General features: G+C 48.2%; 2 protein-coding genes and 2 non-coding genes across 5 annotated transcripts; 1 reads left to right on the top strand and 3 right to left on the bottom strand.

Annotated features, from left to right (window-relative positions):
- Nucleotides 1–42,431: 42,431 nt before the first annotated feature.
- On the top strand, nt 42,432–42,503 carry Trnaa-ugc (transfer RNA alanine (anticodon UGC)). The gene has a single exon. It is a non-coding gene; the product is annotated as a tRNA-Ala (tRNA).
- Nucleotides 42,504–72,278: 29,775 nt separating this feature from the next.
- Nucleotides 72,279–93,696, bottom strand: LOC119445643 (somatomedin-B and thrombospondin type-1 domain-containing protein-like). The gene is made up of 4 exons (XM_037709917.2): nt 93,250–93,696; nt 78,443–78,637; nt 76,019–76,148; nt 72,279–75,211 (listed from the first exon to the last, which is right to left on the bottom strand). The coding sequence occupies exons 1-4, from the start codon at nt 93,557–93,559 to the stop codon at nt 74,938–74,940; spliced, it is 909 nt and encodes a 302-aa protein (XP_037565845.1). The 5' UTR covers nt 93,560–93,696; the 3' UTR covers nt 72,279–74,937.
- A 20,513-nt stretch (nt 93,697–114,209) lies between these two features.
- On the bottom strand, nt 114,210–114,281 carry Trnaa-cgc (transfer RNA alanine (anticodon CGC)). Its single transcript has one exon. It is a non-coding gene; the product is annotated as a tRNA-Ala (tRNA).
- Nucleotides 114,282–125,018: 10,737 nt separating this feature from the next.
- Nucleotides 125,019–132,475, bottom strand: LOC119445642 (3-alpha-hydroxysteroid sulfotransferase-like). 2 transcript variants are annotated; one of them, XM_037709916.2, is made up of 2 exons: nt 132,360–132,475; nt 125,019–126,317 (listed from the first exon to the last, which is right to left on the bottom strand). In XM_037709916.2, the coding sequence occupies exon 2, from the start codon at nt 126,259–126,261 to the stop codon at nt 125,311–125,313; it is 951 nt and encodes a 316-aa protein (XP_037565844.1). In that variant the 5' UTR covers nt 126,262–126,317; nt 132,360–132,475; the 3' UTR covers nt 125,019–125,310. The 2 variants fall into 2 exon arrangements, with proteins under 2 accessions (XP_037565844.1, XP_049520969.1); XM_049665012.1 differs by having other exon boundaries at nt 125,019–126,312.
- Between the last annotated feature and the right edge of the window lie 11,704 nt (nt 132,476–144,179).

The raw sequence follows: 144,179 nt of genomic DNA, 5'->3' as shown, positions 1-144,179 counted from the left end.
GGCTTCGGATCAGAACGTCACCAGCGCACCTGGCGCCACCAGCTGCAGTAGTTTGCTTGCCTCATCAGTTGACATTGCGCCGCCTTCCGCAGCAGTTCGTGTCGCCGCAGCGCTGTCACATTTTCCGCGATGGCGTCAAGACGATTGCAGCCGCTGAGCAGTGCTAGGGTTGCGAGCAGTGTTGAGTGTGGGCACTCAACACCACGTCGTTACTACGCAATGCTTACGCACCATTCAGATAACTCTCTGATGAGATTCTACGTAATTTTTTTTTCTCTTCCGTCGTGCGCACATTTTTTTACATATAAGAAAAACGCAGTGATAGTTAAAGACAGAAATTTGCTTGTGCGTTTAGCCGTGGAAGACAACACAGAGTAAATTAAACTGTTAGAGTACTCAAGAAAGAAATCAGACTTGCCCGCAAATATAATTCAGAAAAAAATGCCGGCAGATCCCTGGCCCTGTGGGAATCGATGTTATGCGATACAGTGTGCCTACCAAGTTAACGAAATGACCATGAGGGTACCAAGACGTAGGCGACTCTTTCATGATCTACATGACACTCATGTCATGAGTACTCAGGGGTCCCTTTAGCTACACCGAAGAGACCTTAAGGCGAAAGCCTTAGTCATGCTCACGACTATGACTTCGACCATCAACCTTTAGCCTTTTCTTCACTTAGTACAACATCCGAACCCATTACATTGGTTTTTGAGTGTCGTTTTTTTTTCGCTGAGTCATTGTCATTTTTGCTGATTCATCGTCATGACTATGACTTCTACCACAATCCTTTTGTGTTTCCTTCACTTAGTGCCCACGTCCGAACCCATTTCAGTAGTTTTTGAGTATTAATGCCTTTTCGCTGAGTCATGGTTATTTTTGCCTAGCCATGCCCATGATTATGGCTTCTACAATGATGGTTTAGTGCCTCCTTCACTTACTGCCCACGTCCGAACCCATTCCAGTGGTTTTTGAGTGTTAACTTTTTTTCGCTGAGTCGCTGTCATTTTTGCTGTCATGCTCATGACTGACTTCTACCAGGGGGGATATTCTGTAAGAGTCCACCTAGTGGACTGTCCCCTTCAGCTGTCACCATTGGCTGCCGCTTCAAGAGCGCGAAGGAGCCAGCCAGTCTCCTTCGCGCTCGTGAAGCGGCAGCCAATTGCGGCAGCCGAAGTGGACAGTCCACTGGGTGGACTCTTATAGAATATCCCCCCACCATTCTTTAGTGTTTCCTTCACTTAGTACCCAAGTCCGAACGCATTTCAGTGGTTTTTGAGTGTTAATCTTCTTTCGCTGCGTCATTATCATTTTAGGCGGTTGTTTCATGACCTACATGACACACGTGTCATTTATGTTCGTCATATACGCTTGTCGTATTTGCCAATTTTGGTACATACCAATTTAATGAAACGACCATGAGAGTACAGACGCAGGTGGCTAGATAGATAGATACTGTCAAAGTAGTAAATGTTCGCCAAGAAATCCTTGGCATTTAAAATGGTGTGTCAGCTTTGAAAATTCCGTGGGAAGCGCTGCTTATTCGAACAAAATTTAGGAACTCCTTACTGCGCTCTTTCGTTAATGTTTGCCCGTGACGAATTGCTTTTGGGGGGTGTGATGTTTAATTTATGTAGGACGTTCTTTATGTTTTGTTAAATAAAAAAATTTTAAATACATAAATAAGGACGTAATTAGGTAAGTTAATTAGGTAAGTAAAGAAGTAAATATTGTAGCACCTCAATGAAATCGTGCACAAACGCCGCCGAATGCTTCAAGGTTATAAGCCAAAGCACACAGTGATTGCCAACGTAATAAACCATTAATGTTTATTGTATGGCTCTAGGCAAAGCCATCATGCCCGCATGGCTGATGTGGCTTCAGTCACCGCTTCCGTTCGCCTTAAGGACGCGGCTGTATAACTGAGCACTTAACTTTGGCAATACTCAAAACAGATTCGTAGCTTCTCTTTCCGCTGAACGCTTTGGGGCAGCTGTGCTCTACCGCTACTTGCAACGATCCGCAAACTGCACTCAGCGAAAAGCCGTACAAAGAGACGCGAACGTGTGTGCGACGCTACCCCTGTCGTGACTCCAAAGCATACATTTCTTAATTTATAAACGTTATCACCCCGATCGCATTAACTCGTGGCGACGTCTACTACACTGCAGCTGACAAGGGGGCGCCACCATCGAGTGGCGAGACCACGCGAGGAGAAACGAGCGCGAAGCGGAGTAGGTTGGCGGAATTTGGCGCTGAGCCGTGCTCCCTCAAGGGCTGCAGAAGATAGCGTCAACCTTTCCCTTTCCCTCAAGAACCACTGATCATCAGATGGCGCTCCTTTTAATCATTGAGGGGTTTTAGCGACGATTCCCACGGGGAGACGCGTCGTGGTGATGTCCTCTCCCATGATGCAACACCTGGCGCGCTGTCACGCCGCAGGTGTGCACTTTCGCCCGCTCTGTTCTGTGGAGGCGCGATCGCGCCGTCGTGTCGCAGCCAATGGGAATTTAGTTGCCCTTTCGCTTCTACAAATGCCGGCTTTTTCGCTCATTGAATCATTTCATGCTTCCGAATCAATAAATGCACATTGGGAGCGGTGCGGCCCCGCAGTACACGCCAGCAGGCCCCTGTCCTGGCCTAAGGAGCCTACATGTAAGCACTGTTTTAGGGTGATGACAACCATTGTAAGGGTACTTGCCGCCGCCAGCTAAAGTGGCGGGTAATATTTTCCGCCAAATATAGCATGTGGGAATCAAAATGGCGAAAAGACCAGCCGACATACCACGTTAGCCGCACCCGTTGGTGCCGTGAAACTAATTCAATTTTTTAAAATAAACTTTGGCCTCAGCAGTCAGAGACCTATAGCGTGTCTCAGAGCAGTGCATGGCACGTCTACGTTTTAGTTAAACAGACTTGTAAGCACAGTTTTTATTACAGCACACTTCGAAAAACACCCTTTAAATACTGTGTACAAGTGGAAGGCAACGACAATGTTTAATGCAGTTCAGATTCTTGGCGTGAGAAAATACTACCACGAATACGCCACCGTTCCTTATAAATTGTTGCTTTGTATGTTATTGAAAAAAAAATTAAGTTCGATGTGTTAAAATAAAAGGAACAGGCAACTAGTATATTAAAGATATATGCAGGTTTCGTGTGCGCATTGTTGGAAAACTAAAGGGATGGATGGCAGAAATTTGTTAGATCGCGTGCCAAAATGGGTACATCAAAGCGTGACAAAAATAATGCAGGGATGCGCCGCGACTTTTCGGGAAATTGAGAATCAAAATGGCTACTCACCAAATTTGGCGGTAAAAAGCACTCAAAATTTTGGAGTTGTCACCACACTAAAACAGCGCTTCCATGTAGGCTCCCTATCCTGGCCAGCCACGCCCAAGAGCACCCAGCAGCGGCTCGGGCCACTGCTCGCGCGATGATCCTTTAAAAGGGCCCCTTGTCACAGATGATCCGGCGTCCAGCGCCGTTGTCGATATTGGCGTCCTATGAGCGTGAAGTATTGTTATATGCCAGTAAAATACTTCTACTACTAAAGCTGCTCACACTTTGTCTTACATTCTTTACAAAGTTATTCTTCGCAATTTGGAGAATGACAGCCAACAAACAAATACCATGAAACAAAACACCAACAGTGCATGCCTTTTATGTTAGATCTTCTCACACAGAAATATAAAAGGTTTGAAACAATAACAGAAGATCGGCCAACACAATAGGCCATGTTTATGCCAGAACTCGTCTTTGTGCATAGCGCTCGCCGCCAGCGTTTCCCGGTAAGCATTACGGTTACATAAGATGCAGTTGCCGGCACGTGTAGAAGCAGTCGGGGATCTTTGAATGTCCTTGCATTCCACTCTTGAAGGCGAAGCTTAAGCGCCGTAAGTGAGTGAGTGAGTGTCAACTTTATTATTTTAAACAGCTGAGCTGTTTCAGCTTTTCGTTTCCCCGCGTAGCGTTCGCAGAGTCGCCCAGCGAAGATTTCACTGCGCGTTGCCTAGCAACCACCTGCCACAGCTGCGCTTCGCTTCTAGCTCCGGCAACGCTGCTCCGCCGCCACAGCAATGATGACGTCACTGCGCGTTGCATAGAGCAGCTTGCAACACCGACTCCGCATTCCGATGCCGACACCGCGTTCTACTGCGTTGCAATGCCGACACCGCGTTCAAGCAGACCCGCTCCCTCAATGCGGTCGCCTACCAACCCATGTCATTGCTTCGAGCCACGATTCTTGCTTTGCCTAGTCATGACAACACTTCCTGAAGCTTGGCCATGACGTCATACTGGTTATAAAGATCATGTCGCCGTGACGGCAACACTGACTTCTCTTGTAGACTTCGCAGTGAGTAAATCTTACATGGGACGGCCGAATTAGTAGCAGACTCCCAAAAAAGAAGCCGCTGAGCTAGAAGCTCGTCGCGCCGCTAGCCGAGAATGCGGTGATTGCGTGCTTATCCGGAGTATCGCGCCGAAGCCACTGCTGCTAATGGTGCATCCAGACGGAGGACCAAATCCGGATTTGCAGGGCCGGACGGCGCGTCACGTGACCTCACATCAGCGATTTGCCTCGTCCGCGCCTCGTCCGGGAGACGCGCGGACGGATAACGCCAAGCCGTTTTTCACATCCGGATTCTGGCGGGGTAAAGCCGCAGCTTTAACTTATAAACACGCAGTGTCTGGCAACCAGCACACTTCTCTCCTGCTCGAGGACAGCCGCATTGCAGTCAGCAACAGTACTTTGTTTGCTGGCGCCTGGTTTCAGTGCTTCATAGCTCCTGGTTTCGTTCACTTCGATGAACAATTAGTTTGTGCGATGATGCCGCCTTTTATTTCAACCACATCGTGGAAGAGTTTCCCACTTTGTGGGACCTCAGCCGTGCAGTTTATGCGGACAGCGTCACAATCAGGAAATAGTGACTCTCCTGCAAAGAAAAAAAAAATCTCAGTCAACTGCTCGCTAGCAGACTACAAAAAAAGTAGGACGTGTACAAATACATCTGATATCTGGTTGTTTCAGAGCAGTAAATGAATAGAGTATCAGCGAAAACCAATCACACTGAGTGGTGCAGTTAAGTGTAAACATATCAATATTATCCCATGCATGTTTATGCAGAAAATCGGTGCCGACAGCACGGCCATACAAAACTTGTGCGCACTCGTGATACCCCTTCCACGTGAACCCTCTGGATCTGCATTGAATATTTCGGGCGCGATTGAGCTTATACACTACCACACGAACGCACTTAAAGACACTTGTGTAGCGGCCTTCGATCAGCACCAGGCTGAGTTTTCAACCGATATACATTTACCACGGCGATCTCAGTAATAACTTGTAAACGTGTGATACTTACCTGAAGCAAGGTACCGCAGTGTGACCTGCAGCACGGTGTAAGAGTATATTTCTTACACCGTGGTTTCCGCTGATATAGAACGGCGCGTAACGGTATCCTCCCTTCGTATGCGGGGCCCCACGCGCGACAGCAGTTGCAGAAATTGCTACCTGCTTACACGAAGCAGCCTCCGGTATTCGTCGAGGTCAGTCTTCAGGAGCTCTTCGTAGAGCAGGTTTTGGACCCCCAATTATTTCCTTAGTATCCAGTCTTTCCGCCAACAACGCCGTTTTCGTGGAAACAAATCAAAGTCCTCGTCAATCTCGAACAGAACAGCAGCCATCGCGGCCAAACGTCGCTTTTTGCTGGCCTCCATTTTGTAGGAAGAAACTCTCAAACCAGTCTCCTGCTAGCCAGCGCAGAGGCTGCGGTCGAGAGTAATCCGGCTCGGTGGCGCTGTCGTATGCTAGGGCTTCGTTCGCCGTGTGGATGCGCCTGCTGCCGGACGGTCCGTGGCATAGTCGTCCGCGTCCGCTAAAAATCCGGATTCGGTCCATCGTCTGGATGCACCATAAACAGCGACGAAGGGCCAAGGATCCTGAGTTCCGAGCCGGGGAAAGCGAAACTGGAAGAAGCTAGGTGACCACCAGTTCCGCTGTTTCTCCTGCCTTTGACAACTTAGTACAAGCTGCGCTATTTTTTTTTTTTTTTTTGCATTGCAGCTGCTAGGGGCTAGGTTCCGAGAGATCACGTTCGTAGACCGACCGGCGTATACCACAATAGACAGTTTTAGTTTAGCGTTAGCGTAATAGCGGGGTTACGGGAAATAGCGTTACCGTTCCGCAAACGAGCTTTGCAGAAAGAGAGTTTTAGTATAGCGTGATAGCGTAGTTTACGTGCGGGACGCTATTCCATTACGCTTTGAATTTCGCATACACAGGGCACCTAATTCTATGTGTGTGTGCGTCCGGAAAGTGCGATAGGCAGCGCAATGGGAGCCAGGAGCGCGTTGTATTTTTACTTCACATGTCCGTCGATCTGCAACGAAACAGACAAGCAGTACAAGCTGTCTACCATAGCCTCCGAAATCCTCCCATCTCAGAGGCCATATGCCGTCGTCGCGCCTATCTCCCGACTTTAGCGACAGATGGCACTCGCATCTCAGAAAAATTTCTCTCGTTAGGCTTAGGCGCGTTCGAAACGAGAAGCGATCTCGAAAATTCCTCAAGATTAGCCATAACACTCTCTCGGCGAAGCGGCATGAGACTAAGCAAAAGCCGTTTACGCAGTCATTTGCTACGAACGAAGTGAATTCTACAAAAACAACGCCAAATTCAGTTCGAAGCGGGCGACCGGGACCGCCGCCATGTTTTACGTACACTACGTACACCACGCTAACACGGTAACGTTAACTCTGAGAAATAGCGTGCGCACGGTAAACGGTATGGGTTGGCTAGCGTTCCGCGCATGCGCACTTCGATCCCGCTATTCCGGTACGCCCGCTATTCCGGTAACCACGCTAAACTAAAACTGTCTAATATCGGCTCCACGTGCGTGGGGGTTTCCCGTCCTGCAGTTGTGCCCTATAGCACAGGTGTCTAAACGAATGATGGGTGGCCTATTGTTATACCCTCGCCACCACCGATGCCTCTTTCATAAGTGTCGCGATACTCGGCGGTGGCACGTCCCACCAATCGTTGTGTCTCTTCGTCTCGTGACGTAGAGCAATAGGTGACCCATAAAACGAGCAATCGCAGAGAATTGTGGGGCGCACCATCTACTAGCAGCTTCCGGTTCGACGGACGACGTGGCAGCATCGGCGGCAACCCCGGCGCACGTGTTTTTCTACGCGGTTTCAACTGTCAGTCGTGCGAAGCTTGCCGTCCACTTTGTCGACCAGCACTGTCGTACCATTCATGCAGCTGATTTCTAGGTTCCAGCTCACTTTGGGCGCCACGATGACGAGCCAAGAAAGGCAAGGATACGCTTTTATTCATAAAGGAACTCTGGGTTTCGTTTCGGCGGCCTCTTAAATGCGAATGCATTTCTTAGTCGGGGCATGTCAGGCGTCTGTCGGTGTCCGCGCGCCGGCAGGTGTTATCTCTCCGCTCTCATTCCCTCTCCCATAGCAACAGCTGCGGGCGCGCGCGCTTATCCTCGCCCCTAGCAACCGGAGCAAGTGCTGCGGGCGGAGTAGCGGAGAGTGAGTGGAGAGGAGGAGCGCGCTCTGGCTTGTGAGGGCGCTCGCATCGCGGAGACTCGGCGGAGCTCCCGCGTGTGTGGAGAGAGTGTAGGAGAGGGTAGATGCAGTGCTTCGCCGCTCCTTCTCTCTCCTCCCTGCGCCCCACTCTCCCGTTCGCTCGCTTACACGTATATATATAAATGGAGTGAAGCGCGCGCCTCACTCTCGACCGTCCGCTGGCTGGGCGCCTCTCAAGGCGATGGCAGAAGTCGGTGAAGGCGAATGTCTGAAGGCAACGGTACCCCAAGAAGTGTAATACAATCCAACCCGAGCATTACACCTCTCGCTGGAGGAGTCCGACAAGTGTCCGACTACCATTCACGGAAGTTGCATTGATCTCGCCTTTACCCGAAACTGTGACGTGCGCATGCTTCTCAAAGACCCTTTGACTGTACACTTTAGCGACCACAAGGCTGTGATTATGGCCGTCAGGTACAATGACAACACAAACAGGGGCTGATGAATGTGTAAATAAATGGTTACGGTACAAATCCTCGTCTCGTCATTAATTTACGCCATTAAAATTACTACGCCGTGTACTCTCGGCGCAAGAAATGCATTCGCATTTCCTCACGATTCCCTTCGGGGAGGTGGGGGCAATTTTTTTTTTGTTTCTGCCAGGTTTAGCTCTACGACATTTGCCGTTGCTTGGACGCACAGTCACTGACTGCTCTGCCTGCAGGTCAGTCAGACAGGAGAAAAAGTTATCCGTTATCCGTTATCGTTATCGTTATCGTTATCCGTTATCCGTTATCGTTCCTGACGGGCCGGACGGCAACCATCGGAATAGGCCAGACTCGATCGGATACGATCGACGTGCCGAACAAAGGAACGCCGCAAGGAGCGATAGTCTCCCCAATTCTCTTCAACATCGCGATGCTAGCGCTGACCAAAGAGCTGCGGAAGATCCCGGACCTAGGTTACGCCCTATACGCAGATGACATCACGCTCTGGGCCACCAAGGGCTCCCTCGCGCAAAAGGAGGCGACCCTTCAGGAGGCCGCGACGGCCGTGGAGAGATTTGCGGCAGCGAGCGGGATGCGTTGTGCGCCCGAGAAGTCCGAGGTGATCCGGGTGCATGGAGGAGGAATCTACAAGTCACCCGGCCCTATCGAACTCTATCTCGAGGACCACAAGATCACCGAAAGCAAAAAGACTAGGATACTGGGTTTTTGGATCCAGAGCAACTTGAAAGCCACCCACACCATCCAAACCCTAAGGTCCACCACCAACCAGATCTCGCGGATTATCAAGCGAATAACAAGAAGCCGCAAGGGCATGCGAGAAGAGGACACGCTCCACCTCGTCCAGGCTCTGGTGATCAGCAGAGTAACGTTTAGCATGCCGTATCACTACGACTCGCTAAACAAACGCGACCAAGAACAAGTCGATGCCATCATCAGAGGCGCGTACAAAACGGCCCTGGGTCTCCCTGTTACCACCTCAAACGAGAAGTTAGCGGCTCTCGGGATCCACAACACCTTCGCTGAGCTGTCGGACGCGGTTATGGCTTCGCAAAAAGCCAGACTACAGAACACGGCGGCGGGCAGAGCCATCCTCCACCGGACCGGAACGGCAACGGAGCTTCGTGCCCTCGATGGGCAACGATCACTCCCGCCCGAGGTCAGAAGCAAGATCACGGCGAACCCCATACCAAAGCACATGAGTCATGAACTCCACGAAGGACGACGCAAGGCGCGGGTCAACAGACAGCGCCGACAATTCAAGGATGACCCGAACGTAACGTACGTGGACGTGGCGGCATACCCTGCAGGGGGCCTCTTCGCGGTAGCTGCCGTGAACGGGAGAGACAACTCCTTAACCCTCGCGGCCTCCGTCAGGGCAGAGACCCCAGCTGCGGCTGAGACCATAGCCGCGGCGCTAGTAATAAAGCAACATGACAGGGTGGGCAGGGAAGTTCATGTCGTTACCGACTCGCAACAGGCCTGCCGCAACTTTACCAACGGACGAACACCGGTGCTGGCGGCTAAGATTCTAGGCCCGAGGCTGCAAGAATTCCATCAAATCACGTGGACGCCGGGTCACGCGGGACTGGAGGGGAACGAAAGGGCGAACGCCTTAGCTCGAGCGCTAATTAACCGAGCGGGACAAAACGAATCGTCTGATCAATCCCCACCCTTTACCTTTGTGCCCCTGCCATCAAATTACTGCGACCGACTCGAGATCCAGTATCGTTATCCGATAATTATTCAAACGTATAGAAGCATTACTTAGAAAATCGGGTGCTGAGGCAATGGCTACAGCGGTGCATACTGTTCTGTGAGCATAGCTAGAAACATCGTAGCTAGTATATATAACGGCGCAGCTAGCGCTGAAAATGATAACTTTGCGCGCTGTCAACGGCATTATTTCTCGGTCGAAACTCTAGGTTCATTTGAAGTGGTACGTAGTTAGACGTTCTCGCTTTTGTTTTGTCAACAATGGCCGTATCGCCGTCATGTTACGGCTGCGCATTATCTGTGCTGAAGGAGCTAAGGAGGGCTAGTTGGTTCGGAGTATTATGTAAGTATCTCGCTGTGTCCCGCTTAAGTTTGCGCCGTAAAACCTCGTTTCATAATGCCTCTTTATGTACTGCATGCGAGTACTGACAAAGTTCTGGTTGCCTGAGTCAATGTTAGAGAAAGAAATATCTTGGGGAATCATTCCGTGTCGGCCCACAGCTAATCGCCACCTGATAAGTTGCACTGTACGTTCATTTTCTTCTTGTTCACAGATGATCTCTGCCTTGTTACAGTTTTGGAAGTGGCAGCCATTCCACTGATGCTTGTGCACAGCTGACTCAGCAAGGGTTGCTGCAAGTCAGTAGTTTCATGCGTTCACCATTAACACTTGAATTTGAGCAGCCAACGGCTGAACAGCCGACGATGGTTTTACTGGGCACCTGCAACCGGGTAATCTTCGAGTGGGACAAAGCCGAACTGCAAGCGCAAGTGGCTCAGTCAGCTAAGGCGTTCCGCCGCTGAGCACGAGCTCGCGGGGGCCGCATTTCGATGGAGGCGAAATGCGAAAACGCCCGTGTGCTTGCCTTGTAGTGCATGTTAAAGATCCCCAGGTGGTCAAAATTAATCCAGAGCCCTCCACTACGGCGTGCCTCATAATCAGAACCTGTTTTGGCCCATAAAACTCCAGAAAGAATAACGGACTGCAAGCGCATCAATGGAATTCAACGGCGAAACGGTAGCGGCGGCTGCGCTGACTCGAACCGGAAGCAGCTGGCAGACGGCGCATCCCACAATCCCTCGCTATTTTACGGGTCACCTATTACCCTTTGGACTCGCTATGGGATGGACACTATGAACGATGTGGCTCATTCACTATAATCAATGACGGCGGGGTGGACTTGGCGCAGCAAACTCACTACTTGGCATCGCGGCGGGCGAAACCAAGACGCCGCTGGTGGCCTTGCTCTTTCAAGAACATGCCCAAGACGCTCAATGTAGTCAATAATGATAATATATAAATTCACTATAGCAATATACGCTATAGCACACCCACCATAGTCGCAGCTTCGGTGGCTTCCATCTTGCTTGCTTGCTTGCCTCTAATCTCGCAGTAGTGGATGGGCTCTGAATTTTTCTCTTCCACCAAAGGCTCTGATGTCATCGGTATCGTTCCCATATAACCAACAAGGAAGCAAGCAAGCAGACAGACAGACAGACAGACAGACAGACAGACAGACATATATATATATATATATATATATATATATATATATATATATATATATATATATATATATTGTAGCGAAGGATACGAACGCCATAGTGGGTCATGCTCTCCAGCCCTTTCTAGTGGGTCGATCCCTCCTGCGCTCTACTCGAGAAACGCCGCTCGTGCTGAGATCTCGGTCTTCGAACTAACGGTCGGTCCAAAAGGCTGGTGCCTAATAAACGCCTTTACAATATATATATATATATATATATATATATATATATATATATATATATCAGTGAAGCAAAGGATCACGGGAGCTGGCACAGAAGTGCCAGCTCCCGAAGTTTTGTCATCTGTATTCGTATATTGAGAATATGCTTTTCGTTTTCTTTTAAGTTTCCGTTTTGCCTGAATGATTTTTCGGTTCATCTAAGGATTTGTCTTTAGGCATTTTTTATTCTTCTAGGTGTAAAGGGTTTATAAGAGATCGGAGCAGCGCAGCGTCGACAGTCAAACGAGACACAGCTTTCAAGCACGAGCGCCGTTGCGAGCAAAAGCGCTGGACCCACTAGCGTCTGGGCCCACTAGAGCCGGATCGGTCCCACTAGCGTCTCTCTTCGCTACAATTACCCCGGGGGTGATAAGGGAGCCGTCTGGCGACCTAAAACCTGGTCAGGATGACAGGATCGTAGTATGGCTTGAGACGGTCGACTTGGACAATGTCTCGTCCACGACGGCGCTGGTCCGAAGACGGTTCAACTGGTTCGATGACAAAATTCACGGGAGATGAGCGTTCGACGATGCGGTAAGGGCCTTCATACTTCGGGAGTAGTTTCTATGAGAGGTCAGGGGCGGTGAACGGGACAGAGAGCCACACAAGCGCGACAGGAAGCAAGGTGACCGCGGAAGTGGTGTCGCCGCGAGTGCTCTTCTGGCGCTCTTGGTCGTTGGAAGTAAACGCACGTGCGAGGTCACGGCATTCTTCAGCATGCCTTGCTGTGGCAGAAATAGGCGAGCCCTCGGATGCATCCGGCCGGTAAGGTAAAATTGTGTCGATGGTGTGCGACGGGTGCCGACCGTATATTAAGAAAAAATTGCCCCCACCTCCCCGAAGGGAATCGTGAGGAAATGCGAATGCATTTCTTGCGCCGAGAATACACGGCGTAGTAATTTTAATGGCGTAAATTAATGACGAGACGAGGATTTGTACCGTAACCATTTATTTACACATTCATCAGCACCTGTTTGTGTTGTCATTGTACCTGACGGCCATAATCACAACCTTGTGGTCGCTAAAGTGTACAGTCAAAGAGTCTTTGAGAAGCATGCGCACGTCACAGTTTCGGGTAAAGGCGAGATCAATGCCACTTCCGTGAATGGTAGTCTGACACTTGTCGGACTCGGCGGAGGCACACTGCATAGAGTACTTTCTCCGCATGTACTCCACCAACCACTCGCCGCTCTTCTTTCTCACGTCCACGTTAAAGCTTCCCGAGCACGGAGTTCAGTATCGGCAGCTGGCTTCGCTCGCTTGCGTTCGGCATCACGCGCTCTTCGCAGCCTTGTCTTCCGCTTCTTCTCCTCCGGTTGATGATGACGTTGAAGCTACTGCAGTGACGTCACCTCCAGCGAGAGGTGTAATGCTCGGGTTGGATTGTATTACACTCCTTGCTAGGGGTACCGTTGCCGTCAGACATTCGCCTTCACCGACTTCTGCCATCGCCTTGAGAGGCGCCCAGCCAGCGAATGGTCGAGAGTGAGGCGCGCGCCTCACTCCATTTATATATACGTGCGAGCAAGCGAACGGGAGAGTGGGGCGCAGGGAGGAGAGAGAGCGAACGGCGAGAGAAGGAGCGGCGAAGCACTGCACCTACCCTCTCCTACGCGCTCTCCACACACGCGGAAGCTCTGCCGAGTTCCCGCGATGCGAGCGCCCTCACACGCCAGAGCGCGCTCCTCCTCTTCACTCACTCTCCGCTACTCCGCCCCCACCACATGCTCCGGTTGCTAGGGGCGAGGATAAGCGCGCGCGCCCGCAGCTGTTGCTATGGGAGAGGGAGTGAGAGCGGAGAGATAACACCTGTCGGCGCGCGGACACCGACAGACAGCTGACATGCCCCGACTAAGAAATGCATTCGCATTTAAAAGGGCGAAAAGCCAATGGTGCTCTGAGTAGCGGTGTTGTACGCGTAGGTGACAAAGGGCAGAATGGCGTCCCAGTTCGTATGGTCGGAGGCGACGTACATGGAAAGCATGTCGCCGAGCGTGCGGTTGAAGCGTTCTGTGAGGCCATTGGTTTGGGGGTGGTACGCCGTAGTTGTGCGATGAATAACGTGGCACTCTTTCAGAATGGCTTCAACCACTTCCGACAGGAAGGCACGTCCGCAATCACTGAGCAATTCCTCGGGTGGACCATGCCGCAGGATGAATCGGCGAAGCAGGAATGAGGCAACATCGCGCGCTGTAGCTGCTGGGAGAGCGGCGGTTTCGGCGTATCGTGTGAGGTGATCTACTGCCACAATGGCCCAGCGGTTATCAGCTGACGTTAAGGGAAGTGGCCCATAGAAATCAATTCCAACGCGCCCGAACGGCCGGGTAGGGCTGGGTAGAGGCTGCAGACTAGCCGGCGAGAGCTCGGGTGAAGATTTCCGGCGCTGGCAGTCGGGGCAGGAGCGAACGAACTGTTGAACGTACTTGTACAGTCAACTACAAAAGTTTGCGGACCACGCGAGCGCGTGGCCAAGAGCCTCTTCGCGACACTTCCGCTACGTCACCAGCGATCGACAGCAGCGCTACGTTGAAGACGCATCCCTCCTTAAATCTATGGCCTGTCTATTTTCGCACTGTGCGCAAATATTTTCTACCTATCTCTTTCAACGTGACGCGGTCTTTGTTAGCCAGGGCTACTTGCTTATATTTTGAGAGCAGAATATCAGTACAAGTAATCAGACAGCGTATTCTTCGGCTGTTATCAGTTCTATTTTCGCGTAGCGACGCTGTTCGTTTTTTTTTTTTTTTTTCGTGAGTGCGTGAGTGAGCGGTGAGGCAGCCATGGGACACAGATGCTTAGTCAGTAGGCAGAATTTTTCCGTTCCTCCCCCATCGCTAAGTGACAGTAGCGGCCGGGATTTGATCGCCTGCGCCCAGGTTTTGCTGCGCAAAGCCCGAACCACCGCGCTGCTATAGTGGTTACATTTAGAAAAATAAGAAATAATCGGGTGCGATGACTCTTTTTATAACCCTTTGCGACACGGCGTCCTCGTTTGGGGACTCGAACTTCGGAGGCGCGTCCCACGCCACGTGTTTCTTCAAATGACCTAAAACTCAGTGTGCACATTCGTGTCCGCTTCCTGATGGGACAACTAGCGGTCAGTTAACTTCATTGTCCTGCGTATTGCTGCAGATGATCACTTTGCTGGAGACACTACCATGTTAGACAATCGTTCGACGTGCCGCGTTCCAAGACCAACGTCAAGAGTATTTTTTTTCTCCGGTCGACACGAATACAACCGAAAAAGCAAGTGTGCATGCGTTTCGGGCCTAATAGTTGATTCTTTTTATGCAAGCATTGAAGCTGACAGATTTCAGAATAATTAGATAATGAGTTATACGCTAATTAATTTTTTTACTGAAACTCGCACAAAACAGCACATTGCTTCGTCTTCTTTCTTGGAATGTAATAGTGAGCGTCTTGAAATGATGCCATGCGCATTTGACGCATTTGCAGACAGTGCATCATAATTCGTGTCTGAAGGGGATGAATTTATTCACAAGACATTTACAGAAGTGTCATGAAACATAGGTCTCTCAATGATCTAGTAGGAAGTGAAATGTCCGCCGTTTTCTAGCACCTTATTGATGCGTGTGGGCATCGACTCGTACAAAGATTCAGTAATCTCCGGTCGACCGCGCAGGCTTTCCCATTCTTGTGCGATCGCTTGCCACAGCGTAACGGCCGTGCGGCCGCGGTTGGCTCGTGTGGACAGCCGTTTCTTCAACATGCCCCAGACATTTTCTATGGGATTCAAGTCGGCGCCACATGGAGGCCACTCAAGCTGGCAAACAGCATGTTCTTCTAGCAATGACTGGACGATACGTGCTTTATGGATCGGGCTGCGGTCGTGTTGAAAAAAATAGCAGCCGTCGCTGAAGGGACCGTCCAGCGCATACGGAACGAGGTGTCTAGTGATGACGTCGCAGTACCGTGACGCAGTGAAGGGCCCTTCCAGACGCACAAGGGGACCAAGGCCATCTTTGCTGATTGCTCCCCACACGCTCACGGAACACCGTCCACTGGATAGAACACTCTGTGTGTAATTAGGCAGATATCTGCAAGAAATAGCATACAATTGGGTTCCAGCGACGCGTCTAAAAATGTTGTGATTCCTCTTGCGTATGAACTTTATAATGCTGTTATAGAGTTGCAATAGGAAACGTGCAAACATCATTAGATAGTACTGAAAGACCCACTGGCAGCTTTTAATTAGCTTCAGAGTAAGTAGTACTATGAAACAATCGTTAATGTTTTCAACATAATACCACTACAGAAAAATCTCGTAATGTCCAAAAGCTCATTTTACGTGAAACATGTTGTGATGCAGAATTAGCTTCGTGAATTAACTGCCAATACACTGTAAACACACCTGCAGTTTAGTGGACGCCAAACCCGCTTCCGTTGGTCCCAGCGCGTGGAAAAAGTTGACTCGTCGCTAAAGATGACATCGCCCCATTTCTCTGTTGTCCAATCTTTCATTGCTGTAGCGAACATGAGTCGTTCTTGTAGCTGGCTGTCTGAGAGGCAGGGCTTCTGTGCTGCTACGAAAGACTGCAGGCCAAGCTCACTCAGCCTTCTTCTTACAGTCTCAGACGATACCGTGAGCGAGAGCGCTTCTCGGATATCCTCTGCACTTTGAAAAGGATCAGCCACGATGGCGGCCGTAATCAGGCGGTCCTCTTCCTCAGTCGTGGCCCTTGGACGCCCACTGCGCTCAATATCTGTGAATCTGTCATCGTCGCGGAAAGCTTGAATAATCCTATTCACGGCAGTCCGGCTCCTGTTGGTTCGGCGGCAGATTTCGCGCTGAGGTATTCCCTCTATAAATAAACGCACAATGTGCCTTCTTTCGTCAAGTGGAACACGCAGCGGCATCTTTCCAAATAGGCAATCACCACGTGGCCTGAAGCAAGTCTACTACGTTTTCAGCGACTGATGCGAAGATTCGCCTATGTGTGAAAGAAAATTTTCTATGCATCCGCTTTTTCTTTATTTTTGATGACAGTGAAACACCTCCCTACCCTTTCTCTCAAGACGCAGAAGCAGCAACACTCATTGGACCAAGATGCTGCCAACCAAAGTGCGCCAGTAAACGTCGCGTAAAAAAATCGTCGCAGCGCTTCGTGAAACTTGTCTACCCACTGGCACACCAGTCGACAAAGGTTGCAGTGATTGCTCCGATACTGCTATCAAGCCAGATGTGTGGTGGTCTTATCGCAGACAGCGCTCTGCGTCAACACAACGAACTAACAATGCCATGCACGGGAATAAAGATTAACAGGCAGGCGCGTACCAAGAGGGCTCATATCCGGGAGAGCGCCCCTGTCGCCGCTAGGTGGCGTACCGCTAGGTGGCGCGGATAGGCAGTCTGGCACGCGCTCGCGTGGTCCGCAAACTTTTGGGGTTGACTGTACATTCCTCACCAGTAGTAGCGCTGTCGAAGGCGCTGGTAGGTTTTGAAAACTCCCGAGTGTGCGCACTGTGGATCGGCGTGAAAGGAGGCGCAGATTTCGGAGTGCAGACTGCGAGGAACTACTAACAACCACTGGCGGCCGTCTACGGTATAACTGCGTCGGTGAAGAAGGTTGTCGCGAACCACGAAATGACGAGCCTAACGACGCAGTGTACGAGTGGTTGACGGTGGTGGTGGGTCAGCAAGCAAGTCTATAATCGAAGCAATCCACGGGTCCTTGCGCTGCTCGGAAGCGATAGTCTCAAGGTTGATTGCAGAAACAGCGAGCTGTGATATTGAGCAGCAGGTATTGTCGTCAGGCAAGGGAGAGTGTGATAGGGCGTCGGCGTCAGAGTGTTGGCGTCCGTTGCGGTACAGCACGCGGATATCGTAGTCCAGTAGGCGAAGTGCCCAGCGGGCACGACGCCCTGAAGGATCCTTAAACGATGACCGCCAACATAGTGCGTGGTGGTCCGTGACGACATCAAATGGGCGGCCATACAAATAAGGACGGAACTTAGTAAGAGCCCAGATGATCGCCAGACATTCTTTTTCCGTGACCGTGTAATTGGTCTCGGCTTTCTTAAGGGCGCGACTGGCATAGGCCACGACATATTCAGGAAAGCCAGGTTTGCGCTGCGCAAAGACAGCGCCGAGGCCAACACCGCCGGCATCTGTGTGTACCTCTGTAGGGGCCGTCGGGTCGTAGTGTCGCAAAATTGGGGGAGTCGTCAGCAAACGACGGAGATTTGCGAACGCTTCCTTGCACTCTGACGACCACGAATGAAGGGGTCCGTTGCTTCCAAGGAGCTCCGTCAGAGGTGATATGATGGCGACGAAATTGCGAATGAAGCGTCGGAAGTAGAACACAAACCTACGAAACTTCGCAGTTCTTTGATGGACGTAGGTTTAGGGAATTCGGCAACGCACGAAGCTTGGCTGGATCGGGGAGAATTCCATCCTTGGAAACGACGTAACCCAGTATCGTCAGCTGCCGCGCTGCAAATCGGCACTTCTTTAAATTTAGTTGTAGGCCGGCGTTTCACAAACACGTCAAGACACGCCGAAGGCGTTGAAGGTGCGTGGAAAAGTCCGGAGCAAAAACAACGACGTCATCAAGGTAGCACAAGCATGTGTGCCATTTCAAGCCGCGCAGAACGGTATCCATCATGCGCTCAAAGGTTGCTGGCGCATTACAAAGTCCAAACGGCATGACGTTAAATTCGTATAAGCCGTCGGGCGTAACAAAGGCTGTGTTCGGTCGATCGTCATCTGCCATAGGTACTTGCCAATACCCTGAGTGCAGATCGAGAGATGAAAAAAAATTCTGCTCCTTGTAGGATGTCAATAGCGTCGTCGATTCGCGGAAGCGGGTAAACGTCCTTACGAGTGATGTTGTTGAGGCGCCGATAGTCCACAAAGAACCGTACAGAACCGTCTTTCTTCGTAACAAGGACGACGGGAGATGCCCATGGACTGTGGGAAGGTCGGATCACATCGTGGCGGAGCATATCGGCCACTTGTTCATTAATCGCACGACGTTCAGTAGCCGATACACAATATGGACCTTGCCGCAATGGCGATTGGGAGCCAGTATCGATGTGGTGCGTAATAGGTGACGTCCTGCCCAGGGAAGGTTGCCTGATGTAGAAAGAAGCACGAAATTCTTGTAAGATGCACAGTAGCTGTGATCGCTAGCCCGGTGCAAGGTCATCGGCAATAGAAGAATCGAACACATCAATAGGCAATGGGCCAGACGACGTAGAAATCAAGCCGAGCGTACTGTAACGGGCACAGTATGGGTCTTCGGGAACGTCCGTAATTTCTACGTCTGCGATAGCTTCGACACTGTCCAGACATTCTCCTTGGAGTAACAACACAGGGTACGGGAACGGGTTACAAATAAATATAACAGTAGAGCCCTGTCTGATGTTCACCGTCGCAAAAGGTAGCAGTAGACCTTTTCGAGTGAAAAAGTGGCCAGACGGAGGAAGTAGTGCGACGGCGTCGGAGAGGCTGCTGCAGTACATAAAGACAACCACTGACGAGTTGGGAGGAAGGGTGGTGTCGTGTCTGACAAGTAGTTTGTTCGGAAGTGAAGCATTGTCGGCGAGCGGCAAATCGGAGAGTGGCGACAGTTCTAGTTCGGCCCGTGCGCAATGAATGACGGCATTTTGGCGGGAGAGAAACTAGAGCCGGACCCACTAACGTCTCTCTTCGCTACATTGGGAACAAATTTATCCATGCAATGAGTTACTACATTGTAAAAGAAATTCCATAAATCATCAGTGCTCACGTCCGATTGATACAAGTAGATAAATTCACCAAAGGAGCTTTCGAGATAGTCTAAGATACTGACATCATCTGCGGATTGAAAATTCCAAACACTTTTCTTTGGGTTACCCAGTGAGGAGTTGAAGATACACTGAAAGTAGCTATTCGCATCTTATGGTCCGATATTCCGTCCTCTACATGGCAGTCCGTCAAAAGCCCTACCAACCCATGCGACACTAAAATAAGGTCCAAAATAGACGAAGTTGTATCACATAGCCTGCTTTGTTCTTCTACAATTTGTTCTAAATCATAAGAGAACGCCAAGTCCAAAAGCTGTTCACAACTAGCCACATCTACCTCCCCTGGTGAGTATGAGCTCCAATTAATTCCCGGCAAGTTAAAGTTGCCCAGGAGAATGATATTGTCTCCTTCTCGAAAAATTCTTTCCATAAATTCCCGTAGGCTGGTCATTCCATCAGGTGAAGTATTCGGGGCCCTATATACACCTCCAATGTAAACTGTTCGATCAGCAAGCTTAGTATTAATCCATACAGCTTCGATACTATTCGATTGTTGGAGGGTAGTACACAATATGCTCTGTTTAACCAATATGACAACTCCTCCACCCCTTCCTCCTCGATCGTTTCTAAATGCTTTGTAACCAATTGGCACAAATTCGGCGTCTCTGATACTGCTGTGTAACTATGTCTCCGTTATGAGAATAACGTCAGGTTCATGTTCCAATACCACAACTTCCAATGCATCGGCTTTGTTTATGATGCTCCACGCATTTATTTTTATTATCTTAAAACCATCCTGTTTATCTTGTTGGCCCCAGTTGCCAGCTTCAATTACCCTCGAAATTTGGTACCTCACCTCTTTGTCCTCATCCCATCCATACAATACATTATTATTCTCCGTTTATCAAAGACAAGTTTGGCCCTACAACCTTCATTTCTTTCCTCGGCACAGGACTCCCACAGTTTCTTCCTAACTTCCACTACACGTCTGGAGTAATCTTCACTAATGCTTATCTCTGTATCTTTAAGCTTGGTACAATTGCTCAAAATCTTTACTTTCTTCCTGAAGTCTGCTAGCCTAAAATGATCGGGCGATTTCTACCAGGTGTTTTCTTTCCGAGCCTGTGAATTCTTTCAATGGAGCATACTTGTACTTTCAGGATGTCTCTAAAAACTTCTTCAGTGACTTTCCTGACCAGTGCTACATCGTTCGCCTGCGCGCCTTCTTGCATGCCTCTAGTTATTATATTATTTCTTCTAGAACGATTGTCCCAATCATCAACCTGTCTAACAAGGCTCGTCGCACCTGCATTCCACCTGTCAACAATCGCTTCAGCGTTTGTAAGCCTGAGCTGAGTATCGTCAAAGCTTTGTAGCTTCTGTTCAATTGCGAGAAGTCGATTTTGCATTTCAAGCATTCTCGTTTATCAGCTAGCCTGATCTGCCTGAACCTCAGTGAGTTTCGACAGGATCTCTTTCTGGTTTTGGAGTACATTTGCAATCATCGCTTCCGTTACCGGTCCAGGATTTTCTTCTAGGTCGCCCGACAACTTAGCATCAAACTCGCTAATGATATAAATTTCGAAAAGCAGCATAACACAGTGTGTGGGCACGGCAATTGATAAGACATAGGTCGTCACTACGGAAACAGTATTTTGTATGACTAACCTGCACGAAGAGCGGTATGTTGGGTGACATAGTCCCGGCTGTGTGGCCATGCCCACTTTCGGCCGGGGTCCGGCCTTCATCACTCTGGTATGTTTTTCCTACATGTTTCCATGTTTTGAACTATATATATATATATATATATATATATATATATATATATATATATATATACGACGAATAAGTGCCGGTCAGTCAGGCGCATCACCAGCGCTTTTATGCACGGGGCTTGTCCTGACTGCTCTCAGGGTTGTCACTGCCGCACCCGAGTTCGACCTCTGAATCCTGCCAATAAACACCTTGACAATATATATATATATATATATATATATATATTGTCAAGGTCGTATTTCATACACCGGCATTGCACCTGGCTAACAGGCACTTCTTCTTCGTCACATTTGTCCCCCGGAGAAAAAGACGCCATCCTGGCGATCTAAGCATACGGTAACATAAAGGGATCGTAGAAGGGCTTGAGCCGATCTACGTGAACAGTTTCGCGACCGCGACGGCGCTGATCAGAAGACGGTGACACAGGCTCGACGACGTAATTCACGGGGGAAGTTTGTGCAATTACACGGTAAGGTCCATGATATCTTGGGAGCAGCTTAGAAGAAAGGCCGGGAGCTAAAGGTGGAACGCACAGCCAAACCAATGAATCGGAAGGGAAGCTTGGGGGGTCAGAGCCACCACGACGAAGCTTCTGTTGTGTCTGATCTGTGGTGGTAAGACAACGGGCGAGTTGTCTGCATTCTTCAGCATGCTGCGCAGCATGCTGCCCTACCAGCCAATGAATCAGGCTGGTAGGGCAGCATGGTATCGATGTTGCAGGAAGGTTCACGGCCGTACAGTAAGAAAAACGGAGAAAAACCAGTGGTAGCTTGAGTGGCAGTATTATAGGCGAACGTGACGAACGGAAGCAGAGCGTCCCAGTTGGAATGGTCGGACGCGACGTACATGGCGAGCATGTCGTCAAGAGTGCGGTTGAAACGCTCCGTCAGCCCGTTAGTCTGTAGATGGTATGCGCTAGTGGTCCTGTGGATGATGTGACACTCTTTCAGAAGCGACGTCACGACTTCAGATAGAAATGCGCGGCCTCGACCACTGAGAAGTTCCCGAGCGGCTCCGTGACGAAGAGCAAAATGCTGCAGTATGAAGGATGCAACATCTTGGGCAGTTGCAGATGGAAGTGCAGCGGTTTCTGCATAGCTTTTGAGGTGATCCACTGCAACGATAATCCAGCGGTTCCCAGTAGAAGGAAGCGGGCCGTAAAGGTCGATTCCGACCGGATCAAAAGGACGGGTTGGGCAAGGAAGCGGTTGCAAGGGTGCGGCAATGGAAGTAGGAACCGAATTTCGACGCCGGTAGTCGAGGCAGCAGCGGACGTACTTGCGAACGAACTTGTACATTCCAGGCCAGTAATACCGGAGCCTAAGGCGGGTGTAGGTCTTTAACATGCCACCATGTGCACATTGGGGATCAGTGTGAAACGATGCGCATAAATCAGCCCGAAGATGATGCGGTATTACTAGGAGCCATTGCCGACCCTCGGGGAGATAATTGCGACGGTAGAGGAGTTGGTCGCGAATAACAAAGTGATGCGCCTGCCGCCGTAGAGCCCTAGACGCCGTAACAGTACTAGGATCAGAGATAAACTCCAAAAGCGAAGAAATCCAGGGGTCTTTGCTCTGCTCAGAGCGCATGTCATCGATGGCAAGTGCTGAGAGGACAAAGTTGAGTGGGCAAAGACTGTCAGGATCAGGGTCAGGTGATATTGGCGAGTGGGAGAGAGCATCGGCATCGGTGTGCTTGCGCCCAGAGCGCTACACAACCCGGATGTCGTACTCTTGCAAACGGAATGCCCTGCGTGCGAGGCGGCCAGAGGGGTCTTTCAATGAGGAGAGCCAGCAGATCGCATGGTGGTCCGTTACGACATCAAATTGGCGGCCGTATAAATAAGGTAGAAATTTCCTAAGGGCCCAGAGTATGGTTAAACACTCCTTTTCTGTAACAGAGTAGTTTAGCTCCGACTTTGTCAGCGTGCGTCTAGCATAAGCAACGACCTATTCCTCGAGACCAATTTTGCGTTGGGCAAGAACCGCCCCAAGGCCGACTCCACTAGCATCTGTATGGACTTCAGTTGGGGCATCGGGGTCAAAATGCCACAGAATAAGAGGAGAGGTGAGCAGATGGCGAAGGGTCGTGAACGCGTCACCGCATGCTTTCGACCAGGCAGATAGGGCGTTGTCTCCAGCCAGCAGTTGAGTCAAAGGGGCGATTAACATGGCGAAGTTCTTCACAAAGCGGCGAAAATAGGAGCGACGAAACTGCGTAGTGTCTTCAGATTAGTGGGCTTGGGGAACTCGGCAACTGCACGGAGTTTTGCAGGATCCGGAAGCACGCCTTCTTTGGATACGACGTGGCCTAAGATGGTAAGCTTACAAGCAGCAAAGAAGCATTTTTTGATGCTAAGTTGCAGGGCAGCCTTAATCAGACAGCTTAATACCTCTCTTAGTCGTGGGAGGTGAGTCAAGAAATCAGGTGAGAAGACAACGACACCATCTAGGTAGCACAAACACGTGTGCCACTTGAGACCGCGCAAGATACTGTCCATCATACGCTCGAACGTAGCGGTCGCATTACATAGGCCGAATGACAAGACATTAAATTCGTATAATCGGTCCGGTGTAACGAAGGTGGTTTTGGAGCGGTCAGTCTCTGTCATGGGGACTTGCCAATTTCCAGACCGCAAGTCCAAAGAGGAAAAGAACTCGGCACCTTGCAAACAATCAAGAGCATCGTCTATGCGCGGTAGGGGATATACGTCTTTGCGCGTAATTTTGTTAAGACGTCTGTAATCAACGCAGAAGTGAATATAACCATCTTTCTTTTTTACGAGGACAATAGGCGATGCCCACGGGCTATGGGACGGCTGAATCACGCCACGCTGAAGCATATCGCTCACTTGTTCGTTGATGACGCGTCGTTCAGAAGCTGAGACACGGCAAGGACGCTGCCGGAGTGGTGCGTGCGAACCGGTGTCGATGCTGTGCGACACTGTGGTGGGTGCGGCCGAGAGAATGTTGATGGCAGTCGAAGGAGGCGGCAAATTTGCGTAGCAGGCTGACAAGTTGCGCGCGTTGTGTGGTTGTCAAATGACCGGAGATTGACGAATGGAAGCACTCCAACGGCGGTCGAGCCGCATTGTCGAGCGCGGCGAGGGATGTCGAATGTGCGGCGTCGGGAGCATCGAAGAGAATTGAACAATCCATAATTTGAGCGTAACCGAGGCACTCTCCGCGATGCAAAGTAACCGGCAGGAAAGACACATTGCACACACACACATCACACCACGGCCAGCACTGATGGCGATGACGGCAAAGGGCAACGGAAGGGAACGGCGACGGGCGAACAAGTCACATGGCGTGAATAAGACGGTTGCGTCACGTGCAGATACGCAAGATACAGAGACGACGGCGGCGGACTGGGGAGGGATATCGGTAACTTCGGCCACAAGCATTTTTGTAGGCGTCACAGGATCTTGGTCCATGGCTGCAGCGGAAGGAAAAGACAACTCCACCTCGGGGCGGGCGCAGTCAATGATGGTGTTGTTAGACGAAAGGAAATCCCAGCCTAGAATGACATCGTGGGAGCAGGACGGCAGGACAGCGAACTCAATGACGTGAAGAGATTCCGCGATTACAATACGTGCAGTGCAGGCTCCCAATGGTTCGACAGGCTGTGCACTCGCAGTACTCGAATACAGTCCGGAAAGCGACGTCGTTACTTTTCCTATCCGTCGGCAAAGTCCTGCGCGTAACACCGAGATTGCTGCGCCTGTATCGACGAATGCGAATTTTGGAATCCCTTAATTCGACGTATACCTCAATTACGTTGCAGGGGTGATTTCGAGGCCTTGGGTAAAGCGAAGGGGACGCAGTTCTCGCCTCGGGAACTGCGACACTTAGTTTCCCTGAGGCTTGGCCGGCGTCTCATCGGTGAGATGGAACGGTGGCGTGGGGATGGCGAACGATGAGTAGTGTAGGGAACAGGGGTTTCATCTGGCGGCACAGGGGATTGTAGCTGTCGAGGGGCGTAACTGTTCATGGGTCGGCGGTAATCATAAGTAGGCTGCATAAGGCGTCGACAAAAGCGGGCAACGTGTCCCGGAATACCACAATGGTAGCAAATCGGGCGGTTGTCGGCTGTGCGCCAAGGATTTGGCTGGCGTGGTAGCTGTGGTGCACGCGGCGAGAAGGTAATCGGGGGCGGTCGCGCAACAGCTTGGAGAGGTGGACGTGGAGCGAAGGGCGGCCTTGCAGCGACGTCAGCGTATGTCAAGGGCGCCGCGACTGGAGGCGGTTGAGTAGCAGCTGGCAGGCACTCAGAGACTTGCTCCTTGATGACGGTCTGTAACCCCTGTGTCAGTGGGGAGTATGGTTGTGCGTTCGTAAAGGGCACCAGGAAAGCTGCCGAGCAACTTCTTCTCGCACGAACTCCTTTATCTGGTGCATTAGAGGCGACTCTTCAACACCTAGCGTCAGACCTGAGACAGGGGCGAATTCTGAAGGCGGATGTCGTGTGACAACTCGCTGCCTTCGAAGTTCGTCGTAACTTTGACACAGCGCAATGACGACAGACACTGTGGTCGGGTTCCGGGCGACCAACATCTGGAAGGCGTCGTCCTCAATTCCTTTGAGGATATGCCGGATCTTATCGGCGTCTAGCATCGTTGCGTCGACTCTGTTGCACAGATTAACGACGTCTTCGATATAGCTGGTGAAATAGCTATATCTATAGCTGGCCAGGACAGATGACAGTTGGTGCCGTGACTGCAGCTTGTTGGGCTGGATAGTCAGGCATGGTTCGAGAAGGCTGGGCTGGATCGTCCGGCATGGGCCGAGATGATTGAAGGTTTCGGCTTCGAAGTTCCAGCGTTGATGGAGTCGTAGCCAGCACTGTCCACCAAATGTCAAGGTGTTTATTGACAGGATTGAGAGGTCGAACTCGGTGCGGCAGTGAGAACCCTGCGAGCTGTCAGGACAAGCCCCGTTCGTAAAAGCGCTGGTGATGCGCCTGACTGAACGGCACTTCGTCGTATTTCATACACCGGAGATGCACCTGGCTAACCGGCACTTCTTCTCCATTACAATATACATATATATACATAAATCCGGCATTACCCATTTACTTCTGGTTCTCGACGTGAATCCGATTTGCATTAAAGCAGTCTAACGAAAAAAAAATGTGGTTGATCCCTCTTATATAGGAATCGGTATAGAACACGAAAGTGAAACGTGTCTTCACAGAAGTAGTGTAATGTTTATTGCACATTGATATATAATGTCTATTGGTGTTTTGTGGCTAAAGCGCCCTTAGGCGTTGATGCACCCACGCTGACGCCTGGTGGCACGTCTCCTCCATCACGACTACCAACGTCGATGACCATGAGCAACCGTCGTGCATATGGAAGCTGCACTACGCTGCACACGCTAGCACAACGCGAAAGACGAAGCACGTAACTGACACACTAATACAACGCGCAAGACAAAGCACGTAACTGAATCGTCACCGAGTCAAATCAGCGCGTACAGGGCGTCGTAATTGCAGCCTCCGCGATCAACTTCAGAAACATTTTCAGAGCTAATTGCGGAGGCCGCGCTCCGCTGTGCTGAGTACGGTGAACGCCACCTAGGTGGCGTTGGTAGTGCTTCTTGATGCCAGCGTCCCTTCGAATGCTGGCATCGAGGCGTCGTAGTGCTGAGACCACCGAAGCGTTCACTGTCGGTGCGCGTTAGTGTCATAATGCAGTACTTCTCTTTTCTGCTCGTAGGCGGCGGCACCGCCCCGAGCAAGAGCGCGGGTACACGGAGGAGTGTTAGATATATAAGGCGCGTCTGTGTAGCTCTCTGCAAATGCGTTTGTGGCGCAATGGGTTAAACGCTCGGCGATCTATCGTCGTGGACCGAGAGGTCGTGGGTTCGATTTCCAAATTTTGCATGTTTGTGGAACTTTTTCTTCTGGTTTCTTTCTTTGTATTATGTTCTATGACGTATTTCCGTGACGGAAATACGTCAGTGAAGTCTTGGTGGACCCCGGCATAAAACACTTTCGTGTTAAAAAGCAATAATCAACTGTAGGACACGTCACATATGAGGCATGTATGCAGCTGGGCTCACCTCTTGGGCTTCCCACTGGACATGCTGAACCGTATGATGACGGCGCTGCGAAGTCCGCGTGGCGTGTGCGGCACAGGCCATCCTTTCTAATGAATCTTTGAATAATCAAGCCGTAAAATCGGAATATATATTCACAGAAGATTGCCTGATTATACATGACGCGGCTTGGAATCCTTCCTGCACAGGTGAAATTAAAATTGCCATAGATTGGTTCGAAACGGGTTCCCTCAGCGCAGCAGCTGATTAGATCATGGATTACACATTAGATGATGGACTACCCAGTGACCAAAGTTGGCGGGTGAACGGCTAGAGATGCAAAGACCCAGACACCTGTTAGTGCGGGAAGTGTCCTAAAAATGCTATCCGCATTAATAAATTAAAAAGTATTGCCGGCTTTCAACATGTCTAAGGGTACTTTTTTCTTGAATTAGTGCTGTGTGGCCCCAATAAAAAATTCCGGCAGGACATATCTTACGATTAATGTTGACGGGAATGTCATTAGCATTGCAGCCATGTAATGACACATCGCTTGCATGCAGCCGCCTTCCTCTCTCGCTCTTCCTTTTTTAACACGCTGCGCCATCAAGCGGTGCCGCCACGAAATCTGCGAATGGCGCCTCTGCGATATACAGGCTTGTATCCGATGCGGATACGGTCAGCCAGCGAATTTAAATAATGATGAAAGAATTTGCTGAGGTTTAACTCTCGTAAACCTAGTTACCACGAGCGAAAGGTCTGTTTGGCTTCTATTTGCAAAGACTATGAACGCAGTGCTTTATTATTGCACGATTCCGCGCTTGGTAAGCTTCTCTATAACGTGCTAATCTGGCCTCCCTTTGCTCCGGTGTTTCCGCAGACAACTTTGTCTTTGCTTGGGATTTCGCAGCCTGCCGTCTAGCTGTATCTACGGGATAATTGTATTCAGCCTGTCGCTTGTGCTGAAGCGCACGCACAGACGGCCCAGCCGACGCGCCATCCATGGCGAGACTGAGCGACCTAGCACCGGCGAAGCAGCCATTAAACCCTCGCCTAGTCACGTGGTACCGCAGCGGTGAAGCTTCGAGCCAGTGCAGCTGCGACGCCTCTCCGCAGCTGATCACGTGGCGTGATGTCACACCTGCCACAGTTGCGGCTCGCGCTCCGGCAATTCAAGATCATTGCGATGCGATGAATGGCCTTGCGAGACATGGTGTAGTAGAGCTGTCGCTCTAAAAAAATATCAATATTTTTGCTCGAGTCAAGCACGCTCAGAAACATCCTAGATTATCGATAATGTGCGAAATATATCGCTTAGCGACTGTTCATGCTATGCATAAAAATATATCAATTCTTGCTTATTTGAGTCCTTGCCGCTGCTTCTTAGGAATGGCTTTCCTATAGAAAAACACGAACTAAAATACAATCCTGTTTCTTTCTGAAAAAAATAAACAAAAAATAGGTTAGTGAGTGCACTGTCAATTCAGATTCTTGAAATGCTGGAGCATCAACAGTGGTTCCAATCATAGAGCGGTGCAAAAAAGTTTCGTTTCGATTAGCAATATGTTCTTTTTTGGATTATACTATACAGAATTAATCAGCTTAAAGGTTGTTGTGTTTAAGTTGCACTTCCGTTTAAGCGACTTTCTTTCATTGACTTCCCACAGCATTTTCTACCCTTCCCGTGGATGAGCGCCGCTTCCTGGCATAGTAAGTTTCTCATACGTTATCTCTACACATCCACCTCAACTCACATGCAAACTCATGCCCACTCTATCGAAAACGTATCAATAATAAGCTAACGATCGCTCACTTGAATCAATGTGCGGAAGTATATCTGACGGCGACCACACAGACAGCACACGAATGTTCAAATCTGAACATTTCGGAACGGTCCACAGAGTAAGCGAATCACTAGCGATAATACGTCTTTGCTACAAGCTATTACAAGGAACAGAACATATACGTTACAAGCCTTTTGTGCAAGAAGGAAAAAAAATCTTTCGCAGCTGAGGGCACCCGATAGCGACCAGGGAGAAAATAAACTATAAAATATTGTCACGCGCTAAGGCAAGCGCAAGCAACAGTACCAGCAGCCAGACACGAAGAATGCCAGACACGAAGGGGACGGTGATGATGATGATGATGATCCTTCACCATGGCTCGCACCCACTGAGGGGGATAGGCCAAGAATCGGGCGGCAGTAGGTAGCTAAAAAAAAATTCTTTTCTCCAGCTGGCGCGGGATCTTCGACTTCGTTGTCTTCTCCGTTCTTGCTGGGCACCCAATGATGATTGTTGGCTGGCTCAAAACAGCAGGTGGCATTATTCCCCCTCCCAATGAAGCATCGCCTCGACGCTCAAACAGAAGACGTCCATGGAAAGTACACAAATTAGGTAAGAAGCATAAAAAATGTAAACGTGCTAGCCCAGTACGGACATGCACACTAGGCAAAAAGTGCGTTCTGTGGTCGGGAAAAAAATCGCTTCGGAGTTCTTCGGAGGACGACGCGACTACAGCAAAACGTTTGTTCAACAGTACACTATGTGAACATCACCGTGTAAAATACGGCTTGAGGCGGACGACATGTACAACCTCTGCACGGGGTAATCGGCGCTTGGACGATGGCAGGTCTCCGTCAGGAATTACTTCATAGTTCACGTCGCTGACACGCCTTAGTACTGTGTATGGTCCGAAGTACTTGCTCAGGAGTTTCTCGCTGAGGCCTCGCCGTCTAATGGGGGTCCAAACCCAAACTTGGTCGCCGGGCTCATAGGTAACTTGTCGATGGTGAAGGTTGTACCTTATTGCATCTGTAGACTGCTGCTGTCTTATGTGCACACGGGCCAGTTGACGTGCTTCCTCGGCGCGCTGAATGTACTCCTCGACGTCAGGAGCGAACTGGTCGAGCTCATCGATGTCGTCATACGGAATCATGGCGTCGAGCACAGTTTGGACATCTCGACCATAAACGAGACGAAACGGCGTGAATCGTGTAGTTTTCTGCGTGGCTGTGTTGTACGGAAACGTTACGTACGGGAGGATTTCGTCCCACGTTTTGTGTTGCACATCCACGTACATAGATATCATGTCTGCCAGTGTTTTGTTTAGTCTTTCTGTCAAGCCGTTAGTCTGAGGGTGGTATGCAGTGGCCTTTCGATGACTCGTGTAACTCAAGTCGTCCAGGAGCTTCGCCGTAAATGCGGTCCCTCGGTCAGTGATGATGAATGACGGTGCGCCATGCCGAAGCACATTGTGATGCATAAAAAACTGGGCAACCTCAGATGCTGTCCCGCGTGGTAGTGCCTTCGTCTCAGCGTAACGCGTCAAGTAATCGGTTGCGACAATGATCCACTTATTGCCGGAGGAAGACAAGGGAAATGGGCCAAGAAGGTCCATTCCAACTTGATCAAACGGCGTACGCGGAGGGTCGATGGTTAGTAAAGGCCTGCAGGCTTGAAGGGGGGTGACTTGCGGCGCTGGCATTCGCGACATCCTTTCACGTAGCGTTGACACAAGCAGTCAGTCTAGGCGAGTAGTACAGTTTTCGTACCCTGTCCAGAGTCCTTGAGTAGCCCAAGTAACCAGATGTCGGCTCGTCGTGGCAGGCTAATAGAATGTCGTCGCGAAGGGCTTGAGGCACTACTAGAAGATGTGGTTTGTCGCCGGCACCTGTGTTTCTTTTGTATAAGATGCCCTCTCGTAGGCAAAACGACGACAACCGTCGCGAAATCCAGCGAGGAATGGACGCGATGCCGCCTTCTAAGTGATCGATGATGGGCCTTAACTCAGTGTCCGATCGCTGTTTAGCGAGCAGATCCGGCCCGCTGAGGGCTCCCAGGAAGGCGCTGTCATCTTCCTCGTCAGGATTCTCAGATTCAACAGGTGCTCGTGATAGCGTGTCAGCATCTTCATGTTTTCTGCCTGACTTGTATACGATGGTGATGTTAAATTCCTGGAGTCGTAGACTCCAACGTGCTAATCGTCCAGAAGGTTCTCGAAGGTTGGCCAACCAGCATAAAGCGTGATGATCGGTCACAACTTTAAATGGCCGCCCGTAGAGATACGGCCTAAACTTTGTAGTAGCCCAAATGACCGCGAGGCACTCCTTCTCTGTGGTGGAATAATTGGACTCGGCGCGTGACAGAGTGCGGCTCGCGTAGGCTATAACTCGTTCAGTCCCGTCTTGCCTTTGCACCAGGATAGCTCCGAGACCGATATTGCTGGCGTCAGTGCGCACTTCTGTGTCGGCGTCCTCCTCTAAATGACCAAGCACGGGAGGAGAAGACAATCGACGTTGTAGCCCGGCAAAGGTGGTCTGTTGTTCATCAGTCCAGAGGAATGGCACGTCGTCACGCGTAAGGCGAAATAGCGGCTCTGCAATCTTCGTAAAATTTTCAATGAAGCGTCGATAATATGCGCACAAGCCCAAAAATCGTCTGACACTTTTCTTGTCTGTTGGAACTGGAAAAGCAGCTACGGCAGTAGTCTTCTCGGGATCGGGCCGAACACCTGCCGCGCTCACGACGTGTCCGAGAAACTTCAGTTCCTCGTAACCAAAATGGCATTTCTCTGGCTTGAGGGTCAGCTCAGCCGATCGAATGGCTTCGAGTACATTCCGAAGGCGTCGAAGGTGCTCGTCAAAAGATTCCGAAAAGACAACGACATCATCGAGATAGACGAGGCAGATTTTCCATTTGAGGTCAGAGAGAACGGTATCCATCATTCGTTGGAATGTGGCTGGAGCGGAACAGAGGCCGAAAGGGAGTACTCGAAATTCGTAAAGGCCGTCCGGAGTAACAAAGGCGGTTTTCTCGCCGTCCCGCTCATCTACTTCAATTTGCCAGTAGCCACTTTTCAGATCGATAGAGGAGAAATACTTCGCGCGCCTCAGCCTGTCCAGAGAATCGTTGACACGAGGCAACGGGTACACGTCTTTCTTTGTGACGTTGTTTAGCTTCCGGCAGTCAACACAAAACCGAAGCGTGCCATCTTTCTTTTTAACAAGCACGACTGGCGATGACCAGGGGCTGCATGAAGGCTGTATGACGCCGTATTGAAGCATTTCCTTCACCTGCGTTTGAATGGCATGTCGTTCGGTTGGGGAAACACGATAAGGCTGTTGCCGTATGGGGTGCGCGTCGTCATAGGTGATGATACGGTGTTTCGTAATCGCCGTTTGACGTATCTTCGACGACCGTGCAAAGCAAGAGTGAAACTCGAGTAACAGCTCGCGCAAGGGTTGTTTGTTGTCTTCAGGAAGCGTTGGACTAATGTCGACGTTGCGTAAAGGTGCTTCAGCAGTGCCAATTGCCTCGGAAACAAAACATTCAGTGACATCGGCGATTGGGTCGGCGTAGGCGATGACAGTACCAGGGAAAATTTGGCGGTGTTCGTAGCTGAAGCTCGTGACAAGAACGTCAGAGTGGCCATCATGAAGATCAATAAGGCTTCTTGCTACGCAAACACCTTGAGAAAGCAGCAGCGAGTGATTGCTTTCTGCGACCGCTTCACCGGGTAAGAGCCTGTCACATGCCACTTGAACCACGACACTTGCACGCGGTGGTAACGTGACAGCGTCGTCGGTAACACGAAGAGGTGCTCGAGGGTGGATGGTGTTGGTCGTCGCTGCGGCGCTCTTTGTCGAGAAAGTGACGACGCGTTGGCGAATGTCGATGATAGCTCCGTGCTCCCTGAGAAAGTCCATGCCGATGATTAGGTCTCGAGAACACTGAGGGAGAATGCTCAAGCTGGCAACAAATGTAGAGCCGCGAATCTCTATTCGTGCCGTGCACATGCCGAGTGGTGCGACAATGTGCCCCCCAGCTGTACGAACTGGCGTTCGATTCCAAGGCGTCGTCACTTTCTTTAGAAGGGTGGCCAGTTTTTCGCTGATTATTGAATAATCCGCCCCAGTGTCCACTAAAGCAGTCAATTCACGACCGTCGAGCAATACAGGAATGTCCAAGGAAATTTTTCTTCCGTAATCAGCAGGTACTGTCGTCGTCGATGTATCGTCGATCCACGTACGCGTCAGCAGGGGTCCTTGAGCACGTCCAGACTAAGCGGCCTCGCCCCCGAAGGCCACTGTGGTTAGTTTTCCCGGCGCGGGCTGGGCGACCGACCCTGCACCATGCTCGAATATGTACGGCGAGTCGGAGAAAACCGCCGCGGCGAAGGGGAGCGTGACTGGTGTCGAGCTGATGAGGATCCGCGCTACTGGGCAACGTATTCTTCATTTGCAGGAGGACGCTGGCTGAACCTAGGTCGCGGCGAGTTTGCTGGGAATCCGCGTAGTCCGAGCTCTGGATATGAGCACTGTCGGTAGACATGCCCAGCTTCGCCACAGTGAAAGCAAAGGGGACGGCGATCAGGTGGCCGCCACACGTCTGATTTTCTTGGATTTTCTTGGATTTCTTGATTTTCTTGTCGTGGTAATACGAGGCCGCTTGGTCGGGCTATAGTATGGCCGGGGACGCGGTGCGAAATGGGGAGGAAGGTGGTGCAGGTTGTCGCAAAGCTTGCGAATATGACATACGGGGGCTGTTAGTTCTTACCGGTTGAGCTTCCGTGTTGAAGGGTGGTTCTCTTAGCGCATGCTGGACTTCGTCACGGACAACGCTGGACAAAGAGCTGAGCGTCGGCTGTGAAGGTACCGACAGTTTCTGGAGTTCTTCGCGGATTACGGAACGGATGAGGTCTCGGAAGAAATCGACGTGGCCCCCGAGAGCTCCGAAGAAGTCCGTAGGTGAGGCAGCGTTCACTTTGCGTTCGTATGATGGTGCCCGCTGCCGAAGAGTCTGTTGCATGGTGACGGCCTCGGAAAGAAATTCTAACACAGTCTTGGGAGCTGCTCTTTCACTCCACGCATCAGGTACCGCACCTTCTTTTCTTCTGACATGCTGGGGTCGGCTCGTCGAAAGAGACGCGTCATGTCCTCGACATACATTGCGACACCTTCGTTCGGCATTTGAATACGGGACTGGAGATCACGCTCAGCTCGTTCTCGGCGATCAGGGCTCGCATACGTCTCAAAAAGACGGCGTTTGACTTCTTCCCATGAAGTTAGGGTATCTGCACGGTTCTCATACCAAACACGTGCGCCATCGTTAAGGCTGAAATATCCGTTTTTCAGTTTGTCTGCATCATCCCACTTGTTGAACGCGGCAACACGTTCATAGTGCACCAGCCAATCTTCAACATCCTCATGCATGGCACCGTGGAAGGGATTCGGTGTTCGCGGATTGAGTAGCGTACAATGAATCGGCGTAGTGCCTTCCATACCGGTTGGGGTGGTCGGAGCTGCCATTGTCTCTGGGAGGAGTCCAAACTCAGGGGCTTGTCCACGGATCCTTCTGCTGGCGCGGTGTACAGGCGTAACCACCGGTACGGGACTGGAGCTCCTGCTGCTCGGAGGGGTTTGGTGCATAGATTAGATTACCCAGCACCTCCACCAGTTTGTCACGCGCTAAGGCAAGCGCAAGCAACAGTACCAGCAGCCAGACACGAAGAATGCCAGACACGAAGGGGACGGTTCTCCAGCTGCCGCGGGATCTTTGACTTCGTCGTCTTCTCTGTTCTTGCTGGGCACCCAATGATGATTGTTGGCTGGCTCAAAACACCAGGTGGCAATATTTAGCAAACTGAGTAACTTTACTCAGTCAGTAACCTGAGAAGCTGCTGCTTCAGTGTATTTGCCAAATAAAGAACCACAAGAAAGACTCAGAGATCCTGATTCAATTCATAAGCGGTAACTTTGGTCAGCTTGGAATACATTTTTAGCCTCGCTTTTAGTACAAGCACTGTATACGCGGCACGCGTCGTTTGGAAAAAGCGTAATGAGCTCCAAAAGAGCTTGCATGTTCTCGGAAGCTGTGGTCACAGCTTCGCGCCGTCCACGCAGTCCCCGTCTACGATATCCGCCGAATCAGAGGTTTGCAGTGTCGCGCCGGGCGTCATGCATATCCATTGTAAACACAGAGGCAACAACAGAGGCACCTGAGGCAAGAAAGGACGCGTCAACATGTGATCAAACATGGCAGCGCCTACACGGGATCGTCGTGAAAAGGGTCTATAGTACACGCAATGCATAGTGCGTTGACGTTAAGGGAAACAGTTTGAGGTCTTCATACGCTGTGTTTCATTGTTGATTTAGGGGGATATGTCCGCTTCAGCCAATGTGGATATTTTAGTGCGGCAATAGATAGGACTGCTGAACTGCTTTTGTTACGCCCGTCAAACCATCCGTCTCAACCATATGTCCTCAGGTCCGTTCTTTCTGTAATGCTGAGAATTCCGCCGCCACCATAGTACAGACGTCACCTGGCCACTTCTTCACCTACAACTGTAGCTCCATCACGTGGCGAAAGAAAACAACACTGCCGACCACCACGACCGGAGACCAAATTCGAGTGCCCCTGCGGCCATGGAGAGTTGGGAGTCGGATATACATACTAACCACAGAACTACCACGCTGCATTCATGCTTGGCAATTCTGGCTCCTCGGAAGCGCTGAAAGCGGTGGCGTCTGGTGTATTTGGTAGACTACAGCAGGGAATGGCGCAGCCTAAATTGCGATGATGATGTTGTGCTAACAGCAGAAAGATAAGTTGGGATTGGGACGTTCCCTGCTGAAGGCAACATTCAGGCCGGCAGTTTACAAAGGTTGCGGGACCAACGGCTACTGCTGAATAAGGAGCCACTGACAACACCGACGAGCGCTACCTGGCAGTCATTACACCGAAATATCTCTCGTGATTGGTGCCATTCGAGTCTGCTCCCGATGGTCATCGCCAAATAAAATAACCGCCAGCGTATTCCGACGCAGTGCTCCTGCGCCACTGATCGGTTCACCAGCTTTAGGCTGCAGTCGTGGAGTTCAAATATCAGTCAGTTTGCGACTTAACGAAATTGGGGGATTTTCGACCAACTTCTACCACTTTGGACCGCATTTGATCTCATATTTGTCGCGCTACTTCTGCGAATAGCCGGTGTCCTTTTACTGTCGATGTAATTTCTCCATGCCTCGGCGGTAACGCCAGAACACGCGAACGTGCACGATTTAGTGCCAGTGTTTGCCAATAGCTGTTACACGGTATGCGTGTCTGCGTCAACCACCACTAATGCAGGTATGCGATCGGGTGTGAGCCGTCGTCCCGTATTCTCGAAAGACGGGGCAGCTGGCTTCGTCAACCGCTACAGGAATGTCGCCCGGTACGCGCCCTTGGTACAGTTTCCTGAGCACCTTGCGGCACTGCATTTAGAACCGGCATACGAATGTCGATTCCCATGGACGAAAAATGCACCGTGTGCCTTTTCATGCAGCAACCGCCTTGCAGCCTTACGCACAGTTAACGTGCTACAATTGCGTATGGCTGAGTGAATGTGAACCATGTCAGCCCGCGAAGCGCAGCCACCGAAGAAGCAGGCCAAGCACGCCTCCCGCTAAACACAGCCACTGACGAAGCAGGCCAAGCACGCCTAGCGCCTAGTCCTGATGAACTCATGTTTTATTGCGACTGAACGCCGACTACCGCGGCCACTTATCACTTGCCAGCTAAGCATGGCGCCGCACCAACACAAAAAGGCCGCGCTGCTTGGGGGCACTGCATTCCGGCAACTTAAACATTTTATCACTCCTCCCCTTTTAAGATACATGCTACGGCGAGTACTTGACATGTTTTCGAGTTCTTGTGCTACGCCGCAACTTTGGGGTGCAAGGTGCAGCCATGACAGGGTTGTCCATGGCACAGCTACTTCCAGATACACTTACAGGCGATTGTTCCTCATGTAGCACGTCGGGTGCAGCTGGGAGATGTATGTCTGGTTCTTTCTCATGAAGCACATCCGGGACAGCTGGAGAATGTATGGGCGGCTGCTCCAGATGAGGAAAAGCTTCTGCGCCAGCAGGACGAAATGTCGCTTTCTGCGCAAGGCACAATTGGTCATTGTGTCGGTTCCATGTCGAATCGTCTAGTCAAAGGACATGGGCGGACTGTGAATTGACATCCAAAACACTGGCAGGTACCCATGGTGCAGTTGTGCGGGAGTTTTTCGCATACACTTTATCTCCTGGTTGTAGTAATGGTGCCTGCTGTGACCCTCTGTCAGCATTCCACTTGTGTTTCAGTTGTTTTAAGAGCATCGATGCTTGTAGACTAGGCCGCAGGACATCGAACGGAGTCTAGAACACTCTCTCCATTAGGAGCTCACATGGTGGCAGACCAGTTACTTCATGTGGGGTTGTCCGATAATGAAATAAGAACCTGGAAATCTGTGTTTGGAAATTGCCAGAGCCAGTAGACTTCTTAAGCTTGTTCTTTATAGTCTGTACCACTCGTTCTGCTGCACCGTTCGAGGCTGGGTGATATGGTGGTACAAGCATACGGCATATTCCGTTTCGAGTTAGGTACTCAAGGTACTGAGCACTGGTAAACGCAGGGCCATTGTCAGAGACTATTACGCCAGTTAGGCCGTGCTGAGCGAATGCAATTGACAGGGCAGAGATGATAGCTTCTGCGGATGTGGATGACACAGGGAAGACTTCTATCGACTTCGAGAAAGCATCCACGATGACTAGGAACGTGTGTCCTAGAAATGGTCCCATAAATCAATGTGAAGCCGTCGAATGCAATTGACAGGGCAGAGATGATAGCTTCTGCTGATGTGGATGACACAGGGAAGACTTCTATCGACTTCGAGAAAGCATCCACGATGACTAGGAACGTGTGTCCTAGAAATGGTCCCATAAATCAATGTGAAGCCGTGACCAGGGTCGGTGCGGAAACGGCCATAGCATCTGTTGGACCGGCTGCGCAGCCCGTTGTTGAGGCTGGCACGTAGCGGAGCTTTTCACACTGTAGGCAATGTCATTGTCTATGCCTGGCTACCAGACATGGCTTCTGGCGATCATTTTGTTTTTTTCAATACCAGGGTTACTGGCGTGAAGTACTCCAAGTACTTGGGCCTGCTGTGATTTTGAAACCACGACTCTTGATCCCCATAGCAAGCAGCCTTCATGGAGACTGAGTTCTGAGCTGCTTGTGTTGAAAGGTTCCACTCTGGCCAGCTGGGAGGCTCTCTCCTTTCGATACAGAATTCACAACGTGACCCAGAACTGGATCGCTTCTGGTGGCTCGTGCCACCACAGCAGGGGAAAGAAGTCATGGATAGGCCTCCTCCAACATGAAAATCTCGGCAGGGTCAGGCAGTGCGCTGCTGTCGTTCGGTAGCAGGAGCCTGCTAAGAGCATCACCATGGCCAAGTTCTCTTCCAGGCTTGTATACAAGTGCGTACTTGTACGCGGATAGCTTGAGAGCCCACCTGACCAATCTTGGTGATGCTTGCACAGGGACAGGCTTGTTGGAACCCAGCAGTCCGAGAAGTGGCTTGTGGTCAGTGTATACTTAAAATGGCATGCTCCACAAGTACTGGTGGAACCGATCTACACCAAACACGAGTACCAGGGCCTCCCTGTCAAGTTGACTGTAGTTTCGTTCTGCTTTTGACAAGCTCCGTGAGGCAAAAGCAATGGGATGTTCTCGGCCATCAGCATCTTTGTGAGCCAGAACTGCACCTATGCCATAAGGTGACGCGTCACAGCTGAGACACATAGGCCTGTCAGGGCGGAAATGCACCAGAATTGGAGCTTAGGTGACCAGGTGCTTGCAGGCTGTGAATGCATCTTGCTGATCCTGCCCCCACTCCCATTTCTATCACAAAGAAGAGAGTGCAGGGGAGAAAGAAGCGCAGAAAGATTAGGCAAATAACGCCGGTAGAAATTGACAAGTCCCAAGAAACTCTGAAGTTCTTTGACGTCTTTTGGCACAGGGGCATGCACAATGGCAGCCACCTTGTCGACGTTCGGCTGATGATGTGCCCAAGATAATCACTAGTGGCACGAAGAAATGACACTTCTCGAGTTTCACTTTGAGAACAGATTCTTGAAGCTAGCGAAGCACAGCACGAAGGTCGTTGAAATGCTCAGCATCATTAGCACCTCTCACAAGAATGTCGTCGAAATAGACGGCCACATGTGGTAGCCCTCTCAGCAAGTTCTCCATCTCACGTTGAGATACAGCAGGAGCTGACGACACTCCAAAAGGCAAGCGAGTGTTGAAACAACCCCATGTGTGTCAAAATTGTGACATACTCTCTGGAGGCCTCATCAAGCACTACTTGCTGATACGCGTCACGAAAATCCAATTTGGTGAATTTCTCACCCCCTGCAAGGACAGTTCACAGGTCCTCAATCCTTGGAATTAGATATTTGTCCACTGTCGCTACTCGGTTGATAGTGAGACTAAAATCTCCACAGATTCTGATGCGCCCATCCCGTTTTACCACAGGAACAATAGGTGCAGGCCAACTTGATGTTTTCTCTGGAACAAGGATGGCATCTCTTCTTAATGGTTGTATTTCTTGTGTGACTCCACCTTTCAAAGCATATGGCAGAAGGCGTGGCTTGAAGAACCGGGGTGAGGCAACAAAAGGAACGTGTAATGACGCTTTAGCACCTTTGAACGTACCAAGACCTTCTTCGAACACCTCTGCAAAGCCGTCGATTAGGTGTTTGATGTCGGAAAGTGCATGTGTATTTACTTCAACATTGGAGAGACCGATACCCAGCTCGCGCATCCAGTTGCGTCCTAGCAGAGTAGGGGAAGTGTCTTCGGTCAGAAAAATGGTTAGACCCGCCTCCTTGCCATGAAACTTCACAAGGACGTCAGCCTTGCCTTCTACTTTTTTCAGTTCCTCGGAATAGCTTTGCAGAAACACTTGCGACGGATGCACATTAACCGAAGGCCGAAACTGTAGAAGCTGCGACTTTGCAATGACGGAGACGCTTGCCCCCGTGTCCTCTTCCATGAGGAGCGGCTTGCCGCATACGTCAACGATGACGGTAAACAGCGGAGGCGGTTCGGCGTACTTAATTTGCCACATGTCGTAGACTTCTGAAGGCGAAGCTGTAGCGGCATCTTTATCTTCTACAGTGCGCACGCGAAGGCTGTAGCTTGACGACTGCGAACTTAGTGCAGTGAACGAACGGTGCTGTGAGGACTGCTGCTTCGGGGCGTGGCTGTCCTTTCGTTTTGTGTTGCGAACTTTCGCCAGATGACCCCGTTTGTGGCATTAACTGCAGATTGTGCATTAACTGCAGTGTGCATTAACTGCAGATTAACTGCAGTGGCATTAACTGCAGGTGACGGCCACGGAGCCTGACAAGACTCGGTGGGTCGAAAAGGAGCCGTTAGGGTTAGCTTGTGCAATCTCCCCGGCATCCTTTTAGGGGCGAAGCTCCTTAGGGTGTGGGTCTGTCCCTCCTCTGTAGTAGTAGTAGTAGTAGTCGTAGTAGGTAGCCACGTCTACTTTTATGAGAAAAAAAATTCCGAAAGTTGTGTCCGTAGCGGAATCGAACCAGGGACCCCTCGCTTCTGAACGCGCGGCGCTAACCACTACGCCACGAAGCGCACATGGACACACGCACCACGATGGCAATAAATACCCAACATTAACGAAAGACTGCGCGTTTCTAACGCGTTTGTGCTAGCGCGTTACGGCCCGTGTAACGCTGATGGCGTCGGCAAACGCGGTGCACGTTCCGGCATGTGTAAACGGCTGCGTAAGACGCTGTGGCCTCTCCCCCTTAGAGCACTGCACGTTTCTAACGCGTTTGTGCTAGTGTCCCCTTAGGCGGGAGATGGTGCAATTATAATGAAGGGCGCTTTTATAAAATAGGAATGACGTCACATATGGCGCGTGTCATTGGTGGAAGTCAATCGTTCGATTTAGTGCGGCGAGACTGGGCGAATTACACGGAAGATTCACGGTTTACCGATGATTCCCTCCGGAGCTTCGCCCACTCATCATCATTCACCCCGTGGATATGCGGTGTTTTTTTTTTGCTACTTCCATTGCTAGGCATCCTGGAAAGTGAGGTCCGCTTTTTCCAGCAATCTTGTTTGAATGTCTGCGTTGTTCACACCACACACAATACGGTCGCGTATCATCTTTTCTAGTTCGGCACCGAAGTTTCAATGCTCAGAGAGGCTTTTCAGCGCTGCAATGAACCGCTCATAGATTCGCCTTCCGCGCGAACTCGGGATTTGAAACGGAAACGCTGCACAACTTCAGACGGCTTCGGGCAATAGTAGTTTCCAAGGACCAAAAGAATCTGTTCGAGAGTTTTGTCACTCGGCTTGTCGGGTTTTACCTAGTTGCGAAGTAACGCATACGTCTCCTGCCCGCAACAACTGATAAATACGGACATTTGCTTGTCTTCGGCGATATCGTTCGCCGCAAAAAAATGGTTCGAGTCTGTCCACATAGCAGCGCAGTCGTTTCCTCCACTCTCGACTGGTTCGAGACTGTCGAAATTTGGCATGTTGAACGGGTGGACGAGCCTTGTGGGAATGCAGACTCACTTGACTTGAAACGGCCGTGCGGGAACACCGTCTCACTTGAAACTTTTCACCTCGTCGCCAGTTGATACAATTGCGTATGGAACGATTGAATGTGAACCATGTCGGCCCGTGAAGTGCAGCCACCGAAGAAATAGGCCAAGCACGCCTAGTAGTTGGCCCGCTAAGCGCATGCAGCCACTGAAGGAACAGGCCAAGCACGTCCAATCTTGATGAACTCACATGTTTTATTGCGTCTGAACGCCGACTACCGCGGCCACTTATCACTTGCCCGCTAGGCATGGTGCAGCAGCAAGACAAAAAGGCAGCGCTGCTTGGGGGCGTTGCATTCCGCCAACTTAAACATTGTATCAAACGAATACGCGCATGTGTCAAACGTTTGCACTCATTTTTGAGCACCGCAGCTCCAGAAGCGCTGATGAACGCGTTCCAGCGCAGAAGCCGCATGAGCAAGCTACAGCGAGGGTGATAATGATGATTCCAAACAATGGCACATGCAGGCATTTGGAGATTTAGTCAATAAACGGTAGGTAGAACGATGATGATTAGACGAGTGCCCTCTTCTTAATGTTCTCCCTTATAACGGGGTGTGCACTATGCATTAGGGTCGCGCAATGCGCACATTGGATGTAACTTTAACGTATACGAAACGCTTCCGAAGAAAATTCCTGATTAATGCAGATAGAGGCATCTATATTACAGTTAAATCATTTCTTTGCCGCAAGCGCTTTTCTTTCATACTGACTTCAGAATGCTTGTAAATGGGGTGGTCATTGTCTGATGGCAGCCACACATTCGTAAGACCCAATTCTTAATGAGATGCATTCTTACTTAGGACTCAACATTAATCACAATGTCAACCCAAGGTACCAAATTAAATTGCTCAATGCTAAATGTGCAGACGTGTCCGGGGGTGTAGCTCAGAGGTAGAGCGCTCGCTTTGCATGCGAGAAGTCCCGGGTTCGAACCCCGGTACCTCCACGTTTAATTTTATTTTTTTTACTCGAAGTGTAAACGCGGTGTTCAGCTGTCTACCAGCCGGCCGATTCCGACATTAATCACGATCTCTGAAACCAAGCATTTATTATTTATTTTTATGGTGCCAGTGAAGCAATATGTTTGCGAAGGACCACTGAAGAAAGCCTTATGAGGCGGCCACTCGAGACATTTGCACGCTTAGCTACAGTTAAGAGGCCAGTGCGATACCTTACGGTTCCTGACGTACTGAAAGAAAGAAAAAAAAGCATAGTGTAGTAACTCCCCCAATTCCGGCCCCCAAAGAAGGACTCAAAAGACAGATGAAATATGCTCTGATTAACAAGAGTTCAATTTACCGAGGAAGCTGTACAGAGGTACAACACTATATATCACGCACCCTCTTAACGCTATTATATATCTTTGGCATAAAAAAGTAAATGCAGCAGCTATAAATTGTAGTTTATCCCCTGGTTTGGGCACGCTCGATGGCCACGGGATTGACTAAGCTTAGCTAGGTTCAATTTCTAGGAGGTGCCGCGGTGACGTATTAGACTAAACACATAGCTCGTGCCGCTCAAGTAGGGGTCAGAATTTATTTATTTATTTATTTATAGATACTGCGATCCGAAATCAGATCATAGCAGGGTGGGTATACATAGAAATAACACACGATGTTACAGAGGACGTCAATATCTTTGAACGGCGCGCCGCAAGGCGTCCAAAATTGGATCCTTATTTGATCGTCCATGTGGCGGTAGCGCTGCCGTGAAGCCGTCCTTGTCTATGTAATATCTGCACTGAAAATCTATCAAAATTTTGCCGGCTTGAGTCCTTGCCACCGCTTTTTACAATAGCTTTCTAGATAGAATACTGGTGTCCGAAAGATATATTTCGGATCTTGCCTCCTCCTGAAAAAACAATACTTTAGAGCTTGCGTCTGTAGTTCCGTTTGCAGAGACTTGCGAAAATTTTGGTTTCGATAGAAAGTTCTCCAAATCTGATTAGCATTGTTTGCCTACTTTGGGCAATATATCAATATATCTATATATCTATCTATCTATCTATTGATCTTGTGGCAGCTCGCGCGTGGCGCTTAGCTCGATCCCCGGGAACCGCCGCCGTAACGGCAACATGGCGGACATGGCGAGCGCGCCGGACCTACTTTCCCGCGCAAACCGTGCTTCTCCCCCCCCCCCCCCGGGATTGGACTTGCCCCGCGAGAACACGTCACCGGGACGCGCCCTGATTGGCCTCCCGCGCGGCGGCCCCCGGGAACCCTCTCCACCCGAGCTCTCGTCCGCTGAGCGCTTCCTCGCCGCGGCAGAGGCTCACAGGCTCGCAACGAGGTGGTTACATGAGACCTTTGTTCTCGCGACTCCTCGTTATCGCGCTTGGCGGACCGCTACCCGGTTAGCCCTAGCGCAGCGGGCGCGCGTACTCGATCGGTCTTGCGGCGAGCCTTGGCCCGTAAGCGCCGTGACTGTAGCACTGAGCTGTACCTTGGGTGAATAAACCCGAGTTTGTTGGCGATCTGACTCCGGAGCCTTCTCTGCGCCGTGTCGGAGAGTCGACGAACCCTGCCGTAGCGCCTTTGTGCGTTGCGGATTGGAGGAGCGTCGTGCCCTTTCCTGACCGTCGCTCGTAGGGTAAGCCTTGTGCAAACCCATCTCCACAATCTATCTATCCACTGACGAGGACCAAGTGGCCGATGATCGTAGTCATTTGAGCTCCGTCTTCCGACTCTCATCATGCCGTCGTCGTCATGTTATCCTCGTCATGCACTCGTTATGCATTCGGTGTCATACCGTCGATCTGGTGCCGTCGTGGTCATTTCATCATCATCACGCCATCCTCGTGTTCCAACTCTCGTCATAGCGTCGTATTCGCGTCTTTCACGCTTACCCATTATCCCAAGTTGTCTAACAGCTTGGGTCGCTCGGTCTGTGCGGGGGGTCGGGATTGCCATCGTGTTCATTCCATCGTTGTCATTTCAGCTCCGTCATCCGACTCTCATCATGCCGTCGTCGTCATGTCATCCTCGTCATGCACTCGTTATGCATTCGGTGTCATACCGTCCATCTGATGCCGTCGCAGTCGTTCCATCATGGTCACGCCAGCATCGTGTTCAAACTCTCGTCATAGCGTTGTATTCGCGTCTTTCACGCCGACCCAGAGCCCAAGTTGTCTAACAGCTTGGGTCACTCCGTCTGTGCTCGGTGTCGGGAATGCCATCGGGTTCATTGTGTAAGGGGGTTTGTTTACAATCAGGGGTTACATAACAACAGCCTTGGCCCAAGAGTGTCAGTCTCCGTCTCGCGCTCTCCGGGCTGCCGGACCTCATCGTCCTCTCTCAATAGTTCGTGACCCTCTTCCCCACTACATTGGCCCCGGCGGCGAATAGGAGCCATCCTGGCGACTCAAGGCGCTGCAAGCACAAGAGGGTCGTAGTAGGGCTTTAAGCAGCTCACGTGGACTGTTTCACGACCGCGGCAGCGTCTGTTGGTGGGAGGTGTCACAGGCTCGTTGAAGTAGTTCACCGGCGACTGGCATTGCACGATCCGGTAGGGACCGTGATATTTCGCTGCAAACTTGCGGGAGAGACCGGGGTTCTGGCATGGAATTGAAAGCCACACGAACAAGCCAACAGGGAAGGTAGGGGCAGGTTTAGCCGGGTCACAGCGTTCTTTTTGAAGACTTTGTCTCATGAATGTAAACGGGCGCGCTAGTTGGCGGCATTCTTCGGCACATTGAGTGAGTCCTGAGGCTGGGTGGTATTCGGACTCATCCGGGCGTTACGGAAGTATAGTGTCCAGTGTGGAAGAGGGTTCACGTCCGTACATGAGAAAGGGGAAAATCCAGTGGTGGCTTGTGTGGCTCTGTTGTAGGCATATGTCACAAAAGGAATCACCAAGTACCAATTATAATGGTCGGAGGCTATGTACATGGAGAGCATATCACCAAGTGTGCGGTTAAAGCACTCCATCAAGCCATTAGTCTGTGGATGACAGCTTGTAGTGGGGCGACGAATAGTATTGCACGCCCTCAGAAACTCTTGGACGACTTGCGAAAGAAACACACGCCCTCGGTCGCTAAGCAGCTCGCGTGGCACACCGTGGCAAAGAATGAAGCTGCGCAAGATGAACAAGGCAAAATCACGAGCTGAAGCTGTTGGAAGAGCGGCGGTTTCGGCATATCGAGTGAGATGGTCGACGGCCACAATAATCCACCGACTTCCCGCAGGGGTGGAAGGAAGGGGCCCGTACAGGTTTATGCCGAGTCTATGAAACGGGCGAGCTGGACACGGCAAAGGTTATAATGGCCCAGGCGTGTGAGAAGTTGTCTTCCGGCGTTGGCACTCAATGCAGGAGCGAATGTTCTTGCGGATGTATGTGTACATTCTCCGCCAGTAGAATCGCTGGCGAAGTCTATCATAGGTTTTCAAAACGCCAGCGTGGATCGGCGTGGAAGTGCGTGCACAGATCGGAGCGAAAATGGCGAGGTATAACAAGAAGCCATTTTCGACCATCTGGGGTGCTATGCAGGATGCCCCGAGTTTGGCGAAACTCGGGATCTTCACGAGCTCTGGCGACGCCCCAAGATCAAAGAACAAATGATAACAAGACGAAGTTTGTCCATCGGCACGCCTCCAGTTTCATTGGTTAATCTAGATTCACTCTGGGTGGCTATTATCCCTTGGGCGTTGCCATATGGGCGGTCGACAAACTGGGGCTCACGTGATCATACGGTCGGTGCATGGTCGTGCCTTCTTTCACTTGTTTGTCGTTCCACCGAGTGCATTACAGGCACAAGCAAGTTATAAAATAAATTCATTTAGTACAATAATATTAGTCACATTAACGTGGGTTGTAAGCATTTTAATGTTTCCACTATGTACACGGAATGTGTATTAGACTAATTTGTATTTAAATACGTTTCGCGTTATGCCACGAGGAGACGCTCGCCCCCCTCTTTTTTCCGGATTTGATTGGCACGGCTCGATACGTGCTTGCTCTAGCATTTCCGAGCACCGATTGGTGTGCGCTTGCTTTTCTCACTGGGTTTCCAACAGATCGCTCGTTTCTCCTTTGCTCTAGATTGGATTGGTGCGGCTCGCTACGTGCTTGCGCTCCCATTTCCGAGCAGAGATTGGTGTGCGCCTGGTTTTCACACAGGGCTTTTAACAGATCGCTCGTTGCTCGCGCTAAAGAAAAGCTGCGAGTAGCGCGCGCATCCAGCTACAAGACGAAGTGAGCGTCGGCTAGCGCATAAGTGGTTTGCCGCGCGCTTACCGTGTAAGCACACAGGAATGCCGGAAAGCACACATACAAGGGTCAGAAAACTACGCTTTATTTTCTTTTACTTTGCGATACACCTCCATACTGGCAAGCGTCGAGCGATGGCTTCTAACAACCGCAGGAAAGAGTCTTTGTAGTGGCTAGCCCGAGCGATCCGTGGCTTCTAACAAACGCACGAAAGGGTCTTTGCAGCGCACGTGGATGTTGACTGCCACCACATGCATCCCAGGTGGGACTCCAGCATCGGTGCAGTTGCCCTGTACCCATCGCTGACGAGGGAGCGCTTCACTTTTTGACAATAACTTTCTTTTTTTTGCGTGTCAACGCCCGTGATGGGGTCCACAAAGTTCACGCTTTGGTTGACTGTCTACCAATGCGGATTGAGGCATAGCCCCGTTAGCATCCACTAAATTTGGGATACATTTGTATGCGGCCAATTCGTCACTATGAATAATGGTCCCCGGTTTAACATTGGTTGCAATAATGGCGCCTAGCGTCGCCGCCTTTCTTCGGTCGACTTTGAAAGTCGCAGCACCCCTCTGGTCGCGCAGAACATGCCGAAGACCCATGGGCCCCCAACTTTAACACCGCCGTAATTTTGGCGGCTGGCGGAAAGTTGTCGGCCGTCATTAGGCGGCCTCGATTGTATACTTTTGCTCGCCGCGAAGAAGGCACTCATCAATTTGCGCTATCTACCCGGGGTACCAAGTGGAGGTCGCGCCAGCAGCTCGTCCCTCGCGACCTTACGGGGGTAGTTCGTCCTGTCGGCGATGGTTTACTCCTATAGAGGAAACAAGTCGCCGGTCATCTCCTTCAACAGCCATATGTCTACGCTTTTGCTCACGCAGTACGTGAGCCAAATCATTTGCCGCCTGGACAGGTGGTCGTTCGGACGGCCGAGGCGGTGCGTTTTGGCGAAGTAACGTCCTTCGCCTCTCTGACCGTGCAGTGCAGCTTTACCGTGTAACTGCGAAAACTGATTTCGGCACCTGTTGCATCGGAAGGCAGCCCGGCTTCCATTCTGAGTCTTCCAATATAATGTGACCACTTCGCCTACTCAGGTTGGTTGGCCCGGGTTGAACCCCAGGTGCTCGCAGGTGCCCCAGTACTCCGATGACGACGCCGGACCTGGCCTGGGGCTAGGGCGCGGTGGACGAGCAGCGCTTGAAACAGGAGAGAGCCGAAGCGAAGCGATCGCACGAACTTTTCCTCCGCAGCCTAGTCACATCAGTCTGTGCTCGGAAAGCATAATATGCCCGCCACGCAGTCTCCGCAGACAAGGGCGTTCGCCTAACTCGTCACACAGCCAGCGCACTGACGTTTTGGAAAGGCAAAAACGACGCTGAAACTCTACGTCGGTCATGTAGCTGAAGGGGTCCAGATGGTCATATTGACGCTTGCCGCCGCTGGATGCGATGACACAGGCTGCTGCTGCCGCCGCCATGCTCCCGAGTTTAACTCGAGGGGGGTTTCGCGATGTACGAGTTTGGCCCGAGTTCGCGTGTCAATCAAAACCATAGGTCACGCCCCGAGCGAGGCATGTAACTCTTGTGCGCGCCCACCACGGTTGGGCCACGCCCAACTTATTTTTCGACAACAGCGACGTGGTGCGGAACTGAGAGGCATTAACAATCTTGACCGGCGAAATAAAACACGCACAACGCACTGTCATCGGTGATGTACTCAGCACCACTATAAAAAAAAAGTGTCGACTTTCGCTGCCTTATGCATATGTCTTCTTGGGCTGTGATGACCCCACAACACGGTTCATTGCCTGCGTTGTGGCTACGTAGCGCACAGCAAATAATTATCCGCACGTCACTGTAGCTGCTTGCAAGGCGTCGATGCGCCGTGGTGGACGACGATCTTGAGCAGTGCGTAGTGTTTTCCAACGACAACGTATCGCAGCTGTCATTTGAGATGGCTGCTCTGTCAATGATATAGTGCAGCAAACACGGTCAGCGGTCAGCGCAAACACACCCAGTGCAATGGCATTTTGTCATCACAAGCACGGCACACTAAACAATTGCAACACCTTCCTGTGTTCGAAGTCTAATTTCCTAACTGCACACAAGAGCCCTCACCCACCAAAATGCGATTGCTGCGCTGTCGTTACGATATCCATCTGCGATCGCTGTTAGCTCAGCAGCAGAGGCAATCGGCAAGCACATTGGAGTGAACAACACACTCAAATTCTGCGCACATGCGCACGGAGGCACCTTCAATGGGCAAGCGGTGACAAGTGATGAACTGTGTCGTTGGGCAGCACGCTCGTGTTCGCAATGCATCGCGGAGACTTCGCGCACGCAGATAAACTGGTGCATTTTCATTGTGCTGCGTCACTACGGACCCAGAATACCGCACAGCCATTTTGCAGCGACAGCCGTTGCTCCCGTCTCTATGGCTAAAGTGTCGTTTCAGTTGGTAAAGTGGCGGCCATAATAGCCGCCGCAGTGAAGCACCTGCGGTGAACAGCCATGCCGCAGCGCTGCGTTGCCATTCCCCTATTAGACAGGGAATGGGCAGATCGTTGTCATGACTGACTTTATCGAACATAGCACTGCAGCGCCCCTGGCGACTGCTCACCGCATGAACTCCCTCGTGCGTGTGACCCTCTAGAATGTATCCGCTTGTAAGCTTTCGCCTCACTGTCGCGACTCGCGGCAAAAAAGTACAAAATTTAATAATTCATTATATGTCCGTTTGTCATCACAAATTTACAGCATTCAAAACAAAAAAAAACGATACTTTAAGAAGTAAAATGTTGGTTATTTTATTTGTTGTATTTCAAAGTATTCGATTGAGGGAAAGTATAGGTGCAAGAATGCACCGCATGTGCCCTGTTCGCATTCGACGGAGGATAGAAAGATAATGCCCGAAAAAGGAGGCACGCCCTTGACGCGCCCGAGAAAGGCGTGGCAAGCGGCTCACGGCAAGTGTGCAGATAGACAGCGGGACAGTGACGGTATTGCTAAATTGCGATAATACGTTGATAACAATACGCGGCGCTGGCGCGTTTTGTTGCGCAGTCCTCTGTGCTTGAAGCCCGGCAGCACTGTGCCGCGCAGGGTGCGCTCATGTTGTCATACGTGGCTTTATCTCGACATTTCTTTTTGCCTGCTGTTCTTGCACGTTCCTTGCTATCTTCGTTCACTGACTGCCATCGAGCAAACTCGTGTAAAACTCGGGTGAACGAGAAACTCGGCGCATCCTGCATAGCACCCCTGGCTGATAATTGCGGCGGTACAACATTGCGTCCCGGAGCGCATAATGAGCTACCTGGCGACGAAGGGCACGAGAGAGCCGTGGGGCAGGTGTTGTCGAAGGCGCAGCCAGAACGTTGATCAGCGAGGCGATGCAGGGATCATTGCGCTGTTCGGAAGGCATGTCAGTCATATTGATGCTGGCGATGGAAGTTGCGGAATGGAAAATAGGCGCAACATCAGAAGACACGCGCGAGCGGGAAACTGCGTCGGCGTCGGCGTTCTTTCGTCCGAAGCGGTAAAGAACGCGAATATCAAATTCTTGTAAACGTAGTGCCCAGCGTCCAAGTCGACCTGACAGATCCTTCAATGAAGCCAACCAGCAGAGTGAATAGTCATCGGTAACATCAAACGAATGGCTGTACAAGTAGGGGCGAAATTTCTGCAACGCCCAAACAATGGCCAAACGTTCCTTTTCGGTAACCGAGTACTTGCACTCTGCCTTCGTGAGGGCACGGCTAGCATATGCAACTACGTACTCAGAGAAGCCCAGCCTTCGTTGGGCAAGTACAGTGCCAAGTCCGATCCCACTAGCATTAGTGTGTACCTCGGTCGCAGCAGTAGGGCCGAAGTGACGTAAAATGGGCGGTGAAGTCAAGAGATGACGTAATGTTGCGAAAGCCTCATCACAGGCCGTCGATCAACCAGATAGAGAGCTATCGCCGCGAGCAGCTTCGTTAGTGGAACTATAATAAAATAGAAGTTCTTCACAAAGTGGCGAAAGTATGGAGAGAGACCAAGGAAGTTGCAAAGCGTTTTCACGATGGTAGGCTTCGGGAATTCAGCAACAGCACGAAGTTTCTCCGGATAAGGCAGGAAGCGGTCCTTCGAGACTACGTGGCCCAGGATGGTGAGCTTGCGAGCTCCGAAACGGCACTTCTTGATGTCGAGCTTTTTTTTTTCGAATGTGGGCTTGATACGTCGTCGCGCACACTTGGTGAAAGTAGAAAAAAAGGATTGTTTTAGAATACGACATCGACCCGATCTTATGTTGCGAATGAGATACAGCAGCTGCTTGCTTACGCCAAAAGAGTCAGTTAAATGTGCCCAAATTGCGATGTGATGTCAAGCGAATAATCAACGCATAAACGTTAAAAATAAGATCGAACATCTCACTAAACGTCCAGAGGAACATTTGCTGCAGTGCTGCAATGCTGTGACGAATCTTTGCTGCGTGTAACTACAGTTTTATAACCAGAACGATGGCTTTCGCGTTTTATATATATATTTTTTGAATTCGGGGGATCCAAATCAGGCGCCAGTTTCAAAAACTAAATCAGGGAAGTAAGTGGGCATTTTGGTTCTCTCCCATTTGAAAGTTACGGAAGTTTCAAGTTACTTTTTTTACAAATTATTGGCACTAGCAATGGGCTCCTTTTGGGCACAACTGTTTTATTTGAATAAGCGAAATGGCCAACAGGAACATATAATTGCATGGTGAGCTGCTCACAAATAATGTGACGAACTCATCTCCATAAGTCCTCGTTGCAAGGCACCATTAATATATTTAAAAGAAGCTACATTAACAAATATCCCAAGTATAGAGAAGACTGTGGCGATCCATTCTTCCCTTTGGTCTCAGCAATTTTTAAGACAGAAAAGTAATACCAAAAGTATTGCACACGGCGGAGCAAGCTTCACAGGAGGTGTGATGAATTTCCTCATACTACAAGCTGATGTTTTCGTATATTAACATATGCATTGGGAGCATTCCTGTGCCAATCCTAAACCGGTCGGACCTTTCGTCCTTGTCTGTTGTCATCATGTTGCACTGATTCCTAGTATACACTTTTCCAACAAAATCAATAGAATACCAACTAGACAAATCAGCCGTCTTTTTTTTTTCGACGTAAAGAAGTTGGCAAGCATCCTCTCAACGCAAAAGCTACCGTTCGCAATTGAGAGCAATGTCGTAGCCGAGTTCTTTCACTTCCTAGCTCTTTACCACGGTTCACATGTATGCGACGTATGGTAAATGCGATGCAATGCGCAATTGCCGCTTTCGTTTACACGCTGGTACTAAAAAAGCAACATCCTTTTGTTCACTCAACACCGGAAGGCACTGAATATAGTATATTATATAACTGCCGGTTTTTCCCGAGTGTTAAGCGAAAAAAGAGTCATATACTTGGTTAATATATTATGATTAACATCAGAGCATGATAACCTTGACGACCTATTGCCCACAAAACATGGGCAACGTTCACTAGTTTGGTAACACCTGACTTTATTATTATGTTTCACGAAAGGGTAAAATTCAGGTAACAGCCACAATTTTCTCATTTCTTCAGTGACACATGCGGTGTTAGCATGGCGAATAAAATAACAATGAAATTGAGATTCGGCCAGAACCTTTAGCCCTGCGAACTACTTACCAAAAGTAGGGTGTGTATTGCCGGTCATAAGATGCAGTAACTAAAGCGAAACGAGTTGAAACTGTCAGTTCTTAGTATACGGAAATTCAGTGGCCATTATTTATTCTATTTGAGTGGTACACGTTTAATTCAAGTCAGGGATTTAGAGACTTACGTTGCTTCAGGAATAATTATGGCAGATTTGTTCTTGAAATCTGACACAGCTGCTCGGCCCAACTTTTTAGGCTACATGCCTCTGAGGCCGTGCGGTTGTAGCCCAAAAGACGTCGAAGCCTCATTAGTTGTGCGGAACGCACTGAAATTATAATAATTCACTGAGCTGTTCAAAATCAAACAAGCGCATAACAGCTATATAGTGTCATCTTTATGGAATGGCAAACGGAACAGTTCTGTTTGAAGTTAGAAAGATGGTTCCAAAGATCGCGCTGCACAAAGTACTTTAGCTTTCCTCTTTGAGGCAGCTCATGAACGGCTCTTCCGCCTAGAGTGTAAAGTAGCTACTCGAGCTGACGCTGTAAAAGACTGATTCGCGGTTTTAAATTGAAGTTTCTATAGACGAATGGGTTCCGTGAGAAGTACCCAGCCACAACGAGGGCCAGTGAGTGCTGTTGCGAGAACTGTGCCTTATCGTCGAATGAAGGGTGTGCTATATTATGAATCATCCCATTGCCTTTATTGTCTTCGCTCTCGACCTTGAAAGGAAGCTTTAGGCGGGAACTCCTACCTATATGTATGGGAAGATGGATATCGTTATTTGCGGTTCACCAACGCGCTAAATTTATTGAGCTTCATTGTGTTAAATAAAAGTTCTAAAAATGAGTAACTGTAGGAGGGGAATTTTCAATTTATTTAAGCAACCAATATTTCTTAGTGAGGTACTTCATTTTCATGCAAGTTTACAACTCTATAAGACTGCAATGAAAAAAAAAAAGCGATGTCAAAGTTATGTAAACTGCACCTAATAATGTATCTAAAGTCTATAAAGGTGACGTATTTTACACCGTTTGAAATATACGGCTAAAAATTGTGATTAGCGCTCTTGCGAAACCCTCGTAAACATTACAAAAGTTTAACGTAAGCTGCGGACTCATATAGAAAACTTGTCCACTTGAAATACTGTAACAGGTGCAGTTTACAGAACCACGATATCTGGTTTTTGTTGTTGTTGTTGTTGTTGTTTTCAGAGTTATGAATCTGTAAACTACGTTTCAATTTTTTAAATTTACCAAATTTTGCCAATTTTCGTAACAAATTTGCGGCGCTGAATAAAAATTGTACTTTTTAGAATTTGAGTTTAACTTTTTCTCTCAAATGCACCGAACTTCGTTCGAATAGGTCTAGCGGTTGTCTCACAAAAACGCTTCTGCGTTTTACACGTATATGACTACGGCAATCCCACTTCACCCCAAGCTACAGCTTCATATTAACCATAAATGCTTTATTTGAGCCAACTGTTTTCCAAGTATTTGTGAAGTATATAGTTATTACGACGCGCAGGCGTACTAATAGCCCTGAATAACGCTTTTTCTGAGTGGCTGTTGAGGAGAGCGGAGACAGTTGATTCAAATAGTAAAAATGCGTGCTTAACTCTTCCTTTTGCACTATATTATAGTGCCTGCATAACTATAACAAATCCTGAGGAGAACAGAAGGTTGATTCAAGGTGTCCAGGCTGTATCCGTCGTCTATGCACATTTACCATTCTCCAAACAAATGTCAAGGTTGCTGTTCTGTGTAAAATTCCGTGTCTGTGGGTAACTAAGGAATAAAGGAAACCTTCATGCATTAAGCACAAAAGGATACACATTTTTACACGCTCAGTTTGCGGTCCTTCGTTTTGCATACAATTTATCGACGTGCACGACTCACCTCCGCATTGCAAGAGCAGTAGACCCATTTAAGTCTACATAGCTTCCAATATCTAAGCCATGTGAATTTTTCACCAGTCGCCTGGTTTGATCAATATCAAACTCCGCTTCATACTTGACAGCTGTAAGTAGCCGAAAGATCCGTCAGAATGCATAGCTCGCGCGCACTTAGTCCCTAGCATGTACGCAGCCAACGAGCGCACGCGGCTTTACAGAGAGCCGGAGCGAGCGCCGTCCTGGCCGTGACGTCACTCACGCGAAGGTGCCACTCCAATTTCTGGCAGCTAATGATGGACCTTGCGGAGCCACTAAAAGTTTCATTCAGCATTAAAACTCGTTCAATAACTAGGCACACCATGCTCAACCTTTTATAAAGAGGCCGCGGCGCTAAAGCGTCATGCGAGACGCGCAGATAATTTCCGCGGCGTCCCAAGTTGTCACATTGAGAGGGCTGCTGGAAGAGATAGTCACAAGATGACGTAACAGCTGTGTTGGGAAGGCGCGTGATGTGTTGCGATACCCCGCGGCTTTTAGAATGCTCGAGATGGCGGCACTCCGTGAGGATCGTATCGATGCTGGTGACGTTGGTAAACACCAGTAAACTGAGGGTGTTGTCAGCAATGCCATTCTGGACGTGATTAACCTTATCGTCCTCCGACATGTTCCGGTCGGCCTTGCTACAAAGGGCCAAGACGTCGAGAATGTACGACACGTTGGACTCGGTCGACGTATGTACGCGTGTGGCAAGGGCTTTCTTTGCATTGAGTCGGCGACTGAACGAATTGCCGAAAAGGTCGCGCAGCTTCTCTTTGAAGAGATCCCAACTCGTGATAATATCTTCGTGGGTCGGGAACCATGATCGTGGGGTGCCGTTGAAGTAGAAAATGACGTTGGCAAGCATAATAGTCGGATCCCACCTGTGACTGGTGCTGACACGTTCGTACAAGAAGTCGACAACATCAGGACTGCCGAATCCGGTGAAAATGTCAGGATTCCAAGGGGGAGGGGGGAGGACGGTGACGTAGGTCGTGGCTTCAGGTGTACAGGCTTTCGTAGATGAAGAGCGAAGTTTGCATTGTCGGGGTTGCGACCGCTACGAAACTCATGGCGCGTACGGGGAACGTCCACCTCCACCAAATAATGTTACCTGTAGCTGATGTCATGCGTAGGCCAACGGTGGCCATGATGGCGACCCCATACCAATCGGGAACACGTCGTCTTCCTTCTCTTCAGTGCAGCCACAGAGTGGCGACTGTCCCGTATCAATATCAAGAAGGTATAGTCAACAACTTCAATGACATCGTAATGTTCACTAACGCCTTCCCGGAGCGTAGAGGTTACTTACAAGCTTGGTTGGAAGCCCTAAAGATCGAAAATATTAAGCTGAAACTCAAGAAGTGGCATTCAACTCAGAATTCTGTTGACTAGAGCATATAGTTTTTCAAGGCACCGTGACACCCAACAAGAACAATGTTGAAGCAGCGTTGCGGTTTCCAAAGCCGACATGTCTGGACGAACTGTACAGATTTCTGGGAACCATCACTGTCTACCGGCAGTACATTCCCCACTCTAGCAATATTGTTTATCCTCAACCGACAGTGCTACACAAGAATATTCAACATCGACAAATTGTATATATATATATATCGACCAGCTTCGCTGTGTCTTGAGCTTGGCGCAGCCTAGTGCAAGGTTTCACCTTTTTTTTTCTCTTTTTTTTTCGTGACTATGTTGTCTACTGAGCTTTTTTGATGCGCTATATTTGTATTTAGGCGGAAAAGCGGTTCACCAGCGTTGTGAAAGCGGCCAAAAAGTGCCCACGGTCGATCGGCGAGACACTAGGCATGGCACCTGCAAGCACAGAGTGCAGCTGCGCCGCATAGCTTTGTTGGCTTGACAGGCAAGATGACAGACCTACGCGCAGCTCTAGTACCGAACGTATCATATAAATTAACTCTACAACTTTCCAAACGTATCATATACATTAACTCTACATCATTGCATCACGGACAGCACCAGCTACTTAAGCTCAGTCGGCATCGAGCCATCCTGTGAGCACGGCGAGGGCGCCAGAAAGAAATCACCTGAATTTTTATCCTGTTTTCACAGGCCTTCCTGCGCCATGCTTCAACTTTGGATCACGCCCCAAGTACGTGCTCCGTCGCTACCCACTACGACAATCATCTTTCGCGGCTTTCTACGTGGAAAGGTGCCCCTTGGAACAGACCTGCGCATGTGTTTCCGGCGGCGGCAACTGCGGCAATGATTACGGACAGCGCCAGCTACTTAAGCTCAGTCGGCATCGAGCCATCCTGTGAGCACGGCGAGGGCGCCAGAATGAAGCCGCCTGAACTTTTTATCCTGTTTTCACAGGTTAGTAATCATAGCAAAAGCTTTAGAAGTGATGATAGGTTCATCATTGTTCTGCCATGCCCCGCAGTGTGTGCTGATTTAGTGCTGGAGTGCATTTCATTGTTGTTGATGCTTGCCGGGGATGCTGAGCAAAACCCTGGGCCTGAATCTGTCGAGCTCAGTGAACTCATGAAAGGGCAGAAAACACTAATCGATGATATCAGACAATTTAAAGAAAACCAGAGTTCTCTTTCCAAACGACCGGAAAAGTTAATGAAAAGATGCAAGAAATCGAGAATACTTTAACGAATGTGCACAAAAATGAAGAACGATTGGACACATTGGTACAGGCAATGGGAGCTACCATCCGTTCACAGCAAAAGAAAATAACCGAGTTGGAAGGCTGGAGCCGTCGAAATAATCTTCTAGTATTCGGAATACCCGAAACTATTAGCGAAACAACTAATGATCTCATGAAGAAGGTGCTGCAGGATGTCTTCCATGAACGCCTCGGTGTCAAAGTTAACACAGTGGAGCGCATACATAGACTTGGACAGAAGCGCGTGGACAACGTGCGTCCCGTGATCATTAGGTTTTTTGACTACAACGAAAAGATGAATTTATTTGGGAGCTGCAAGAAACTAAAGCGCGGCGACTACAGGTTATCAAATGACTATTCCCAGGCTACTTTGCAAACGTGTAAGAGACTGTGGGATAGTGCAAAGCAAGAAAAGGACAGAGGCGCAAAAGTTCGGCTCGAACTTGATAGGATTTTCATTGACAAAGAGGCATTCTTCTGGGACGACGAAAATCGCTGCCGCGCCAAAGCACAGCGAGCGCTCGCAAGTGATGGTAAAACAACGTGACAGTGTAGGACGGAAGAACGGAGTTTTACGGTAATAAACGTCAATGCACGCATTCTCCTGAATAAAACTGCTGAACTTGAACACATCATTATGCTTCATCAGCCAGATGTCCTCTCAGTTACAGAGACATGGTTGCGTCCTGAAATTGCTGACAGTGAGATAGTACCGCCTACGTATAAAATGATTCGAAAGGATCGTGATTCACGTGGTGGTGGCGTCGCACTTATTTTTAAAGAGGAAATCGAATTTCTTCCGTTGAAAGAATGTCCTAACACAGAGAGCATATGGTGCAGGGTAAACCTTGGCGATTCTTCCTCTGTCATTGCAGCGGTTTATAGGCCTCCCAACGATCCTCTCATATTTCTTGAGTCATTTCAAGACTATCTTTCAACTTAAGTATCTGCCAAAGCAAGAGTAATCATTGCAGGTGATTTCAATTTGCCGAATGTCCTTTGGGAGTCGCTTGAGGTAGGCACAATTGATGCTATACACTGTGAGGCTATGCTGGACATCACTTTTCATAATGATCTCACACAAATCGTTAAACATGCAACAAGGATAGGAACAACTACGGAATCAATACTGGACTTGCTTTTTGTAAGCAGTAGAGTAACTGAATATGACTTGTTCGTTAAGGAAGGGCTCTCTGATCGTAAGCTTGTCTTATTTCTATAGAACAGCTCAGACCACCCAAACATGAAAAAAGGCGATGTATTCGTGTTAGAGATTTTTCTAAAGCTGACGATGTAAGCATCTTAGGCTATTTGGAAACGTCCTAAGACTCATTCGATGTGGAGGATGACGTCAATACATTGTGGACTAAGTTTAAACGCATTGTCAACTATTGCCTACGAAAGTTTGTTCCTCAAAAAATGGAATAGTCAGAAACCACAATCTCTGGATAACTCGTGAGATTATCCAATTAAAACGCAAGATAAAACGTAGAAAACGCAAGAGAGAAAAGGATCCCAATGAAATTTCGCACCTTTCTTTGATGCTTAAACAGACGTTGATGGCAGCGAAAGAAACATACTTTTCAGAAAAGCTCACGCAATTTATGAAAACTTCCCCACAGCGTTTTTGGCATCACCTTTCACCCTCATAAAAAAATGAGGTTCATTGAAACGGATGGTTGTTTTATTACTGACCAATCAGAAATCGCCAACAGATGCAATGGTTATTTTTATTCTGTGTTCAGTCATCCTCCTTCGCCTCCGAATAACAGTACAGGAAGGTCCGCACTGCCATCTGACATGCCAAGTGTTGTTTTGTCTGAACAAGGTATATTTTCCCTCCTACTTAATTTAGACATGAAAAACTCGCCTGGCCCTGATTCTATTCCCAATGAGTTTCTGAGGCGGTACGCCGAATGGGTAGCTAAACATGTACTAGTCATATTTAAGGTATCTTTAGAGCACCATTACTTACCAAATGATAGGCTACATGCTAGAATAGTACCAGTGCACAAATCTGGAAGCAAACACATCCCTGATAATTATAGACCTATTTCTATCACTTGCACCTGTTGCAAAATACTTGAGCACGTCTTGGCAAAGTGCTTATCCGAACACTTTGAGGACACCAAAAGCTAGATCCCAATCAACATGGTTACAGACGGAAGTTATCTAATGTAACCCAACTTGTTGAAACTCTGCACGACTTTTCTAAAGCAATGAACGATAGAGTTCAAATGGATGCAATTTGCTTAGACATGTTGAAAGCATTTGACCGTGTTCCACATGAAGAGCTTGTTTATAAGCTGTTTAACCTTGGTGTAAACATAAATACTGTGTGGTGGATAAAAGCATACCTCACCAATAGAACTCAGTTTGTGGATGTAAATGGCGTAAAATCTGACGTCCCGGGGGGTACCCTCAGGTGTCCCTCACGGGTCTGTCCTAGGTCCCATATTATTTTCATGCTACATCAATGACATTGCAGTTTCTATCCCACCTCATGTTACAGTCCGACTATTCGGGGATGATTGCTTAATTTACTCGGTTATCTCAAAGCAAGAAGATCAGTTGACACTAAATTCTGCACTGAACACTATTGATGAATGGTGCACAGCATACAAAATGAAAATTAATTATGCAAAAACTTCATGTATTACAACTTCAAACAAAACCAAAAATGCTTTATCGCTTGATTATGAAATTAACTGGCAGTTTTTAGCACGAGTCAACCATTTCAAATATTTAGGCGTCACTATATCTTCAAATCTAAACTGGCATACGCATATCAATAACATATGCTCAAAAGCCGAATCCAAGTTGTGGTTCATGCTTCTTCTTCTTCTTTCTGGGGTTTTACGTGCCAAAAGTAGTTCTGATTATGAGGCACGCCGAAGAAAACTAAAGCTTTCTTCCACACAAGCAAACCTAACTCCATATCTCGCACTGGTACGTCCAACATTGGAATATGCGAGCGACGTATGGGATCGGCATCAGACAAACCAAGTTGATAAGATTGAAAAAAAAAATTCAGAGAAGGGCGGCTAGGTTCATTCTATCTAGATATAACTTTACAGATTCAGTGACTGTGACTGACATGATCCGTGAGCTAAACTTACCTTCACTTTCAAACCGACGAAAGGTCGCCAGGCTAAAATTTTTTTATCTGTCACGCAATAATCACTTCAACCCAAACACAAGTCCCTACTTGAAGCAGCGTTCCTCGCGAGCTGTGCGAACTTCTCACAAAGATCAAATTACACCCATGACGGCCCGAATTAACTCCTTTAAGTACTATTTCTTTTCAAGAACAACAGCTGAATTGAATGCCTTGAGTGACATAATTTTATTTTAAATCTGGCGATTGGGAGGCCCGGGCCTGGGGCCGCCTAGATGGCCACTGGGAGCTGTTGCTCCCACACGGCATCCATGGCTCGCTGGGCGGCCCAAAGTTGGTCTTGAAGTTCTGAGCTGAGCAGCGTGGCCGACCACCGCGCCCGTAGATTTTCCGGGGAGACTGCCATTTTTTCTTGATATATTGTGCATCCCCACAACATGTGTTGAAGGGTGGCTCTAGCAGACTTGCATAGCTTGCATATATCGCTGGCGTATATCTCGGGGTAGAAAGTCTTTAACTGCACGGGACTCACGTAGGTTTCTGTTTGTAATCACCTCCAACCAACGGACTCAGTTCTGTTCAGTTTAGTGTGAGGCGGTGGTAACGTTCGCCTCTGATTTTGATAGAATTTTGTAATATCGCTAAATCTTGTTAATCTGTCTTTTTCTCTCCAGGTCTCCTCCTCCGCGTTTCCCTGACCAATGGAAGTCACTCCTTGCTCAGCTCGGCGAGTAAGACCTCGAGCTTCGCGGTGTGCTACCTCGTTGGGGTTGATTGCGTGAATTGCTGGAGTCGTATGCGCTGGGAACCAGAGCAATTGCCTGCCGTTCTTCTCTGCGTTAGAGAATTTTGCTTTGTTGACTATGATGATGTGCCACGCCTCAGGAGAGATCCTACCTTTAGCATAGTTTCTAATGGCCGCCTGAGAATCACTAATTATGTATTGAGCATTTGTGGAGACCAATGCTAGTGCAATGGCTACCTCCTCTGCTGTCTCGGAATGTTTGGTATTAACTGACACGCTTGTAAGGGGTTTTTGGGTGTGGTCTACGACTACTGCCACGTAGCTATTTCTGTGTATGTATTCAGCCGCGTCTACGAAGGCTGCTCTGTCGTCTGAGCCATAGCTTCGGATCATTTTCTCTGCTCTACTCCTGCGTCTGCCCTTGTTGTAAACTGGATGCATGTTCTTGGGTATATTTGTTACTCGGAGTTTGTCGCGAATTTCTCTCGTTATCGTCGTCTTTTCCCCGTATTGATTGTGGTAATTCATTCCTAGCTTGCGTAGTATATGCCGTCCTGTCTGGTTTTGGTTAGTCGTTGCCTCAGGACCTTTTCCAAGCAGATAATCTTCTCAATTTTGAACACTGTCTCGTTACTTATCCGAGTAGAAAATCTTGTGATATTCTTGTCATGTCTATCGCTGAGGCTCCGTGTATATATATATATATATATATATATATATATATATATATATATATATATTCTAATGCGTACACAGGACAAGAAAGCAGCGGGCAGCGTTCGCAGCGTGTCTCAACCAGAGCAGCTCAGGCAATCTCTAGCTCGCGCTTCCCGGATTACTGGCGATGTGGCTGCAGCGCCGGGCATCAGTCTTCACTACAATCACCCCCCCCTCCCCCCCCCCCGCGACCCCATCGGAAAAGGAGCCATCCTGGCGACTCACGGTGAACATAGAATCATGGGGTCGTAATACGGCTTCAGGCGTTGTACGTGGACGGTTTCACGACCACGACAGCGTTGGTCCATAGGTGGCGTGACAGGTTCGACAATATTAAAGTCCCTATATAAGAAAAGTACCGCCATCTACTCTTTCCTCCGCCACCTCCTCTCCTAAAGCGCTTGCTTTTTTTTACTTTTTGCTTGTTAAAGCCAAGTCGACGGTGGCGCGCCTAGAAAGTCTACGTTGAAGCTTTCAGGCCGGGCGCGCACCGCCGCCGCCGACGACGACTGCGGCTGCGCAGAGGACTTTGAACATGGCTCTGAGGCGGAAAAAAAGAAAATATAAAGAAGTGAAAAGCGCGCACTATCATCGTCCAATCGGAGATACAGGAGAGAGAGAAGCGGCGTTGATCAAAAGATGGCGGTACTTTTCTTATATAGGGACTTTAGACAATATAGTATACAGGCGATGTCTGCGCTACAACACGGTAGGGTCCTTGATATTTGGATACAAGCTTGGATGAGAGGCCAGCAGGAACGGCAGGAACCCAAAGCCACACAAGGGAGTCCGGAAGAAAGTGACAATGCGGGTGATCATCGTCACTTCGAAATTTTTGTTGCCATTGGTCGACGGCTGTAAAGGAACGGGCGAGTTGAGGGCATTCCTCGGCGCGGCGGGCAACTTAAGAGATGGGTGTACATTTGGATGAATCGGGTCTGTACGGAAGAATGGTGTCGCGGGTAGTCGAAGGTTCGCGGCCATACAAGAGGAAGAATGGGGAACTGTTTGTGGTCGCCTGTGGTGCAGTGTTGTAGGCGAACGTGATGAATGGCAGAATGAGGTCCCAATCAGCGTCATCAGAGGTGACGTATTTGGAGAGCATGTCGCCAAGGGTGCGGTTAAATCTTTCCGTCAGACCATTGGTTTGAGGATGGTAGGCGGTGGTGGTGCGATGAACGATGCGACATTCAGTAAGGAGCGCGTTTACGGCTTCGGAGAGTAACACACGTCCTCTATCGCTCAAATGTTCGCGAGGTGCACCGTGACGGAGAATAAGGTTTTTCAGTAGGAAGGATGCGATATCACGAGCTGTGGCAGCAGGCAGAGCGGCTGTTTCTGCGTATCACGTCAAGTGGTCTATGGCGACGACTATCCAGCGGTTTCCGGAAGCCATGCTCGGAAGGGGTCCATACAGGTCAATCCCAATGCGATCGAAGGGCCTGGCAGGACACAGGATTGACTGGAGTGGACCAGAGACATGCTGAACAGGAACCTTGCGGCGTTGGCACTGAGGGCACGACCGAATGTACTTGCACACAAAGGTGTACATGCCACGCCAATAAAACGTGGAGCGAAGCCGGGTGTACGTCTTGAAGACACCCGCGTGCGCACACTGCGGGTCAGTGTGGAAGGCAGAACATATTTCACCACCAAGATGTCGCGGTATGACGAGCAACCACTTGCGGACGTCAGAGACGTAATTCCGGTGATAGAGAAGTCCATTCCGCATTTCGAAGTGCGGAGCTTGACGGCGCAAATCTCGAGAAGGTGGAGGAACAGTCGACGGGTTTGAAAGGAAGCGGATAAGAGCACTAATCCAGGCATCCTTGCGTTGTTCCGAAGCCATGTCGCAGCCTGCTGGGAACGAAAGGACTTGGTCAACGGCAAAGAGGCAGGCATCGCTTTTGGTTGACACGGGCGAACGGGAAAGCTCGTCGGCGTCGGTGTGGCGGCGGCCAGACCTGTAGACAACGCGCACGTCGAAATCTTGCAACCGCAAAGCCCAGCGAGCTAAGCGACCTGAGGGGTCCTTCAACGTGGACAGCCAACAAAGGGCATGATGGTCGGTAATTACGTCGAAGGGGCGGCCATAGAGGTAGGGTCGAAATTTACCAAGTCCCAGATTATGGCCAAACATTCCTTCTCCGTAACGGAATAATTCGTCTCTGCTTTGGTGAGGGTGCGGCTTGCGTATGCAACGACGTACTCGTAGAACCCAGATTTGCGCTGGGCAAGCACAGCGCTGAGCCCAACACCGCTGGCGTCGGTGTGTACTTCGATCGGAGTAGTCGGGTCGAAGTGACGCAGTATAGGCGGCGATGTTAATAGACGACGCAACTATTGGAAGGCATCGTCACAGGCAGGGGACCAGGCGTAATTGTTCAAGTCGCTCCGTAGAAGCTGATTCAAGGGAGCGGTGATGGACGCAAAATTCCGAATGAAGCGGCGAAAGTAAGAACAGAGGCCAAGGAAGCTGCGAAGTTCTCGTACGGAGGAAGGTTTGGCAAAATCAGCAACTGCACGGAGCTTGGCGGCGTCAGGAAGAATACCGTGTTTAGATATGACATGGCCAAGGATGGTGAGCTGACTTGCGCCAAAGTGGCATTTCTTCAGGTTGAGCTGAAGGCCGGCGGCAGTTAGGCACTGGAACACTTCGTCCAGCCTACAGAGATGGGTGGGAAAATCGGGCGAGAAAATAACCACATCATCTAAGTAGCACACGCACGTTTTCCACTTGAGACCACGCAAAAGGTTGTCCATCATACGCTCAAATGTTGCTGGGGCGTTGCAAAGCCCGAAAGGCATGACACGAAATTCATATAGACCATCTGGTGTTACAAAGGCCGTTTCAGGCTGGTCTTCGGGTGCCATGGGGACTTGCCAATAGCCGCTGCGTAAGTCGATAGAAGAGAAGAACTCCGCGCCTTGGAGACAGTCAAGGGCGTCGTCAATTCTCGGAAGAGGGTAAACATCTTTACGAGTTATTTTGTTAAGACGACGGTAATCGACACAGAATCGAATCGATCCATCCTTCTTCTTAACAAGAACAACGGGACATGCCCAGGGGCTATCCGAAGGCTGAATGACGCCGCGCTTCAGCATGTCACCTACTTGGTCATCGATGACACGGCGCTCTGTCGCGGATACACGATAGGGTCTTTGTCGCAGTGGCGCACTAGTACCCGTGTCGATGCGATGACAAACAGTTGACGTGCGGCCCAAGAGAACATGCTGACAGTCGAAAGACGAACGAAACTTGTCGAGAAAGCGTAGAAGCTGGGCGCGTTCGGAAACAGTCAACGTGTCGGCGATCGAGCTATGTAGAACATCGGGCGAAGTCGGCTCCTGCGCCGGGTTACTGGTCATTCCGGCGACCTAATGAGTGGCGATGGAACCAGTTGGCATGTCAATGATGACAGCAGGGTCGACACACTGGACGCGGCCAACGCAGTCCCCACGAAGCAAAGTGTGAGGACAGGACAATCGGTTGGAGACGAGCAGTCTGCTCACGCCGGCATGAACGTCCAAAACAGCAAAAGGCCGCGGGGAACATTTGCGACGAGCGAAAATGGCCGATGCCGTAAAAAGTGCGCTGGCATCAGCAACATTGTTGCATGACACTGTGGCTTGGGCAGAAGAGTGCGGTGGAATTGTAACGTCTTCGGCAACAAAAACTTTATCTTCAGGTTCACGAGCGTCAAATAGTGGGGCGTCGCACAGCGTTTGAAATTCCACCTCAGCACGAGAACAGTCGATGACGGCCTTACTAGCGGATAGGAAGTCCCAGCCCAAAATAAGATCGTGGGAACAAGAACACAGCCCCAAAAATTCGACAATGTAGAGGAGGCCGTTGATCACAACACGAGCAGTACACGCAGCTGCAGGCGTGATGCGGTCTGCGCTCGCAGTAAGAAGGGATACGTTTGACAGTGGCGTCGTAACTTTCCTGAGCAAACGGCAAAGTGTGGCACTAATAACTGAAACTGTGGCACCAGTGTCAACGAGGCCGAGTGCAGCGACGCCGTCCACATATACATCAATAACATTCGTCGGAGAAGGGAGAGGCCTTGGTCTGTTCGTGGGTGCGCAGTTCTCGCCTCCGGAACTGCGGCGATTAGTTTTCCCGTTCCGGCGTAGAAGGACGACGACGCATCGGCGAAAGCGAGCGACGTCGGGGCGATGGCGAACGGCGGTCAACAACAGGGCGGTGGTCCGAGTAAGAGGACATCTGGCCAGGGTTCTGAGGCACGGAGGACGACGTGTATGGTGAACCGTATGGTTCGGTGTCGAAGCTACGGTGATAGGACGTTGGGCGGCGACGGCAAAATATTGCAATGTGGCCAGGTAGACCACACGCAAAACACATTGGGCAGTTGTCAGGAGGGCGCCATTGTCCACTGCTGTGTGGGTACCGCGGCTGAACACAGTGAGGGGCTGGACGCAGTGGCACGGCTGATGGGAATGGCGCAAATGTCTGAGGTGGTGGCCGTGAGAGAGCCTCGGCATAGCTTAGAGGTGCAGGCACCTCGCGAAAAGCAACGGGAGTCTGCACCGGTGGAGTCTCGCGCGCAGAAGGAAGAGCTGCGCAAACTTGCTCTTGGATGACCTGGCGAAGGTTGGCCGGCAAAGGCGAGGGTGGTGACGTGGCTGAGGACAGCAGCGAAAGCTGGCGAGCGACCTCAGCACGGACGAACTCTCTAATCTGGCAAGGCAGGGAGTCCATGTCAGGAGCCACGGCCACGCTCGCGAGGCTGTCATTGGACACAGGTGGGCGCCGTGTGAGAAGACGCTGCCTGCAGAGTTCGTCGAAACTCTGGCAAAGCTCAATGACCTGAGAAACAGTGTCAGGGCTTTTTGACAGCAGCATATGAAAGGCATCCTCGGAAATGCCCTTCATGATGTGACGTACCTTGAGGTCGACGCTGTCCTCTACGTAGCTGGTGAACGTTTCACCAGTTTGCTGGGATCGGCTGCGTAGGCGCTGTTCAGCGCGAAGCTTGCGCACGCCAGGGCAGCCGAAAACGTCTGCGATGCTGGTTTTGAAGCGAGCCCACGTGCGGAGATCGGCTTCGTGGTTTCGAAACCACAGCTTGGCGACGCCCGATAGATAGAACATCGCGTTGTTGAGCTTGTGGGTGTCGTCCCATTTGTTAGTGTTGCTGGCGCGTTCATACGATTCCAGCCAATCTTCAACGTCTTTCTCATCGGTGCCGCTGAAGATGTCAGGATCCCGCTGACGCTGGGCACCAGCACATGCGATGGCTGGAGTAACCGGTGGGGACGTCGGGCTGGGGTCATCCGGCATGACGGACGGCAGAGTTCGGGTGCGTAATTCCAGGTTGGGGGAAACCGCAACACCTCCACCAGAATCTAATACGAACACAGGACAAAAGAGCAGCGGGCAGCGTTCGCAGCGTGTCTCAACCAGAGCAGCTCACCCAATCTCTAGCTCGCGCTTCCCGGATGACTGGCGATGTGGCTGCAGCGCCGGGCATTCTTCTTCACTACAATATATATATATATATATATATATATATATATATATATAGTAACTGGATTTTTCAATGGGCCAAGCGTATTTAGGAAAATCAGAAGCACAACTTCGCGGTTATCTTAGGTTTATTATTTTCCCAACAGTTTCGGTCGGTGGACCGACCTTTATCAAGGGACCCTTGATAAAGGTCGGTCCACCGACCGAAACTGTTGGGAAAATAATAAACCTAAGATAATACGCGAAGTTGTGCTTCTGATTTTCCTATACATATATATATATATATATATATATATATATATACAGGGTGTTCCAGCGAACACTTTTAAAATTTATTTAAGGTGGCCTGTGGCAGATAGCCCAATTCTAGTTAATGAGCTGGTCTACTCGAAGAGGCGGATATTACTCGCACAAAAAATTGACATGCATAATCGAATAATTAACAAAAATTCACTAATTAAGTTTCGAACTAATTATCTGATGGCCCATATTGCAATTTACAAATTGTAGCCGTGGAGTTCGCAAGGCGGATACACTTGGAATTAATTCTCAGGATGACACCAGTTTCGAGATATTAATTCCCGAACTTTGCTGAGAAATGCATTGGCGTTCCAGTTAATTTTGTGCTTCAATGCATAAAGCGACATTTTTTAAAGAATCATCCTGAGAATTAATTCCAAGTGTATCCGCCTTGCGAGCTCCACGGCTACAATTCGTAAATTGCAATATGGGCCATCAGATAATTTGTGAAAAACGTAATTAGTGAATTTTTCTTAATTAGTCGATTATGCATGTCAATTTTTGTGCAAGTAATGTCCGCCTCTTCGAGTAGACCAGCTGATTAACTAGAATTGGGCTATCTGCCACAGGCACGCTTTACGAATTTTTTAAAGTGTTCGCTGAAACACCCTGTATATATATATATATATATATATATATATTGTTTTGGGTCTGTAACCCAGCCTACTGTTGTGATTGTTGGCCGGTAAATCTGTTGTATTTGTGGCCTGTATCGACAAAGCCGCTTGATGATTTTGCTAGGATGGTGTTGGTTTCTAGTTGATTGACCTAGGTTTGTATAAAAGTTTGTACTTGTGGCTGTGTACACTTGTTAACTTGTATTATCTGCATTCACCCTGTAACGGCCTTACGGCTGACAGTATAAATAAATAAATAAATAAATAAATAAATAAATAAATAAATAAATAAATAAATAAATGAAACGTACTAAAGCCCCTTAATTATCAAGGGACTTTATAACTTACAACGTGCTTGCAGCGACACGCTAGCATCGAGTGAACACGGGAAACAAAGGTTACAAACATAGGCTGGAAGATGTTCGAAAGATCCGAAGAGCGACTCTGAAAGATCTGGCTGTCGCGTTACGTTAGCTTTCTGCAAGCCACTGGGATCGCGATCGAGCTGGATCGGGGGCTGCAGGGTTGGATTTCGGACGTAATCACCAGTGCACCGTGTGTAATAGTTCATTTGCACGCTATTTCCCGTAGCGTTTGTCCGTCTAGCCTGGCATGTTGCCTGTGTTCGTTTCTGGATAGCGCAGCATGAGCTGTGCGTAAAGAACGTTAGCGAAGCATTAGCGCACTTCGCACAATGCCGCCTACGACTTTGGGCTCAACATGTATACGAGCGACTGCATGACCATATGACAGGTCATAACATGAAAATCAAAGCATGAATGTCATGAGCGGCATGATTTACGTGCGACGGTCTTGGTGCTCTCCTAGCCCTTTAGTTAATGGTCATCATCATCAGCCTATATTTATTTCCACTGCAGGACGAAGGCCTCTCCCTGCGATCTCCAATTACCCCTGTCTTGCGCTAGCGTATTCCAACTTGCGCCTGCGAATTTTCTAACCTCATCATCCCACCTGACTTTCTGCCGTCCTCGACTGCGCTTCCCTTCTCTTGGTATCCATTCTGTAACCCTAATGGTCCACCGGTTATCCATCCTAAGCATTACATGGCCTGCCCAGCTCCATTTCTTCCGCTTAATGTCAACTAGAATATCGTCTACCCCCGTTTGTTCTCTGATCCACACCGCTCTCTTCCTGTCTCTTAACGTTACTCCTAAGATTTTTCGTTCCATTGCTCTTTGTGCGGTCCTTAACTTGTTCTCGAGCTTCTTTGTTAACCTCCAAGTTTCTGCCCCGTATGTTAGCACCGGTAGAATGCAATGATTGTACACTTTTAGTTAATGGTATTACCATTAGTTAATGGTACCATTACATACCATTAGTTAATGGTATGTATGCTAAAACTGGTATGGCACAACATGACTGCATGACGAACATAAATGACAGGTCATAACATGAAAATCATGACATGCATGTCATGAGCGGCATGATTTACGTGTCACAGTTTTGGTGCTTCCCTGGCCGTTTCGTTAATGGGATGAATACGAAAATTGGTATGCCACAAGATGACTGCATGACGAACATAAATGACAGGTTATAACATGAAAATCAAAGCATGAATGTCATGAGCGGCATGATTTGCGTGCCACGGTCTTGGTACTCTTGCGGACGTTTCGCTAACTTGATATATACCAAAATTGGTATGACGAGACAACAATGTCTGACGACCATGGGTGACACGTTCTAATAACATGAAAATCGTGACATGCATGTCGCGCCAGCTCGAAGCCACGAGAATCAGTAGGAGTGGAAGCAAGAGATGCGCTGCAGTTAATTTGCAGTGAGTTGTAGCGCTTGTTCTTGAAAAAATTCTCAACCAAATAAACGATCTACGACATGAGAAATCGCTATGTATTTAATGCATTTTGTTTCCTCTACGTTGAGAAGCCGTGTGGCCGCTTTATTTTAAAGATATCGATGACCGGCTGCTTTATAACAGTTACCGGTTTAAGCTATATTGCTGCGGAAAACATGCTCAACAAGGTTTCATAGTCAATGCCTGCATGAGAGCCATGATTTAATGCCACAAAAGCCATATGTAGAGCACCAAATCATCTGACATGTATTCAACAATTTTTACCCATCTGCACATTTACAGGACGGTAAACGAAATAAAAAAATTCGGAATACCCTGCGTTGCAGCATGCAGTCCATAAATGGGGTAGCTGATGACTGATTCGAAAACACGAATGTTTTTTACAATTTTGTTGAAGGCACAAAACACACAACGAAATGCGATGCGCGCGCGCGCGTGCGCGTGAGTGTGTGTGTGTGTGTGTGTGTGTGTGTGTTTCGCACGTTTAACCAATATATAGCCCAACAAGACGCTATCTTAAGGTGTTTACGCAGCTGGCGTGTATTGTAGCCTTCCGCTGCCAGCGAGACCGGCTGCAAATTCCGCTCTAAAAATAAAGATTACAGAACGTAAATCGGAGACCTTCACGCTGCCGATGCGAAAACTTTGTGTTCTCATCATATCGTTAAAGTACCACACGTTTTACATAACGAAGTCTACGTGCAGCTGCGCAAAGTACTGCTTGCTGCCTATCCTGGCTATAGGCTGCCTGCGGAGAGGGCATCATAATGGCGGACGCCGTAGCAGACGACGCGGTTGTCTCCACCCTCCACGGCGGCGGAGGGGGGCGCACGCATCGAGGAACCCTATAACACACAACCTTGCAGCGACACCTAGCGAAAGGGAAACAAATTACAAACATAGTCGTCTGCCTCTGAGATCTCTGTCGTTGAGCTCTGCAGCCCTGGGGGGAAGGGGGGGGGGGATTTCGGACGCGATGTCGCTGCTAGCCTCGTTTGTGCAGCGCAGTTTCAGCTGTTGAATTAGGGTTAATTGCACAATGGTCATTTGCCACACAGCGAATCCAATTTTGAGTCACGGCCAGGAGGCGATGTTACCAGCATGCGTCCAATATTGTGCGCGTAATCGAGCTGGAAAACATGATGTAACGCTTCATTAACCAGTGTTCTCCACAAAACAGTCAGTTTTTCCCCGCCCAAAATTGAAGGCCTCGCAATAGGGCAATGTCGAGCGGTCTTACCTAATCTATCCAAATTGATTTGGATTTGGATTATCCTTAGATAAGTCCAAAATTATGGATTTTCGCATAGTACATGCGTGCGTTGTTGTGGTTAAAGTGAAAATGGCACTGTAGGCGAAGCAAAAGCTTAGCACAGCATTAAGAGGTAGAAAAAAATTGTGTTCACCGCTGCACCAAAATGATAGGTACCTTAATGCCTTGGCGCCACCATCTTGAAACACTGAAGGGAATCGTCTCTGAAATACGTGGTAGCAAACATGATTAGCACGCGTACGTTTGCTCAAGAGGAGCTACCTTTCATACTTGGGAAAAGGAATGCCTGTGTGGAAATCTCGATATAAGTTTTCAATCGAATCAGTCCGTATATTTTAATTGATGAGGTAATTGATTTGATTTACTGTCGTCAATAAAGGAACCGAAGACATGAGTTTTTTTATTAATAATTGCTTAGAATAGAGCATCGCGTCAGAGTTGGGAAGTTGGCACATAGAAAGCACCTACATGGTCCTCCTACGATGGCTTCCGTTTCATGGTGCCATTGTTCCTCAAGCACCACAGAAGAAAGGAAAAATGAAGCTGAACAACAAAATCTGCATCCAAGTTGGAGCATGCTATCATTCTGTGTGCATATGATCTTGCGTAGACTTTTTTGGCTTCTTTTTGCGATATATATTTCGTTGCCCGGTTTCTTCGCCCGTTACGTTCTTTGTTTTGCAGCGAAGAAGTAACTTGTGATAACATACACTTGGCTCTTTGAAAGAAGTCATCCATTTCCCCTGAATGTATTGAAATGTTTTTTGTTCGTCGAGCGTGATCTCCAATGCAGCAGAAGTTTACCGGCTTTAATGATAACCTATTGTACATCATTTTGCGGGAAACGTTGCAGTAGTCTTTCTATTTCTTGCGTTTTGATAAATTTTAACTAATAAGCTTGACTCACTGAATTGTATTATTTGCCGGTTCTTGAACTTTGTGTTGTTCGTTTTACGGCGTCGTCATGTATTTAGGCTGCCGGTATGTTGATGTGGATAAAACAGACTTGGCCTTCTTTTCTGGCTCTTGTCAAATGCTATGTTTTTCAGTCACTCAAAGTCTACAAAATCAATGTATTTTACTACGTGTTAACGGACGCAGGGGTGTCTTCGGACCTATTATATACTTATCATTACGGCACTTACCTTTAATTCCCGGAGGAAGGAGTGGTTTCGGTAATATAACAAAGCCCCATACGAGGAAGTCGACTCTCGGAAATGGTAAAAATATTTATTGACACTCGCTAGCCTAAGGACCTATCTTCTATCAACAAAAGTGAAAAGACACTATAAGTAGCATGTTGAGCGAAACATGAGAATATTTTGTAGAAAAATATCGCAGCTTGAAGATTCTGAGACACAGCGACATGGCTTTCCGGTCCACGCAACCTAGAAGCTGAAATACTAGTCGATTATGTTTAACGCACCTAATTATATATGGAATCAGTACCATTATGCGTTATGTTGCAATAGAAGACACCACTGAGAAACGATCATGGCCGTAGATTTTTTTTAAATAACGTCACCATAACTAGTTTCACGTGCACTAATCGAGATCAGACGTTCAGCAATACATTTCCGCACATGTTCTTACTAAACACCTTAGGTTGCAAAAGCTGATAAAAAAAGTATAATTAGTTTATCCGTGAGAAAAGTGTGATGCTGGTGCTGACAGATCATTTGAATGCCCCTTTACGTAGATGCTTAAAAACGAATTTGACGCAAGGAATTTAAACTTCCTTCGAGACTGCATTGTAAGTAAAATGGATGATATGCATTCTGCGTTGAGAAATGTCTGGCATTGTCCATGTGCCCAGGCGCCTAACAGAGTGTGAAATAAAGCTGCAAATCACACTTTCATAACACGAAAGCTTGAGTCTGAGTCCTTGAACATGCTATGCGGAGCAGAGAATATTTTGAAGCAGTGGAATATTATTGGCTCGAAATGTGCCTGTTCATGGAAGGCCTATGATGAATAGTGTCACGTAACTTCCGCTTTCGTTTTTTTTTTCTAATGTGGGCTTGATAACTCGTCGCGCACACTTGGTGAAAATGGAAAAAAAAATATTGTTTTAGGATATGACGTCCACACGGTTGTTCTGGTGCGAACGACATACAGCAGCTGCTCGCTTACACCAAAAGAGTTGGTTAAATGAGCCGGAAATGCGATGCCATGTAAAAAGAAACAAAAATGTCGCATAAACGCAAACTATATAGCGGCTGTCATGTAGTGATTAACGAAAGTGGTCAAAAGAAATGCTGGTGTCGCACACATGATATGCAGCAATAAAGAATCCAGGACGATGTATTTCCTGCAATGTTGCCAGAGAAGAACTAGCGTGTGCATGGACAATTGCAGACACTACAGAGATAAAAACGGGTTATCCAAAAGGAAAAAGAAATACATTTGTATGCTTCTCATATGGGCGTTGTAATGGCAGTGCAAGTGAATGTTGTTCAAGTTACCACCGTGTTTTTCGCGTTGACAATGACAACTTATTCAACTTTGAAACCTTCACATTGTTCGTAATCTCTCCCGATAAATTACGCGAAATTGCGGCATCTTGTGAACAGCTGGCATTGCTGCTTCTTAGCACAATTCTCTCAGTAGTTGCGTAGTGCCGTCATAACATCGCGGTCATCCTTTGTGTTATGATGTTCGTCACGTGATCCTACTCATTGCAATAACGTGCATACAGTCAGAGAACTCAGTCTATTGACGCTAGGTAAATACATAGTCTAAAGCTGACAAGTTTAGAGCACAGCGGACCGGCATGGAGCATAAAAATTTGGCGTGTTATCGGTAACCTTTATGAGGGCTCTACTTTGTTGAAAGTCGGCAGTAGCCCCCCACCTTTCAGCCATCACAAAATAAAAAAAGCACTGCCACCCTCCTTGGACCTTTGCAAGCACATGCGTAACACACAATGATTTCAAATTTAGAAAGCTGCCGCTTAGTCGCCGTCTCTCAATGGTGGCCACCGGAGGATATTGTCCAAGTCCTGACCTTGCGAAAGGAACATCAGCAACGGCATGTCCATGAATCCCTTGATGAAAACCGAAAACCTAAATAACTGGTGTGAGAACTTCCCGAAGCGCATCGTTTTCAGGCAGGAATCCGCAGTCGGAGACTTCCAAGTAAGTGATGCCCTCTAACGGATTCCTCGTTTACCCACACTTCATTTCTGATCATCCACTAAAAATGTCGAGCTGATTTTTGTTCCTGTAGTGACAGAAGATTCTGCCATAATTTTCGTTGTACAACTGTCATCAAGAAAGAAATTTATTCAGTGTGGTTGCTCTCTGTATTCGCAACAGTCTATTATACCCTGTCAAAGACCGTCGCCTTGTTTCGAAAATGCATAACACGACGACAGACTATTTGGCAGTCACTAAACGACTATCGGGTTAGCAGAGAAGCGACCCAAGCTGGCTTTCCCGCAATGCACATTGCCCAAGTTATTCCGGCCCGAGCATTGCCAGAATCTTGGATAACGCGCTGCTAGTGCATTTATTTCTTGCTTCCTTACATTCTTTCCTATTATACCTAATTGAGCAAAGGAAAAACAACGGACCACACGTCGGACCAGTAATTGCTATTTAAACGGAATCAGGCCGCCACGTTCTTGGTAATAGTGAATTATGGGAAATGTCACTTTACTGAAGGGCCCAATACGGCCGTATTTTGGGACATCCTCTGTCGTCTTTTTCAACTGGGCAACGGGTCAAATCTTGTTGGAGGCGGCACAATGTCGCACCGAGGACATACACAGCACTGAAACACTGCGCGGCTCAAAGGCTACCCATGTGCCGGCATTTTGTGTGCCACTCTGCCTCGGAGTAAAAAAAAAAATTGCGGGGGCAGCTGACTAGACGAAGATGAAGTCCGGCTGTCGTCCTATCGCGCAGCGGTCAGTGCGCTCGAGCCGCTGCCAGCGGCCGTGGCAGTGCAGGTGCCCGAGGGCCGCGAACCGCGACGTGCGGTCATCCAGGCCGTGTCCCGTGCAGCGGTGGCCCAGGTGCTTGCGCATGGCCGTCACCTCGCAGGACACGCACAAGCGCTGGCCTTCGCGCAGCGAGCTGAACGATTCCAAGGACTCGCACGCCTTGCGGGACTTGGTCACCTCGAACATCACCACGTACCTGCGCACGGGTGATATATGAATGAGACACTCTTGCGACGTATACTATACTGCGTCCCTCGACCCTTCGCTTATAAGTAGCATTCCGGCGGGTTTGTGTATAGTGGACTGCACACATAGCGACTAATATTCTGGTAACGAGCGCTGTGACTGGACGTTCATATGCTGCCGATACATCGCGCTCACTAGGCTTTTAGTGTGACGTGCTAATTACAGAGAAAATTGCCATATGTAGCAGAAAGTTTCCTGTCTTGTTGTCTTTATTATATGAACGGAAACAAAATCGAATGTTCCTAACAGGGCCGAGATGACGTATTCTTAGCTGTTAGCGCTACGCGTAGTCGACAAGGCCTCTTTTGCGGTTTGAATATATGCACAGTGATTCCAAAAATGGTAGCCGCTGGTAAACAAAGCGTTAGAGAGTCCTGTCCCCAGCTTTTTCTGTCCATACATATAGTCAGAAGGATGCTTCACTGATTCTCAGAAGACAACACACCCGTTGTAGCAGGACTGTTTTCTTTTCATATCCATTTTCGCAATAAATGTCTTCATTCCAACCTTAGTAGCCCGAGCGCATAAGAATTACTCGTGCTTAATTTGTAAACTTCCGTACTTGTTGCTATAACGAAAGAAACCATAGCGAATTCACAAACCTTTTCTTTCTTAAGCGGCATTTGCCACTGGGCGGCTGCCTTCGGTAACCATATGTGCATCATCAGGATAGGCTGTATTTTCTCTTACGAAAAATTCTAGCACAAGAGGTTTTTGTGAATACAGGCTGAGAACCCAGGTTCAGGCGCTCACTTACGGTTTCGCGGTGGTGTTGTTCTCCTTGCTCAGCTCACTCTTGGGCAAATACTTTAGGTTCTGGCGGATGTCGTACGAGTCGTTCATAGAACGCAGTGGAGAGAACGTCACTGGCAGCAGCAGTGCCGTTTCTGAAACACGAAGATAGGAAAGAACGGACGTTACCTACAGCAGGCGCGGGCATATTCTTCAAGGAAATCACGGTTTCCCAAAGCCGCGCCCGGCGACGAAACGAAATGCCAGTGTAACATCGATTGAACGCAACAGTAGTATAACGCATCACGAAATGATAATCGAAACGTGTAATCCAGCTTCTCTTGCTAGCAATCCACTCACAATGAGAGGACGAGGTGCGTATATATAGAAAGTGATAGCGCTGCCCATGCATCCTGAAGCCTCATAATTGTATCGTGGTTTTGTCACATAATACGCGAGAATTTGATCTTTATAATGACGCTACAGGACACATACTCTTAGTGTCACATATAAAACTTGCGTATTATAGCCCTGGTACTGTTCTGCACTTCATATAGGTTGGGCTAAACCAATTCGATGACTAGCTGCTTCATGGACGCACTATTTTGGAACATGGAGCTTATCACATATCACAGAGGATGGCTATACAAATGTTGCTTTAGCGCTTTTCAAGTTCAAGTTAAATGGCTCAGGCTGTACCCATATGGGTTGGACCCGAGCAATTTTGACCTATCTCGGAGGGCGAATGGCGTATCTGGAATAAAAAACAGGTTGGAATAGTTTAACGTTATCCTGGCCTTGCCTCTGTTAAGGCGGTGTAACATTAACTGAAGTTGACTGACTGGTTTGTGTTAACGTCTTTGCTTATTTATATATGCTGGCATTCTAATACTCGACCGCACTGCGTGCGCTCGGTTAACGATTACAGTTGACACCCTCATGGAACGCACTTCGCAATTCAACTGCAAAGCTAGCACGGTTGCCGCAAAATATGGAAGAAATGACGTCAGCAATGCGCGCACACGTTATCCATCGACTAGCTTCGCCCCTCGAAGCAGGCAGGGGTGGAGGGCGTTGATCCCCAGAGACGCCATTGGCCGTACTATTCGCGTGACCCCCGACGCTCTCAGGCGTCCGTAACCGCTCTCGTCGCGAGACGCGAAGCAGGCTCCTATGTCAAGACACCCGCTTCTAAAAGGACACTCTTACGTCTGCGTCAAAGCCTGAGCCCTTGCGCGCCTTGACAGGGCAGCTGCGTCATACAACGCCATACATTGCGGGCGGCGTCACATCGCGGGCAGTATATACCCGCGCTGTCTGTTTACGCTCGCTCCCTTCCGCGTGCGTGTGACTGAGCGTGCGGGAAGCAACCGCCTTGACGGATATCGCGTCGGGCCTTGCAACGGGAGGCACGCAAAAGCCTCCTTCCATACTGCGTTATTACGGCCGAGAGAGGCGCGCTGCGGAGCGCAGTCTATAAATACATACGCGTGTGTCACATACGAGGAGCGACGGGATGGCTCCTGCATTGAACAGTTATAGGATTGACCCTCCGACCCACGAGATACCACATACGCTAGCGACTAACGTGCATGACTACAGGCTCGGTTATTGACCCTTCAACTGGCAAGATAAAAATGACTTAACCTAGAATGGTTTTATTGCATTAGTTCTTCTTTTATTTGCACAAATACATACCAATTGAAATATTAAACGGTTTCTCTTAAAACTAAGCGAGATACAATAGGTCGAAATTATTGTTGACCAGGTGGTGACAGCTAAATGTATGGCGCAAAACTATAGTCTCTGGCACTTTCTTTGGCAAGGTTAATGTGTGTTCTTGAGATGTACCTTGATGAAGTTAATAAATAAGACCTTGCTTAAAGAAGGAAAAAAAATTCGCATTCGCAACAATATGACCCCACATGCGCTAAGATAATGACGAAGCCTTCAGGTTTTGTGACCAACACATCTTCTGCTGCTCACGCTCGACATTTTATTTGATATCACTGTTGAGCAGGTACATAAATCAAGGTAAACTGAAAAGCACAGACGAATATTGGGATTTGTCTATTATTGCAGATAGTTTTGTTAGGTCAACAATTGAGCTGCCAGTTAAAGGGTTAATGTCACACCGGGCCACCCAAACATTTTATTTTCGGCGTGTTAGATCCATCGCTCCTACCGAAAAAAAAAACTTGAAAAAAAAATGGACCAAGACGTAAGTTTGTAAGTATATTTTTCGTAAGTACACTTACGTTTTGAAACTAAGTATTACCCTTTCGCGCATGTGTGTCGCGAAAAATTTCCAAGAGCGTGTTGGGCAATACGGCAGAAACCCCAGTAATTGGATTTTCTACATTGCAGTGAACAGCATCTCTCTAATCAGACCTAACGTGTGTCTCGAGAAACAGTTTAGCTAATGGCTTCTCCTGGCTACGTAACGTACCTCTGTGGAGCTTGTCCTGTGGCTTGCTGTTGCACCGGTGTCCGTAGCAGCCGCGCCTTTGGCGCAGTTCGCCGCAGGTCAGACCCCCGTTCCTCGGCTGTTCCAGGATGGTGCGCTCGCGACCCATGCCTCCGGATCCGCACTCGGTGTCACACTCGGACCACGGTCCCCACTCGGACATCCGACAGTCCGTCACTATAAGAAAACGAGCAGAACACACAGTTTGTGGGAGATGCCCCATCCGCAGCCATCGTCGTGACCGACGCTGGCTAATACACCTGCAGGGCCAGATTTAGCCCGCATGCACAAATACTCGGGAAACTGCACGCGAGGACAGACTCCACCGTAGAGATTCGCACGCCGCAGTTGGCAATCCATGGGTTCGGCTTCTACCGGCCGTCGAGCTTTCTATCCGTCTACTTTCATTTTTCAATGTGGCGCTTAGCTCATAGTGACGCATAGGCCGCTCACCGCGTCACTATCTTTAGGTTAGTGCGGGTTCAGGCAGCATACGACCTTCGCCGTTCGTGGTAGCTTGCGCGTTCAATGGATAAATGAATTCATTTATTCAGAAAATGGTAGGCCCGAAGTTTTCTGGTGGGCGAAGAGGGAAGTTCTGAAGAGACGTGGACATCCACTACATCACGTGCGCCAGGCCACCAGCAACGAAGAAGTGTAATAACGTGACTAGATGATCGGGGCGTTCGAGACTGTCTTTTTGAAAAGCTTCAATATCGGAATGGTGAAAAATACTGTTGCCTTGAAACGGTCGAGGCATTAATTGACGCACACGAACGCAACAAAACGCTTGATTTCAATAGACGCAGTATTGTGTAATGAATGAATGAATGAATGCATGACTCTTAATTGAACAGAAAGATGGCTCGTGGCCTGCGTAGGGTTGGTGTTATTCTTTTTTTTTTTGGCTAGGAAAGCGCGGGGAGGGGGCAGAATTAAATGAATTGAAGTATATTCGCCTGCCTGATGAGAAGCCAGAGAGCAGTAAAGTCGTCCCTGACGGGACTGTACGTCATGATATCCTGGTCTTCTGTGCTGTCACTTGTATATCTACATATCGGACTCGTTTAGGGGTTATGGAAAACCAGAACACATGTTTCAACTCTGGGGCGCTATAACGTAAAATGATTCCAAACTATTTTGATTCCACTTTCTGCGATCAGCCTCCACGACTGGTCAAAACATTTTCGGGCCGCTCCCAACTTCGCCTGTCTGTCACGCGACGTCACGAAAACCGCAATAGCTCCCCATCTGATAAAACGTGTACACACTGATTATGCATGATTAAACCGCACAAAAGAAAAATAATCATTCTGATTCGATGTCTTTTCACCAGTAGCTCTCTGCTATTGGTCCAATGTTTTCTGGCTACGCCCACTTTGCCTGTCTGTCACGCAACGTCACAAAACCGCGAAAACTCACCACGTCAAAGTGACGTGTACACGAAAAAAAATGCATTAATATGCCGAACAAAACTGAAAATTTTTCTGAATAGCCACAGACTGCCCCGTTCCGAAAGGAATCAAAGATGGCTGCCCGCCGATCGCTCAGGCCCTCGCTACTCGCACCTGCCGTTGAGCATGTATTTATTTGCGCATGATAAACCTTTTTGCGTGGCAGGTACAACGTTATCGAGCCCTTTCGGCATGCATACGACATCGCTCTGTCAACTCTTCCTTGTTGAGGATCCGTTTTAGCGGCATTCTTATCCTTCCGTTTTACGCCGCCTCGATTTTCGACCAGCCACCGCTAGCTAAGTAAGGCGAAGTGGACCAATCGGAGAAGCCGGCACCACCCTCTTCATGCGGTTATCTATTTTCACTGTGCTGGCTCGGCCCCATCCAAACCCTAACCACTAGAGCGTGCTCCTCGCCTCTTGTCAGCCAATTAGATAAGAAAAACCGCTGAGTGTAGACAATGTTATTGGTTTTGAAAGCGAACAAAGCTGACATCCTATAAACGAGGAGAGTGTTTGATTGGGTTGTTCAGACAACGCTGCGGGTCACCGCCCGATGCTTGCGTCGGTGGTTACGTAAATTTGAGGTCAGGAGATTGTAATAAGAACAGTTTGGAATTATTTTACGTTATAGCGCCCCTGGTGTACCGCTGTCGGAAACTCTAAAAAATAAATGTGATATAACAAAGAAAGAACAGAAAGTTTTTTTTTTACTACAGAAAACTACTTTCGATGAAAGAGATTATTTCATTTCAGAAATGATTCTTTTCTGTTTGTGGTCAAAGACACAAGCTTTCTTGATTTTACCAAAATTTATCCTCACACGGTAAAGTGAAAGAAATTGTCATCAATACTATGAGCAAAATGAGATTTGTCCGTTTCTTTACTAACTTCAATTAAATTTTGTGTGCAACTTCTCTAGCCATGCAAGTATAGGAAGATCGATCTCGTTTGACGGAGACGATTGGTCGTATTGCTGAATACGACAGAGTTGCAATCAGAGCAAGTGATGCCGCTCAAAACATGACTATATATAAACTTGTAAAGTGGATACTTTGATGATGTTGCGTAGAGCCGGGTATCTTGGCGCCACATGTCTTGTAAGGAGTGGTCATATGTTCTAAGTAGCGGGCTTATACGTGTGTGTATGATTTGTTGCAACCGCATCCCAGCAATTTACTTTTGAAGCGAAAGTTCATTACGCTACCTCGGGCAGCCGTCGGCGACTCAACCCTTTTCACCTCGAGAGCAAGAGGTCAAACCACAAGAGAGCATTATCGTTGCTCACACTTTGTCTTGAATTATTTACAAACTCATTCCTGGGATATTTGAGTATGGCAGCCCACAAACAAATATCATGAAACAAAACACGGGTAGCACATGCCGTTTATGTTAAATATTTTCGAACTAAATATTAAAAGTGCGAAACAAAAAATTGACAGTCACTTTAGCATATGCCAAAGAGGGTGAAGGCGAAAGCCTGCGCGCTCAAGTGACATTCATTAAATTAATTCACATTCTCATTCGAATGCATTGTTACTTTTGAAGCGAAAGCTGTGGACCACCCCCACCTCCCTTGCCTGCCCCTACAAATCTTTCCTTTAAACCCCATGTCGGGTGGCTGAAAGAAGCCACCAGCACCGACGACCAACGGTACCTTGCGGCGTTTATCGGTGCTGCACTGAAGAATGCCGCAAGCGAGGCTCTGGACTGAGGGCCTTTTCACCACACCACCCAACATGAAAATAACGTTTCTCTCTCTCTCTCTCTCTCTCTCCATTACGCTACCTCGGGTAGCCGTTGGCGACTCAACAGTTTTCACCTTGAGAGCCAGACGTAAAACCACAAGAGGCGCATTAAGGCGCGTTTACAGTCCGACGTCATCGGCACGCGGGCGAGCGTCATCAGACGCCGGGAGCGTCGGAGCGCATTGGCCGCGTGTCCGGTTATGTTGGCGGCGCCAGTACGTCGAACCATCGGTCGAACTATAGCCGCTGTTGTTCTCGCCAGCGTCACATAACGTGTGCGCGCGTTCAGGATACGTCGGACTATATTTAGGCCTTTACGGAGCCCTGAAAGGAGATATTGCCGCCGTTGCCCGAGTAGAGTTGGGCCCGGCTGCGAGTTGCAATCAAGTCTGACTACTTTACTGATCACCGCAGTGTCTTCATAGGCATAAAAAATGATGAATAAACACTGTATTCATTGCAAACAAGTCTGTATATCATTGCGAAACCACACCTCGGCCACAGGTCGACAAGGGCCCTAGCCAGGTCAGTGACGCTTTCGATGTTAACCATAGTTAACCAAAGCTAAACCACACCAATTTTTACGTACTACGTGAAAGCTGCAGTCATGAGGGGACTAAAGGTTATTCCCGTAATGGAATGAACTATCTAACAGTTTTTTTCTGTAAAATAACAGAAAAACAGTAAGACAGGTTATTGTTGTGAAATCACAGAAAAACTAGTTACCAGAAAATATATGTTATAAATTTGCTCTATATTTGTTTGTTCTTTCACAAAATATTTTTAACAATGCATCTAAACCAGGTTACCTCCCGAGTCGTCTTCAGACCGTAGGTGCTGTTTTCTGGACTCGTGGGCCATCCATTTAACCGCAACGTGTTCAGAAAGGGCTGCACCTGTTCTTAGTTTGTGCATAACTAGCGCGTTTCCTCTGCTTAGATCCTGAGGCAAGGGCTACGACGTAAAGACTAGACATTGAGCTTTCTAAGCGCTGTATACATGTACTAGCTATAGCCGAAGCTTCGGTGCTGTGTACAGAAACGCTTCAATACACCGACATGGACGCATGAGGAATTCCCGCCCTTCAGATTTCGTCTGCTCGCGGAAGCTCGATTCTCGAAAAGATTAAGGCGCTCGTTCACGCTTTTGTACATCTTTCTCGACTCTTAAACGCACCTTTGGCGATAGGCCCTCATCACGCACGGATTACAGAGACAACGAAGTTTCAATTCATTCATTAAAACGAAGTTTCGATTTCTGATTTCTAAGCCACACGGCGGTACCGATATTCAGTGACATTTCTAAAGAAACCACCTTGGATGGGTCGTGCAAAAACGCAGCATCAACAGCAAGGAGTTCAACGGAGCGAGTTAAGTAACGCCGCCAGAGCAAGTGTCAGTCTGAGGGCTTTTGACACAAGACAGAAAGGCTGTGTCCAAATCTCTTTTGGAATGATGAGGGATAGCTAAAACAGGTTGAGTGTAGAACGAAGCAGGACGTACTTTGGAACAATATTCTGGACTCGCTTTTTGTGCCGCCGCTCTGGCACATTGCGCCCATCTTAACTCGTACTCACCTTGAAAACAAGATGGCCTAAACAGCAAGGGAGAAAGAACGTGAGGGACAAGGCGAAGACAGCTCGGTGTCTGCTTGCTCTGGAGGCACTGTATTTGACCGAGTTGTCTTAACGGTTGTTTGGTGCTGCAGGCTTTACAGTCTCCCGGTAAGAGCGCATCGCGTGTGACTTGCATGCCAGTATGCATACAACGCTCTAGTCTTTTTTCGGGGCGAAACTCATTAGGGTATAGACTTGTCCATCCGGCGTTGTCCGTGCTCACATCGACTGCCACGCCATCTGTCAGTCATGGATGAAACGTTGTATGCAGCGGCTCAACGTCTATACACGAGATGGCGCTGCTGTGTATGGCGCGTTCCCGACCACACAATCTCTTTCTTCCATGGACGAACGTAAGGCGCGGCATGCTGCGGCTCAGCGTCTACACAGACAACAAGTTAATCCAGCCGCGACGGCGCAGGAAGCATCGGCAAAGCAGCAAAAACGCCAAGCGGAACCGGATTTGAGGGCGCGGGAAGCGGCGGCTAGCCGGCAATGCCGACAGCAAGCTACCCCGGCGGCAAGAGCGAGGGAAGAGGCGGCAAAGCGGCAACACCGACAACAAGCTGCTACCCCGGAGGTGAGAGCTCGGGAAGCGGCGGCTAAACGCCAGAAGCGTTGTCTGCCGGAGACGGGAGGCGCCGATACGCGGTTCAAGCGCGATTTCCTCGATCGGAGTTTATACGACATGAAAATTGCTTTGGTATATGACATGCGGTATATGGCGCGCTACCTTGCCATGCCATCCTATCACTAAAGTTTCTCATGCCTTGTCTTACATTCTTGACCAACTTTTTCCTCGGAATTTGGAGAATGACAGCTCAAAATCAAATACCATGAAACAAAACACCGACAACGCATGCCTTTTATGTTAAATTTTCTCAGACCTAAATATTAAAACTGCGAAACAATAACAGAAACCTGAAAATGATGTAATTTGTTTTTGCCGCGGCTGTGCACTATGTCCGGGTTCGGAATACGCAAGAGGCCGCGTTTCCTAACAGAAAGCTTGCGTTCGTGCATGGCGTTCGCCGCCAGCGTTTCCCGGTAAACATTGCGGTTACGTAGGCTGCAGTTGCCGGGAACCGTGAGGAGTCAGGGATCGTTGAATGCTATTGTGTTCCACTCTAAAAGGCGAAGCTTAAGCGACCACCAAGTTCTTAACAGCGAAGCTGTTCTGAGTGGAGCCTTCGCCGTCTGTCTGTCCGGCGGTGTCACGCAGGTCACGTGACCAGGAGAGGATGAGAGCCGCGTCGGGGGAGGGCAGGTAACATGACCAGCAGAGGCGGAGAGGCGCCCAAGGATGAAGAGCCGACTAATGAGAGGACGCGCGCTGGAGGGAGGAGGTGACCAATGAGAGGCTGCGCTGGGCGCGAGGAGGAGAGGCGATGGTTAGCAGAGAAGGTGTTTCAGTGAAAAAAACGCAAGCCGGAAATAAATACTGCTAGTCGGGCCACGGATTCGAACCACCGATCTCCCGGTTGCGAGACCATCGTGGTAATCGATTCAGCCACGGTGTTTTTTTTCTTTATTGCCCACTTTAACATTATACACCAACGAAAACACAAAACAACAAATCGCAAAAGGTTAAACACGTCAGCCAAATGTATTGATTGAAATGCTGGACGAATTGGCAGCATCGAAAAAAAAATATTACGTCGTGCCAATAAATATTTTGCTGATTCAGCCACTGTCGGTTCATCATACGCGCCCTTTAAAGCGGGGTTTTATATGCATGAAGAAGTAGACGTGGCGCCCGCAGCTCGTGCTCGGCACGCGCTCGTGCCACTGCTCCCTTGTTCAGCGTCGTCGTCTGCTTCTACAGCTGAATGCGTTGGATGGGATAGGAATAAACTTTACTTGTCCAACGGTTAGTGCTGTTGGTGCCCGGGGCTAGGCTGCCAGGGGTCCATCGCCGGAGAAAAATCTTTCGAGATCCTCGGCAACGGTCCTCGCCCGCTGGACGGCCCACTCCTGGTCCTCGTGTGCCTCGTTGAGGAGGGCGGCTTGCCATCTATCAGCGAGGCGCCCCGCTTCAGAAGGTCCTGCTGTTGTCTTCCACCTTCCTCTTGGTCCTTCTCCCTCATGGCGTTGGCATTCCCAAAGTATATGGGCCATATCAGCCCGTTCGTGCTCGCACCATGGGCAGCCGGGCGACGGGTGCAGCGCGGGCCACAGGCGGTGCAGGTGGTAGGGCTTGGTGAACGTGCCCGTCTGCAACCGCCTCAGGTCGACTGCCTGGGACCTGTCCAGCTAGAGCACTGCACGGGCCGATTTTTGCGGCCCGGGCCCGGCCCGGGCCCGTTTTTACATTGGGCGGCCCGCCCGAGCCCGATCAAAACTTTTATGGCGAGACCCGGGCCGGCCCGGGCCCGGAAATAATCTACGTTACCCGCCCGGCCCGGCCCGCCACCCCTTTACCTTAAGCCCGAGCCCAGCCCGAGCCTGACTCGAAACCGGCCCGAACCCAGCCCGAGACCGAAAAATACATGCTTTTCAGAGTTGAGAAGCCCGAGAATAACTCGCAGAAAGCCCGAGCCCGGCCCGGGCCCGCGTCAAAAAACCCGAGCCCGGCCCGGTCCCGGGTTAAAAAGCACACGCCTTGCCCGAGCCCGGCCCGAGCCCGTGAAAAAACTGCTCTACCCGGCCCGGCCCGGCCCACGGGCCAGGGCCGTGCCCGGGCTTTCGGGTAAGCCCGAGCCCGTGCAGTGCTCTATGTCCAGCCGCCCGTTGGGTTGTGGATATTTCATACGTTCTTTCCTGTAGTGTCCAAGAACCTCTCGGTACGAGGCCAATAACTCCTCGATATCGCGGTCGGCGTCCCCGTGGCTGCTCCGTCCGCCGCGATTTGGGTTGTGAAGGTAGCTCCTCCGCTCGGGTCCCCCACAACAACGGCGGCTGCCCTCTGGGTGATCGCGCCGCGGCGGGTAAGCTGCCTCGCGACGAGATGGGCACGCTCTTGTGGTTGGGCGGGATGCCGGTGTGTTTTCGGCCGTTAGTATTGTTGTTGTTGTCGCGGCTGTTGTCTTTTTTAGCGCCAAGCTCCCCGACGTGCGCGGGGAACCATTTGAGGGACTTGTTCGTAATCGTGCCGGACACGAAGTCCCCGGCTCTGGCGTTAAACATGCGCGCCACATCCGCGGACACCCAACCTTTGGTGTAGTTTCGGATCGCTGATTTGGAGTCGCTTATGATCAGGCTATCCTCCGTACCTCCGTGGAGTACTGCGACGAGATGGCCATAGCTGAATGCGTTGCCGCTCATCATTCCAGCGTAGAATTTCATTCTCTTCTGTTGTCGTAATGGGGAGGCCGTGTATACGGGGGTATGAGCCACCTGCTTAAGGGGGTATGAGCCATTCATCGTCCTACCGTAACGGACAGATTTAATTTTGAAGCAATTTATTTTCGAAGAATCCCAAGCGGCAATGGTGGGCGAATGCTGCTAACCACGCCGCCGAGCAAACTCAAGACAGCGGCGGACTGCGGGCCTACCGTCAGTGACGTCGTTCTCTCCGTCGCAGCAGAACGTGCATGTAACCTCACAATTGAGAACTACTTTAATTAACCCTCGGGATTAACATAGTGATAAACACCTGGGGCCGAACGTTTCAGCTGCACTGGTTATCCACCTTCAGGGAGTGGAAGGGCCGACGAATTTTTTTTTCTTCTTGGCTGTGTGGGAGTTCTTGCACAAATGTTTTGCTTGCTTCAGCCCGTAAATGTACCGTGTTTTTCGTTTCGCATTTGTGACGGGCTGCTCCAAAGTTTATTGGCGGAATGGCAGCCGCATGGGTTCTAACACACGAAGTCCAGCACTACAGCAGTGAGGACATTACGTTACTGTCGCTGTTTTCTTCCGTTTTATCAAAATTCAAGTTGCGTTCACTGATGTGCGCTGTCAGAAACTTGACCGCCTTCTCAGCAAAGTGCCCATTATACACCGGAACTAACAGCTGTTGCCTAATAATCAAAGTGAAGGATTGGTGATTGATGCAGCACACGACTACCGTATTGCGTTTATCTGCCAGTACGAGATTCGCTAAACCCTGATCTCCTTTGGTGTCAGTTAACTGTAGCTCTGTGTTTTAGTTGGCGCTGTGAGGTACCTGGCAGACCTGAGTGGCTGTTCTAACTGTTGTTAGAACAGCCACTGAAACAGGCAGCCATTGAACAGGTAGGTGTCGCGTGCCCATCACCTACCTATCATACTAATTACCATGCAGAATGTTTCGGTGTGCGGCACTTTGTAGTTCCCAGAAACACTACCGCAGCCTTTGTGATAGCGGACCCCTATGTATCTGCTCCAGCGCAAGCTTCAGTGCTTAATTTTAACGAGCGTGAAGCGATGGCTTTTCACTCACTTCTCTTTTTTTTTTGCTTCGACCAACGCTTCTTCTGCCATTGCTCAAATGTTGAACACAAGCTAACAAGCGAGCTTTCATGTTTGCTGAACAGCTGACATTACACAAGAACTGTGCACGAACTCGTGAGGCCTATTTATTTACTATTTATTTAATGATTCGTTTATGAAACAAACAACCAATTACTGCTACTACTACTACTACAACAGCTACTACTACCGGAATGCGCCTTGTACATTGACTCCAACTTTACGAAGCGAGAAGCGACTCTTTGCCGTTCTTTGTGCTGGGGAAAGCTGAAGACTGCCTTCGCCCACCCGTGACGCCATCGGAACACGTGCACCCTGACACCCGTGCCGTCACAGTCCCTCCCTGCTTCTGCTGACGCTGCGGTTACGGACCATCCGGGGTCATCAGTCGTTGAACCCTTCTGGCACCCTCGGAGAGGCGGCGGCGTCAGTGCCTCGGCGCTTTCTCCGCTCCCCCTCTCTCTCTGCCGTGCATAGTACACTTAGTTGGAGCCGTGCCAGACACGCGACGCGCGTATATCTCGCGAGCCGACGCAAGCAGGGGTGTACTGGGTCGCCGGTCCCCACAAACGGGCGCCCGTTATGCGAACGAACCGCGGAGCCGAAGAGAGATGCCGCGCCCTGTGCGCCGAAGCATCTGGCCTTGAAGCGCGCTCGCGTCGCCAGTCAGTGAACTCTGCTCCCTGTCGCGCTGCAGGCTCGTCCCCACCACGCTGTTCTAATGACGGCTTGGTGAGGCAGCGGCGGTAATTCCTTTGTGCTCCGGGGTATGCAAGTTCGGCCGAGCGGGGCTTTCTCCGCGAAGGCGAGCTTTCTTCGCGATCTATCTCCGACCGCCCTTGAGACGGAAAGACCTTGTATTACGTATACGAAGGTTGCGAAGGAAGATGCTCGGACAGAAATTAAAGAAGGTGCTTGGCTTCGCTGTCAACATCCCGTTATTACAAAAGTGCCCACGTGCTCGGTGTTGTCCACGGAATTCTGCGAAGCGCGCACGAAAGTTGAAAGGCCCCAGTGACTCGAGAGAGGGCTTTAACCTTGTAATGCCCAACGTATCATTTCAAACTCGAACGTACGTATTACACGGAGCTTGATAGCTCACAATTATTATTTAGACTGGGAAGAAGTAACTCATGGCCTTATAGTAGAATATTCAGCCCGTCCACTAGTAAGTGCTTAATCGTTATAATAATTCAGTTTTCCCTCACACAACGTTGAATTATTTTGAGCAAATCTACTCTTTATGGGCAGACGCAAAGAAGAAAAAGTTGTGCTAATTTTGCTAGATGTTGGACTATGTTTGAGCATTACAGGCGTAAAAAATTAATATGTAGTTGCACCGACGGCGTATATAACATATCTGTAGATAAATTCATCTAGGTAGCCGCCGTAGTTGCTTAGTGGCTATGGTGTTGGGCTGCTAAGCACGAGGTCGCGGGATCAAATCCTGGCCACGGCAGCCACATTTCGTTGGGGGCGAAATGCGAAAACACCCGTGTACTTAAATTCAGGTGCACGTTAAAGAACCCCAGGTGGTCGAAATTTTCCGGAGTTCCTCACTACGGCGTGCCTTATATCAGATCGTGGTTTTGGCACGTAAAACCCCATAATTAAAATTCATCTAGGTGAAACATTGCTAGCTGGCCTCATGCTCAGAAGGACTTTTCTTTTTACCTTCCTGTCATTCACTGTTTTATACCACTTTTCTTTTTTGACTGTGTTGGCACATGGGAAGCCGTGAAAGGGTTGACTATATTGTGAGGCAATATAAACTGGGATTAAGTGAAATGTTAACAAATGTATATAGGCGCTTGGTTAACAATTTGAGTTTGTCTTAATGACTGAAGTCAGAGTAGCACCCAATGCCGATCATTTCCTTGCATAACAGCCAATTTCAATTCACTCCATATTGCATGGCAGAAAACAGCGTTTTCAAGACTCTAAGCCTATATGTTAATTGTTTTAGCGTGTGCGTGCGTGTGTACGTTTCAGTTAGTTGGCTGTTTTTTTATTATTATTGTCGTTTTGGTAAAGAAAGGAATTAGTTTGTGTGTTTTAACTTCCCGAACCTGCAGAGACGTATAGAAGGGGTGTTGCAGGTGACGGCTCCGGAACGATTTTAACTGCCCCAAGTTCTTCGACGTGTACAAGTACGTAGGCATTGTTGCACTTCGCCCCAAAGGACTGCGGCCGCAGGCGGCGGGAAATTGAACCCGCGACCTGGCGCCCGGAAGCAGCATGAGATAGCCACCGAGTCGGGTGATCGAGGAAGGAAAATATACCATTATTTACGTAGGACAACGATAATACCTGCTGCTCGATTCAAGCTAAAAGTAAAATTTGCTGAATGGATGCCAGTGAGGCTGGAAGCTGTTTAGGTGGGGGTGACGTTTTGCATTGGTGTAGCTGTGTAGCTGTCTTAGGTCGTCACAGGCGATCAGCAGTGATGTGTCGCGTGACAAGGAGACCATGCAGCTGCCGAATTCACAAAACTTCTCGTTCGTAGCGCCCTTTGCCATTGGCCTGCCGCAATAGCTATATATGCGGTAGGGCATTATGATTGATTTAAATTCATCTTTACGGACAATTATAGAAATATAGTTTTTTCTTTTGAAAATACGGGCCCATGCTTCCTTGCTTTGCTTTCTTTTAAGTCATATTGCACGCACATAGAAACGCAACATGTCCTTGCTTGCTTTAGTTAATGGTTGCCATATAAGAAAACGGAACATAGCGATAATTACAAATGAAGCTTTGTGCTAGCGAAAATGATAAAATTAGTGAAGTAAGGTACACCATGTTAGTATGCACAAAAGAATCTGCCTTAATTTCTACAGCGAGACACTACGACGTTTGTCTGGTAGTTCAACGTCTTGCTCTGGACGAATGTTGTTAATGGGCTGTTCTTGCATTGCGAGAGAATGCCCAGTGCTGATCAACAACTTGACGCCTGCTTTCAATGAAGACTGGGGTTGTCTCCTTTAAAATGCGAGGCATTTCTGGTAGCACCTATATTGATCCCAAAAATTTGCTGTTTCTAAATATACGTGCGTAAAAGAAATTTTTTAAACGTGCTTTCTATGTGTTGCAATGTTTCTTTGTGCACAGTCTCCACCATATTTCGATGGGAATGTGGAGCTTTAAAATATTTTATCAACAGTTGTCGCAATTCGAATTGGGAAGATAACAGCACGCAACTGTCCTCTCCCTTTTCTGCCGTTTGCGACTGTCACAGAATGCATTATCTATACTTAAAAAGCCGTCTGGTCGGGCAATTAAATAGTGCTGCTTCACTCACTTCAACCCTTGCACTGTAACACGCCTCCACGCTCTCACTCTCTCACTTTTAATTAGGTGGCGAGCTGCAAACCAGAAATTTGAAAGGGTTTACAAACTAACGAACAAGCAAGAAGGACTATGATTTAGATCAATCGAGGTCCTTAACAATGCTGCCTTGTTGCCCACCCCGACTGCGTCGCCAGAATGAAATGTGACTGCGCATTGTCGCTTTCTTTACGGAACTAGGCAATTCACGATAAATCTTTTACACTACAATTGGTCGTAAGAACAACTGTCAGCCAATCATGAGTAAACTTGGCTAGATAAAATTAAAGTACAGCTTCTCCCTCTCTATCTCTGTATTAATTTCTCGCGAGTGTGACGTCATAGATTTCATAGAACTTTTCCGTATTTTCGATAATTTTGGCAGTGGGAAAGTTCTCGAAAGTTGCTAGGATAACTATCTCGTTCTTTCAAAATGCAGTGTAGTCTTTGTTCTTTATCGACAAGCAGTTAGCTGGACCCTTATGCATGCGCTCTCAATATATATTGGTGTCATGGCATTCCGGTGTGACAACATTAGGATAGATTCGCAAGCCGTATTTTGTAGTCGCTTTTCATTTTTTTTAGATCTCCTCTCCAGGTAAAAGTGGACATTTTGTTGTAAATGCAAATTCCTGTACAGCCTAACTTGGTATACTCTTCGCGTCTCTTTAAAGAGATTTATTAAGGTGGGGTTGGGGTTAAGCATAGAAAGTTCCGTTTAAAATAAAGAAAGCGTAGAAGAAAGTTTTAGATTGGAGGACACAAGCGGCTTCAGTCCCCGAGAACCCAAAGTGTGCTTGGGTATTGCTGGCGCTCAAGTAGCTTACGTACGCAAATGAAACGCAATCTTCTTTCGGCCCTTAATCTAAAACTCTCTAGCATAACAAGACTTTTGGCGTGAGAGGCACATGTGTTGTTGGTTTATCAGTGTCCTTGCGTTAGGTTTCTTGTGCTATGTGCTCTGGAGATATGGTGGTAAGCGATATCCAGAAAAAAATTACATAGATAAATGCGCTGGCCCCAATACGAATGTATACTGCGGCCAACTGATTATGTACTTTTGAGTGGTGTTCGCAAAGGTTGAATATGAGAACGTCGTTAAAGTTGATAAGTGACCCCATAGCAGCACGCAATATCTTAGCTTGAACAGCTGAATGCAAAGCGTCAGCTAAAAACCTCATGGCATACGGTTTTGTATTGAAAGTAACGCTTACATTCCGGAAAATGTGCTCAAGCTAATCCTAGAACAGATTACATTCCCATTCGAACTTAGCTTGAATTTTTTTTTTCAGTTTCAGTTTTGGAATATTTGCGGTAGTGGTAATCGAATCATTTTAGTATAGAGCACACATTGCATGACTCGTCGAAAATGTTATCAGCACAAAGCCTCGTTTAGCTAACCTGAGGTTTAATAATGTATTTTATAGATGTGACAGCCTGCATTTCTCAAAATGTATTACTTGCACTAACGCGACAAGGTTGCAATTTCAGTAGCACCTTTATTTCATTGACCTTCTTCCGGTATTGTGTATTGACGAGCACTTGTTACCTTTGTAAATGAATTGATAATTTCACTGATGAGTAATCAGTACCTAAATGAGAATGGGCTCGACAAACACACGCACACCCGCATGCACGCAAGAACTGCGCTGCGCATTTCAGTGCATCTAATCTGCTTGTCTATTTGCACGGTGACAGGTAATGTCCAGAAGGTGCGTTATAAAGGAAAATACAACTGCAAATATACATTTAGACTATTTCCTCGGGGTATTGCCGTTCTCATTATTTCAATATTTTTGTGCTTGCGGGCGCAGGAAGCTTTATTCGTGAACGTGTGTACATTGCAACGGGGAAAGTGCACGCCTCAAGGGGCGTATTTTAAACCAAGACAGAATATTGACGGAAGCTTGGTACACGTGGAAAATGAAGGCATTCCCGCGTATACCAACGACGGCACTTCCGACATCCCTACCATCGCTTATCTTAGAAATACGTCCTTTTTCCTGCTGTGCCCCACTGTTACCATTTATCTTGTATCGAGCAATACGGTGTCTTGGATTCGCTTCGCTATACTTCGGGTAGCCGCGCGACATGTCCATTCGCGCGCTCTGTACGCGCTAACGAAAACAAAAAATCGAAACCTTAAAACTCTATTCGTTCAGTGCTCCGCGACGGTTAAGCAAAGCTTCGGGGCGCAAAACCGCGCAGTCACGCAATTTTACGTGCGGTTTGTATAGAGAACGCATGCTCTCACCTCCGCAGGACTCCTTGAAGTCGTCGCAGCAGTCTCCGAGCTGCATGCAGGCGTGGTCGCAGTAGCAGGACTGCTCGTCTCGCTCCTCGACCAGCGCGTTGGGTCCGCCGGTGACGCCGATGGAGGAGTGCGTCATCATCTTGCGCACCACGCACGATGCGTCGCGCCCGGTGCAGCACAGGCCCGCGGCCCGGCACGAGCCGTCGCCGTGGTGCCTGCGCTCCGGGGCAGCCCGCACAGCCTGGCCGCAAAGCAGCAGCAGTAGCCAGAAGCCGAGGGCCGACCAGAGCCAACTCGATAAGCGTGTCATCCTGCCGTTGCTGTGGCCCCGTCGGCACTAGTGCGTGTGTGTGTGTGTTTCCTGGCTCCGGCTTCTCGACGTCTGCGCTTCGCGGCCAAGTCGGCGGGTGTGTGGTCGCGGGCTCGTCGTCCGCTCGAAGACGTCGATCGTCCTCCTCCTCCTTCACCTTCTTCTCGCCCATTCGTTGGTGGGGACGCGCCGGAGAGAGCGCGTAACTGGAGGGGGTACTTAGACGGGGGGGACCTCCGCGATGTTAGCTCCTCGCTGGTCCCGAGGCCTGCGGTGTCAGCCCTCCCTGTGCTTTTTTGCCACAGCTGGTCGCCAAGAAGGAGGGAATCCGCGGCGGGGAAGAGAAGGGGGAGGCTCCTCTCCACTGCGGGGGTGTTTTGCGTGTGCCAGAGCGCGCGTTGTGTGGTTCACAGCGGGAGGGGGTGTCACGGCGACGGGGCCATTAGCGCTCGTGTAGGGACAACAGTCGGAGGTTGGCCAGTTCGGTTTCCCGAAATCCATTGAAACTCTGCGTCACGCGCGTGGATCCGGAGCTCCCGTCAACAATGACTTCACATTCCGAGAAAGGCGTGAACAAGAAAAGACAGCTAGCAGGGGAATAATTTTTTTTCTCAGACTCACGTAATTGCACAGTTAAAAAAAGCCTCTAAACTAAAGCGTCGCAGAAAGGTATGGTAGTTTCACCACCGGAGATGTGTGACACGTCAATGAAGGGGTCAAAGATAAGACGAAAGCGACGCGCGATAGTGTGCTTAATCGCCAGGGGCTATGTGTAAGTGAAGGATGACTGATCACTTAAGTGGCCGTTTAATCGTATTATTCGTACCTTTTAATATTGGTTATTCTATTAACTTGTCAGTGGCCGCAAGGAACCTTTATTCGCAATTATCGTATTATCCCGTTAGTCAGCGCAAAGAGCTTGGGTGAAATGAGCGAAGCGCGCTTTTTAACACTCGATGTGCCATTTTATTGCATGCCGAGCCATGTCGAATGCGGCTGACGTACAGTAGACTTTCGTTAAGACGAACCCGGTTAAGGGAAATTTTCGGGTACGATAAACAATGTGTGAACTTATCAGTGAGTGTGGCTGGGCTAGTTCGTTCATGCTTGTTATTGGTGCCTTAGGACGCGAAACAATAGGAAGCAATAACAGGGTCGAAAAGAGTATCTCTCGCAAATAAGTTTATTCAGAGCAGACAGGCTGGCTTTAAACTCCATATACAGCGGCACAGCCATCTTTGAACGCGTGACCACGCCCGCTTTGAGCGCCTTCCGGCCTCCCCATCCTGACACCCGACAACGTGGTGAATAAATGCAGAAAAGCTCAGTTCACGCGTTTGCTACAGTGATGCAAAGTTTTCAATCCGAAAGCACAAACGCGCGCTTATTTTAAGCCTGATGGCGGGGAGCTAACACCTCAATTCGCCACGTGTGCGTCCTGAGTGGAAGCGATACACGACGGCCAGTACTTCTTTTTCTTCTCGGAACAGGCAGATGACTCTATATCACCTCAGTACCGTGTAAGCCGTCGTGACAGTGTTTGTGTGTGAGCAATCTGGGGACAATATTGTTTCAGTGCCGTTAAAATGAATCTCTGTTGCCTTTCGCAACCATCGGTTCTTCGAGGCTGACAGTCCGCAGAGATGCATAAGCAGCGAGAACATCAGTGTCTGCCGCCTTAGCTTAGCTATTATTATATTAGTTTATCGGTCACCAAATTGGGCATTCAGACAAAAAAGAATAGACCAAATTAAAATTTTGCACCGAAAGCGTCCAGGTGCCTTTCACTTCAGTGAAACTGCAGCCTATTGTTAAGGAATATTTTGTTATGCTTTACATGCTCAGAACGACATTTGCAGTGAAGCTGTGCCTTTTTAGTTAATCTACCTGCTACAACATAGCAAGGCATGATTACAATCATGACTGCATGCGTAGTGCACAGCAGTTAAGCGTATACGTATCGAGCCCTGGCTAGTAGCCTCCTCCTGTTAAAAAAGTGCACATTACCGAACGCGCAATCTTCGTTAAAAAAGTGCGAGAGTTCGGCGATATCAGCAGTGTTAGAAAAAACCCTTCATTGTTACCAGCTAACTCACTCTCTTAACTTTTCCTATTACATTTTCATCCAAGTTAAACATCTATTTTAATGCGAAACATTCTTTTTCCGAGTCAACCCAGGTTTTCGCGTATATCTCGCCGTTTTCGCTGACCAATCCCGAAGGTAGTGCAGTGTAAAGAACAAAAGCAATCAGTCAAGAAAAAATAATAAACCACGGTTTAAACAGTCGTAGCACATTACTCCTGCCCGAATTAAAAGCATTGTGTCTCGAAATACAGTGCGTATAGAACTGCATAGCTAACCGCAACATCACTGCGACTGAACGCGTGAACCAGTATGACCCCTTGGGTGCTACTAGTTCTGGACGCTGCAAAACTTCGCCGTATTGTCGAATTCACCATCTTTTGAGCTGTGATTGGTTCACAGCTTGTGTGCGATACCTCAGGCTGGCTTAAAACGACAACATGGCTGAATTTCACAAGTGCCCTGAACCCCTTTTCGGCCGCAGCGGTCGATGTTGTCTGGTGGGAAGCCTTTAACATTACACTGCAGTGGCTTTTGCAAGAAAGATAACCCATTCTGCGGGCTCGTCCCAGATGGTTGTAGTATCACTGTAAAGGTAAATGTGCGCGGTCTTGGTCTGCCTCTTACATCAAGTGCAGAGAGAGCTGTTTGAGAGCTGGTGATGAGTGTTGTGCTTTCGTCCAAATCTCTGGTGCCGTCAGTCGGGTTTGTGGATGAGCCAATCATCAAGGGAAAACCAAACTCTCGCTGCAGCTGTATACTCTGATTGAAGGTAATAACGATAAGGCAAGATATCATCTCACGAAAGCAGGCACGTGGTCTGTCTTTTGACCGCGAGGCGAGATGGTGAGAAATGGAGTGGGAAAGGTGCCTCTGTGTGTCTGAGCGCATCCTTACCTATGCGAATCCTGACTAGGTATAAATGCGCAATTACAATGGTTTATGCTGGTGATCGCATACCGTTGCAATCCTAGACAAAACCTGAGCGTCGGGAGTTGAGCACGTTCGATGGCACGGATGTTAGTTCTGCAGGTATTGTTCAGTACATGGCAAGCTTCACATGGATAACCCCCCCCCCCCCCCCCACACACACACACACACACACACACCTATAAAAAAAGAAGCATGCTGTAAAAATCCATCACCGCGTGATGCATATTTTCTTGTGGGCCATATAGCACTGCATTAGAAGTCACGAATAATCATTAGGCCTAGAAATGTCTGCATCCAGATATAAAAGTTGTTTGTCCATCAGCAAATATGATCTCAAACGTGACCATGGGGTGAACATTTTTCCCGCGAGATTTAGAGGGCTTGTTCACTAAGGTATAACTATATTGAAGTCTTGCTCAAGCTTTACCAGCCGAGATGTGGATACGACAGTCGTATATTGACAACGTGCTTGCACTTGGTTGGCTTTCTGCGACACTGATAATTACAAGACTGAAGAGTGTGTCTCACCAAGCGTGTATTGTTGAACGGCTCGACATCTTTGGTATTCATAAAGATCACATATCAAAGTAACTGCAAGTCTAACGTTGCACTCAACCGCCAAGGCCAGCCGTTTGAAGAGCCGCAAGTATGGTGTTATTGCCCATATTGCCAAACACATTGTCCTACGCTCCCTTTAGTAAACCGACGAGCATAGCGACAGATAATCGTGTACATGTATTTTGACGTTAAACATTACTAACGAGATCGACGACGTTGTCAATAAACAACTGTGACGCCGAAAACTATCCAAAGCGTCTGGGTAAACGATGTAGTTTTCCTATATGCACGCCGTATAAGTTCCTACACGGCGAATTAAACTAGGTTAGTTCGCCAAGCCAAGATTGAGGCCGTGAGTTGATGCTAGTAGGAGTACGTGCATGTCTATTGCAAAGACAGCAAAAGAGGCCACGGTACATGAGGCTTGCCTAGCCAGACTCCAGTTGCATTGCGGGCGATAGGGGGCCGCGTAAAACGCGATTTGTTCAGATTAGTAAATTCTCAACAGCTCAACATTTAGAGGCAGCGAACTGTCCGGCTACGCGCGTTGAAAAGCAGGGACGAAGCGTAACACGCCTCTGGTTGCGGTCATGACTCATATAAAAACGTAAGTGTTACCTCTCTTCCTCAACTGATGTCAGCCGTGAGTCGCCGTTGTCAGCCGTGGAATAACCGCGAGAAGTCTCCAGGAGACATCAGCCCGAAATGAGCTCGCGACGGGAATACAACGGTCCCCTTCGGCGCCATATATGTACCGTTCGAGCTCACAATTTCCCAATGCGATGTTTATTCTGCAAAGGAGTCTGTATAGAGGCAGATGGACTGTATAGATGGCAGACGCGAGCTTGGGTAAAGATATCGAGAAACTGGTGTTATTTTTACTATGCACACCGTAAGTGAGTAAGAATTGAGAATTCACCAACATCAATTACGAAATTGTAATACGTTTTATTATGTATACATCGAAACTACCATTTTGTTTAAAATCCCCACTGTCAAGTATTTAGATGCAGCGGTCGAAGAAAAGTCCTGTATGACGAAGTCATCGCATGGAAGGCGTCGCACATGCAGCCCATTTTATCATGAAACTCGGATATGATTTTGAATCATGGCACTACTTGCGCAGATTCAACAGCGCACTGCCTGCATGCAGGATACTCCGTTTTTTGTACGAACAACGACTTGGAGGTGAATCATGACTCGGCAGTGTTTGCAGTTGCACGCGACAAACTGCTCAATCGAAAATGTTGCGCCGTTGCACTATATATCCTGGTGAAAGATTACGCAAAAACGCTTGCAAACGCTTCGCCGTGCAAGAGTTTGCATTTCTCTATATTGTCCGCTCCTAACGCATGCTCCACTATGCGGTTCTCTTCGCGATGGCCCCTTATAGCAGTCATGACACCCTCTACAGTGACCAAAGTAAGTCACCGGCGTATGAAAATCGTTGTGTAAGTATCCAATACAACATCGGGGCCAAATAAGAGGCACGGAACAGCACTGAGAAGTTGCAAACCACAGACAAAAAAGAAAGCTTCATGTTGTAGGACAACCATTTGCATATTCTTTCGTGCAGAACAATGTCCAGTTCTTTTCGGTCATTACGGCGCCTTGTAATGACTCAAATTCTCGCTCCGTACTGCTGTCAGATGGCATGTCCCAGGAGCGCTCATCTGCACTGGGAACTCGACGCCATTGAAGGGGAATCCCCACTGCGATGAGCCGCCGGCAGACTTTCACTACGGGGCCACACTTTCACCACAAACCCGAAACTGAAAAAAAAAAAAAAAGGACGAGCTGGTCTCGCGGCGAGTAACGGCTAGGTTCGACGAGCCAAGGTACAGAGGAACAAAGGCGGAATGGTGTTGAAGGATGCTCGGGAGGGGGGGTCGCGTAAACGGAGGGTGGAGCTGCTACCCCGTGCGGCGCGAACAATGGAGGGAGGGTATAGACAGCGAAGATAGCAAGCACGGATAGGAGGAGGAAGAAGCGACGGGCACGAACGCTGCAGCGAGTGCAGTGCTCGAAAGAGAAGAAGCGCGCCTCAGGAAATCGCCGACAAAGCAAACAGTTACAAGTATAGTACATACGGGAAGGACGCGCGAAACGCGTGGCCTCATCTGGTCGCTGGTTCTTCTCCCACGCAGAGAGCAGGCGCCTCTAAGCACGCCCACATATGCGCTCCACAGACGGGGGCCATTTTCTTCTCGCGGCGCCGGAAGGAAGAACGCTCGAATGCGCCGCCGCTGGCAGCGGCGAGAGATATTACGCGTGCCTTGCCCGCCAGCCCAGACAGTCCCCGCACTGCCGTGTTGTACTACACGTTTTGCTTTGTGCCGTTGTGGCGGAGGGGGGATCTTAAGACGTCTTCCGCAGACTCTCCTCCCTCGATCCTCGGCGGTTTCGTGTTTACACTACAGCGGCCGTCGCCACGACGGCCCGAGCTGGGTCGAGCCGCTTCTGGATGCGTCGCGCATCGCAGCGCAAGCGCTGTACACTGCCGCGGAGGACTCCTTCTCGCCTTGTAAACAGGGAAGACGGGCAAAGCAGGGGGAATCATCCTGCATCCTCGTTATGGGGGCGGGAAAATTCTGGCTGGACGTGTAGGAAGGTCGGAAACCGAGGAGAAACGCAGGGGTGGGGTGAGAGGATGGACGGTTACATAATTCCACATACTTGCGGTGCACGAAAACAATACAAAATTAAACAGAGACGAAACACCCGAGAACGAAAGAATTTGGACCACAGGGTCGTCGGGAAAAAAAAAGTAAGAATTTCTTCGTAATTGAGAGACACGGTCTGAAATTGACGCGTGCACTGAAAAGTTCTCAATGCCAAGTTTGGACTGCAGGCCTGAATTTCAAGTTACATTTACAGGTGCAAATGAAAAACGCCTTGATCGCGGAATCCTGCTTAGTATACTTTTGCTCAGGGGGGAGCATTCAGCGCTGTATGGAAAAGCTGGGTTTGGATCTACACTTCTGCATCAGCTGGGAAGGATGTTCTTGTATATAATTGGGCATGTACTTAAAGCATATATCTACACCATAAATAACCATTAATGGGAGATGGTCTGTTAGTTTTGCAAGCGACACTACACCTAGCTTTGTGTCTGTTTGCCCCGTTTTCTTGCAATTTTGTGATCATGAGCCAACTAGACCAGCTGTACATTCATGCCAGGATTATTCCAGTTTTCGTGGTTCGAGGCTCATGACGCCACGCACTGGTGCAGCGATACAGTGGTATATGGGCGCGTTCGATTGGCCCTTGTCTTCGAGCTGCCTCGCGCCATTTTCGTTCAATGCTGGTGCAGGGTGAACCCGAAAAAAAATGTGCGTTAAGCCTGTACTCTCACTCACAAAAGGGCGGGGACTATCTCAAACTTTGTCATTCATGAAGCCCGCAGTACGTGAAAGTACTCGACACGTAGAGATGGTTCCCCGCAAGCCGAATAATGAACCGAAACGCGTAGCACACCTCCTGCTGGTCTACTTACGGAAACACTGACGAGAAAACCCTACGCGGAACCCTACGTTGACCCTACGCGGAACCCTACGTGACGAGAAAACCCTACGTTGGAAGAAGATGGGTTGCGCTGTACCGGAGTGCGAGAACGCTACGAGCGTAAGTGAGATAGGCCCAGCCGTTGCTTGAGGAGCTGCGGATATCAACATTGACTTTTTTGTAAACATAGAGCTATCATTGAATCGGTGAAGCGAATATTTCTCGAAAGATGCATGGCAAAGTTGACACATTGCAATCGTTACGTTGCTGTCGCTTAGCACACACGCACAAAAACAATTGCACCCATAATGGTGTTTTTTGGGCACATAGCTCCTCCCTCTTACACCCACAGAAAAGTATGTTGGAGCGCAATAATACGCCCATATGCTCCATAGAAATATGCTAATGATGAAGACGAGCTGAGCCATATTTGGCCAAAGCCCAACGCCATGGACCACCGCTTGCCAAAATATATGCAAATAAGCATCTAATCACTCTATACGGTGTCGCAACTTGGAGAATAACATGGAAACAGACAAATAATCACCGCGCTACGAAATGAACGTGAATGTAATATCACGCTCGAAGGAGAGATCGCAGCGTCCTTGATTACATTCTAGCTCACATTAAATGTAAGCAGCACGATGGGGCGGCCCCCTTAATGTGTATGACAAGCAACTATAGTCTTGTGAAGTTAACACAATGGGTGCCGACGGACGCTAAACGCAGCAGTGTCCGACAAAGAATGAGAAGAAACACGTGACAAGATGACGTGGTGAGACCAAGAAATTAGAGCATTGGCGTGGCTTCGGCGGACGGAGAATAGGGGTTGTTGTCTGCGAGATGCCTCCGTCGTTTACTGGATTTCAACTGTATGATTATCTATGTGCGCCATATACACCTAAAGCTTCGCACACGCCACGAGGACGTTGCGGGTTCGGCTCGCACCAACGGCAAGTGTTGTCTCTTCTTCCACGTTCCTTCGTAATCTCAATGATAAGAATCGGATGTTTGTCGTGCATTTAAATTGTATATTCTTTGAACATTTTTTCGGGCCTCCGTACGAACCCAACTTGCAAAAGGAAAATTGAGCTCTATCTAAAGCAACCTACCAGCGCTATTATTATTATTATTATTATTATTATTATTATTGTTATTATTATTATTATTATTATTATTATTATTATTATTATTATTATTATTATTATTATTATTATTTGATTTGTAAAATATACACAGGAAAGAGAAAGCGAGGAGCAAGGCTGGCAACTGCCACCAGAAGGGGCACAACGCCTGCCCACTCTTCGGAAAGGAGCAGAAGAGTAGGCAGGAAGCCCTTTTAAACACGGGACGTATGCACCGCTTGGACCAACCCCATCAGTCAACCAATTTCGTTGACTTTTGTGGACGATGACGCGTCGACTAGCCGGTATCTAGCGCACTTCCGCAGGAGCTCCCTCTATGCCATTATTTAGTTTCACGGTTCTATACTTTCAGAGCCTTATTTATCCAGAGCTCCTCGCATAGTGCATGAGACGAAAACGCGGACAGGACGGGCAAACAACCACGCATAGCGACTTCTAATGAGCGCCGCGGAACATTTTTAACTACGGCTGCGCCTGCGCGGAGCCGAGCTGCTTGAGTAATTTCCGGCTCGTGCATTATAGATAGCTTCGCTGACTCCTTCTGCGAACGACAGTGATTCAGTACCGCCACTTCTTGTCTGCACCATTTGTTTGCTGCGCAGTGGAGCGATGCATGCAAGACGGTAAGCACTCCGCACACAGCTTTTCCCTACTTAATCAGTTAGTGTTTTCTCAATTGGTGCTCGGTTCGAATTAGTTTTCGCAGTACTACACGAGTTTGGAGCGGACGAACGTTTGGTGGACGCGTCACGTTCGTGGCCTTGGTTGCTCTGCTCGATGCGGCGAGAGCGGACTTCTTCAAGGGCAATCTACTGCCTCGACACTTGCGGTTAATTACTATCATTAAATGTTGGCCGAGGACATTAAGCTTGCCTTTCCGAGAGCGCCGCCTCGCATCTAGACGAACGTATTTTCGGAGCGCGTGGTTGTGTGGCAGTGCCGTTACAGCTTCAGCGTTGGGTAACTTGTTGGGGATAGAAAAATATTAACAGCATCACTGGTTGTGTGCAGATCATAACGAACAGCCGCTGTCCTAATTAGATCGCTTGGAAGATGCTTCGAGTGAGAAACACTAGATAATCATTGTAAGGAGGTAATTGGGATTCTATAAACAATGGGACAGTTTGTTTTCCATTCAACCTATTTTATATACACATGCAATTAGCGGATACCGTGTCTCTGACTCAGTTTGAATATATTGCAACGATTCAGCTCCTCTGTATAGGAAACCTAGCATAAACGGAATTTTAATGCGTTCACTGAATTCTAGGTGCTGTTGATGTTTCGCTTGTTGCTGTGCGTAGTGTAACCTAATAATTCAGTACATGCTCCACCTGCATAAACGCAGTGCACCTGCCCCTCACCTCTGCAAGAAAGTTGAGAGAGCTGTTGTGCGACTACAGCTTAACGACTTTGCTCAGCCAATGTAAGTGCTAGGTTAATCGGAAAATAAAAGCTGGTTGTTTCAAGCTAAGATGTTACCTTTGGCTCAGCACTGATATCAGGGTCACCCGCAAAATTTGCGAGGACGTTCAGGTTTCATCGTAAAGCCAGTAACACAAAGGCAGCAGTTTGGAACTGCCGGAAGCAACTTGTTTCTTTGCGATAGCCAAGTCTGTGCCGTTTCCTTTACGCTTTAAAACTATTTTCATTGGTTCTAAGCGTCACGTATTCGATGACGCATCGCAGTGAAATAAATTTTAGTTTGTATTATTTCAGTCTAGGGACTTGTACTTAAGTAATTAAAACTTTAGCATATGTATCTTTTCCCCCGTTCCTTCTGCTGTTGTTCTTTGTGTGTTGAATATCGTATTATGCAAATTATGTACTGATGTATTCCTACCTCTTATGTAATACCCCTGTCAAGGAGTCTTTAAGGTAATAAAGTGAAGTGAAAGGAAGACAGACCTGTACTGAGAAAAAAGCCGTTTGATGCGCACAAACGGCTTGACGTCACGGAAATAAGAGAACTCAATTAGCTGGCGCATCAATGCTAATTGTATTTGAATTGGACAGCGCACATACAACCTTTTATTCTTAGGTTGTCACCGACTATAGTAACTTGAAAAATGGGAAGATGCACTGCATTTGAGCCGGCCTATTGAATACACGAATTTACGAACATAATAAGCGTACGCACAAAAAATGAAGCAAGATTGAAGCTAACCAATAGCTGTCCCATATGCCGTGCGTCAAATAATGGTAGTTCGCAACGCTTTGCAGTAGAAAACACACGCACACACAAACGCACACACACACATACACACACACACACACACACACACACACACACACGCACACAACACAACCACACGCACACAAACAACCACACACACACAAACACACACACACACACACACACGCACGCGGTGGATACCACCAAGTGCATGACACTCTGCAATATGTGTTTTGAGATTGCCCTGAGTACCTGTCAAAATGGCTGTCATGGACTGTCTGCGTGGTGACTGTATGTTCGCGTCCCTCCATCCTATCTTGATCCACATCTTTCATAACACATTTTTTCTGCACTTTCTAACATGCCCTGTGCAGAGTAGCTCTGACCAGCCTATTCACCATTCCTATGTTAAGGTATTTCTCTCTCTCTCTTCGGGAAATTTTGGAGCTCAGAATGAAAGGCTGGCCGACACAGTGGCTGAAAGTCAAAAAGTTTTCAGCTACCGAAAAGTCAGCCGTAATGTGTGGTTCGTATCAAGAAACTATCATCATCAGCAATGAATAAATAAATAAAAGGAAATAAACTTTCTTGCCGAGGCGAGATTTGAACACGCGTACCCGCGGTCCCAAGGCTAGCGTCGTAACCACGCTTGCAGTACATACATTCATGCAAACCATATGGTTACGTTCGAGCTTAGTCGTCTTCGTCCACAGCTGGCGCGTTCGCACGCACTCGTGCCAATGCTCTGTGAGGTGAAGAGGAGGTTTTTGCGTGCTATGCTAGGGAGAGAGATAAAGAAAATGAGAGCGAGAGAGAGAGGCACATTCACGGAGCGGCTCTTCTGGAAAGCGTTGTCGGCATTGCAACGTGGTGGAACGCGGTGTCGGCATTCGAACGCCGTGTCGGTGTTGCAAGCTGCGCTATGCAACGCGCAGTGACGGCTGTAAGTCCGAGAGGGAAAGAGAGAGAGAGGGACATGCATTCACGGAGCGGGTCTGCTGGAACGCGTTGTCGGTATTGCAACGCGGTGGAACTGCGGCGTCGGTGTTGCAAGCTGCGCTAAGCAACGCGCAGTGACGGCCGTAATTCCGAGACGCGCGAAAAGATATGATCATCGTCATGAGTAATAAGATGAAAAGTACGCTCGCACTTCCGGAAAATTCTGGACTACGATCGCCCAGTTTCGCTGTTTCAAGCCTTGCATGGCCGAGTGCAAGGTTAAGCGTTTTTTTTTTTTGCATTTTACAGAAATATGCCTTCATTGTTTTGTAATGTACTTTACCTTGCTTCACGAAGACATGAAATGGAATGATCAATAAAAAAAAAACGCTTAACCTTGCACTCGGCCGCGCAACGCTTGAAACAGCGAAGCTGGGCGATGGTAGCCCAGCATTTTCCGGAAGTGCGCGTGAACTTTACATTCTATTACTCATGATGATGATGATTTCTTTTCGCGCGTCTAAGACTTACGGCCGTCACTGCGCGTTGCATAGCGCAGCTTGCAGCAGCGACACCGCGTTCCAATGCCGACACCGCGTTCCACGACACCCGCTCCGTGATTGCGTCTCTCTCTCGCTCTCACAGCGAGCAAAACCTCTTCATCTCGCAGAGCACGAGCGTACGAACGCGCCAGCAGTGGACGGAGACGATGACGCTCGAACGCAATCATATGGTTCGCATAAATGCATGTTCTGCAAGCGTGGCTGTATTCTCAAGAAATATTATACCTGTGGACTCTTTCGGTATACGATTTTTGCCCAGTTGAAAATGAGGATGGTATTAAATTATGGGGTTTTAGGCGCGAAAACCACGATCTCATTATGAGGCACGCCGTAGTGGGAGACTCCGAAATTTTGGACCACCTGGGGTTCTTTAACGTGCACCTAAATCTAAGTACACGGGTGTTTTCGCATTTCGCCCCCATCGAAATGCGGCCGCCGTGGCCGTAATTCGATCCTGCGACCTCGTGCTTAGCAGCCCAACACCATTGCCACTTAGCAACCACGGCGGGTCGAGGACGGTATTCCACTTGACCTCATTATGCTGTTGGGCCTCCACAGCATTTGGCGATCTAGGATGGCAATGCGGAACGCTGACATAGACGCGAAACCAATAAGGCTATATTTCAAGGAAAGCATTAATAGAATTATTACTGTGTACCAGTTTCAAACCCCAGAGCCTGAATGGCTCCCAAGAGTTGAAGCATTGTTAAACGTGACAGAATATGAACGAGATAGCGCAAAGCCAGTTCCCGGAGTGTGTTCCCTCGAATGTATGTTTTTGTGTAATTGTGCTGTTCAGTGTGGCAATAAAGAAAAAAAATTCACAGCATATCCACGGGGTGAATGATGATGAGTGGGTGAAGCTCCGGAGGGAATCATCGGATCTCCCGCTTAAGGGGACGCTAGCACAAACGCGTTAGAAACGTGCAGTACTCTCTAATAAGGGGGAGCGGCCACAGCGTCTTACGCAGCCATTTACACATGCCGGAACGTGCACCGCGTTTGCCGACGCCATCACATGACTGCCGAGAGAGTATACCCCCCGTATTCATAAACGCTCCTCGACTTGAACTTGACTTGCCACCGCTTTAGGCAGCGCGTTCGAAACGCGTTGAAGGTAAGTCGGAGAGGCCACAGCGTCTTACACCAGCTTCTTACACGGGCCGTAACGCGCTAGCACAAACGCGTTAGAAACGCGCTAGAAACGCGGCCTTTCGTTAATGTTGGGTATTTATTGCCATCGTGGTGCGTGTGTCCATGTCCGCTTCGTGGCGTAGTGGGCTAACGCCGCGCGCTCGGAAGCGAGGGGTCCCTGGTTCGATTCCGCGCTACGCACACAACTTCGGAATTTTATTTCTCTTTTTTCTCAGACTGGTTACACATTACTGGTTACACACTACTACTACGACGACGGGGACGAACGGGTGCCGCTATAAGGAGCTTCGCCCCTAAAACCACCTCGGCCAGAAAGTTTCTTTTCTTTCTAGGTAGGCTCCGGCTACGCACCAGAAATTACTGCTGGCTTAAACAGCTTCGCTGTTAAAAGAAACAACTAGTAGTCCCTGGGTGACAAACAGCGCAGTTTCCTGGCGCTTGTCTGATTGGCAAGGCTGGCTGCGAGGCGAAAGCGGCAAGCAACCGACTATTGATGCATATTGCTTTCTATCACGGATCAAGGGCGACCTTCATGTGCCTGTGTTAGCGCGACGTCTGCATGGGGTTTTCGCAGAAGACACTTCGTTGTTTGTTAGCTAGGGATGTACGAAGGAAACGTTCCCCCCATTCACACACACACACACGCGCGCGCATGCGCACATGCACACACAAAGAACTCCGATATAGCGTAAGACTTGTGGAAACAAGCTCTGACTCGGACTTGTTTCAGGTGGGCACTGATAGGGCTGGATTTGCAACGAAAAACGACGTGTCGAGATTTGCTATTTAACTTGTGTGAAGGTTTCTCGAGGGCTGGCTGACACACGTGGAACCATTTTTATGAATGTAGAAAGCCTAGTTGTCCTATCTCGGTGCCGGGAAAGGACTCGGGTGCCTTGTAGAACGAGTTCTCATCCACATTGTCGGCAATGTACTGGCAAGATGAGAATATGGTGACTGCTATGTCTACGAGATCTCCTTCTTCCGAACGCAACACACGTTGCGCCAACACGGCACCCTCTCTCCAACTGCCGACTTTCTCCCCGTCGGCGGCTCCCGAGAGACGCAAGAGCAGACGCGAGACAAAGAGCAACGAGAGACGGCTTCCGAACCGCGCTGCGTGCAAGTCCCTCTGAATAAACTCTGTTCCAAGTTCCGAATGCCCTTTATTACGGCTACCGCGGACATAACAGTGGCGACGAGTAAGTGGATGTAAAGCTCACGTTGACCTACACCTGTGCTACGCAATGGCAACGCACGCATCGGGCCGGCTACCGGAGTTTAATGGCACATCGTGACTGTCGTGGTTTGGACGCCTCCGGTTTTACTTCGAGGCTAACAGCATCACCGACCCTAACAAGAAGAGGGCACACCTGCTGACGCTGTGTGGTGAGCAGACGTACGACACCGTCTGCGCCTTGGTGCAGCCAAGCAGCCCAGCTGAAGTGGCCTACGACGACATTGTGGCGGCACTTCAGAAACACTACGATCCGAGGCCACCTGAGGTCTTCAGCCGAGCTCGCTTCCAACAACGTGACCAGTTGGAAGGAGAGACGGTAAGCGCCTACGTCGCGGCGCTAAAGACGCTGGCCGCCTACTGCAACTTCGGGACGCTACGCACAACGGTTACTACACCAGCGGCTACCGGACAGCAGACGGCGTCAACACCATCACCTGCTAACGCAACAATGCTTCCCTTGGACATTATGGTGCGTGCCCGATTCGTGTGCGGACTACGGGACGATCTTCTGCAACAGAGACTGTTTGCTGAGAGTGACCTGACGTTCACAAAGGCCTACGATATTGCTGTTAGAGCAGAAAGCGCTGGCCAACAACAGCGAGACATTCGAAAAAAAACATCGAACCAGTTCACCAGGCGACTCACCAAGTTCGTCGTGACCAGGCAAGTGCAGAGATATCTTCTAAACCACAACGCTGCTGGCGTTGCGATTATCAAGGAAAGGTGAAGCGAAGTACTGCGTCATGACACTAACGAGCGCCGACAGTGAGCGCTACGGCAGTCGCGGCGCAGCGACGGCTCCAACATGGTGAAACCTGATGTAGGTGGTATAGGCCTTCTGCTGAGGTGGCGATGCAGATTCCGCACATGGTTTGTCTCTCGCGTCCGATTAGCCTGTGACGCCTTGTCGCCTACGGAGTGCAGCTTCAACATACGACAACAGACGATCACACGCCGCCTACTGCTTCGCTTGCGAAGGCGTAGGTGTGCGTGGTGGGCGGATGTGGAATATCATTTCTTTATCCATTGGGGTCACGTAACATATGAACTTAGTTAAGCAGGCACATGGCTGATAAATCCTTGCATGCTACCTGTGGTGTACCAAACGGAGCAACGGAACAGCGTAAGAAAAAACAAAAATCTCCGCCCAAGCACTCCGTACAGATGGTTGACCAGGGTAGCTGAAACGTGCGGCCCCGGCGTATCATCATCATCATCATCATCATCATCATCAGCAGCAGCCTATTTTATGTCCACTGCAGAACGAAGGCCTCTCCCTGCGATCTCCAATTACCCGTGTCTTGCGCCAGCGTATTCCAACTTGCGCCTGCCCCGGCGTATATCAGTGGGTTAATGCCGTCGGTACATTGAAGTCTTTCTCAATTTTTGGACGGTATGACCCCAGTCAGCCGTTGTCGCATTGCCACCTGCGATTCTTCAAAATTAAATAGCTTCAAATTTAAATCTGTCCGTCACGTAAGACAATGAATGGCTCATACCCCCTTAGCAATGACTCGTACCCCCGTAAACGCGGCCTCCCCATTACGACGACAGAAGATAAGTGATATTCTACGCTGGAATGATGAGCGCCAACGAACGAGCTGTGGAGAAAGACGACGACGCTCGAGCCATTGCTGATGATGATAGCTTCTGCGTACAGGCGACAGATGGACGAATCGGCTAGCCGTATACAGTTTCGCTGTAAAAGACAAACACCGATCGTGCCTTCAGCGCCACTATTCACTTTGAGGCAGCACGCGGCCCGAGGAACGGTGAGGAGGAAGTCGAAGCACAGGGAAGCTACTTTGACCCCGAGCCCCCGGGAACGGTCCTGACCCGACAGTGCTCCAGAAAAGGGCGGAATGTCACGTATACCTTTATAACCTACATCAAATAAACCCCGTTAATTTCCATGTTTAGTCTAGGCTTCTACAATTAATTCCGTGCACTTCACTACATATAGCGACATCAAGGCTGCCAGATTCGAGACTCTCGCTAGATTCGAGACTCTCAAAAACGCGGTGGTTGTGGGTTCGTCTCCTACAGGCGACAAGCTGTCTTTTCGTACACAGTCATTTTCACTTTTCCTAATTGTTGTCTACATTGGAGCTTCAACCTCAACACCCCTAGGCTTTTCTTGGGTACATTAATTACCTGTTGGCTTTTATGGTCGTGGTTAACAAAAGTCGAACCCCTCTGTTTGCCCCCTCCTTGTCCATTATATATATATATATATATATATATATATATATATATATATATATATTGTCGCGATGCACAAATCTCAGGAGCTTTATTATAGAAGCACCGTGCCGTACTCGGGAGAAGGAACCAGAGAGGCGCCAACAACAAGAATGTCTTCTTCTTCTCTAGATGCCCTCCGGAATCTCGAGCAGCCCGGTCGTCGTCTTTGTCGGCGCCAGGGTGCACTTGTGCACGAATACCGACGCGGCATTACCCTCCCTCCAGAGCGAGCATCGTCCCGATGCTGATCAGATCGTGGCGGAAAGACTCGTAGTTGATAGCTTGGCGGTGTCCACTTCACTCTGAATGATAAGGCTTCATGCGCACTACGTGCACTACCTCAGGCACCTGTTGACGGCGTTTCGAGCAGCATGAACCATCACCAACCACCTCGTAGGTCACGTCGCTAATACGGCGTAGAACCTTGTATGGTCCGAAGTACCGGCGTAGAAGTTTCTCCGAGAGCCCTCGGCGTCGGCCGGGAGACCAAATGGAGACTCTTTCCCCAGGCGTATAAGCGGTAAATTGGTGGCGGAGATTGTAGCGTCGTGCGTCGCGTTCTTGCTGACTAGTTATCCTGACACGGGCGAGCTGTGTGCCACAACTGACGGAAACAAGGCTGCAAGACAGTGGCGGTATGCAGACGTCCTCGTCGATAATACGTAAGGTGCGGCGCTGTCGCTCTGTTCCATTGGCCGTGTCGTTAGCAGGAGAAAACGTTACTACGCCGTCGCGTATGTTGACAACGGCACCATACTCCCTTAAGAAATCCATGCCTAAAATGAGTGATTTGCAGCACTCCGGTAGAATCACAAATGTGGCGACAAAAGCTGCGTTCCCGATCGTGAGCCTTGCAGTACATTTGCCTGTAGGAGTCATAATCTGGCCGCCAGCATTGCGAATATAAGGGCCCGTCCATTTAGTCCTGACTTTCTTGAGTTTGTCTGCCAGCGGCTCGCTCATAATTGAAAAGTCCGCGCCAGTGTCTACTAAGGCCGTCACTTCGTGCCCGTCAATCGTAACAGCGAGGTCGGCAGTCACAGTTTTGTCGGCATCATTTACGTTTTGATCGGCGCCTTCCTTTCTCGGCAACAAGGGGGGATTTTCGGCAATTTGAGGACTTGCAACCTTCCCCCTTGAGGTCGCTGCTTTCAGTTTCCCCGCCGTGGGCTGGGAGAACGACCTCTCACGACGTCAGCAAAAGTGCGGCTGTTCGGCGAGGCGAAACGTGCTGGAGACGGTGAGCGCGACCGGAGATTCGAAGAGCTCACTTGCCGGCCAGTGCAGCTGTCGTCGAAGGGGACACGGTTTTCGTCAGCCAGGCGACGCGTAGTGCCATATGGGCCACCCTGGTAGCCAGCTGGGCGATGAGGGCAGAAACGATAGATGTGTCCTGGTTCGCCACAATTGTAGCACAATGGCCGCCGATCTTCAGTGCGCCATATATCGGTCCTACGGAGCTGGGGCCGTCTGAAAGGTTCCCGTTGGGCCCAGGCTGCGACAGGAGGCCGTTGACGGTATTGTGGCGATGGCAGGGAAGACAAGGGACGGTAAACAGCGTCTGCGTGGCTGTATGTGTTCGGCTGGTACGGTGGCTCAGACGGCGACGGACGGCGGACCGCGTCTGCGTAGCTATATGGATTCGGCTGGTATGACAGCTCGGTACGAGGCTCGGAAGGGGCAAGCACCTGTCGGAGTTCCTGTCGTACACAACAACAAGAATCTCTTCTTCTTCTCTAGATGCCCTCCGGAATCTCGAGCAGCCCGGTCGTCGTCTTTGTCGGCGCCAGGGTGCACTTGTGCACGAATACCGACGCGGCAATATATCTGTTTTGGAATTTTTACGGGCCCGTGGTCGTGTCTTCAATATATATATATATATATATATATATATATATATACGAATTATCTGGATGACGACGTTTTGTGAAGAACCTAACTGGAACGCCAATGCATTTCTGCGCACATTTCGGGAATTAATATCTCGAAACTGGTGGTATCCTGAGAATTAATTCTAAGTGGATCCGCCTTGCGAACCTCACGGCTACAATTTGTAAATTGCAATATGGGCCATCAGGTAATTAGTTAAAACTTCATTAGTGAATTTCTGTTAATTATTCGATTATGCATTTCAATTTTTGTGCAAGTAATGTCCGCCTCTTCGAGTAGACCAGCTCAATAACTAGAATTGGGCTATCTGCCACAGGCAACCTTTAAGAATTTTTGAAAGTGTTCACTGATCGAAACACCCTGTATACACTGCAGAAACTAGCAGGCGGACGTAAAAAAGCAAACACAAAAATTTTATTTCGACATTTCATCCGGGGTCCAGCCTTCATCAAGAGTGCAATTAGACGCACGCTCTCTTGATGAAGGCGGAACCCCGGCCGACACGTCGACAATAAATGTTGGTTTTTGGTTTTTGACGTGCGCCTGCACTTCTTTCAAGTTATTCAACACCCGATCCGAAGAATTACTTCGCTCGTGTATATATATATATATATATATATATATATATATATATATATATATATATATATATATATATTACAAAGACACATATACGCTCTTCTATGCAATCCCATCCTCCAATTCATCTCTACCTCTACCTCGTGACCGGCTTGCCATACTTCTCAAACAATTTTACACTCTTACACTCTTAATGCTATACGCATTCAAAAAAGGAAAACAAAACATGCACCGAGCACCGGAATGGAGCCTGCGATCCGCCGTTCTTTCTAGCGCCTGCTGATATCCATTCGCGAAAACTGCTCGGCCCCGGCCCTACCCAACATCGTGCCTGAAAGGCGGCCATTTATCTATCATTTTCTGTTTGACTCCCTGAAACTGTCGTGCAAACAGCGATTTTGGAATAAATTACTCGTCGTATCGACACGTCCGATTGCGATTCACTGGAAGCGGAGTCTTTGACATTTGGGAAGCCCCCTATAGATATTGCAACTGACAGCGCTGTATCTTCGCAAATGCTTTCTCACTACGGAAGACCACCTCAAGGTTTCAATTGTTTCCTTAGCCTTCCATACCTCGAAATGCGCGCGCAATTTTGGGACCAGTTTTCGGCCGCAGAAACAATATCACTGATTAAGGTAAAGGATCACTGGGCGGGTGCCAGGAAAGGAGCAGCACGCTTGAATATACTATTTGTGTGTGTCTTCTTGTGTGCTGTTCCTTCTCATTCGCGTAGTAATTTCCTGCGGTGATCACGAACCAACCAACTGCCAAAAGATATACATCTCAAGTATCACTCATGTGGAATGTGAGTCTGGGCGTGTATACAGTGTAGTTCCTCTGGAGAAATCAGACTGCGGGATAAGTGATTCGCAAAGAACGTACCGCGCTTTGTAAAAATCGCCCGTTTTCAGCTCATGGCCTCTGGGCAGCTATAGTCCCGGGGCACTGGTTCTGGTAAGCCTAATTCCTGGTTACCGAATATGTTAATTTAGGTGAGTAAGTATGACGTCATGTAAATAAAATGTCACGCGCTATACACGAAACATATTAGTACTGGCGCCCGTAAATGCCGCATTCATAATATTGCATGCATTGCACTAAAAGCAATAATTTCTTTAGGAGTAAAAATCTCAGAAGAATAGTGACTTTCAATTTTAACCGCTTTTGCAAGGGTTTTACGCGTGCAGGCCGAATACCTTTCTTTTGGTTTAATTGCCTTGGCACTCTTTGGCCATAACAGTACCTTGGGCGATAAGCAACCATATATCATCATCATGCTTTGCGTTAAAGCAGGTAAGCTGAGAGCGTAGTAGTAGTTATAGCAAAAACGAACACCAATATAACCTTGCATCGCATGTCTCCGTATCCTCCTTATCGTTTCGTCACTTTTCTTGGATACATTTTGAGTATAGTTAAAAATTGAAAATTAGCCTGCGTCACGATCACACACACACACACACACACACACACACACAAAAGAAAAACAACACGTGTCCGAGCAGATAAGTTTACAGCTTTTCAAGCAAACATGCCTGTTCAGGCGCCCTTATAAAGTATATCGAGTGGACCTTAACGAGGACAGTGAAAAAAAAACCGAAAAAAAAAACGAAAAAAAAAACGAGCAAAATGTACTCATCGTGGAGGTGCCGGGGTTTGAACCCGGGACTTCTCACATGCGAAGCGAGCGCTCTACCACTGAGCTACACCCCCAGGACACGCAAGCGCTTCCATTATTGTCATGTCAGGAATCACAGCAGTGATACGGCTATCGGAAAAGACGAAGTGATGTCCAATCGCTTTTGTTATCAGAGCGTGTGCCAATGCGCTTTCATTATGTGTCCCTTTTTCCGATTGCACCACGAAGTGTAAATACAGTCCACATGGCCCCATACACGGTGGCAGCTATGACCAACTACAGTGCTGACTACATTAGCCGTGCACAAGATGACATTAAACAATCGGAAATAAACAAGTAAATGACTGTCGCTTTTTTTTACAGCGCTAAGCAGTTGTGAATTGTGGGTATCGGGATATCTATAAGATCGACGACTACTCACAGTAAAAAAAAAAAAAGAATTCATGGACCAGGGCCCACAGCATACCTTCAGAAAAGCGCTTGTTACTATAAAAGTTTTCTTAGAAAACACCAATATCTATCACTTTCACTTTCACTTTATTTCCTTAAAGACCCCTCTTCGAGGTACTAAATAAGGGGTGGGCTACAAAAATATGAGATACAAAGAATATCAAATGTTACAAGGCATAATGCAAGGCAATTTATTCTATGAAGGCAGATAAGCAGGGCATAGAAACGACGCTGTGCGCAAGGCCGCAAGGCCGTTCCAGTGTTTGGCTGTTCGAGCAAAAAAAGAAGATGCAAGGGTACGCGGTGTGTGCACGAACTATATGTTTAACGAATGTCGTATGGTGTGGGGCTGCTGAGCACGAGGTCGCGGGATCGAATCCCGGCCACGGTGGCCGCATTTCGATGGGGGCGAAATGCGAAAACACCCGTGTACTTAGATTTAGGTGCACGTTAAAGAACCCAGGTGGTCAAAATTTCCGGAGTCCCCCACTACGGCGTGCCTCATAATCAGAACTGGTTTTGGCACGTAAAACCCCATAATTTAAAAACGAATGTCGTATGCGTTGGGATATGCGTGATGGTGGCAAGATATATGGTGCACGATTGAGTACGCTGTGGTAGAATTTGTGAAATAATGATACGCTGGCAATTAAACGGCGGTGGGAAAGGGTTTGTATGCCAGATTCCGCTTTTAACGAAGTTAACTGACATCGTATGAAAAGGCGGAGTGAATGAACCGGATGGCCCGATTCTGAAGTGCATCAAGGGCGGTAATGAGGAAAGTATGACAAGGGCTACAAATGGCTGATGCGTATTCTAGTTTGCGTCGTATTAGTGTCTTATAAACTAATATCTTAGACCAGTATTACATTTTAGTGTCCGTTGAAAGATACATGTATGATGTAAGTCTATGCTAGTTAGTTTTCTTTTTTTTTATTCTGTGGTTTGACTTGCGAAAACGATGTTGTGATTATGAGGCGCGCCGTAACGGGAGCTCCGGAATAATTTTCACCACCTCGGGTTCTTTAACATGCACCTGATGCACGGCACACGGGCATTCTCGCAATTCGCACCCATCGAAACACGGCCGCCGCTGCCGGGATTCGATCTCGCGACCTCGTGCTTAGTTGCGCAACGCCATACGGTGGGTCTTGTGAGTTGGTCAAAAGTTTATGTAGTATTTTATGCATGGGTATGCTCATGGTCTGTGCCCCCTTCAGTGCAACTACTTTAGTTCCGAGGGCTGTTCGCCTTTGCGGCGGAATCTGACCGTTTCCGCATGCCATAACCGTGCGGGGAAGCATTCCTCGGTAGCTGGCCCTGTCCTAACCTCCCAATTCCCCAACACCATTACCTTTAATAGGCCGACGAGCCATCCCGTCGTTTAATAAAGCTATATCGTCATCATTTGCGAAACTGAATTTATTCATGTGCTCTCGGACAATATGAAGCACATGTGTTTACATAGGCAAATGCGTACATGTTCATCTTCGGCAGGTCCCTGGACTCATTTACAGAACTTTGTTATATTGCTGACTGAAGGTTTCTGTGATTCTTTGGTGCCTCATTTCGTTACAAATTTTCTGACAATATTTGCCTATGCCAAGTGACGAGAAATAGCCACGGCCACCTGAAGGCACCAACCTCTGCCATTACACGCCAATAATAATATATATATATCGCGGTTGCTTGTAACGTCGCGGCTCATACCCGCCGCCCTATATACCAGTGGCTATGGCGTTGGGCTACTGAGCTCCAGGTAGCGGGTTCAATCCCAGCCACGGTGGCTACATTTTGATGGGGGCTAAATGCAAAAACGCTCACGCTTACTTAAATTTCTATGCGCGTTAAAGAACCACAGGTGGCTAAAATTATTCGGCAGTCCACCAATACAGCGTGTCTCATAATGAGATCATGGTGTCGGCACATAGGAACTAATTATTTGGACGTCTCGGCCCCTCGTAGCATCACCCTAAAAGACCCTGAAACAAAAATGAAGCTTAGGATGATTTTTTTTCGATTGGAGGGGCACAAATTAAGAACATGTCGACAGTAGCGTTCAAGTGAAGACTAATCTCGAGTATTGCCTAATAAGCAAACATGCATACATTTGTATGATTGGAGTTGCTATAGAAATGCGAACACTCGAGTGGACAAAGCAGGGATTTACAAATGGCGCGCAAAATCAAAGCCAAGCGAATTACTGGTTCAATCGGCGTAACCGCTTGTGCCTGTCTGTGAAAGGAATCACGGTCACTGAACAAGTCTGATGAATAATCCACCGCTTTCGAATAGCGTACGAGTTCGTTGTTCACATAGTTGGGCAGGAAATTGTCGTAACATATGTAGCCAGTACGTGACGTCACGAGCGTGCGTAAATGGCAGGCTTAGTTCCTGCTGTTCGGTTCATCGTAGCTGGCATCGATTGAATGATTAGCGATTCTAGCTGCCGCCAGGATGACATGTTCCTTCCTTTGGCGACAACAGTGGCACTGTCCCAGCCAATCTGAAATAATGCCACTGTCGATTGCCAATTTAGGTTTACTGGCAGCAATCCAAAAAATGGCAGCGATCTTATATTCAGAGAAAGCAGCAGCCATGTTATGGACTACCATTACATTAAGTTGGAACCACTTACGTTATTTACAAACTTTCTAGTAAATAAACTTTAGAAGCGTGCGACAGCTTTACAAGCATGTTTTATGAACCACGTGGAAGTTTTCTCCATGTCCTAAAAGACGTCGACGTGCCACAAAAATACCAATTCAAGGGAATCGGTGCACGTAATGGGTGAAGTGTGCGCAAAGTTTCAAGAGCGTTAGTTGAATACGGCTTTCGGAAAGTTTTCTCAGGAAAGTTATCGAAAGCGTTATGCGACCGTCAAGCTGTTGACGGTGCCAGCACCATGCAGACCACCTTTCGCTAGTCGCAGCGCACAACAGTCAAGCGTCTCATCATTACCTACGCTCCTTCACCTTCCACCCCAGCTATGCGAGTTGAAGACAAGCCTGAGACGCACAGAAAGGGTGCAGAGGCACCTGTGCAGCTTCTCTCGAGGTTTCGGCCACGCCATTGCAACTGCACTGCCTTTATGCAGATCCTTGAACCATCAGCCCCATGCTGACCGCGCACCGTGCCAAACGCTACCACGACCTCGAACGGCATGCCACAGCCAGTGCCGCCCTCCCGAAACAAGACCCGCGAACCGGACAGCTCAATGCCGTGACCTTGCTCCACACGCTGGCCAGTCCATACTCTATAGGCTTTGTTGCGCCTCACACTACATTGTAAAAAGCCATATATATTTTCCCTTCACTCACAAGGACAGATTTGAACTTCTCGATTTTGTATGTTTTTAGGGCAAACTACACGTGCCAGTTCCCTCTTGTTCTTTTGTCACTGGCCAGCCGCCACGGTTAATTGCCACCGCTCACAATAGGAAGTAGGCGGCCCGCATCAACTGACCGCCTTGAATTGGTGAACCGGACGTCATTCGACTTCCTCTGACGACGTGGCGATGGCAGGCTGGCCGACCCCTCAGTTCAACCCACGAATTCCCCGGTTCCAACCTGATTATGTCGTCGGCTGCTGCTTGAGGCTGGAAGTTTCCATGGCTGAGAACCTCATCACCATGCAGACATTAAAGTACGAGGTTCTTGGTTATGTCCTTCCACTTGAGGTAGCAATGGACCATGGACAACCATATACAAAGCGGTCTTTCCCGCTCTCCAGAGAGAACTATGCGTGACACCGAGTTCATGTTCAATGGAAGTAGGGGCTGTGTTAGCCTATATACCTGTGGGGTTTACTTATCGTTTCCAGCCTAATTATGAGTTTTGTGAATGATAATGATCCTCAATTTTTTTCCTATTATGATGTGTTATACGAGCTTCATAGTAAGTTTCCTCGGTGTGCTTGTTGTACCAAAGAAGCCACCTTGCTCATATGTGGTGAAACTAGGGGGCAGTGGATGCGTAACGTGTAGGCGAAGTTCATATTGTGTGGGTTTATTACGGCCTTTGGAGTACACTGTTCATGGAAGTGGTCAGAAGAATTATGAGTTATTTCCTCATTCTGTGTCACTTTTTAAAGTTATTTCCAGTGTGACAGGAAACTCTTCTTAGTAGTTCGAACTAGAGATGGGTCGCTCAGGAGCGAGCCTGGAGCTTTTGAGCCATGGTTCAGTAAAAGTGAGCGGCGGTTCTTTTGGAGAAAGGGAGCCGGTTCTCTCGCGTTCTGTGAACCGTGCAGATGCGTTCCGTCAGAGCCGGGTCTTCTGCTGGGTGACACTACCGCACCATCTATTAGCGGTACGAGAAATCAACTGCCCTCTCGCCCTTCCTCACAAGAGTCGCCTTCACCCCCTCGCATTCGGCTGTCTTTTGAAACACTCTTTTTGAAGAACGAATGAGTCGCCGGTTCGCGTGAGCGGCGGTTCTTTCGAAGAGAAAAAGCCGGTTCTCTCTCGTTCAGTGAGCCGTGAGGAACCGTTCCTAGAGAGCGCTCAGGAGCGAGCCGGATCTTTTGAGCCGCTCTTTTGAAATGCGGGGGAGCCGTGGTTCAGTAAGTAGGCGGTGGTTTTTTTCGGCGAGAGGAAGCCGGCTCTCTGTCGTTCAGTGAGCCGTAAGGAACCGTTCCTAGAGAGTAGAGATGGGCAAAACGGCTCACTTCATTGAGCGGCTCGGAACGGCTCAGCTCACTGAAATGAACCGGTTCATTTGAACGGCTCACCGGTTCATTTAAACGTGTAACCTATGTTATGCATATTCTATTGTTATCTGGCTTTGAAAAAAAAACGAAATATGCATAATTTCGTGTTATTGGTGTTTTCGCTATGTTTAGAGAAAATTTCACACATATTAAAAGCGTGAATATTTAGTTGTAATGAAACTTTCTTTCCTGATATTGGGGATAAAATGCTTATAATACTGTAACAGGCAGAATGCGACGTACTTTTTTCAGAAAAAATATCTAACTTCATTGACATTACAGAAGCTTGTCTGTTTTTGTGGTACTGTAAAATCAACTTTCGTCAAAATAACAACAGAAAATGAATGTACATTATCTTTCAACTTTAATCATTTATTCACATACGTACGTTCACTATAATGTCAGTGAGCTGTAACGCCAGGCAATATGAATATAGAAATTATTTCTTGAAGTACAATACCAAAATCATACGAAAGATTCCCAAAACTGCCGCACGTACCTTTCGTTTTTTGTATCTCTTGAGCGCACGCGCGATACTGGCGACCATGCCATGATGCTCCAGGACAAAAAAAAAAAGAAAAAAAAAGAAATGAAGTTCTATTACAACACAACAGATCATTGGTGTCGTTTTAATGACGTACTAATCATACACGCTCAGAAAATGCACAGACGTGGATGACATGGGTGACATTTTCATGACTACACAAATTAGCACAAATGAAGGCCAGGACGTAAACTGTGCGTTCACCTGTTGTCTTTAAAGACACCGAAGAATATCTTCGAAGTGTTATTGCACCAGCTCACGATGTGCGATCGGTGAGAGTCGTGAGACATCGTTCGAACAGCAGCAGGGAACGAACGGTACCATCCTTTGCCAATTAAGGCTTGTTTACTTCTCTCCTCGGTGGCATCGGGTGCCACACCATAGGATGCACAAAAAACCAAAGGGCTGCTGCGCACACCACACACTGCGAGCGAGTACCAGTAGCGCGAGTCTGCCAAACACCGGCCACCATTCGTCGATCAGAAGTCGAAACCTCGAAACCCAGCAGAAGACCCGGCTCTGACGGAACGGTTCGGCACGGCTCATCGAACGAGAGAGAACGGGCTTCCTCTCTCCGAAAGAACCGCCGCTCACTTACTGAACCGCGGCTCACTCGCTCTTCAACAGAGCGGCTCAAAAGATCCGGCTCGCTCCTGAGCGCTCTCTAGTAGAGATGGGTCGCTCAGGAGCGAGCCGGATCGTTTGAGCCGCTCTTTTTAAAGAGTGAGTGAGCCGTGGTTCAGTAAAAGTGAGTGGCGGTTCTTTTGGAGAAAAGGAGCCGGTTCTCTCTCAGAAAGAACCGCCGCTCCCTTGAACCAGGGCTCACTCGTTCTTCAAAAATAGCGGCTCAAAAGACAGCCGAATGCGAGGGGGTGGAGGCGACTCTTGCGAGGAAGAGCGGGAGGGCAGTTGCTTTCTAGCACTGCTAATAGATGGCGCGGAAATTGCACCGACCATAAGGTGCCTCGATGCCAGTGCCGCCGTTCAGGGTGGTGCCATCCTTTGACCGCCGCCGCTTTCTCGCTGCGACGCCATCTTGAGTCACAGCGAGCGGTTGCGAGTGCTTGGTGCCGGTGCTTAGTTCGAGACGCAGTGCGCGCGGATGCTTCGCTGACGCTTCTACTTGCTGGACAGTGTTCAGCCGCATGAATGACAAGCTTGTCAAGTGCATCGAGTCGACATGACGGGCTGTTGTGTTCCCAAGTGCACCTGATCGACGCGTAAAGGGCTTCGTTGTTTACGCTTCCCCCGCGACCCAGAGCGAAGGAAGAGATGGGAAGCCCAAGTAAAGCGGTATCACTGTAAGGCAACGGATAGCTCCTACATTTGCGAGGTAAGTGTCAAGAAAGTTTAGACTATCGCATCGTGTTTTTCATTTAAATAAGAAAGTATTCTCTGATCCTCGCTCACGTACCTACGTTCGCTCACGAACTAAGCACTGCACCGATGCTGAGTAGCCTATGGTTTGCGAGCGCGCGTCGCATAGGCTTTTGCCGTTTTGATCGGCGCAGTCTATGCGAGTAGTACCCTTATTTTAAGAACTGACGAAAATGCTTCGCCGCAAAATAGCCTTACATTAGCTACAAATCGTCATGTAAACCACCTATTTTACTTTTTCACGGGAAGCACACATCGTGTGTCTCTTGTTTCTTTTTTTCCCTCAGTTTCTTTTTTCGCTACTGGTTATTTGGGACTAAAGAAGGCAGCGCTTCTTCTGGGGAGAGCGGCTGTTGTGTACGTGGAAAGCGAAGCATTGTGATTTTCTCTATTCTCAGCAATTATCTTGCGGATCTCAGGTTGTTACGTTATATAGCTGATTTTTTAGACGAATATATTTGTAGCGTGGTGCTCGTAAGCCGATGGTCATTCGTGCTCATTCCCGATCGTAGTGGGTACTGTGACGGTCTTTAAATGCCTGTGCACGGTATGCCCAGGTGTAGTAGAGTTAAGGGGCATCATGGGACCAAAATGTTTCGGCGCTTTCTGGCATGGTGTCTGTTGTAGCCTGTGCATTTCTTCGAAACGTGTGAAGCGAGGTAATACAGCATTACTTCTGCGAAAATTTATTTTTAAGCACTGTAATGGGTTCTCTGTCATTACAAGGCAACTTTTCATATCAATAATCACTTTTGTTGTTTTACTTGTACTTAGAAACACTTAGAAGAGGACCAGTACGAGGGAAATCGACAGGATGGGCGCCGTCTGTTAAAGTCAACAGCCCTACATCATCATGGACTATGTTTTCGAAGTGAAAAACATTGATAATCTGTATTTGACTGTCTTAGTTTCATTTACGGTTTTTGTACGCGATATGTATGCAGTGTTGTTTATTTTTTCAATGTAGTTATCAGTGTTCTAATAGTTATTTATAAAATGTTCTGTACTCGCCATCGATGTGTTTGGCTGATGCGACGTATTCGATGGTAGCTGATGTATTCTGGCTGGATATCTTGATTAATATTACCCGCGGTTGCGTTTTCTTGTTTGCATTCTTGTTTTCGATTTATATTGTGTGTAATAAGGTTGATGTACTCACTTGAACACCCCCCCCCCATGTAATGAATAAATTAAAAAAACTCTCACTATCACGAATTGTGTGTCCAGCCTACCTTGCGAATTTTTTTTATCTCGTCTTTCAACATAACCTTCAGGCGCCACAGAGTGCATATAATTTTTCATGTACATCTCTTTCATGATTGATTGTACTAGACATTATAAGTAAATGTATTTTGTGCATCGTTTGGTTTCTTGTGTGTACTACGCAAGATTGACACAGACAAGTTACGTTACATGTTTCTCTACAGCACTAACTAAACCTTATTTTCGCGTCGCAGTTATTTTTTCATCAGCTTAATCCTGTCAGCACACAGTTTTGTGGCAAAAAAAAGCAAAATTGCGCGTAGATATCGTCAAATAATTGCAACGAACGCGAAGAGCACGCGCAACGCAAGGGAAACTAACCGCCGTGCGCGAGTGGCTGGCTACGGTAAAGGAGGCGTGACGTGTAAACCAAAATACAACAGCGAAAAAGAAAAACTTCCACACACAGGGGGTCGCAAACCTTATATACCAAGCATCGAAGCGCAAAAAAAATAGTGCGTATTTCAAACATACACACGGCATATTAAATGTAAATTGAATTAGGCAACTTGGGGCATGTTCCCGGCGCCATACATTTACGTCTTGGACCTTCGACGAGTTAACGGCTATTGGTTATAAAGATGTGCAGATGCGATACCGATAAAAAAATCCCCATCAAGGCAAAGCACTTGGAAGTGCGCCGCGAGTAACACTATTTATGAACGCAAGCGTAGCTGAGTCTCAGCTCGTGTGACAATATGGCGGCGCCAGCGGGGTTGTCTCCACCCTGGACGGCGGCGCTGGGCATCGAGGCACCCTAACCGAGCAGACGAGACGGAGCGGTTCGCCACGGCTCGAGAGAGAGCCGGCTTCCTCTCTCTCGCTCTTCAAGAGAGCGGCTCAAAGGTCCGGCTCGCTCCCGAGTTCCGCTCAGGAGCGAGCGGTGGTTCAGTAAGTGATCAAGCGGCGGTTCTTTAGTAGAGAGAAAGCCGGCTCTCTCTCGTTCTGTGAGCCGTGAGGAACCGTTCCTAGAGAGCGCTCAGGAGCGAGCGGGATCTTTTGAGCCGCTCTCTTGAAGACCGAGGGAGCGGTGGTTCATTAGGTGAGCGGCGGTTCGTTCGGAGAGAGGAAGCCGATTCTATCTCGTTCAGTGGGCCGTGCCGGACCGTGCCGTCAGAGCCTTGTCTTCTGCTGGGTTTCGAGATTTCGTTTTCTAACCGACGAGTGGTGGCCGGCGTGGGCAGACTCGCGCTACTCGTACTCGCTGGCAGTGTGGTGTGCGCAGCAGTCCCTTTGTTTTTGTTTTTTTTGTTGCGTCCCGATGCCACCGAAGGGAGAAGTAAAAAAAGCCTAATTGGCAAAGGATGGTACCGTTCGTTGCCTGCTGCTGTTTGAACTATGTCTGACGACTCTCACCGATAGCACATCGTGCGCTGGTGCAACAACACTTCGAAGATGGTCTTGCGTGTCTTTAAAGACAACAGGTGAACGTACAGTTTACCTCCTGGTCTTCATTTTTGCTAATTAGCGTAGTCATAAAGATGTCACCTATGGCATCCACTTCATTGCATTTTCTGAGGGTGTATCATTAGCACGTTAATAAAACGAGGCGACTGATCTGTTGTGTTGTAATAGAACTTCATTTCTTCTTTTTCTTTTTGTGCTGACGCATGCTGGCATGATCGCCAGTATCGCGCGTGCGCTCAAGAGAGAGAAAAAAAAGCGAAAGGTACGTGTGGTTGTCTTAAGGATCTTTAGTATTATTTTTGTATTGTACGTCAAGAGATGATTTTGACATTCATTTTGCATGGCGTTACAGCTCACTCATATTATAGTGAGCGTGCGTATGAGAATAAATGACTAAAGTTGAAAGATAATGTACAATAATTTTGTGTTCTTATTTTGACCAAAGTTGATTTTAAAGTACCACAAAAACAGAAAAGCTCCTGTAATGACGATGAAGTTACTTTCTTTTCTGAGAAAAGTACATCGCATTCTGCCTATTACAGTATTATAAGCATTTTATCCCCAATACGAGAAAAGAAAGTTTAATTACAACAAAAAATTCATGCTTTTAAAATATGTAAAAATAATCTCTAAGCATAGCGAAAATACCAATAACACGGTTATTCAATTATGCATATATCGTTGTTTTCTCAGAGCCAGATAACTATAGAATATGCATAACACAGGTGCCACGTTTAAGTGAACCGGTGAGCCGTTCAAATGAACCGGTTCATTTCAGTGACTGAGCAGTTCCGAGCCACTAACTGAAGTGAGCCGTTTTGCCCATCTCTACTGGCTACAACCCTCCCGCATGCTTTACTCTTCTATGTTGCCCTTTACTTACACGTAGGTGCTGCGAGAATTTGCCAGGGGGCAAGAACGAAGTTTATTTGCATGGGGTTATGTGAGCTAACCTTGCACTGCGGTGATGAAATGCGATGCAGTGAGGTGGCTGGTGTTGCTCGTGAAATGCAACGCTTCGTCACCATTTTGTGACGAACAACTCTCGCCCACTTGATTCGAGAAGGCGGTTGTTCCTGCTGACCACCACTGAAATAGTTGCTCATGAAGAGAAGCCTGCGCAAGAAGTTGGCAGGACAACCCACCGTAAGCCATCAGTATCCGCATTGCTACCTGACGTTCAGTTCCGAAAAGACGCAACAGGGCGTGCCTGTCCTGAGCCATCGTTATTCTGTCTAACGTACATACCGAATTCACACCGTGCCTATAATTTGAGTCTCTGGCACGGCTATTTAGTATCGAGACACCATCGTCCACTTTCGAAAAAAAAAAGCTTCACTTTTTGTTAATCTTCATCCGAGAGAGGCCGCAATTGTTTCTTCTCGGATGTCTTTCCACAGTTTCATGAAACGCGCGCCGCGCCCCCTGTCGCAAATCTTCGCCTCCACGCGGCGCAGTTGCTCTGGCGAGAAATAAGACTTCCAGTCTCCCGGCTTACCACGCCGAACTAGGCGGTACTTCCTGAGGTCCCCTCCATAAGCCGACTTGTCAGGTACAGTTGTTTCGGTTCTTCGCGTCTTCCACGCAGGATCGACACCCTGAACGTCCAACACGAGCACGTTTTGCATGTACTCAGCCGTCGTTCTTTCCAGAAGGGTTCGCAGAAGGTCCTCGTCACCTTCCAGGCGCTTGCCATACCGGTCCCCCAAGAAGTAGGCCAGTTTGAGTGCCGTCTTGCGCGTGTCCTTCTTGAGATCTTCGTACGTCAAGAAAAGCAGGTTGGGTTCGTTCCTAAGCGCGTAACCGGAGGCGACATGGTCGAAATAGTCGCCATAGCCAAAGTCTCCGCGCATGAAGGCGTCGAAGAACTCCTCGAATGTACCGTCCCGGAACTTGAACATACTCAGTGACGTCGCCATGTGGTAGAATGAGACGCAGGTGTCCCATGGATTGCGGGCCACGTAGACGTACTTGGCTTCGGGATTCATCGTGTCCTTGGTGAGAGGTTCGTGAGTGGTGAACAGCCTCACGGGCAGAGGCGACCGCCAGCCTTCGGTCTCCATGCGGCCGACGAAGCGAACATAGCGCAGAAACTCAGCGTGATTGGGCACGGGATCGCCGTCTTTGAGGATGAGTTCGAGAATGTACATGACCCAATGTGTGCCCGCCTTGGGATACGTGCACTGAACCAAATCTCCTTTCTCCGCACGAAAGTTCAGGCTATCTCTGAAGAGGTCGGGTTCTAGGCCTGGACATCGCGGTACGCCATCGATGATCTGACAGTACGGCTTCTTAGGCGCCATGACTGGAAAATGTGATGATGACGGGTTCCCTCGAGCGCCACAAGGCTTCTTCTGCGCTGCAAGAAAGGAAACGAAGGCTGCATGAGGAAAATGTAAACGAGACAAATTTATATGAAAAATATCCCTCATGTTGTGACAAAGCTGTCGTAAACCTTCAGCGTAGGAGCAGTTAGACTTCTGGAATATGGTTGAAAAACGCGTGCGCAAACTCACCTTGCTAATCATTTGTCTTTAATTCGTACTACAGTGTCAGAGAAAGTATTTGACTCAGCTATACGGTGTTTACTGAACATTGCAAGCTTCTTCTACTACACTTCCTACTAAATAAGTAGGACAGCTTGACCACACCGAGCGTGAAATTCATTTAGTTAAATTGATAGCATTGTGGGCTCGAAAAGGCCAGTATAAGAAGGTAATTTTTAAGCCAGTTAGGCTCGTTTTTTCCGTCATTTGTAACCACGTAGACTGGGATCTTCGAACCTTTCCTAATAGCTGACGCAACGGACCGAGCAATCCAGCACCTTACTCGGTGAAGTTGAAAATTTTGTGAGCCTGAAGATTGGTTATATGGGGGCCTGATATCAATATCACTATATGTTGATAGCCGCCTTCAAGAACATGCGCTAAGGCGCAAACACAGAATAGGATCGCACCTTACATTTCATTGCAATATTTGCTTTTGTATCGAGATACCTAGCCACAAATAATTTTAACGCATGAACAAGATCGAGTCGATGAACTCCTCTCATTAAAGTTTGTGCCGCCTTAATAAAGAGATAACGAAAAATTTATTTTAGATATTCGTGGAAGTTGCAGGCAAGGCCTCTATACTATTGCAAGAAAGAAAGAAATATGAACTATTTCTGGCCTTGTTTGAGATTACAAGTGAATTTGGCCCGAAGCATTCTTGCCGCAATTCGTACCCTTGTGTGTATCTGTTGCTCAAGGTACAAGACACGTATCTTCTCGCGTTCAGAGTTGTTGGCGCTTTGGTTTAGTTTGTTTGTATGTGAATGTGTATTACGTCGTTTATCCTCTGCTGTCCTCGGCTGTATTTTCTTTCCAGTCACACCAATTCCGTAACGCTAATGACACATTCGACTGGTCTTTTGAGGGCACACACAGCGCCGCTATGATTCTGTAAAACGAAAATGAATGTGTTACACAGACTTTGGCAGAATTATTCCGGTAAGACTGCAACCTGTACTAGTTGCTATGAATCCGTTCTTAAGAGCAAAACAGCGTGAAAAACACGTGGACAAAGCTGACTGAGCCACCTGGCGGTCAGCGATCTCCTGCTGTTGAGCAGGAGATCGCGGGATCGAATCCCGGCCGCGGCGGCCGCATTTCGATGCAGGCGAAATGCAAAAAAAAACGCCTGTGTGCTTGTGTTGTAGTGCACGTTAAAGAAAAAAAATTATCCAGAGTCTTCTACAGCGTTGTGCCACATAACCATATCGTGGTTTGGCACGTGAAAACCCACAATTTAATTTTCTTTAATACTGAAAATTTCGGGATAAGGAAATTCCTAGAATAGAAGAATAGCTTACAGCTGATGTGGCAGGCAGTCCGAAGTCTTGACTGGCAGTCTGCCATTTTTCTTGAAAGCAAATGTCTGCAATCAGTGTCTTCATCTAAAGGCAGAGAGTAACTGGGAGGGTTACTGGGAGGGAGAGTAACTGGGAGAAGCTTGACTGGTAGTTAAGGACCGCGCAACAAGCGATGAAACGGGAAAGTACAGGTATAATGTGAGGAAACAGAAAAAAAGTGTGTCCTAGAAAGTAACCGGGGCTCTCAGATAGTGCAAAAGGACAGAATATCGGATAGCTAACGAATACTAACGGATAGTCTTGGACAGATTACAAGAAATAAATGTAGTTGGGTAGGCTTCTTCTTCTTTCTGGGGTTTTACGTGCCAAAACCAGTTCTGACTATGAGGCACGCCGTAGGGGAGGGCTCCGGCTTCTTTAGCGCGAGTCCAATGCACGGCACATTGGCGTTTTTACATATAGCCCCCATCGAAATGCGGCCGCCGTAGACCGCAGGTAATCCCGCACACTTGGGATTAGCAGCACAACGCAAAGCCGGCCGACATTCAGCCGCCGTTGTAACGGCGGGTTAGTTTCCCGTATTATATGTTGCTATGAAATTTGGACATATACAGGCACAGGACAAAGTCAGCCGACACATAACAACGGTAATTGGACCCAAATTAGGTTGACGATGATGATTACCAATTAATATGTATCAGCTCTTTCTTTTTCCAGAATATACAGGGAGCAGGGAGCAAGCACATGATATGTCCAATGCTTTGTTCGTCGTCGTGTCATCACTCATGCTTACTTTTCTTCCGCTGTCTTAGTTTGCTACCATCTGAGGTGGAGAGAGAGAGAGAAATTTATTTACAGAAAGGCGGAGAGGTCGGCGTGAGCTGTAACTTGCTCTGGCCTGCTACTCTACACTGGGGAAAAGGGACGGGGAGGAAAAAGGTTAATGAATGATGATGATGATAAGAGGAGGAGGTGTGTATGTACAAGTTCACAACGTTGTGGCATCTCTAAATCTGAGGTGGAAGATCTCATGTTAGTTATATTGTATTGGTTATATTGTATTAGATAATGCATCGAACTATCTTTAGCACGTAAACCTGTTCTTTATAAGCGGGTTCGACTGTACACTGAGGTGGAAGATCTCATGTTAGTTATGTGTACAGTCGAGCCCGCCTATAGAGAACAGGCTTACGTGCTAAGATAGTTCGATGTATTATCTAATACAATATAACCAATCTCCCCTATAGCGAACGTAAATCAACTTTTTTATGCGTTCGTTATATAGGAAATTATAACATACAATAGAGAAAAGCAGCAAGGAACGTGTGCATTGATTGAAAGCAAACCTACGCGTAAAAGGTAGTGATTTTTTTTTTCTTTGCCTTGAACTGTTTCTCAGGGTAACTGAGAACGACGTTCCCGATGCGCTAGGTATTGTGTAGACCTGCTCAACATCACTCAAAGAAGAAATTACGTCAAAAAACGCTTATAACGTCGCACTCGGCCGCGCAACGCTTAAAACAGTGAAGCTGGGCGATCGCAGCCCAGCATTTTCCGGAAGTGCGCGCGAACTTTTCATCTTATTACTCATGATGATGATAATTTCTTTTCGCGCGTCTCGGACTTACGGCCATCACTGCGCGTTGCATAGCGCAGCTTGCAACACCGACACCGCGTTGCAATGCCGACAACGCGTTCCAGCAGACCTGCTCCGTGAATGTATTTCTCTCTCTCGCTCTCATAGCACGCAAAACCTGTTCACCTCGCAGAACAGGAGCTGTGGACGAAGACGACGACGCTCGAACGCAATCATATGGTTCGCCGAAATACATGCCCTGCAAGCGGGGCTGTATAGCCTAGTGGTTACGACGCTCGTCTTGGGACCGGGGGTGCGCGGGTTCGAATCGCGCCTCGTCAAGAAAGTTTATTTCTTCATAGTTTCTTGATACGAACCACGAACTGCGTGTTCTCTCCGCATCTTCGACACCGAGAAGAGAATTCTCTTTATCCGAGGTCAGTATATTCGGGTTTGACTGTATTTCAGAATATGCCCCTAATATGTTAAATTTTCACTTGCTGTTTTGCGCACTTGCATTTATATAATGGTGGTACAAACAGCTCCACTTTCAACATCACGAGGGGTGATAACCACTCACAATAACGGCGGTTAATCAGTACGTTTTTCCATCCCTAACACACCCCGCTAAATAATGATACTACTTAACTTATACTTACTCGCGGTCATCCACAGAATGGCGAGAAAGTGTTAGGACAAAATTTTGATAAAATCCCGCTGTCAATCGGCACGTACTATTAAATAGTTTGTTATCGCCTGCTTACTTAACTTTTTTTGAGGACCGTCCCATAAATTCTTTCTTCCCATACTCACTGCTTCATTACGTTGTCGTGAACAGGTTTCAAGAATGATGCCGCTGTGCGTCTTTTTTTTTTTTGTCTGTTCATTTGTTTCTTTGCTTGCTTGTTTGACGTTTTCTTCGTACTTATATTTTAAAAGTAAAACCTTTTCTCATGTTCGTCCTTATCGGTAATCAGAAATCTATAGCCATTCTTCTTCTTCTGCACTAGGAGACTCCTATTATCAATTTGCGCATAGTTGTAGAGCGCTTTGCACGTTATTTTTGCCGGCCCTTTGTTCTACGCACTTTCGTCTGGTCCTGAATAATCAACTATAGCTTGATTTGCCACCCTGTTGCCGTTCAATATATTTTTCACGTTTGTGATAGAACTTAAGAACAATAATGAAGGGTGCTTGCAAAATCTTTTACGAAAGGTGTCGAAAGTCTCCAGTGTTAAAGGGCGTCTCCTCAGGATTTTCCAAAGATAGGCGTTTGAACGCCCCTTGTCTGAGCGGAATTTTAGGCAACCAAACAGCACCGCTGTCACGCCCTCGTGAAATCCCCTAATTTTCTTCATTCTGATTGCGCCTCAAGGCGTGTAGTCGATGCTAGTCAGATTGATACCTGCATTGCCTCGCCGACTGAGCTTTCATTTCAGCATGGACCCCGAGAACAGGTGCCAAGACCCAATCTCGCCGGCAATGCTATCGGCGCATTGCAATCATTCTCCGCGAACAGAGGTTGCCACTTTTCTCAGTGAAATCATTTCTTTGATTTTGCTTTTGCCGTGACGTGTAAAGCAACCAGGTCAATGGTAACGGCACTTGTAAGAGCATAGCAGTACGCACTACAAGCGGTGGGGATTAGAGAAAGGTGAAGGAAATATTGGAACAAACATTAAAGTACTCTTGGAAGTTGTTGCCTGGCCATATTGGCACGGACGTAAAAACGAAAGTGTACGCTAGTTTATTCGATTAGGGGAGTAATAGTTGGGTCAGACGATGCATTGAAACTTGTTTGTTTACCGCATCCAGAAAGGTTGCGGGCTCACCTTAAACAACGTATGCTCACTGACCGGTTGGCTGCGAGCGTACGGCTCTTTAAAAAGAGACAACAATTCGAAGCAGGAACTGCGCCAACTATCGCCACTTCATTGTGCTAGCTCCATGCATGCCAATGGCTTTCGGAACGCTGAACAAAACTGCGAGCACCAAGACATAACAAAGAGAGGTAGAGAAAAAATAAAACTGCACTCATAGTCTAACGACGTCCCAAGCGCTCAGAAAGCGTGAGTATATTAGAAATAGAATCTTTGTGCTGCAGATCGAAGACGCGCAATCGTCTGCACACTCGCAAAAAGCGCATTTTTTTTTTACAATTTCCCGTGAAGAAATCGAAATTAGTGCTGTTTAGATGGTATTGGCAAACTGTCAACCCCCCCCCCCCTCCCTCCTGGCAGAGATCCTGGGTGCGCTACTGAAGAAATAGAATCTTTGTGCTGCAGATCGAAAGTTTATGAATGCAAGCAGCGCAAGCACTCCTGCATCGAAGCGCCATCTCGAACGTGAGGAATGAATCAAGATATGAAAAACATCCTGCCTCCGAGATGCCAAAAGTGGCCGCGGGTTTCGCCCTTTTTAATGTCGGTGGCACTAAATGTACCTTCTCTCTTGAGGAGGGAGTGCGAACTACGTTTCAACTTCGAGAGCGATCATTACAACGTTGCGAGGGCCTCGCAATGTGGCTTCAGGGGTTCGGGCTGAGAACAGCGGGCTGCAACCACGGGGTCACCGTCTCTAGAAATACCGCAAAACTAACAAAGAAAGTTGATTTATCGGGAAAATTCACACGATTCATATATCAAATAGGCAGCCGCGATAATTTGCAAGCTTAACAGCCAAAACTGCGAAACTGCATAGGATCTTACGCGCGTGACGTCAAACGTCATTCGCTGCGTCAGCCAAACAGGTATCATTCCTTTTAATTGCTGTTATTGCATGCTTGTGCTTCCGATGAACGCGTTTTCTGTAAGTTTCACTGGCGCGCGCTGATAGGCGGCTTAATGGTTAATCAGTAAGCCATCAACCGGTAGGTGAGGGTAACCCATATAAAGTAACAAAAAGGGAAGCATACTCTGTAGTACGACTGGCATAAAACGGTGGACAGGAATGCCGCATCTTCAAGTACTTACGTGATTCAACGTAACACGCTCACTGAGCCCGATGGATGCGTTCCAGGGGCAGCAACATGAACCACTGCCCTGCGTGGCGGGAAGGCAGGAACTCAAATGGACGCAGAGATTCAAGGCGAACAACGGTAAACGACGCGAAAGGGCAAACCACGTGCAATCGCAGAGGTGATACAAGGCACGACGCCAGCCGCGGCGTAGCGCACGGCGGAATAATGAGGAAGCGTCGAGCTCGGACGGGTCTGCCTTCGCCGCGACCTTCGGAAACAACCGTGACGTCAAGCCAATAAGTAAACTGCCGCCGCACTCAAAACGCGACGACCAGCGACGAGAAGCACTTATCGCCTTCGCGTTATTTTTGTTTTGTTTTTTTTTTTTTTTCGATAGTGCAGCAGTTTGTAAGGGGAGTAACGGTCTCTTTAGCGTGATTTGACAGATGCCAGTTTTCTGAGGTAGCAAGGAGACTGAAAGTGACAGGAGGAAAAAGAAATAGAAGGTTACGGCGTACATACGGACATTCTCCAGAGTTGGTGACTGCCAGGTATGGAGCTCATGAGTTCGGAGAACTATTGCAGAAATATTCAAGCATTTTTTAAGCATGTCTTTCTTCCTACTAGAAGCAGGTAGTATAAGGCTCCTTCTGGATTGCTTTATGTGACAAAACAGTCTATGTTTTGAGACAATTCGTGGTCTCGAGGCCGAAGGCTTCTCGTCGACTCGCGCTGCTTTTCCCAATCTCTTTTTGGGTAATCGGTCAACCAGTGTAAAAGCATCTTTAACCATATTTCCCCCCTTTTATCTGTTCTTAGCGTGTTTAAGTATCTTGATCATCTGTTGTGCGTTTACGATATACCATATTTGTTTTTCTGTGTCCTACATTGCGTTCCTCCGTGTTGACTAACACGGTTTTTTTCAAGCCTTTTCTTATCTATGAGGAGGCATGGGCAGATAGCTATTTTGCCCCTCGCGCTTGTCATCGGCCTACTTTTTCTCCCTTGTCGCAGTCAGCTGAGTTTTGAGCTTCCTTGAACTCTTCGGCGCTTGTTTTTCTACCTCAAATACGCTGCTTTTCTATCTCCACTTCTTTTTCTATTGTCCTGCAAAGGACGGCGACCTCAATAAATAACATTTCCGATCTCCAGCGCGATTCCCATGTATACTCAAGTGTAACTTGTAAAGCAGAAACACGTTCGTTAGGCAGCTCGAGGACTAATGTTAACCATATTCGTTGCACTGTAAAAGGAAGCGGGGAGTACTAAATTCTTCTGCACAGGTGGCGCCACTGAAGCAGATTCGCGTTTGCGAAAGGGGGACAGGAATATGTGAAGAATGTACCGATGTTTGACACAGATTTGGAAGTCTTGTTTATAGTTGATGGGACACCTTTACGACTATTTTGAGTACACTCTAAAAAAAGTTTACACCCTTTGGGTCGTATCTTGTCCTCAAACAATAATCGTCATCTGTCGTCTCCGCGTTTCCTTTCTTTGACGCGGTGAGCCCGGTACTTCCTAGTCACGAAAGGCTTGCGCGTCATCAGCGTGACACAGCCTTCTCGGCAGGAAAGTAGCGAGCGTCAAGTTTTCAAGAAAGGAAACTCAAGCAAGGCAGCTGACGATTATTGTTTGGTACAAGAGACAACCCAAAAGGTGTAAACGTTTTTGGAGTGTATACAATAGGGATCCTATTCTGCGCATGAATTGGCGCAGGTGATAACTTGTGGGGCCATGTATTTGTGTGTTCTGGTAGTAATTTATTTATTTAGGAATTCTGCAGACATAGCGCCAAGAAGGCATTACACAAGAGAGGGGGTACGGAGGTTGGTTACCATTCGCAAGACAATCACGATAATCTCAGCACAACTTTGGAAAGGCATTTCACCAGAGTTCTACATGAGCTAAGACTCCGATGAGAAATGATAAATTTAGGCAGAACCATTGTTCAAGCGTGGTCCAAATGAAAGAAAGAACATGCAATAATTTCAATATGACAAATAAAATATGATTACATACAACATTGATGGCATATATACAGAAGCCATTTTAATCTCTAGCGTTCCAAAAGAAAGGCCATTTTAGAGAGACACTAAATCAGACTTTCTCAAACTGCGGGTCATGAACCCCAAACGGGCCATGAGCCTTTTTCTCGGAGCCATGGAGGGTCAAACTATTACTATAACCAGCGACGTCAACGCCTCCTACCAACCTTTAGACGCCGAACTATAAGCTTTCAACGTCCGTATTCGCACTCCTTAGTTTATCGGTGCGCGACGACGAAATTTTGCCTGGGAGGTATCCAAAGAAATGCTATCGCATTTTATGTCCGAGTCGCAACGGCTAAACTACATCCTTCTCATTTAAATACACGATTAAATCAATCTTTGCCAAAAAAACATTAACAAGCATTCTTGGTAGCCTTCTCAGCTGCAGTTAATGCATATTAAATAAATTAAAATGTTAAAGTATCGACGTCATTGAATAAAGTAAACGTTCAGAAGAGTTATAAAAGGTTTGGTACTGCTAAAGGACGTCACATAATAGAAAAAGTTTGAGAAACACTGTAGTAAAGACAAAAATGATTTTGCCTGTGTTAGTACGTTACCTTTCTACAAGACCAAAAATAGCACTATCACCGCGAGAAGAAGCTCGGTAAGTCCGAAGAGGAGCCAAAAAATTAAAGACTGGTGGCGACATCTCCTTGAAGTTCCCGCACCACCTCGCCATGACGTCACGGATTTTCACGGCGTCTGCTCGGACATAGTTAAGTTTTTATCGGTGAAGATGTAACTACATTGTGTTCTAAAGGACCCAAAGATTGAGCACGGCAAATTTTGGGACATTTTACTGAGCCTGCGGGCACAAATACGAAAACATACTTTGAAATACGTGACGTCACACTGACCTACCGGTGCTGGGGACTTGGCGTGAAATCTAGAAAAAAAGGTTTGAGCTCTATTTTGTTCTTCTAATAAGCGACCTATTATCAGTGAACTACGAAAAATCGAGTCTAGAAAGCATTCTGGTTAAAGGTGTCCCGTTAAGAGGGAGCTTTAGCTCGGGTCAGGCCCGTAGCGAGGGGGGGGGGGGCGTCATCGCCCCTCCCCGAAATTTGTATCGTTACCGCAAATAATTACAGAAAAATAGGTGCTTTCCTCAAGTACTCAAGGCGTTCAGAAAGCGTCCTCCCCCCCCCCCCCCCCCCCCCGAAAAAACTTCCTGGCTACGGATCTGGCTCGGGCTCTCCTATCTAAACACGTGTGGCAGGAGAAATCAACGTCAAGGAGAAAACAACTAAAGGAAAAAGCTAAATTAAATAGTGGCTTTAGGAAGGGAATTTCTTAGTTATGTCTTCAGTTTTTTCAAAACTATTGTTAAAAATCACAAAATTAGGAAAACGCTACTATCAAGTTTGCAACTATGTAACTCAACAATGCAAAATGATACCACAATTCTGTAAAGTCTATCTAATCGTAAGTCAAAAGCGGACAAAATTGATGTATTATACATCACTCTAAAAAAATACCACTAATATGCGAGTAGGACTTTTGAAAAACCCTTGTCAACATTGCAAGAAATTCACGTAAGTTGTAAATTTATACACTGCATTTGTCCGCTTTGAGTGCTCTAAGGAACGCTGCTTGCAGAACTGCGCTACCTGTTTTTGTTGCAGAGTTATGGATTTGTAGACTTCGCTCTGCTATTGTTTCTAGACTTACAACTTTAAAAAATGTAAGAAATTCAGGGCCTTAAATCGAAATCTCGTTTCGAAGGGTCTGTAGTATTTAACTTTCTCTCTCAAATCCAACAAATATTCGAGCCAGGGGCTGTCTCATAAAAAGCATCTCTGCGTTTTATATGTATTTAAATATGCGGCATTAGATTTAGGTCCAAGCAAAAGCTCCCTATTAAGTAAATGTGACGAAGTATCTGAATATATATACATATAAAAATGATTGACTGACGGGTTGATCGATTGATTGATTCAAAAATAATCTAGAGCAGGGATAAACTGGCACTTAACTTCGTCCATTTCAGTTATTTAGCATGCGCCACATATGTTGGGTACATAAGCGTTCTTGCATCCCTCTTTTATTGGAATGCGGTCACCGCGTAGGTAAACATATTGCATGAGACTGCAATTAGGCAAGACTAATGCGCGTGCGTTTACTATCTTGCGGGAAGGTGTGTACTAGAATAGAAGGCTTACCCGCTGTGGTCTCTCATTCGCTCTGGCTTTCCACTGCAGAGCATACGAAATCGCCGGTTTGTTTCCCCGCCCAGGCGGCCGCTTTCCGATGAGGACGGACATTAAAAACATTATGTAGTACACTATCCTAATACGCTTTCACGACACACTGTAAAAAAATAATGCCGCTTATCCCATTTTCTTCTATTGTCCGTGCAGCTGTGGCTCGGTAAAATACGCTACTCCAGTAATACGTCTAGGTGTGCATTTTGAGAGCAGCTTTTCTTAGAACTCACATGTTGCCTGCGTCGGTCTAGGCATCGAGTAATATAACGCGTAGAGAATAAGCTGTTACGTACCTCTATGGCTCAGTATGCAATATAGTCGCATTGGTGTGCAGTGTACTTGGACATTGCTTAAAGGGCGCCAACTGCAATGCTATTTCACTTTGGGTAAATTGGTTATAAATGAGCGGTATGAACTGCTGAAGCAATTTCGACAAAGGTGCAGAGCTGATAATTGTGTAATTTTGTCATTAGCAGCCTTCAAAAGAGCACCTATGCAGAGAGGCGTACGCCCGGTGGTTAACGTACAGGACGTAAACACAGGAAACATCGCCTCCGTCCGAGATTTTCTGTGTGCCTCGCGTGCATCCAAATCTCGGGGGTCGTGTCGACAAAACGCACTGCTTCTCAGCGTTGTGAGTTCTGTGTCATCTGGAGCGTCATCTCGAGGCCGAGTGCTGTATTCCAGGTGAGCACTCGTTCTCGTCTGGTGACGTCCTGCTTTACCGCTTCGCGCTAAACGCCCTTGCAACAAAAATGAGAGAATGTGAGCTAGCCGAAACTGCCACCGTTCTAACTCATGGATACAGGCTGCTTTACAGGTTCTGCAAGCACGCAGCCACTCGTATCTCTTAAAGGCGGATGACACTGGCTAACAGAAGCGCGTGAGTTAATGTTAAGCCAAAGACGAATGACATGCTTTATTCATTTAGTTATAATACACTGCAGTCACATGGGACCAATCATTCTTCAGCAATGCGCGATTGTACACGCTCGCGTTCGCGGAAATTTCTTTCTCTCGCGGCAACTGCTCCCGTGTAATGGGCTAGTGACCGTTGCTCCGGGATATTCGCTTGCATGAGATTCTGTGCTAGCATAAGAGCGTCAGCGGTAGCCTACAGGAAGAAAAAAATGCTTTTATCTGTTACGCTGAGCGGCTCTCGATACCGATTGAACTCATTCAGTTTATTGACGGGAAGCGTGTTCATGGCGGGCATTCGTGCTAGATTAGCAAAAACAAAAGAAAGCCACGTTATCATCCGGCGTCTGCTGTCTGCTACGCTGTGTCATCTCTGGCTGGCGACGATCTGGTCCTTCATTGCTAAGCCCCTATCGAACCGTCTGCAAGCAGTCTGCAGTGCGCGCTTTGTTTAACGTCCACGCTGAGATAACTGTTTGCGATACCTGAAACGTATTTCTCTGCCTCTGAGCACTAAGCTTATAGGCTTCCCATTCCCGTTTTTTTTTCCAGCGCGGAATATAACGAAGTGTATATCTAAATCTGATTTTAAAAAATATGGGATGTAAAAGGCAGCGTTTCTTCTTTCACTGTCTGAGCACGCTTCAACACACTGTTCAGAATTATAATGTTCATATTAAAACATATTGTATACATGAGTTACGCGTTGTAAATTAAAGACATTCTGGAAACCAGCGTCAGTAATTATGTTGCCAAACCTAAATTTGATACAGACGTAACAAAGTTGTTTCGTCTTAAAGTTCCGAAAAATTTTGACGATATCCCGAAGTGGTTTTGTAGGAAACCTAGAAATCCCACCGAGAGGATATTTAGTGTATCGTTCAACTAAGCGCAGCACTGAATTACTAAAAGCTCTTAAGATAACTTTTACACTAAATTGCTTACGCAAAATATTCGAAATACCATCGCGTATACTCATACGATTGTATTTTAAAACCGATTTGTCTTCCCTTTTCGGTAACAAGACTATTTTACCGTAGCGTGGAAAATGTAAAAAAATGCGTGGAAACAAAACCACAGCGCGTTTATTTGGAACTTTGTGTCGTTCTGTGTTCTTTTTCTGTTACATTTTTTATAGAAGCACAATAACCAACATTCCAACTATTACGAACAACATTTGTTGGCCATAAAATCGGAAAAATTAAGGATTAAGCGACCGGGCTATGCATTCGGATAGCTCGCCCAACTGACGTCGATTGAGATAACTACGTAAATTAGGATGGAAGGCTGAAACCACAGGGCAGCGGCGCCGCTGCGATTGGTAGCGATGCACATTTTTAAAACCTGATAATTGGAGGCTTTACGCTGAGCGATGAAATGCGTCACTAAATGAACAGAAGGACCTACCCTAACGACTCAGTACGTTTTTACAAAATCGTCAAAATTGTTTCAGTGTGCCTTTAAAAGGACACTAAAGCAAAACAATAAATCAACTTAGACTGATAAAGTATGCTTCGAAAACTCTGCTGTCGTTAATTACACGGCAATAGGTCAAATATTAAAGAGAAAATGAAGCTCAAAGTTAATTTTTTTTCATGTCGTGCGTAAACCCCAACCTCAGTACTTCAGTGTGACGTCACGACTTCTAAAGTAATTTTCGTATTTGGGCCACGTTGGCTCAGTAAAAGTTCGCGAAACTTGCCATATTCTTCTTGGGCTCCTTTAGAACACAATGTATAGTCAATCTTTACCGCTAAAGAATTAAATTAGACATAGAAGACGCTGTCACAATCCATGACGGTCACGATGAGCTGGTGGGGGAACTTCAAGGTGGCGTCGCCACTCGCCTGTTTTTCGTTTCTTTCTGGCGTACAAAGCGGCTTCTCGCGGTAAGACTGGTGTTTTCGGTATTGTGGAAGGGCAATCTACTGATACAGAAGAAATCATGTTTCCGTTTAGTGTTCCTTTAAGCAGCAAGCCACGCTTTGCCATAAATAAACATTCTCGCAACGTTTTCATTCCTCTAGGGATATGTTCGGAGACACGTGGTTAGTTCTAAGTACATGACTAAACAAACGTTTTTTTTTATGCTGTTATGCGTAAGAGCGACATTTTTGGTCTATTCAAACAGCAGGGCTCTTTCCGAGGCTAGGGACTCCGGGGAACAGCTTTCCCTCTTCACATGGCCGTCAATCACCGCAAACTGTTCTTCGCCACGGTGTCGGTTCGCAGCACTCACGCCAACGGGAAGCATTTCTTTCGATGACCAAGTCCGCTGGTATGATTTCATACGGTATCTTCTCGCTCACAAGTCATTATGAGGTACGAGGGTGTTTTTCCATGCAGAACATTCGTCGGCCCGCCTAATGTAAACTGAGCGGACGCGGGTAAGATGCGGCGTTTCTGTGTGGGGTTGCAACCTCGTTACGTGGTAATTATGCCGGGTTTCTCAGGACCTGTGGGCACAAAAATTGAAGCATTGTGCCCATACGTTTATCGCGCTGCCCTAACAGTGACGTGAAGAACGTTTGAGTTGAAAAACTCTGACAAAACGGCCCAGTGTTTCAGTTGTAGCGATGGGCCTACTTGCGCTTAAAGCAGCTTGAGAGCGATGATGGTGATGATATATGGAGGAGCCAGGGCTGGCCAAAGAGCGCCAAGAAAGATGGTATCAGGCAGTGTGTGAAGTGGTAAGTAACTAATGGTACTTGTGCAATGGCTGTATAGAGGCCTAAAAACATTCTTTGTAACTGACGTAAAATATATAGACACTAAATTAATGGAAGGACACATGATGTTGGCTATAACCATGAAACACATTGTACAATTGGATAATACAATAAACTTTGTCACTGCCAATGGCTCAGCCGTCTCACCGGGGCCCTTGATTGCAAGGGCCTAGAGGCATGTGCTTGACAACACTACTATCCCAACAGCACCCTCTAGCGAGAGGGCGTGCTACGAATCTCTGGGGCTGATGACGTGCAACACAACATTATTAAACAATTTTAGTACTGCTTTCGTCTCGAAGAACGCTTCTGCGCCGAGAAACATTGCGGGATGAAGGGAGATACGCGGCTGATATGCAAGAGGAAAGTGCTTTATTCGTTCAGGTTTTGCTTCCCGACCCTCCAGCAAGACGTGGAGCATGGTCAGCCTTTCGCCGCATCTACCACATTTGGGAGGTACAGGTCCAGTTAGGAGATAGTACATGCAATTACCCTCCCAGCAAGACGTGGAGCATGGTCAGCCTTTCGCCGCATCTACCACATTTGGGAGGTACAGGTCCAGTTAGGAGATAACAATAGGTACCATGCATATGCATGCCGTATTCTCAGTCCACAAAAGAGCACATCAGATCGTCGTGACTTTGAAAGCGGCGGTAAATGCCGTAAGTGGGGTTTAATTACGTGGATCTTATTCAAGGCTACGCCATCCCACAAGTGTTGCCAATAGCTACGGAACCTTTTACGTAGAAATGGCTTCAGGTCTGTGGCAGGAAGTGCTATGGAGAGATTGCTAGCTTTCGTTGCGATGGCGTTAGTCATTTCGTCTACTAGCGCATTACCCTCGATGCCTCTGTGCTGAGGAACCCAACGCGTTGGTTAGATATACTATAAGTTGTGCATAGCAGTGAGTAAAGGTCGTTGGTTATAGAATTTTTCAGTTTGTGTAATGATTTTAAAGTTTTCACTACACTTAAGGAGTCTGTCAATATAATAAAATTTTCTATCTTTGTTTTCCTAGTGCGTTTCACAACAGCCATCACTGCATACACTTCTGCAGTGAACATGCTGGTTTTCCGGTGGAGAACGTTGTATTCTCAAAATTATGAACCAGCAACTGAATATGAGACACCGGTATGTGTCTTTGATGTGTCTGTGTGAAATTGCGGGTAAGAGTACTTCCACTCGAATTAATTCAATGAAGTGCATACGAATGCGTATCTCTGGAGCATCTTTAGTGATTTCAGCAAATGACACGTCACATTTCCTGCCACAGCCATGACGAAAGCGGCTTCGCTGGAGCCATTATTTCATGTGTAAGGATCAGAACACCTACACTCTCACTTAAGTTCCCTATACGCAGTGAGAAGAGCTGTCTCACAGAAGGTCGGTTGTAAAAAATGGTACTAGATGTATCGTTTATCGTTGAGTAGCATGGATGCTCGCAGTTTGAGCTTACTTTCACAAAATATAAGAAACTAGAGTATGTCCTGTGCAGATCAAGAGACCACACATTTTATTCCACGTTGAGGCTTCTGTATGGCACTTGTCCTAAAGGCAACGGTCACAAGGCGGATACCTAGATGGTGCCCATGATCCAGCATATTGTGGGTGCTGATTGCAGCAGATTGGTAAGCTACAGCGCCGTAATCCAAACGCGAGCCTATAAGGCTGTTGTGCAGGGTCATAAGGCAGTTCCTGTCACTACCTCATGTTGTGTGCGACAGGATCTTCAGAATTATCATTGGTTCTTGGGCATTTACATTTATTATACTTTAAGCGTGGTATAAAGCTATGCTTTGAGTCTAGTATGATACCTAAGAATTCGTGTTCGGCATTCGCAGGTTCGCTTTCCCCATGGAGTTTAAAATTGGGCTCTGGGACCAGACATCTCTTTCTTGCAAACAGGACACAGGAGCTCTTCTGGGGATTTAGTTTAAATCCATTCTCATTATTCCATTAAGACAGTTTGTTCAGGTCTAGCTGAACTTGTCGCTTAAAGATGGAGAGGTTGAATGACTTGAATTCTATTTGCACGTCATTAACATATACAGAATAAAATAAATTCTGTGGAATATAGGCACGTAAATAATTGATTTTGATAATAAAGAGAGTGCAGCTAAGTGCGCCACCTTGCGGAACTCACGCTTCTTGTACAAATTGCCTACACGCAGTGATTCCAATTCTAACACAGAATGTCCGGTTAGAAAGCTAGCTTTCACGGATTCCCATTTAGGAGAGGTCCCTCAATATTCCGTAACGCCAGGTAGTATCATATGCCTTTTCCATGTCGAGAAAGGCCGATAGAAAGAATTGTTTGCGAATGAAGGCATCGTGAATGTTTCCCTCAATGCGTACAAGATGGTCAGTTGTCGACCGCCCTTCCTTAAAACCACATTGTCATGAAGGTCAATTCGCTCGCTGCTGTTGCAGCGCCGAGCAGCGTCTGTGTGTTGTCTTGTGGTGCAATTGCAGATGCGGTAGTTGTCGACGGCGCCGAGCAGCGTCTGTGTCCTTCCGTAAAGCAAGCAAAACCGCGCCATCGCTCGACAAACTTGGTTTAACCACGTTCAATCACGGCAGATGTTTTTCGTATGCACTTGTGCGATCTGCTCCGCAACGCGTTGCTGCCGTCGCCGTAACATTACGAATGTTTTTAGGTCGACAAAATAAGCAGAAATCACTCAGACTCACTCACAAATTATCTATTTTTGGTGAGGGCGAATTTGGATTCCGTCTCAAAAATTTCACTGAGCCTGGCTCACTCGGACAGAGACTTACCGAAATTCTGCTCAGCTGGTCTCACTCCTACTCAAATTAGCCAACATTCTACTTAGCCGGAGGTAAGGAATTAGTTTAGGGAACGCGGGAATCGAAAGAGGGAGAGAGTAAGCATACATATTCACAGTAGGGCACACAGCAGTGCTACAATCGGTCGCTGAGGCTGGTGTTCTGCTAAAAACTGTAGTAGCGCATGAATAGCTTTCTGCGCCATCGACGGGTGTGGTAAGGCTCAAGAATTTTGGTTTCAGAATGTGTTCTACTAGAGTGAATTCGACTTAATGCGCTCTGGAAAAAAGTTAAGCTGGACGTCGTATTAATCGGGGGCAACTGCACAACAGGCGTTCGATAGTTTCTTTATAAGAAACTACCACCTTCGTTAATAAGCCACCTACCAGACCCGAAGATACGCTGTCAAAATACATGGAGCTGGTTCAAGATCCCAAGAAAACTTATTCACCCTTACGCACGAATACGACTATGGCATGTTTCGATACCAGCGCTTATATTGAGTAAAACATAACCTATCGCGCATGCAATAACATCTTCCTCTACATAAACATCACAAAAAGAGCTAACAAAACAGTAAACGGTGTCTGCTTGATACTGACTTTGCCACTTCTCTTTCAAATGCACTGTTACAGAGTACATGCAAAAATATTACTTGTCAGCCTCTAATTCATGTATGACACCCGGAACACACACAAGTACAAAGTCTTTATTCAGGCAAACATAATGTAGACACCATTCTGGCTGCAGGACAACTTTGCCTCGAGACTAGAGCTGAAAGTCGGGTTTGTTGGTTATTCACCATCATAAATACGAGCGCGTAAAAGACCAGGGACGAAGGTAAAGTGACATACACAACGCGGTACCTAACAGAGAGACGCTTAGGTACCGCGTAGACCTGCGGCGAAGAGATTGGGCTTCGCCCGGTTTGGACAGCTGTTCTCCTAGAGGACCTCATACTATCACTCGTATATTTGGCGCAGTCTGGAGTAAATTGCTTTATTTGATTGCCGAGATCGTTCTGCAATGATGCCGAAGCACCACAAGACGTAGCTCGCGCTGTAGTATAGACGAGACTTCCAAACCCATCTCGCAGCCGTGGTTGCTGCACGAATGATATTCCAAACGTTCTTGCAAC

This window comes from Dermacentor silvarum, chromosome 3, assembly GCF_013339745.2.
Source record: "Dermacentor silvarum isolate Dsil-2018 chromosome 3, BIME_Dsil_1.4, whole genome shotgun sequence".
In the NCBI taxonomy this organism is placed as follows: domain Eukaryota; kingdom Metazoa; phylum Arthropoda; class Arachnida; order Ixodida; family Ixodidae; genus Dermacentor; species Dermacentor silvarum.
Note: the sequence above shows the minus strand (reverse complement) of the source record. Positions and strands in the feature narration are given on the sequence as shown.

What these genes read in the sequence shown, in the direction of transcription:
- LOC119445643 (XM_037709917.2), bottom strand. Translation starts at nt 93,559, where the DNA reads ATGACACGCTTATCGAGTTGGCTCTGGTCGGCCCTCGGCTTCTGGCTA. An exon ending in ACAGGACAAGCTCCACAGAG is followed by an intron (nt 76,149 to 78,442) that starts GTACGTTACGTA and finishes TTCGTGTTTCAG; the next exon opens with AAACGGCACTGCTGCTGCCA. An exon ending in AACAACACCACCGCGAAACC is followed by an intron (nt 75,212 to 76,018) that starts GTAAGTGAGCGC and finishes ACCCGTGCGCAG; the next exon opens with GTACGTGGTGATGTTCGAGG.
- LOC119445642 (XM_037709916.2), bottom strand. Translation starts at nt 126,261, where the DNA reads ATGGCGCCTAAGAAGCCGTACTGTCAGATCATCGATGGCGTACCGCGA.